The sequence below is a fragment of the Aulonocara stuartgranti genome (genome assembly GCF_965226115.1).
Source record: "Aulonocara stuartgranti genome assembly, chromosome: 18".
Lineage (NCBI taxonomy): Eukaryota > Metazoa > Chordata > Actinopteri > Cichliformes > Cichlidae > Aulonocara > Aulonocara stuartgranti.
Genome location: NC_138954.1, coordinates 31,845,094 through 31,971,214, shown reverse-complemented (window position 1 = coordinate 31,971,214; position 126,121 = coordinate 31,845,094). Strand labels below are relative to the sequence as shown.

Genomic DNA, 126,121 nt, shown 5'->3' with positions numbered 1-126,121 from the left:
TCAGTGATGGAGTCTCCCAACGAGGCCATATTAGGAGCTCCGTGCATGCAGTGCCGTGATTAATCAGCCAGGGGACCACAATTCAATCTTTAAATGGACATGGGGAGGAATTCCTCTGTCATCATCCCTTAAGTGTGCTTGTGTTGCAGGAACAATACATGTCGTACCGAACAGAGGCATCCTCATTTAAGACAGGCAGAACTAGCACAGGGTGAAGAATGTTTAAATGTATTTAAATGATGTGTCAATTACACAGATCCTGCAGGGGTCTAAAAACTCTTACCAAAAATGTATTTTATTAAAACCTTAAGATGTGTATATATTCATCATAGGACAGATACTAACAAAAAGCTGTTCTTTCTGCACATCACTGTTATACATGGTGATTAAATAAAATTAGATAAAAAATACAAAGATCAAGAAATCTTTATTAAGGCCCTGCCCACACATACATGAGATTTTCAAAAAAAATTTGTCCTGTCATCAACTTTTCTAGAATATTTTAGACTTTTTGGATGAACTCTTGTACTTGGCGTGCTCTTAGTAGTGCTATTCTTTTTTTTTTTTTTTTAAATAAAAAAGGAATTAGAAAACCCCCCCTGTTTTAAAACCCCCTATGTATGTCTGTGGAAGTGTAGTGTAAGACAAGTAGATGACAACACTGAATTTATCTTTTTTTTTTTTTTGCTAAAATTCAGAGTGGAGTTGATTTAAGTGAGTTATTATGTATCAGTTTTGTTTGTTTGTGTATTCTTTGAATAATTTAATCTGATATGATCAGAAATAAGTGAGTTACAGATTGAAACGTAAGTAAGTCAGCTTGAAACCCAAGGTAGTTGTAGTGTCTAAAACCCAACTATAAACTAGGTGTGAAAAAAATAAAAATAATAATAAGTAGTAATAGTAACTAATAATAATAACTTTAACAATGAAAACTAACTGAAGCAAAATTTTGTACTTACGAAATATAGGTAATTTAGCAATTTAAAACAATTATTGTGTAGTTTGTAGTATCTGCTATAAAACTAGCAAAACAAATATGTGATGCAGCCAGAAGTAGTTTTTATGTTTTATCTATTTTTCTAAAGATTGTGCAAATTTACAAAAACACCCTTAGATAACAATAATTACGAAACCCACCAAAAACAAACGCTAACTGCAATAAAAACTAAAAACTGAAACAACAGTGGAAACAGAAATGAGAAAAAATTTGAAAATAACCCCAAATAAAGCCTTAGTGAAAAATGTGTAACCATGTAATCCCTACTTAGAGCAAAAAAGCATCCTTTGAATATTTTCCCATCCTAAGGATGTTGCTGAAACACAAAAGACGGCGCACAACGTATCTGGGGAGATATTTTAGAGAAGTACGTTATGTATGGTTCTCAATTACTCTAGGAGCTTAGGGAAAGGCATCGTATTGTGTGTAGTTATCACAGAATGAGCTTTGTGGTAACAAAAACAGACATCACATACTGAGTAAGTCGGTCTAAATAAAGAGCATAAGCATTTGAGCTCAACTAGGCAACAAGGGCGGAGTAACACAGACAGAGGTCTGCCACAGGTGACATGCTTGAGATTCATTGAAAGGCAATGATGACACCACACCAGAGGGCTCAGCATCGCACTGAATCGATCGTGTTGTGCAAAGGTTACTGTAAAAGGCACCTCCCATTATCAGGCAGCAGCTAGCAAAAGCTGGCCCCATGGTTACAGCCCCGTTTAAATGGCATTGTAACTTTGAGGACAAAGATAACTGTGTGAAATTCCTGCCGAGAATGCGGCACTTTGATCGAGAAGAACAGCCACGGCTTTCAGGGTGCTGCTATTGCTTGCAGCCAGGAACAACTGTAGCAGATGATGGTCTCACACTGATCTCAGTCTCACATAAATCTCCTGAGAGTGACAGATATTATCCCACAGCCTATCAAGTGAGAATGGCCCTGCTTCTTTGTGGAGTCGGAGCTTAACTGCCTTCAACATTGTAGCACGATTTACTTTAGGTCATAATAATGATATGATATGTACAATAACAAAGAAAAAAAGAATGCATTAAAACTCTGTTAAGTATAAGACCTGCTGATATATAGTCCCATTAAATGTCATCTGTATAACTTTAACAATATAATACTGTTTAATAATGTGCAACTTACACACATGCATACATTATGCATAGCACTCATCACAGCCAGCCACTAGCACCAGTAATAACAGCTCCTTGAAAGGTTAAGAGATAAAAGGAGGGTCAACAGCTGCTGACAAGAGCTGAGATTATTTCCATTCTGATAACTTCCCCGGCCCTCTTATTGACAGCTGGCGTCAGCTGGAAGTGAGCGATTCCATGCCCTGCTAAAGAGCAAGTGGAGATAACATCAACCTAAAGGTCAAACGTCACTGAAATATTTCTTTATGTCACAACAAATACACATTGTCACCACATACACTTAATTAAATACAAGGTTGGCCTTGGGCCCAGAGGACGTCCACACGACAGGCAGCTATTGTTACAAACTGTATCAGTGAGTATTATGATTTTTTAAAAGAAAAAAGCCCACTTACATAAAAACAATGTTTTTAATGTGCTTTACTCTGTATTTCACTGTAGAGTATTTATAAAAGTGGTGTGTAAATAAAGTTATCACTGCCATTGTGGATTAGTTTTGCAGTCTGTCTAGATCTGGAACCAGGAATATTTGGAAGAATTTCAACAATGAAAGATCAGATGAAATTAGAAGATTAAAAAATGAGAAGATTCTATTGAGAACTTCAAGGTACAGTCTAATATATGGCTTCATATGTGGTCTAATTACAGAAGCAGGGAATTGCTGTGTCATTCATGGCTTGTTTTATTTACTCGAGCGTGAGCGCCGATATCTTGTTAATGACACTGATAATCTTCAGCGCATGCTGTGCTGTATGTGGTGTGAGCAGAGGTGTGAATGTGCTTTCATTAGCTCATAGACAGACTTCTGTACCTGTGAGCCCAAACAAGGAGTTAAAGATATGGGATGTAATAAGAGAAGACAAAGGGCTCCCTAAATTTCACACAAAGGGATTTTGGGGCCTCCCTCTCCTCCCTCCTCCTCTCCTGCCTCATATCAATATTTAGTCTCCAGCGGAAACAACAACCACTAAGACCTGACAGCAGCACCAAGGCAAAGCTCTAGACAGGTAAGATTAGCAGTTTCTGTAAATGATAAAAGCAATGGTGCCTCTACACCATTGCAACTATTAGGGATCAGAAACAGCTGCATTTTCAAATATTATGTTCAAGACACTGTAAAAAAAATACATTAATTGATTAAAAAGTAAATAAACCAACAGAGTCGAACCTGCTAGATTAAGCATGAAGATCCTGACATGCAGTTTGTATTGCATCCCATTGTGTTTATCTTTCTGTCGATGTTTGCTTGTTAATCCTCTGGAATTCTCCCCAGGCCTTTGGAACAGACAGACCTGGGCAAGGATTCACTGACCAGCTGCAAGTGATTACAGGCAGTATTACAGTAGGTCCAAGTATGAGCACTGGTTTATGTTTGACCTTGAGGTCCAGGCTCTTGGGCTTTCTTGACCTCTATTTTAAGAACATGAATTTTGTTTTTTCTCTCGCCTCTTTTATTTATCATCACTATCTCACTATTTAACTTTTCTATTCTTTCCTACTTCTTCACTCGACTTCTAATTTTCCCATTTAGGCCTAGAGCTTGATATATGCCAGTGCTTTGGATTTTACACCATAGCACATGTGTTAGCGTGACATAAAGCTTTCCAGTAAAGAACTACAGACCTACATTACTTGCTTTTAATGCTATTGCAATAGCCAATATTTTGCGAGTGTAGACAACTGCTGTTTCCTTGTTTTCACAGCGCTGACAGAATCTGTTCTGAAGCCTCTCCTTATCGCATTTTATTAAAAGTGATTATTGTTCATGGTGTATTCCCCTCAGCATGGTCTGGTCACTTTCACTATTATAGATTTAACTGAACACTTGTCTGCATTTGTAATTGTACACTGGTGTGCTCTAATCCAGTGTACAATTACAAATGCAGACAACAAAGCTGAGAAGTCGAGATTAACCCATCCCCAACCACACCCAGGTGCTTTCAGCTGTTGGACTGACCCGAAGCAATTCTCCCATTTATCATTTATCATATATCTATCTATAGTAGCTTGTGAAGCCTTGTGGATGGGCCTGTGTCTAGAATCCAACTGGGATGTGTCATGAAACCTAAATGTGTTAACTACCAGCCACTATCCCATACCTGACTCATGGTTTATGTTATAATCTACTTCTAAGATACTTATTTACTGTAAATGCAAGTGAAGGGAGGACGCCTTCAAATGTATTTGACATCAATATTTTTTAGCATCTAGAACATTGTAGCTGCATTTTCACCATTAATAGGTATATCTACAATTTTATGTTTTTAACTACCAGTTAATGTACTACTGCATTATATTGCATGTGTTAGAGGTCATTCAAGTCTTGTACAATTTGTCATGAACCCACTTTGAGAAAAACAGAACGAATACAATGTTGTGCAACAGCTTAATGAGATTTTATTAGCACTGCAGGCTGTAAATAGTGATAGTTGAGGGGATCTATAACACACAGCAGACAAAGGGGTTTCTGTTGACTCCAAAGCTTCACTCCTCATCAAACCCTTTCTGTAGCAGCCGGGGGAGGTTGGAAAAGAAGAAGAGAAACAGCTGTCAGGGCTCCAGATTAGTGCAGCTTTAGTGCAACAAAGCAACTATATATATATATAATTACAAAGTGATATCAACTGACAGAACACATACTCTATCTGTGCTAAAGAACGAACAGCAGAGCAGCAAAAGAGTTAAATGCAGCCACTAGAGGGCAGCACGTGTCAGGGTCAGATGCTGCAAAGTGCATGTGTCAAACCTTGGATCCGACATCGCGGCTCTTGGCACGAAGCTTGTTGACCTGAGACTCAGCGATGTCAGCTCTCTCTTCAGCCTCCTCCAGCTCATGCTGCATCTTGCGGAACTTGCCAAGATGAACATTGGCCTGTTCTTCCTGTTAAGGTTAATGAAACAAACCTGAGTATTTGGAGACAGAAGACGACACCACGTGTAGACTTCACCTCAAACATTACCACACTTACAGCCTCCTCTGCAGATCTTTTGTAGGCTTTAACTTTCAGCTGCAGCTTGTCCACTAGATCTTGAAGCCGCACGATGTTCTTGCGATCTTCTTCAGTCTGTGGAAATGAGAAACAAGGTTACACATTTGGCCTGTGAAAGACTGGCAACCTGTTTAGGGTTTACTCTGTAAGGGCTCTGTCAATCACTCCCATAACCCTAAAGCAGATAAGTAGTGAAGAAAATAAATGGATGGATGGTTTCAAACTTACAAAAAATGCTTAATTCAACCTGGGAAAAGGATGCTGATAGTTTCCACAAACCTGGTAGGTGAGTTCCTTGATGCGACGTTCATATTTACGCACCCCCTTCACAGCATCACTGCTTTTCTTCTGCTCCATTTCCACCTCATTTTCAAGCTCCCTTACCTGGTTGGGGACATGAAATACAGATAACTCTCCAAAGAATTTCTTTCAAGAATTGAAAAATTTAATTTCCCAGAAATAACACAGATATGTAAAAGAAGTGCTCACCCTGGCCTCGAGCTTCTGCACCTGCTTCTTGCCTCCCTTCATGGCGATCTGCTCAGCTTCATCCAGGCGGTGCTGCAGGTCTTTGATGGTTTGCTCCATGTTCTTCTTCATTCGCTCCAGATGAGCGCTGGTGTCCTGCTCCTTCTTCAGCTCCTCTGCCATCATGGCAGCATCAGTGATGGCCTTCTTGGCCTTCTCCTCTGCATTCCTGCACTCCTGCACTGCCTCCTCCACTTCAGTTTGAAGCTGGGATGTATCAGCCTCCAGCTTCTTCTTTTGGTTTATCAGGCTGGTGTTCTGCATACAATAAACAAAGACAAATGATGTCGTATGATATGCAGTACCTTTGGTCAGCAATTTAATATGAACCTTTCTGTCTGTGTCACCTGTGAGTGCAGTAGCTGCACCCTCTCTGTAACATCCAGCAGCTCTTGCTCTGCAAGTTTGCGGCTTCTCTCTGTTTGCTCCAGAGCTGCTCTCAGCTCCTCCACTTCAGCCTGAAGCAGGGTGTTGCGTCGCTCAACAATGACAATGTTTTCCTTCATATCATCACTGGCTCGCAGAGAGTCGTCCAGCTGAAGTTGTGTGTCCTAGAAAAATGTTTGATCCTCTGGTTATAAATAATCCATTACAGAAATAGAAACATGAGAAATAATTACTTTTTAGTTTACCTTCAGATGCGCATGAACAGCCTTAAGCTGTTTCTGGGCCTCGGCTGCCTGCCTGTTGGCCTGGCTTAGCTGGATCTCCATCTCATTCAGGTCTCCTTCCATTTTCTTCTTCAGCCGCAGAGCCTCATTCCTGCTGCGAGTCTCAGCTTCAAGAGAGCTCTGCAGGGTGTCGATGGTCCTCTGCAGGTTTCTCTTGCTCTGCTCCATCTCTTCATCCTTCTCAGCCAGTTTACGCTCCATGTCAGCCTTGATTTGGTTGAACTCAAGCTGAGCTCTTAGAATCTTGCCCTCCTCGTGCTCAAGAGAACCCTAAGACGGTCGTGAAATCACATTTTGAACTGTTCTTTTTAAAGTTATAAATATATATACATAAGAGACTGGAGGATATTAGGTTTTAGTCGCACCTCTGCTTCCTCAAGGGCAGACTGAATCTCACTCTTTTCTTGCTCCAGCTGCTTACGGACCTTCTCCAACTCATGAATGGTTTTTCCCCCCTCACCAAGTTGCTCAGTGAGGTCAGAGATTTCCTCTGTGTATGAAAGTGGTTGTGTTCAGTGTACTTTTCTTTTGTACCTGTATGTGTGTGTGTGCATGTGTTGTGAATGTGCGTTCAGTTACCCTGAAGATTCTTGTTCTCTCTCTTCATGGTCTCCAAATGTTCAAGAGACTCTTCATAAGAGTTCTTCAGTTTGAAGAGCTCAGTGCTGAGAGACCTGGCCTCCTTCTGGGAGCTCTCCAGCTCACACTGACACTCCTCAAACTTCTGTTTCCACTCAGAAAGAATCTGAGATAGACATTGAGATAGAAATGGTATGAATTTAGGCTTAAATCACTGACCTCTCCATAGTTTCCCCTGTATCTGCACTGTAACAACTCTTTGACAAAGCAAGAGGTAGTTATTTGTCACAGACATGCCAGGTTTATAGTTCAACATGAAGAACAGAAAGCATGATTTTAATGATTAATGTGTTTGCAGTAGTTTAACGATAAAATATGAAAAATACTTTGTCAAAGTTTCTTTGCTTCTTGTCCAGAGCAGCGGCAGCAGCATTAGACCTCTCTACATCCACCATGAGATCTTCAATCTCATTCTGCAGCCTGTGTTTGGTCTTCTCCAGAGAGGAGCATTTAGCATTCACTGCTTCAACAGCCTCCTCAGCGTCCTGCAGACGCTGAGCCAGCTTCTTTCTAAAAGTGAAACACAACTGTTTTTATATTTTGGGCCATTATTTAGTTATTGAACATTTGTACTCTGTAGCCTTCTATAGATATAAAAATCTATCGAAGGCTTGCAGACGTACGTATGTTTATGCTTGCTTCCAATTACATATTAGAAGCTTGTTTTATTTTGTTTTTGCCTGAAAGGGAGCTTCAGGAACAACACTTTCCTTTCAGAAAATGTTAGATTTTACATTTGTTCAGGTGACCACAAGAAGTCAACTATGTACGCGGCATTTTTTAACTTTCGAATATAACCAACTAGTATTGTTGTTTTTCTGTCATTCTGGGCCAACGACACCCAGCAAAGGACACCACGTGCACTGTGGACATTGGGGTGTATGCTCATTACTTGAACTCCTTGATCAAAACGGCTCAAATCAAAACATTGAAGACGTAATTATCGTCATCACAGCTGTCGCCACTCAGCAAAATCTTCTGCACCAGCGTTGGTATTGGAGAAAAAAAAAAAGCTACAAAAAAATTCCAACTGTTTTCAAAGTTTCCTCCAGAAGGTCTCGCCTTATCACGTATACCTTCTCTACCTATCATCTGGAAATCTCAGAGCTTCTGTACTGATACATTATTGAAATGGCACTGAAGATCAAACACTCGTGTCTTCAACCCATCCATGGTACCCGCGCAGCAGGTTGTAAAAATTGGGACGTGCACAACATGCCATGCCACCATTTGATAGCAAAAAAGGTATAAAAAGGCCTTAAAGCAGGTGGTCCTATCTTTACTGTTCTTCTTTTGAGCTCTTTATCATATTTCACAGCCAGGCTCCACCATCAGCCAGCAGGCCACAGCCAGGCTCCACCATCAGCCAGCAGGCCTAGCCAGGCGCCATCATCAGAAATTCCGCTTCCGGGTCCCTCGTGGTGGCCGCCTCGTGCTCTCGCTTCAGTATGCCACCCAAGAAAGGCCCAACACCAGAGGAGGTTGAGGACATTAAAACCTCCCTCGGAGCGCTGTGCGGAGACGTGGCCGCAGTCAGGGCACAGCAGGAGGCTTCTGCTGGGGCTTCTGGAGGAGGTAAAACAGCTACGCCTCCAAAATGCCGAGAAGGACAGACGGATCATGGATCTCGAGCGGCGGGTGGATGAGCTGGAGCAGTACACCCGTACGAACGACGTGGTCATCAGCGGTATTAAAATCAAGCCGCGCTCGTATGCGCGCGCGGTGGCTGGGAACGTCGGGGAGCCCAGCGACGAGGAGACCCGCTCGGTAGAGCAACAGGTGGCGTCCTTCCTCCAAAGCAAGGGGATAGAGATGGACCTGGAGCACATAGAAGCATGTCACTCACTGCCCAGGAGGAGTGACAGACTGCCGGCCATCATTATGAGATTTGTCAATCGGAAGAACAAGGTCGCACTGCTGAAACAAGGACGCAAACTGAAAGGCACGGACGTTTTCATTAATGAGCATCTGACACGAAAAAACGCAGACATCGCGAGGAAGGCAAGGCAACTGAAGAAGAACGGTAAAATACAACATACATGGGTAACAAACTGTAAGATTTTCATTAAGCTAAACGGGACACCAGAAGAGGCAAAAGTACTGATAGTGAGGAACATGGAGGATCTGGACAAGTATAACTGACACCAATGTATCAATTACACCAGGAAATGACATGGACACGTTGAAATTAGTTCTTCAACAGAAAGTAATTGATCTAGATTGTGAATATAAGGAGCATAATATAATAGATCCAGAAATAGATTCTGAAAGTAACTTTCTCTCTTCTTTTGTTAAAAATTGTAATTATTTCACTCAGGAACAATATGAAAAAGAAATTAACCTAGACGGGAAGCTCTCATTAATTCACTTTAACAGCAGAAGTATGTACTCTAATTTTGATTTCATTAAGGACTATTTGCAACAATTTTCTCGCCCCTTTAGTGTTATAGCCATCACTGAAACTTGGTTCAATGTCGATAAAGGAATAGATTTTTGTTTGAATGGATATGATTTAAAATACATGAATAGATTAAATAAGGCGGGCGGCGGGGTTGCTATATATGTTCATAACTCTATAAAATATAATGTTGTAACAACTATGTCTATGGCTATTGATGGAATTTTGGAATGTTTGACTATTGAGATTATGAATGAAAAAAAGAGAAATGTTATAATAAGTTGTATATATCGGACACCCAGTTCAAGTATTGACACTTTTAATGAATTGATAGAAAAAACGTTTGCTTCGGTGAACCAAAAATTACTATTTATCTGTGGTGATTTTAACATTGATTTGCTAAATCCAACAAGGTTAAAAGCCATTGATGACTTTACTGACACAATGTACAGCTTATCACTATATCCAACAATAACAAAGCCAAGCAGAATAACTTCACATAGCGCCACTATTATTGACAACATTTTTACTAATGTCATGGATTTCCAAATTAATAGTGGTCTGCTTGTCTGTGATATAACTGACCACTTACCAGTTTTTACTTTGTGTGACTGTGATTTAAAAAAAATAGATACCAAGATCATGATAGCAAAGCGAACAATAAATGAAGAAGCAATTCATGCCTTCAATTTCGATTTAGCACAACAAGATTGGAGTTCGGTGTATGAAGAGTCAGATGTGGACAAGGCTTATGATAATTTTCTAGATATTTTTACTATGTGGTACAATAAACATTGTCCTGTAAACGAACACATGACAAAGAAAAAAAAGATAAAAAGTCCTTGGCTCACAAAAGGAATTATTAATGCTTGCAAAAAGAAAAACAATCTGTATAAACAGTTTATCAAAGTAAAAACAAAAGAAGTGGAACAGAGATATAAAGCATATAGAAATAAATTGACTGATATTATAAGAACGAGCAAACAACTTTATTATAGAAGAAGATTATTTGAAAATAAAAACAATATAAAAGGAACTTGGGATGTGTTAAACAACTTAATTAAACAAGGATCTTCTGGAACATCATATCCTGAATATTTTACTGATGCAAATGGTGAAAATCACAACATGAGTAATATTGTCGATGGGTTCAATAAATTCTTCATAAATGTTGGCCTTGAACTAGCAGCGGACATCCCGTGTCATAAAAATGAAAATATCAGTAATATAAAATCAAATCCCTTTTCACTGTTCCTCTCAGCTACAAATGAGCAAGAAGTAATAAATATCACATTAAAATGTAAAAGTAAGTCTTCAATGGATTATCATGACATAAATATGTCTGTAGTTAAACAGGTTATTCTGAATATTGCTAGTCCCTTAACATATATCTGTAATTTATCATTTCAGTCCGGTTGTTTTCCAAAAAAAATGAAAATTGCGAAAGTAATACCACTATATAAAAGTAATGACAAACACAGTTTTACCAATTATAGGCCTATTTCTCTACTGCCTCAATTCTCAAAAATTCTAGAAAAACTTTTTAATTCAAGATTAGAAAAATTCCTTGAAAAACATCAAATAATAAATGTTGGTCAGTATGGTTTCAGAACGCAAAGAACCACTTCAATGGCGATAATTGAGGCAGTAGAAGAAATTACTGATACACTGGATAAAAATAAATATGCAGTTGGTATTTTTGTTGACCTCAAAAAGGCCTTCGACACAATCAATCACTCAATTTTACTGGATAAATTGGAAAGATATGGTATTCGAGGGAAAGCTGGTAACTGGTTAAAAAGTTACCTAACAGGTCGGGAACAATATGTTAGCATAGGGCATTACCACTCAGAGAAACTTGGTATTACATGTGGTGTTCCCCAAGGGTCAGTGTTGGGACCAAAACTTTTCAATGTATACATAAATGATATTTTTGATGTTTCTCAAGTACTTAAACTCATACTGTTCGCAGATGACACCAACATATTTTTCAGTAGCGATGATTATACTGATCTTGTAATGACTGTAAACAGGGAGCTAAAATTAATAAAAAAATGGATGGACATAAATAAATTATCATTAAATATAAATAAAACTAAAGCAATGTTTTTTGGTAATTTAAAATATAATGTAGAATTACCAATTATCATTGAAGGTGTACCAATTGATAATGTGAGTGAAAACAAATTTTTGGGAGTTATAATTGATAACAAAATTTCATGGAAACCCCACGTCAGACACATAAAAACCAAAATTTCCAGAAGCCTCGCAGTTTTGAACAAAGTGAAACAATTCCTTGATAAAGATGCACTTCGTACTCTGTACTGTACCCTGGTTCTTCCATATCTTACATATTGTGTGGAAGTGTGGGGAAATACATATAAAAATACAACTAATCCATTAGTCACAGTACAGAAACGAGCACTGCGTATTATTCACAAGGCTGGTTATCTAGAACATACTCACAAATTCTTTCTTCAGGCAAAGTTACTTAAATTCCAGGATCTGGTTAATTACAATACATCCATAATTTTGTATAAAGCTTTTACTAAACTTTTACCGGCAAATTTACAAACTAGATTTGAAATTCGAGAAAAGGTTTATAATGTGAGAGGCTTTGGAGAATTCAAATTACCCAGAACTCGAACAACCCGTAAAGGCTTTTGTGTGTCTGTATGTGGTGTGAAAATCTGGAACAGTCTGAGTTTACAATTGAAACAATGCAAAAATATTCATAGATTTAAATTTCTCTACAAACAGTTGGTCTGGTCACAGTATACTCAATGATGGGTTTTAGTGTGCTCTGTAATGTCTGTCCTCTTACCATTGCTGGTATGGATTCCAAAATAAAAAATAAAAAATAAAGTGTGCGTATGTATGTACATATATGTACTTGTGTGTGTAGATATATATGTATGTATATGTATGTGTGTCTGTTACTTGTAGTTATTACTGCCTGTTACCTGTGGTAATGCAATTTATAATTTATATATTCTGTATTCAGTTATGAAGGCTCTAATTGTTGGTTGCGAGCTGCCGCTTAGATGCTTGTATCTGCCCGGGGCTGTTGATGGGTCTGTATGCAATGATGGGCGTAGCTGCGGGAAGTTTATTGTTTTTTTTTGTTGATGAGTGAGTATAGGGGTGGGATTTAATAAGTTTTCTTCGTCCCACTCCTTTTTCAGGCAAGTTTTGTTTTTTGTTTTGTGTATTTTATGTTCAATATAGGTATTTGTTGTGCCTGAAAATGAATAAATAAATGAAATGAAATGAATGAAATGTTTAGATTAATATTCTTGTTTGTATTTAACTTACTTGGCCTCTTCTAGTTCTTCAGTCCTCTGGATGGCATCAGTTTCATACTTGGTTCTCCACTGAGCCACCTCAGAGTTGGCCTTGGACATGCCACGCTGCAGTTCAGCTTTAGCTTCCTGCTCCTCCTCATACTGCTCCCTGAGCAGGTCACAGTCATGGCGAGAAGACTGCACTGCATGGGCTAATGCATTCTTGGCCTGGATGGATATATATATATATAATATGTGTATAATGGGGGCAATTATCTTGCAGCTTGGGTTTTTATTTTTAATTTATTTGGATCTATACTAGTTTTGCATACCTTTATTTCCTCTTCTAGCTGTCTCTTTATATCTTCAAGTTGTTGGTTATAGGAATTCTTTCCTCTAGTCAGCTGAGAAACGAGAGATTCTTTCTCTTCCATCTGTCTTAAAAGCTCATCTGCAGAGGTTCAAGTTCATTATATTCCATTGTTTTGTATTAAATGCGTATGACATTTTAAGTGAACACAGGATAATACAAACCATTCTCTGCTTGAAGCTTGGCTTTCTGAGTGGTTAAGTCACTAAGGGATCGTTGATATTCATCACACTTGGTCCTGTATTCATTCATTTGATCCTCCAAAGTTCTGCAGGTCTTTTCCAGTGTAGTCTAAATATAACAGTTCACAGACAGTCTAGATGTTAATCTGTTATTTGAAGTGACCAACCACATTTTTAAACTTACCTTAGACTTTACAGTTTGTTCCATATTGGAGACCACATCATCCAGCTCCAGTCTGAGCTCACTCTTCTCCTTCTCCAGTTTCTGCTTGACTCTCTGCAGGTTGTCAATCTGCTCTCCCAGCTCAGCAACACTGTCGGCTTGTTTCTTCCTGAGTGTGGCAGTAGTGGCTTCGTGGTGCAGAGTGGCCTCTTCGAGGTCTCTGCGCAGTTTCTGGAACTCGGCCTCCCTCTTCTTGTTCATCTCAATCTGGGCAGCTGTGGCTCCTCCAGCCTCCTCCAACCTCTCACTGATCTCCTCCAGCTCTCTGGCCAGGTCAGCTCTCTGCTTCTCCACCTTGGCTCGAGCAGCTCTCTCTGCTTCGAGCTCTTCCTCCAGCTCCTCTACACGAGCCTGGTGTGAGAATAACATGTTGAAATGAGTCAGTACTTTAAAAAATACAGTTAAGACAAAAAACAGTGCACATTTTGTCACCTGTAGCTCTTTCAGTTTCTTTTGCAGTTGAATAATGATGGCCTGTTCATCTTCAACTTTGCTGTTCAGCTGGCTGATTTCAAAGTCTTTCCTGCAGCATTTTTTCTTGTCAGTGTTAGGCAACAAAACAGTGTACATGGTATTCAGTGATGATACTGACTGAACAATGTTGAGATGAATGCTTACTTTTTCAGACGCTCCTCCAGCTGTTGCTTGTCATTTTCAAGATCCATCACAGACTCCTGGGTCAACTTTAGATCTCCCTCTAGCTTCCTCTTAGCTCTCTCGAGGTCCATTCGAATCTTTTTCTCTTGCTCAAGAGATCCTTCAAGCTTATGGCAAAACGAAATATTATTGCATTTCTGAATAGCTTAATCCCCAATATAGTGTCATCTAAGTAGCATAATTTCAAAAAGTTTATATTTTACATCATCCACTTGCTGCTCCAGCTTAGCCTTGGCCTTGGTCAGAGTGTTGACTTTGTCTTCCTCACTCTGCAGGTCGTCCAGAGTTTGCTGATGAGCTTCCTGTAAAGCTTTCTTTTCCTTGGTCAGCTTGGCAATGATCTCATCTAAAGCAGCCATCTCTTCAACAAGGTTCTTGACCTGTTGCAGGTAAATGATGGTATTACAAATTCTGTGCACAGCTTAGACACATGACTCTTTTTCATACCCTTGTTGTCAGAAATAGAAATATCAAATTAGTCATACCTTGTTCTCAGTGGCATGCTTCTCTTTCTCCACTTTAGCTAGAGTTAACTCTAAGTCATCAATGTCTTTCTTCAGCTCGGTGCACTCGTCCTCCAGCTTCCTCTTCTTAGCAGTCAGTTCTGCATTCATCTCCTCCTCATCCTCCAGCCTCTCTGTCAGCTCTTTGATTTTGGCTTCCAGCTGAATCTTGCTCTTGATCAGCCCCTCACATCTTTCTTCAGCATCACATAGATTGTCTTGTTCCTACCAAATAGAATTCTTGTTAGTGCTCACTTTAATGACACATTTAAAACAATATATAACTATGGTGTCATTCTTACTGCTTGAACTTGGAGCTGCAGGTCATTCTTCTCTTGGAGAAGAGTCACCATTTTCTCCTCTAGTTCCTTTCTTCGAGCTTCAGATTTTGCATAAGCTTCTTTGAGTTTTAGGAATTCTTCCTTCATGTTGGCCATCTCCTTTTCTGCCTCAGCAGATCTCAGCAGAGGTTTGATCTTGAAGAAAAGCTTCATCCAGGGCCAATTCTTAACCCCCATGAAGGCACGTATGTTCCACTGGATTACTAATAAAGCATCTCTAGAAGTTTTTTCAAGTAAATTAGGGATTCAGTTAAGCATAAAATCACAAAACAATAACTACTGAATGTTTAATGACCAGTATCACGTGGCTGTAGAAGATACCTGCGTTCCACCATCTTCTGATACTCAATGCGAGACAAAAGACCACGGGATCTGGCTTGAATCGCTGTGATGATTTTGGAAAGACGCTCATCTCTCATCTCCTCAAGCAGACCCAGCAAGCCAGCCTTGAAGAACACCTAACAACAGCAATGGGTTTTAAGGTTGCAAAATTCTGTTTTTATTTTTGGACATTTTTAATGATATGAGTAACACCTGAGAAGATACCTTTGTATGCCCAAACTTGTATTGGTTGTGATCAATATCCAAAGACCCAAGAAGTTTCTCTGCTCCTTTCCTACTGTCTATGAACTGGCCTTCGGGAATGGCAGCAGGATTCAGGATGCGATATCTAGAAAATGATGTAAACTTGTGCTTATAGTGCAGTGGAAATGCTATCAAAGTTTTGAGATACCCCTACTGAAAGTAGAATGAAGCACACGAGTGTTTTTCATATTCTCTAGTCTAAGGTGTCTAATATATCAGATTTCTTCTTGTATAAAAATATTTTACTGCATAATTAGTAAAAGCAAAAACTTCAATACTCTGAACTCATGTAATTTCATAATGGAATGTCTGATTCTTTCTGAATTGGTGTGAGAGTCAACAAGAGGTCTTTATACATGTCTGAAAAACAGAATGTGAATTTCTTAATGTATTAGGTAAATTTACTACTTTCAAATATTTTTAAGTATGAAAATCTGTGCTTTTAATGTACTCATATACTTTTCAACTTTTTATTCTTTTTGAAAACTTGACGACATGATAATTATTGCTCATTTGGAAGCATTTTTCTTTATAGTTTTTCAAGAAATTGAGTACGGGTTTGCACTAAAGAGCTTAAAGCTAGCAACTTAGGTAACTCACCTAGCTTCTCCAAACTAAATGAGTTTTTCAATTTTTCAATCTTCAAAGACTTACCATGGATATTTTAGAAATACATCTGTAAAGATTGTGGCTCATTGGGGTTGGTTTAAATTACAAATGAAACGTACTTTAATGTGAAAAAAAAATCATCTAACCAGTTACTCATGAGCTCCTATCAGTCAAAGCCTATATGGTGCCCTTTCCAGCAATCTTTTACAGTTTTGTTTTGGGATTTTTTTTTTTTGTTAATTTAGGCTGCATATCACAATATCTGTCAATGTAAATATTTTTGCAGTAAAATATTTTACACAAGCACTAGTATTGTTCTTGACAGCACTAACAAGATCCCATTTCATATATTAGACATTTTAGACAGTATGAAAAATTGTTTGTTTTTCTTGTGGTCTGGGTATCTCGCATGTGGGAGCATTTCCAACCTGTGATCTTAATGAGGTAATACCTCTGCTTGAAATCTCCATAGAGGATCCTGTTGGGGAAACCCTTTCTGCAGATCCTGATGCCTTCCAGCACACCGTTACAGCGCAGCTGGTGCATCACCAGAGGGTTCTCCATGGCCCCTGGAGTCTTGGTCTCGTTGGGGATGATGCAGCGTACAAAGTGAGGGTGAGTCGACCTCAAGTTGGTCATCAGCTTGTTCAGGTTCTCCTTTAATGAGGTAAAACAGATATTTAGAAATACTAATGATAGTTGCATGTAAAAACCATTTAGTCCAAGAAATCTAAAACATAAGCAGTACCCTGTGAAGAGCAGACACTGTCTGAAAGGAGGATCCTTTTTTCTTCTTCTCTTTTTTTCCCTCGACAGCTTCAGACATAGCTGTTGAGAAAATATGTGTTGTTAGTACTAGACAAGAAACCCTACAAATATCTTCAAACTAGATATTCAGCCAGGTGTACCTGAGTCAGCTCCTGCATAATTTGCAAACAGAGTTGCAAGAAGTTTGAGGGTAGACTTTTGGTACAATGCCACAACAGTCTCATTCAGAGGATCCTTGTTCTTCACCAACCAGTTGTTGATATTATAATCAACAGTTCCAGCGTAGTGAACCAGGGCAAAGTGAGCCTCTGGTTTTCCTTTGACAACTCTGGGCTTCTGGAAGTTGCTGGATTTTCCCAGGTGGTTGTCATAGAGCTTAGCTTTAAAGGTGGCATCACTGGCTTTGGGGAACATGCACTCCTCTTCAAGGATGGACATGATACCCATGGGCTGCAATTTATGAGTGAAAGGGCAAAATATGAGTTTTGTTTTTTTTTTAAATACCATATTTGAGCTGAACATGTAATAGTTCAGGGTCTCACCTTTTCAATCAGGTCGATACAGGCCTGCAGATCCATGCCAAAGTCAATGAAAGTCCATTCGATGCCCTCTTTCTTGTACTCTTCCTGCTCCAGTACAAACATGTGGTGGTTGAAAAACTGTTGCAGTTTTTCATTGGTGAAGTTGATGCACATCTGCTCAAAGGTGTTGAACTGTAAAGAAAGAAAGAAAGAAAATGTATTCAATTTTAATCATTCTGTACATATTATGTTGGGAGAGATGCAGTTTACTGTGATTACTCACATCAAAGATTTCAAATCCGGCAATGTCCAGCACCCCTATGAAGTACTGGCGAGGCTGCCTGGTCTCCAGTGACTGGTTGATTCGCATTACCATCCACAGGAACATCCTCTCATAAACAGCTTTTGATAGAGCACCAACAGCATAGTTCACCTGTGGAATGGGAACACAAGGACCATACAAGAAGCCACAAAGCAAGGAGGGTGTATTCCTCATTTTTGAATCTAAATCTAACCATTTAAAGATAACTGTATTGAAATATGCCTTCTCTTATTCTCTGACCTGGGCCACATTTTGTCCTTTGGTGACCCACTCGTTTCCTACTTTGACTCTTGGGTGACAGAGACCTTTGATGAGGTCGGCAGAGTTCAGGCCCATCAGATATGCAACTTTGTCAGCATCTGAAGAAAAAATAGAATACTTTGATTGGTTTGATTCTGTGCCAAAGTGCCAAACAGAACCACACTGTACCTTCAGTGCCATCAGCCTCTGCCTGCTCCTCTCGCTGCTTCTGCTTGAATTTCATGTTACCATAGTGCATGATGGCACCAGTCAGCTTGTACACAGAGTTCTTTTCCTCTTGCGTAAAGCCCAATACATCAAAGGCACTCTGTAGAACAGCATACAATAATGTCTCAACATCCTTAAAGTGAAAATATCACTTTAAGTAATCGGTCCAAAACTTCTACGGTGCTCTATAAGACCAACACCTGGACTTATTAAATGAGAGGTTATAAAATAGCAATAAGTGAGAGCCTGACATCTGTTGCCATGAGTTCCTCAGCGTCATCAATGGAGGCCACTTGGGTTTCCCCCTGTGAGATGAAGGCATAGTCATAGGGATTATTGGTGATCAGCAGCATCTCTGGAAGACACAAGGTGAAAAAAGGTGATAAAGGTGGGCATGTGACAATATAGAACCTATGTTTTATATTTTTTTATACCGTTCCATGCACTAACCCAAGATTTCAGGCTTTTTGTTGGACAGAATCTGGTAGAAGATGTGGTAATCTCTCTCTGCCTTGAGCTGGAAGATCACACGAGACTTCTCCAGAAGGTCTGACAAACGTGAAGTAGAAGGTATTTGTGTTAAATATACTGTGTGACTGTTTGACAAAATAAATATTATATAAGTGTTGAAAGAATGTTTGTTCTTACATGTTTCGATATCAGCAGAGGCTACTTTTCCCCTGGTATCAAAGTGAATTCGGATAAATTTACCCTGAAAAGATAATATTTGCATTTAAAAACCTTCCTCTTACTGACTAATTCCATAGAAACATAATATTCACAATACTCATGGTTCAGTTTTAAAATATTTGCCACTCACAAATCTGGAGGAGTTGTCATTCCTAATGGTCTTGGCATTGCCAAAGGCCTCCAGAGCAGGGTTAGCCTGGATAATTTGATCCTCCAGGGTGCCCTGTCATAAAGGAACACTGTGGTTGTTAAATGTGTGAATATTTAGAGGTTATCTCTTTTTTCTTTTTCTTTTTCTTTTAATTAAGAATCTCTGCTAGCAGATTATATGAAATCAGGAGAAACGTTTGTAGTCTTTGCAGGTCTTAAGCCATCATCATTGATGAGAAGCAATCCAAGCCTGTCACCCTGGTTAAAAGTGAAAAATTCTTTTGGTTAGTGTCAATTAGAATATCTATTTCTCTACTTGTTGTCCATGGTTACCCTGAAGAACAATTTTAAAAAGCCTAACATGTTTTGATAACATAGTGTTTGAGGTACTTTGCATTTGCATTGATGAGCTCTTGGACCTAAGACAGAGTTTACTGCTTACCTTGTCCTTGACATTTGTGTCCTTCTTAACACTTCCAGCCGCAATACTTGCAAAATACTGGATTACTCGCTTTGTGTTGACGGTCTTTCCTGCACCAGATTCTCCACTGTAATTGCAAAGTCACTCATCAATACGTAAATGCACCATATTGTAGAATAATGTTGTGTTGTGTATCCAAGACTTTACATACGTGATCAGAATTGACTGATTTTCACGGTCTGCAAAAAAGTACGTTTGCAAAGGTTATGTCAGTATATGTCCCAAAACTTAAACCAAACTGTATCTATTAATATCCATCTGTACCTGCCAGCATGTACTGGTAGGCATTGTCAGAGATGGAGAAGATATGAGGAGGTGCTTCACTCCTCTTCTTTCCTCTGTAGGCAAGAACCACCTCCTGATTGTAGACTGGCAGCCATTTGTAGGGGTTGACAGTCACGCAGAACAACCCAGAGTAGGTCTGAGAATATAAAGAAAACCATTGCTGTTAAGGCATAAATGCATTTCTATTTCTAATTTAAAACTTTTTGTTTGGATTTGCTTCAGGCTTTGGACATGCCGCTCATTTGATGGTAACTCCTAGAACATTGTTGTGTCTAGATTCAAGATTCAAGGTCTTTATTGTCAATGCAGTGTACTAAAATGCCACTTCACCCCAAGCCCCCCGTGGTGCATTTATAAGAATATAAAAAACATATCTAAAAACAGATATGAGACTAGAAATTACAAATAAGTAATAACTCACTAAATTTGGGTAAAGTTAAGAGATAAAAAGTACTATTACTAACTATATCTATGCACAATAAACAAAGACAGGACAGAGGCAATATGAAGTGGCCATGTGCAATTATAGTAAAGTGAGATGATTGTGCAGTAGGAATGAATACCAGGTTCAAGTTATGAGTCAGGATATTGTACACAAGACAGGACGAAGACGTGCAAGATGCAAAATGTGCAAATATAGTATAGTTTAGATGTGTTCAGTAACTATGTGACTGAGGTGTGCAAATAAGCGTATTGTTCCTAGTTTGTAGTAGATTTGTGGAAGTTTTTGAGTTTTTTGGTGAGTATTGTAAGGTGTTTTTAAAAGTGTTTGTGTTTATCAGTCCTTTGGTGGTAGTGAGTTGAGGGCTTTGACTGCTTGGGGGGGAAAGCTCTTGCTTCTATGTTAACATTTTAAGTACATTCCTAGTTAATGGAATACAGTATTTGCTAAAGTTAGAAAAAATGAAGCTTCTGAATATTTCTGGCAGCCCCCAATATCAAGCTTAACCACAGTTCATAGGTCATCTTCGTGCCAACGTTCCCCAGCCGATCGCTTATTGCTTGCCTACAGTTCTTACACATCTGCTATCCTCTTTGCAACCCACTTATATGCAATCTCTTCAGTTTCATGCTGTGTCTGATTTAATCAATGCCATCTCATTCCTGTTCTTTTCAGAACATTTTGCTGCTCCTCATCTGGTGAAAGCACCAGATGTAAATGACTGCAAATAGGTTTTACCAGGTTTTCCTTGTTTTTGACTTGCTAACTACTCACATAGATCATCCATGCTGCATAACGCTCTTTGAGATTAAACAGCACAGCTGGTTCATGGAGGAAGGTCAGCATGGCCATGTCTTCAATCTTGTCAAACTTTGGAGGATTTTGTTGCAGAATCTGCAAGTCTTTGACAGTCACAGTCTGGAAGGAAGAAAATAGAATGTGTTTTGATGATTTGGGTTATGAAACCAAACATTAACCTCCTGTTGTCTGTGTTACCTGCTTGTTCTGCCCTGTTATTGTCAGCATTACTTGTGTAGTGTTACAGTGCATACCACAGGCTGTCATTGCCAGATGGCAGCAATACCTCGCTTCATCACTCAGCTGCTCTGTGCTGTGAGCGGAGACTTTAATTGCACTAGTAGACAGGCTTCCATTTGAACTTGTCCTGACACTCACTTAAGGACAACACTTTAAATCATTCATAGATTTACACTCAGATTATCACTTTCTCCCAGACATGCACTCATATGCACTCACATCTAATGTGTTTCCTGTGCTGCTCTAACTGACCTGGTTACTGGAGTGGCTCCAGTTCATCAAAATCACCTGATAGATTTAGTTTTATGGTACAGAGTGGTGTACTGAACGATCAAGTGGACCAGGCAATCGATTGCCTACCACTACAGTATGTAAGGTAGGCTAAGTAAGATTATATTTGACTTAACCGCAATCTCACTGTGCAAACAAAATGCTAAAAACAGCAACGAACTAACCTTCCCATTCTGGGTCTCTACAGTGACCTTGTCTCCATCTCGGCTGGTGATGGTTGCCTTCACAAACTCTTCTACTGGATCAGGGACAAAGCATTCCTTCTTAATGTCAAAAGGACGCGTCGAGGCCTCCATACGTTCCTTCTCCGACTTCCTTAGGTACTGGGCAGCCGCCCCAAACACAGACATCTCTGCATCCCCCATCACAGCACTAATATACATGCAAAGAGTTGGTTCAGAGCTTGATACTTTTTCTTTCTTTTCTTTAAAAATTTACTGCACTCCATACTTATGCAAATGAAAATCTAACTTATTTTCTTTGTCCAAACCATATATAGAATTTCCACTGATGGAAATATATAATTGCCATATAATTGACTCTGTAATATAAGTTGTTATAAAAAGAAAGATCATTTACCAGTGGGTTCAACTCAGATGACAAGTGAGCTCAGACTTCACTGTATGAAATGATGATTCACCTGCAGTAACCAGAGAAAAAGAGTGTTTAATGAGATTCTGCAACATCCTTTTGGGTCATGTAAATGGACTGGATCTTATGAAGTGCTTTTCTACAATACTTAAGCACTTAAAGTGCTGAATACAACGTGTCTCAGTCACCCAAGTATTTTTTCTACATCTTAGTGCTTTCTATCTAACATTCACACTCAGATGGGAGCAACTCGGGGTTTAGTCTCTTGCCCACTTTGGCATGTAGCAGCCAGGGATCGAACCAGTAACCTTCTAGATTAGTAGATAACCTACCACAGCCATACAAAGTACACCAGTCCAGTGTTAGCTAAGTGTTAAATAGGACCAGGAGACCTTATAACACCACATTTAAACCTGTTTAGTTTAGACAATGGGAAAATAAACTATGATAACAGCATGCAAAGTATAACCAGACTTACAGAGGCCAGGTGAAGAGAAAGCAGCTGGTAGACCTGCAGGCAAAGCTGGGATCAAATATATAACCCCAGATAACCCTACCTTACAAGGCCAAGGGCACCACCCTGACCTGATAACACACACACACACTTGGTAACCACCATCATTTTCATCACTTATGACAGGGCTCTCCATGGTCATGAGATGATGTCTGGCTGCCCTCTCTGCTTGTTTGTCTCCACCTCTCATGTCCAAATAATGTGATTTTTGGGAACACCGCCAGGAACTTTCTGAAGCATAACTCATCTGTGACTCACCCAAACATAGCTTCTCTATCTCTAATTCTGCCACACTTTTTTCCTGTCATCTCTTGCACTGAATTCTTCTTCCAAGTGGGGACTGGTCATGGATGGAAACCAGATTCCATTTACTGCCTGGGCAGAAGGGGAGAAAAGGACAGAATGACACTTGAAAGGCACAAATTGCCACCTTATTTACTTATAGTCTACAATGACTCAGTCATTTTTGCCATGGGCAGTGCACTTCCATAGCTTGGACTTTTCTCCTTGTCAGCAGTCCAACTTTCAGCAGCCCACAGAGCAGATGGAATCTTAGCAAAACATTATACAGTTTTCACCCAGTTAGGCACAGTTTGCAGGTTGTCTTAAACACATGTTTGTGTTACACACGAGACACAATATTAAAGGAAGTTTAAAAATACATCACAGATGTCATTTCTAAAATACAACTCAGAACCGTTCACACTTGTCGCGAATGATGTTCATAAAGACTCGTTACAGCTGATGCACTTCAGAGTGCACAGCTCTGCACACAAGGTTGATACCAGCGACTGAAAACAATCTAAGGGAAAGTAATTTCAGATTAAATGTGGGCCAATAACCATGTTAAGCTGAAATAGTTTCACATGGAATGACAGGCAATTTGAAAACAGACCTGCTATAGTATGAGACTAATATATGTCGGACTTTCAGATACTCAGGAAAGTGTGTCCTTTCACATTTTTCTCAAATTTGTTCATGTTTTAGCTTTTAGAATTATATTGGATCAGTAAAAAGTGAAATTGGATAGTATTAAGTCAATTAAAGATTGAGACATGCATTGCTAAAGACTTGAGCCACCCCGTTTGTTTTAACACTTTGCTTATTTTTTTGTTATTTTAAAGGCTCGTCGTGAGCAACAGGTTTTTAGGCTTTCTGAAGGTTTAGACTGCTTTGTTAGTTTTTTTCAGTCAAGTCATTGTAACAGACTATTTTCAAAGGAAAGTTATTTGTTGTTGTTGTTGTTGTTGTTAAGCCGCTGAAGACTGACCTATGAATCATTCAAAGCATACAAAAGGCACCTAGCTCAAGGTGATTTCCAGTGAGCTATTAGCTGATCCACTCTGCAGTCCCACCTGGAAAGTGTCCGATTGGTAACAGCTTCATTTTTCAGTCTGACAATGATCCCAAACACACTCCCAATGCAGTAAAAACATTGGATAGAAAAAACACGCAATGAACACTATCAGTCATAGATCGGCTTTAATCTTGTGCATGACACTGTATACATCTTTTTTGGTCTTTACATTTCCAACACAGCCCCGTGGGATTAAAAAGCTTTTCCAAGCCCTGAACATTCTGTTTTTTGTTTTGTGGAGTGTGGAGTGAATCTGGTTTTGACAGATACAACTGTTTCAAAAGATTTGTGAGATTGTGTGAGAACAATTAGAAGTTCATATAGTGCCAAATCACAACAGCAGTCAACTAAACATGCTTTATATTGTAAGGTAAAGACTTGACAAAGCCAATCAAAGGGGCACAGAGAGATTGATTTACAGCCTAAACTCCAGGAATTAAATGACCCCCCTTTGATTCTAGGTGAGGTTGTTTTTCTGGGAAGAGGTTGGATTTAGTTTGGTGATTCAGTAGTGGTCAGTGTTTTGGAATGACTCACTGAACCAAAGCTTGTACTGATGGTGAACAATTGACAGACGACTTGGAGCCATGGGCTTCTAATACACTTTCTAATAACAGTTTTATTTTTTCAGTTATTATACAGGAAGTTCCACTTTTGATTTTACATGTGGTTGAATCTTCTTCACACTCACAGTTTGTAGATTATGAATCCTTATAGATGATGATTATACTGTAAAGAGAGAAAGCGGGAGCGAGAATGACATTTGTATATATGAAATTAAAACTTGAAAATATTTAGAATGTTTAAGCATGAGCAAAATTACATTCAAATAAAATTTTCAAATATGTCTAATTAAATTCTGAGTACACTGAAAGATGTTTGAACATTAACCTGTGACTGATAGTAATACTGAAATCATCCACAGGATAGCCTTCTGAACACTTGGATTTTAAAACTGCAATCCTGAAATGTTCTGTTTCTTAGTTTAATTTGAAAACATTTTGACACCTGGCCATATGCAAATCAATGCCAGGAGGAGGCTATACTGCATCACCACCTCAAGGATTTTAGTTCCATTCTTATTGCAAGTACAAAAACATATTTCTGAGAGTATTGGTTGTATTAATGATATTGTGTCTGTCAGTTCAGGCAGGGTATTATTAGATGCTATTCTTGGTAGCAAATTCTTACACCCATCACACCTCACTGAAGTGATTTGTTGGTCTATTTAAAGCCTCTCACAGCTGCATTCATTCTATGAAATTCACCCCACCCCAAACTTCCTCTGCTGTAGTCAGACTGTTTTTGTAATCACCACAAACAGATCAAATGGATTTTACAAAGACAGACTTTCATTTTAAGTTTATGATTCAGTCACTATAGAGCAAAAATAGGTGATTTTTTTTTTTTTGAAGACACCCACCTGGCAACCTGTGCAGCTGCTTTGCGACTGAGTTGCCCAAAGCCTGAGAGTGACCAGTGAAATAATTCAATAGAATCACCGAGCATACACAGATATATCTTAATCACAAGGAGGTTGCTTCCTATTTTTGCTCAAATCACACTAACTGCAATCGTTCCCAGTCAAGCTTTGCAAGTATTACTTTTTAATTTATAAACTCCAGATCTGACAGATGCTGAAAAAAACAAGCAAAAAAAACTACCCCAACCCCCCCACCACATTAAAAACAATCACCAAAGCAGGGGACAACTACGCTCTCTTGACCTGTGTAGTGCACTCTATGTAGTATTTTGCATTGTAGTAACTGTAGACTGGGATTTCTAATCGATTTAAAGGTTTCAAGCGTATCTGAGACCAGAAGCTTTGAAGTTTTCCGACTCCCATTTTGCAATAGGAAAGGATATTGATTCATCCATTCTGGAGAGTGTCCTGTATATTTTAGACAGTAATTTGGGGGTTTTGAGATAAAGGAATTGTACCACATTTTCTTGTTTGCAATTTCACTTGATTAGGCTTAAATTTCGTTTTCAAAATAGATTTACTTTTTTGACATTCAACAAATCCAGTTTTGATAATCCATATTGTTTAACTAATGTATCAAATAGAATAAAGTCTATTCTGTAATTGGCTAATGGGTTCTGGGTCAAGACAGTTTAACTACAGCCAGCTTGAAGGCCTGTGGTACATAGCCGATTATTAGAGATAGGTTGATCATATTTAAGATCGAAGCATTAATTAATGGCAGGACTTCTTTGAGCAGTTTTGTACGAATGGGGTCTAAAAGACCCGTTGATGGTTTGGAAGAAGTAATTATTGAAGTTAACTCAGAAAGATCAATTGGAGAAAAAGACTAAATGAATATCAATGGTGCTGAAAGTAGCTGTAGATAATATTACATCTGTGAGATGATTATTAGTAATTTTTTCTCTAATGATAAAAATTGTATTTTTGAAATTCATGAAGTCATTACTAGTTAATGTTGAAGGGATGGTTGGCTCAACAGAGCTCTGACTTTTTGTCAGCCTGGCTACAGTGCTGAAGAGAAACCGAGGGTTGTTCTTATTTTCTTCAATCAGTGATGAATAGTAAGATGTTCTGTCTTTGTGGAGGGCAGCAAACTATTTCTCCAGGCTAAATGATGATCTTCTAAATTTGTGATACACCATTTCCTTTCCAGATTACGAGTCATCTGCTTTAAGCTACGTGTTTGAAAATTATACCACAGAGTCAAGTACTTCTGATTTGAAGCCTTATTTTTCACAGGATCTAGTATTTAGAGTCATACGAGGTGTGGAGGCAAAGTTATAAGCAAGATAATCAACCTCTGTGGGAGTAGCATTCAGGTAGCTGCTCTGTGTTGGTACAGGGCATTGAAGATGATAAAAGTGAGTGGATTATATTCTTAAACTTAGTTACAGCGCTTTCAGAAAGACGTCTACTTTGATAAAGTCTACAGTCTGACATTAAAGACATTAAATTTAGTGACCTGCGATTGACGTAACCGAGTGTCATTACTGCCAACATGAATTATAATTTTATTGGAGGATGATTTTACAAAACCAGTTTGGTCAGGATGTATTAAAAGGGGGTTATCTTCACTAATCTTTTTGAGAGAGCTTTGCAGATTATTTTAAGTGATATTGGGCGATAGCTGGTAGGAAATACAGGGTCTTCCTGGTTGTAGCAGGGGACAAATTTTGGTAGAATTCATATTTAGTGGTAGTGTGCCATTTTCCTTGATTTCCTGCAACATTCCATGGAATACTGGTGCCAGAATTGTCCAAAATTCTTTGTAGAAATCTGCTTGAAATCCATCTGGACCTGGAGCCTTATTATTGGGTAAACAGTGGCTTCCTGGAGTTTTCCTCATGTCAGTGGTAAATCCAGTGCTATTGCTTGACTGTCTAATAATTTCAGAAGGTTTATGTCAAGAAACATCAAGAAACTGATCAATTTCGTCATTGGATGGGTTTACAGAAGTGAATATAAAGTCTTGTAAAAGTCTCTGAAGGTGTTATTTATTCTTTTAGGGTCATATACTGTTCCCAGATAAGTCCTTGGTCGTTTTTTCTTTCTTTATTTTCACTTTCTCTGGTTCACTTAAGATCAACCTGATTTATTACCATGTTCAAATATTTGCAAGAAAAGATTTCATATTAAAATTTTCTGTTAATAATTTTATTTAATTCTAGATTTGCTGTATGTATTTTGTTCAGCATTTCCTGTCACAGGCAGGAGACAGACTTCTTCTAAGGATTTGATGATTTCTTCTAATTCCTGAATACATTTGTTTACTCTTTTCTTTTTATCTCATGAGAATGAAATTGTTTTACCTCTCATCACAGCTTTCCCTGCTTCCCAGAGAACAGATGCTGATGTTCCAGGCACATCTTCACCGTCTAAGCCCAAAAATATTCCTGACAACTCTGTCAGGACCTCCTGCCTTTAGCCTCACTAAAACAAAGCTGACACATCCACAGGATTCAAAGAACGAATGAATGAGTGAATGAATCTTTAAATTTGTCTGCTTAATATACTCAGCTAATCATATGCACATCAACCGTTCAAGAGCAGTTATTTCAACTCACGAGGACAATGCCTGGCTTTAGACTGCCACATTCATGTCACTTCTAGTTCCTATGAAGTAATCACAAGGTTAGGGTTCAAATCCCTTACAGACCACAGAAAAAATTCTTTTTCCACTTGACTGTACTCTAAATGATAAATATCGCCATGAATTTGTTACAAATATAACATGGAAACTTAAATTTTATGGAAACTTCTTTTTAGCGTTATTCTAATTTCTTAAAGGATATTTGCCTTTTTCCAAGCCGCCACTGTAAATATATGTAAGAATGTATTCTTAATGACTTGTAAATTATGAAAAAGTGAGAAAAAGTAAGGCAAACACTAGTTCAACTTCAGCTGATATCTCTTGAAAACAAAATACAGATTTTCCAAAACCTCTATGTTTTATGTTGAACACATTCTGTTGATGGCATCAGTCAGATTTGAAACACTGAAAAAATAAACCAAAATCTGCAGTCTGGCTTTGTGAAGTCGTTGCTGTTTAAGTTGACTAGTTCAAGATTAGTTGCTGACTTTTTAATAACAGCACTGTGAATGCAGAATGGTGGAGTCATTTTGGTATATGTCAGTTTCTGTGCACCTTGCACCTTTGAAATCCTACTGCAGGAATGAACACCTGAATGTAGAAGATCCTATACTACTATAATCATCATCATTAATAAATGTAAACTAAATCTGTTATATTGAAAATATGGTGGTAATTACTAGCAGTCTTCTACTCTGTTGGTGTTCTTTTAAGTACTTTCTAACCACCACACACATTCACACTCTGATGGATCCACTGGGGACAGTATGGCATTCAATTTCCTTAGCCAAAGACATTTTGACATGTGGACTGAAGAAGCTGAAGAGTGAACCACCTACCTTCCAACTGGTGGAACCCACCCGAGCCACAACCGCTCGCTGAGCTTGCTGAAGGTTAGCAAGAGATTGTGGGTTGGGTTAAAACGTGAACTTGAGAGTGAACTTAAACAACTACTTCTTACTAGCTTACAACTGCTTCCTTCTCTCACTTCAACCTGGTTGCGGCAGATGGCCGCCCCTCCCTGAGCCTGGTTCTGTCCGAGGTTTCTTCCTGTTAAAAGTTTAAAAGTTTTTCTTTCCCACTGTCACCAAAGTGCTTGCTCATAGGGGGTCATGTGATTGTCGGGTTTTTCTCTGTGTGTATTATTGTAGGGTCTACCTTACAATATAAAGCCCCTTGAGGTGACTGTTATTGTGGTTTGGGGCTGTATAAATAAAATTGAATTGAATTGAATTACAACTAAGGTATGCTGAAAAGCATACATCAGCATCAGCACGCAACACAGAGAACCTTGAAGCAGATGGACTACAGCAGCTGAAGGCCACAATAGAAGATTGGAGAAAAATTGCAAGAAATGATTTGTTTCAATATCTGCTGCAGCACTCAGAGTGTTGGGTCAGAACTTGGTGTGACCAACATGAAAGCAGAGCTTCCTCATATCAATGGTTCAGGCTGCTGATGGGGTAACACACCATGTCACAAAGACCAAATCATCTTAGACTGTTTACTTGAACATGACAGTGAGTTCACTCCACTCAAATATCCTCCACAGTCACCAGATCTCAATCCAATAGAGCACCTTTGGCATGTGACATCAGAATGTACCAAAACATCTGAGGAATGTTTCCAGCAACTCTTTGAATTCATGCCATAATCAATTAAAGTAGTTCTGAAGTCAAAAGAGAGTCCAACCTAGTACTATCAATATATAACCAATGAATTGACAGGTGAGTGTATACCAGGGGTGGGCAACTCCAGGCCTCGAGGGCCGGTGTCCCTGCAGGTTTTAGATGTGTCCTTGAACCAACACAGCTGATTTAAATGGCTAAATTAGCTCCTGAAGTTCTCCAGAGGCCTGGTAACGAACTAATCATGTGATTCAGGTGTGTTGACCCAAGGTGAGATCTAAAACCTGCAGGACAGCGGCCCTCGGAGCCTGGAATTGCCCACCCCTGGTGTATACAATAATTTAATTGTTTATTAACAGTAATTGTTTATTACAATTTATTTCACTATTAATGTACCATTTATTAACAGTGTTAACAAACAGAACATACTCACATCATCATGTTCATTAAATCCTTTAGTGACCCCTCATGAATGATGCTATCACTCAGAACATTTATTTACTCCTCTGAAGTGAACCATTCAGAGTCAAGCATACTTTTTTAGTTACTAGTATACTAAGTTTAAAGTAGCCTATCAATAGAATGTAGCGCTCACCTTTGTCCTGTCATTGTTTATGTATTAAGCATGTGTGCACTTTAATAACTGCCGGTGTGATAGATTAATAATAGACCTTTTATTTGCTACCTTGCCTGACCCCGCTGCTTTCCACTGCATGAGCAGACTGGATGAACTGTTAGAGCCTGTGTACTGTCCACACTATCAGTAGCATTCTCCACCTGATAGCAGGTGGAGAGATAAAGGCTTGCTTTTACAAGAACAGATCTGAGCCATGCACAGAAGATATAGTCATAGAAGAAAAAATATCCACCACAACTACACGGAGAGGCTAAAGCGGTTATTGTCAGGCTGGTATAATGTTACTTTTTGAACTACAAAGGACAATACAAAATGAGTTTAGTTAGTAAAAAAATAAAGTAAAAAACATAAAATTATATGTTAAAGTATGAAAGAGGACTCCAGCATGTCTGACCCTGTCTGTCCTTTCTGGCTTTCCAGTTTGGAACATTTTCAGCAGCAGGACAGGGCAGAGGAGATCAGGTCAGCAGCTGTTTGTGTTGCCAGTCAGTCTTTAAGGGGGATTAGAGGCGAGATCCCACAGCTGACAGCTTCGATGACTGCCACACAGATAGCCAACCCTTTAATGGATCCGGAAGTGGGAGAGGCAGCACAGCATTACTAGCTTTCTATCACATCAAAGAGAAATTCAGAGTCACACAGTACAGAACAAGCTTGACAGATGTAGGAAGCGAAAGGTTTCAAAGATTCTGGAAAGAAAATTACCTAGAGATGTGTCCAGAGACACCATAACAATGGCCAAAACACTTGTGAATGACTTAGCCAAGTTGGGAAATGTAGTTCCAATGAAAACAATCACTCCAACCTTGCAGAGGGATGGAGTGCGAGGTTGCACTTCACTTGGCTGCTGGTTTAGCTCACTGGGATGAGCGGGTGACCATATGCTGCCTTGCAGAGAGCAGCCGGCCTAGGTTTGGTTCCAACCCGTTGCCCTTTGCAGCATATCTTCCCTTTCTCTCTCCCTCTGTTTTCCTGAGAAGAGGGAGCATAATCTCATCAAGGTGCAAGGAATCGTGAAGAAGAAAGCTATGTGAAGATTTTGAAAGAAAACCCCAAGCAGTCAGCAGGATAACTGGGTCTGGGTCATAATTTTGTCCAACATGCTGACCCATAATGCTCCCTTTGAAGAACTATTTTCATAAGTTAACATTATTAACTGGGAGCTTACTTGAAGACATATAAGAGACAAGTGTCAGTTGACTATTTTTTTATTTATTTTTTTTGCTGGATAACAATTATTATATAATTATTTTAAGTTCAATCAGAAAGATCTGTGGTCACACATCTGTCTGCTTTCCAGGTTTTTGGTGGCTAATTTAAGTTTTACATCACTTTCCCACTCTGTCAAGCTCACTGTGGACATCACTGGTCTAGTCCAATCATCTTTCTCCCTGCGTTCTCAAGGCCAATCAGCCTCCACTCCCCATACTTTAAATCTGTCATTCTGCCTTGCAGATGCCTTCATGCAACCCACCTCCTCCCCATCTCCTCCTTACCTTACAAGTTACTCAGGCTCCATCCAAGCCTCCATCTTCATCTCCACCACCAGCATCTAGACTCCACTGGGTCCTGCTCTAACTCCTATCATTCTGCTGTGTTGGGCCGTCAGAGTTTAACTGCCAAATAGATTAATTGAAATCTGTATATCAATAAATCATGTTCAATTCTGTCTCCTTTTCAGGAGTGACTGTTGGCATCAGAGGGGTACTGAAACTTGTTTCTGCCACTGAACAAAGTTTTTTTTTGACATGCATAACTCGAAATTTTGAAGGTATCTCTAAATCCCCCACTGTTCTGTCTGCTCTACAGTTGTACCTACATGATGCCTCCATTACTTTGTGTTGTCGACTCTGTGGTCTGCTACAGCTGAACACAGGATTGTCACACCAGAGGATCGCAGCAATGGCATCCTGGTAAACAGGAGCATGACTCATTGTCACAATGATATCACCAGATTTTGAAAAGCAACTACGAGTATTGAGATTGAAAAGGAAGAATGTGACCATTGACTTACTATGGTCTGACTGGTCTGATCACTGGTGTGTGCCTGCATGTAAATGTAAGTGTAAGTGTGTGTGTGTGTGTGTGTGTGTGTGTGTGTGTGTGTGTGTGTGTGTGTGTGTGTCATAGGGACATTTATAGTCATATTTTTTATAGTCATCCTTTGGGGGCACAAACCAAGTTTACTTGGTGATGGCTTGTTTGAGTTCAGGTTATGTTTAGGGTCCATACTGTCCATTACTTGTTACATGAAAGTGACTATGACTATTACACCGGTTGCAGTAAACTGTTATGTCTCAGCTGATCCACAGAGTGGCAGGGTTTTTGTTCACCCCCAATTCAAAAGCATACACTATACATATAAGTTCTAATATATTATATATAAATGTACCTGTCCACTGGTCGATCACATGAGCATGTGGAGGCAGGGAGTTCATAGCACAAGCATGCTCCCATCCTATTATAAGATTGTGCTTTGCATTATTAAATATAATGTGTTTTATTTATCCATTATATTTCTAAACATGAAGAAGTCACAAGCAAAGTGAGACCACACCACAGCACATATTTAAACAAGGACATAAAAAAAAACATGTATGTATTATTGTAGGGTCTACCTTACAATATAAAGCCCCTTGAGGTGACTGTTGCTGTGCTTTGGCTATATAAATACACTGAACAAAAATATAAATGCAACACCTTTGTTACTGCTCCCATTCCCCATGGGATGGACGTAGAGACCTAAAATTCATTCCAGATACACAATATAACCATCCCTCCCAAACAGTGGTCACAAATCAGTCCAAATGTGTGGTAGTGGGCACATCTGCTATATTGAGATAATCCATCCCACCTCACAGGTGTGCCACATCAGGATGCTGATCTGACATCATGAGTAGTGCACAGGTGTACCTCAGACTGCCCACAACAAAAGGCCACCCTGGAATGTGCAGTTTTGTCTCACAGCAAAATGCCACAGATGCCACAAGCAATGAGGGAGCGTGCAATTGGCATGCTGACAGCAGGAATGTCAACCAGATCTGTCGCCCGTGCATTGAATGTTCATTTCTCAACCATAAGCCGTCTCCACAGGCGTTTCAGAGAATATGGCAGCACATCCAACCGGCCTCACAACCGCAGACCTCGTGTAACCACACCAGCCCAGGACCTCCACATCCAGCAGGTTCACCTCCAAGATCGTCTGAGACCAGCCACCCAGACAGCTGTTGGAACAATTGGTTTGCACAACCAAACAATTTCTGCACAAACTGTCAGAAACCGTCTCAGGGACGCTCAACTGCATGCCCGTCGTCCTCATCGGGGTCTTGACCTGACTCCAGCTCGTCGCCGTAACAGACTTGTGTGGGCAAATGCTCACATTCGATGGCGTCTGGCACGTTGGAGAGGTGTGCGCTTCACGGATGAATCATGGTTCACATTGTTCAGGGCAGATGGCAGCTGAGAACGTCCCAGTTCTTGCATGGCCAGCATAGTCACCGGACATGTCACCCATTGAGCATGTTCGGGATGTGCTTGACCGGCGTATACGACAGCGTGTACCAGTTCCCACGAATATCCAACAACCTCGCACAGCCATTGAAGTGGAGTGGACCAACATGCCACAGGCCACAATTGACAATCTGATAGACTCCATGCGACGATGTGTTGCACTGCATGAGGCAAATGGTGGTCACACCAGATACTGACCGGTTCTGGGTCCCCAGACCCCCAATAGCGCAAAAAACTGCACATTCCAGGGTGGCCTTTTGTTGTGGGCAGTCTGAGGTACACCTGTGCACTACTCATGATGTCAGATCAGCATCCTGATGTGGCACACCTGTGAGGTGGGATGGATTATCTCAATATAGCAGATGTGCCCACTACCACACATTTGGACTGATTTGTGACCACTGTTTGGGAGGGATGGTTATATTGTGTATCTGGAATGAATTTTAGGTCTCTACGTCCATCCCATGGGAAATGGGAGCAGTAACAAAGGTGTTGCGTTTATATTTTTGTTCAGTGTAGATGGACCATGACAGTCTCAAAACAACATTTCTCCATATTTAATTTTAGGCTAATGTTGATTGTCCAATAATGCGTATTCAAATACAAATAGCCTTCAACAGATCGTTCTGCAGTCAAAACTCCAGTTCTCCAAACTGAATATTAAAAAAGCGTAGCTCTAACAACAAGATAATGGTTCTCATTGACTCTCAATAATCCACATTTTTTTAAGACGCGTGGGGTGGGGGATTCTTTCAAGTAAAAAAAAGCTTTTCCTGTAGATGTCAGCAGCACTACAATAATGAAATCCAAGCACAGAGGGTCTCTGTATTGCTCTTGGGAGTGCTGTTGCGCTACAGACAGCGCTACACTGAATCTTACAAACGCTGTTGTTTGCAATCATGTGGAAATCATCTCACGATGGTGGAGCTGCTCGGGATAGAAGTAACAATGCAGATGAATGGTCAAATAATAAGTTAAAGAAAGATGAACCTGATTTCATCATCATTTCAACTGCTGTAACAAAAGAATTTGCCACATCTCAGATAAAGTATTTTTCAATTATTCACTCATATTTGTTCATGCTGAATATGTACATTATTTGATTTGATTTTATTGATTGATTAGCATTCAAATTCAAATCTCAGTGAAAACAGTGAGAAAAAAAAAACAAAAAACAGTGAAAACAGAACAAAAATCTACCATAAAGAAAGAAAGCATGAGACAAGGCTAATCAAAAGGTATTGGCTGAAGCATTTGCTTATTACGCCAACCCTTTTCACAAAATATCTTTTTGTATGCAGCTCCTGTACACAGGGCTTGAAGAAAATAATAAAACAAAGCAAAAACCAAACAAAACAAACAAACAAACAAACAAACAAAACAAAGAAAAAAAAAACTTTCCACCTTAGATAAGTAACTACATCAAAGTAAAGAATCAAGAGGTTGTTGTTTTTTTTTCTCCTTTTTGTTCTTTTCATTCTTGATTTATATATTTTTCTAATACTCTATTTTTAAACATGTTTTTAAACAAGGAAAATGAACTACACCTTTTTAAATCACTGTCATAACTATTTATTCACCCTATACTATAAAGACACATCTCCTGGATGCACTGGTACGCATCTTCAGTGATGTATCCTAGGGTCATCAGGTGTTTCGGGTCTCACAACATCATACACCCTCGCCCAGGCGACCCAGCCGGGGGTGATCAGGCCCCGACTTGCGTACCAGTAGCTACCCACGGATCAGCCCTCTTAATCCACAGCCACCTTGTGGCTTTCTCTGCCGCTTCACTCACAGCCTGGATGGCCCTCTTCTTGGCTGCCCCAGCCACGCCCAGCCGGCCTAGAACTTTGCAGAGTGATCGTCCTGCAAAGCCCCTACAACCCACTTCTATGGGCTCATAGAAAGTCTTCCAGCCCCTTCCCCTGCACTCTTGCACTAGTTCCTGGTACTTTCCTCGTTTCCTTTCATTAGCCTCCTCAATCCGCTCTTCCCAGGGCACTGTGAGTTCCAGCATGATCAGCTGTTTTGAGGCCTCAGAAATAATTATCAAGTCTGGCCGGAGTGATGTTTCTGCAATGTTCTGAGGAAACTTTAGTTGTTTACCCAGGTCAGCCTGTAGCTGCCAATCAGAGGCTGTGTTGAGAAGGCCAGTTGTCAAATGTGGGCGCCCCTGGGGTTTCTCTCCAGCCTTAATAAAAGAGATTGCCTTCCTCGGAGCATGATGATGCTTGCTGATGCTGATTGCTGAGGCAATCTTTTCAGCAACTACTCTGAGCACCTGGTCGTGCCGCCAACGATACCGACCATCAGCCAGGGCCCTTGGGCAGCTGCTAAGGAGGTGTTCTAGGGTCCCTCTTCCAGAGCACAGGGGACAGGCAGGTGTCTCGCTCTTTCCCCACAAATGGAGGTTTGCTGGGCTTGGCAGAGTGTCGTATACTGCCTGCACTAGGAATCGGATCCGGTGGAAGTCTGCCTGCATGATGTTTGCCCAGGTGACCTTGCGCTGCAAGGTGCTCTCCCACCTTGTCCATGCTCCCTGCCGCTTAAGGCCTACAGCTCTGCTTACTCGCTCCTCCTCCACACCTGCTCGGACCTCTTCCTGGAGTAGCTGGTGTCTCTCCTTTCCCTGTGCCCTGCTGACCTGGGCCTTTGGGATGTACCCCAAGCCTGCTCCCCCTGTTGCTAAGACCCCCATTAGTGTTTTCTGCCTTAGGCGTGACTCCGCCACCTCAACTGCCTTCTCAGCCTTCCACTTTCTTCCTGTCCTTACCTCAATGCCTGCTGATGCCACCTTGCAGTCTTTAGAATCTCTGTACTGTAGGGCTTCTCGTGTGCGAGCCACCTTGAACTCTTCTGTGAGACCACTGAAGGGTAACTGCACGCTGTTGCTTGTCCCATACAAGGCAGCGCTGGTGAGACTGCGGGGAAGTCCCAGCCACTTACGAAGAAAGCCACTGATCTTTCTTTCAAGGGATTCCACAGTAGTTATTGGAACTGTATAGACAAGCAAGGGCCACAGGATTCGGGGCAGGATGGAATGCTGGTAGATCCAGGCTTTAAATCTTCCAGGCAAGCCGGACTTGTCCACCTTAATAAGCCACGCTCCCAGCTCCTCATTTGCCTTCTGGATAGCAGTAGAGTCTTTCAGGCTGGAGTCAAAGAGTTTCCCCAAGCTCTTAACTGGTTGTTCCGTTATGGATGGAATAATGGTTCCTGAAATTGAGAACCGGAACTTGTCCGTCACCTTGCCCTTCTTCAGTACCATCGATCTTGACTTGGAAGGTTTAAAACTCATCCTTGCCCATGAGATGAGTCTCTCAAGACCTTGCAAGATCCACCTACACCCGGGAACTGATGATGTTGTAATGGTGAGGTCATCCATATAGGCTCTGATAGGGGGCTGACGAACACCTGACCTTGTTAACGGCCCTCTGCACTCCACCTCCGCAGCCTTTACCACCATGTTCATTGCCAGGGCAAAGAGCGTAACTGAGATGGTACAGCCTGTTATTATACCTTTTTGGAGTCGGTGCCAGTCTGAAGTAACTGCCCTAGAAGTGACCCTAAGCCTGAAATTGGCGTAATAGTCCAGGATTAGGTCCTTGATCTTGCTGGGGACGTGGTGGAGGTGCAAAGCATGCTCAACCAGTTTGTGTGGGATCGACCCATACGCATTAGTTAGGTCCAGCCACAATACAGCTAGGTCGCCTCTGTTCTCATGTGCTTCTCTTATAAGGTGTGTAACTACACCAGTGTGCTCTAGGCAACCAGGAACTCCTGGGATTCCCCCCTTCTGAACTGATGGATCAATGTAATTGTTTCTAAGGAGAAACTCGGTCAATCTCCGGGAGACAACGCTAAAAAACACCTTCCCCTCCACGCTCAATAGCGAGATACTCCGAAACTGGTTTATGTTTTTCGAATCCTCCTCTTTGGGAATCCAGACTCCCTCTGCGCACCTCCACTGATCAGCAACTCTCCCTCTCCGCCATATCACCTTTAAGATCTTCCACAGGTGGCGGAGCAGCTCTGGGCAGCGCTTATAGACAAGGTAGGGTACGCCACTGGGACCTGGGGAGGATGCTGAGCGGGCTGCTTTGATGACCTCACACACCTCCTTCAAACTTGGCTCCGTCAACTTGAACTCTACTGATGGTGGGGCAGGGTTGATGAGAGCTTTGTTTGGTCCCAAGTCTTGTTCCCTCAATGGGTCACTCGTGGTCTCATGAAGGAAGTTATTCACCTCCTCTGCTGAGCACTCCAACTGCCCGCTTCGCTTGACCCCAAGCAATTGTTTGGAAAATCGAAAGGGATCAGCAATGAAAGCTGCACGTTTCCTGGCTCTCTCTCTTCCTCGCCTCCTGTGCCATTCTGCTCTACGGAGGGTAATCAGCTTCTTCCGCAAGATGTTATGCAGCTCCTCTAAAGCTTGCTTCTCCTCCGCATCAGCGTTCTTGAACTGCTTCTTAAGGCTCCTAAGCTCCTGGCGTAGTTGATGAATCTTCATGGCCCTGCGGTTCATGGTGCAAGGGGTCTTGTTGTTACACTTCTCGATCAGGCCGAACCTTTCTGAGGCGTAGCTGACTATGATGGTGGTCATTGTTTTAAGCCTGCTGTCGGCACCTCTTTTGGCCACAGCTTGTATGATGTTGGAGACATCCTCATCAAACTTCTGCCACTCGCTCTGGCTGCTGGCTGGGGGCCACTTAATCCGCTGTTGTGGAACTACACTGCTTGGATTGGAAGAGTCCTGTGCATGGAGGGACTGGGCTCTGTGGGGTGCCTCCTGGCCGGGCTCCTCCTGCGTCTCACCAGGTTCAGGACCTGTGCGTTGCACCTCACTCTGCCGCTCCAAACATTTCATTCTAGCCTGATGGACCTTTAGGCCACGCTGGTTCTTGCACAGCTTGCCGCAGATACATGTCTTACTCGTAGTCCTTTCCATTGCATTAGTCGTTAACCTGTTCATTGTAAATAATTCGTATCCTTCCAGTCCCTAACTTTCTCATTATCGAGCCATGTTTCTGATATTGCAATTATATTAAACTTTTTTAACTTACTTAAACATTCTGTAATTTTAGAAAAATTTTTATACAGGCTTCTACTATTGAAATGTATGACCGACAATGCATTTGCCATTTTAATATTCACATTGAATTGGTCATCTGTATAGTACTCACAAGTATTATTGGTGTTATTGTAGAAGTGGGTATCTGGGTCAATGCTACTTTCAGGGTCATTCATGTTGTGCTCTGCATAGTTAAACGTTTTGAAGTTCGTTTTCTCAGCGTGTGTGGCAAAATAACCACCTTGACAGTCCTTTTCATAATCAAAGTCTTCCTCTTCAATATCTCCGAATGGAAACCTATAATCTGTGTCCAAACTTGTCATTTATGTGTTTTTGTTGTTGTTGTTTCCATTGTTTTTGAGCCATAAGGCCAGAAATACTTTCCATACCCATTGTTCATTATCCAATCGTCACTTTTCCAATAGATTCCATAGCAGATTCCTGATTATTTATATTGCTCTAAGTCTTTGAGTTCTCTTATCATCACAACTTTCGCTTCTTCGGGATTGCCATTTAGTCTTATCATTACTTTGCAGTTCCTCGTCCATGTCGCTTGTATCTTATTTTGTTTTCTCAGGATGCGTGCCTGTCTTGCAATTTCAGCAGTCTTTTTCGTTAAATGTTCATTTAAATACACACCAGTCCCTTTTAGCTTCTTACCCTGTTTCAGTAACTCAATCTTTGTTTTGCGACTCACAAACCGAAGAATGATTGCTGGCTTTGTTTTACTGTCTTTTCTGGGGAGCGTGTGGCATGCTGCAATATGATGGCTCTGAATACTTACATTCTTCGTTTGAAGGAATTTTATCACTTGCTGTTCAAGCGTTTGCTGCTCCTCTACCGGGGCATCTTCACCGTCTTTACCTCCGCCAGCTGTTACTCTGGCGTAGGTTCGGTGTTGCGTCTCCAGACCACTTATGATTAAATCATCCATTCTTGTGTATTGTTCAAGGTCCTCGATTCGCCGTTCCAAGTCGTCTATTTTCTTGTCCTTGTCCTTTATGAGGTTTTTTAGTTGTTTTATTTCATCCATTAGGTCATGTAGCATACCTTGTTGTTTAGCCACTTTGCTCAGTTCATCAGACATGAAATTAAGCGATTTCCTAATCTCCTCCAACTCCTCTTCAACTCCTGGGTTTGCTTTTTTAGGTGGCATTTTGAAAATGATGAGATTGGTATTTCCTTTTAGCCAAAATATTGAACAGTGCAGAGAGATGCGGCAGTCTGTGTAAAATTATACACCTGTAAATCAGACGGTGTTACAGTGTAACAACACATAACACAGAAACACACACACTAATAGAGACATTAGTTTAGGTAATACAATGAGAGTAAATAAAAATACTGAACATATTTCAGTGGCTGATTGAGTTCTCATCATTTTTTTCATGCTTACAAAAACTATAAAACTATAGTTTTATATATAGTTGAAGCTTTCTATTTTAATTGTTTATCCATTCATCGGAGCTTATCCACTATTCATTGCTTCTAGCAGACTAATCTTAATGATGCATTGGTGTTGTCTTGACATAGGCTGTCCAGCTTCATTGGAGGATTGCACTGGACCATTGGTTCAGTACAGGAGGCAGGACTGACAGTAGGCACCAATCTTGAACAAGGGCTTAAAAAAGAACATGCTGAAAGAGTTACAGTGACATAAAAAGACAGAGGGGGAATACTGTGGCCTGTAACGATACTCCTAGAACACAAACACGTTTTGTAACTTACTCAGCACACTAAACATAGTCTTGGTCAGGTATCAAAAAGTGTGATTCAGATCCTTTCATGTCATGGATTTCCTCAACAAAGCCTGCTCATAAGATGCTGGTTACAGTTATGTAATGTATTTCCCAAAATATTGAATTTATCAGAGCTAATTTTCTATGAAGTCTACATTGAAGACAAAGCTATTGACTGTAAGTAATTAATGCAACAACACTGAGACTGCTAAGCAGGAAAGATCTAGTGCTGCTTAAAATGAAAGTGAAGTTTACAGAATGGCATACAGTTGATATGTAGTATGAATATAACTGAAAATTAATCTGACTAAAAAGCAAAACAGCTATATATTTAAAAAGTAAACAAAAACAAAGACTTAATAACAACCAATGCAGATGAAATTATAAGAAAAAAATAAGAAAAACTGGACTTATTTAGAGCATGCTAAAACAGCACAACAGTACAACGTAACAACAACAACAACAATAACAATAATAATAATAATAATAATAGTGCCATTTATTGGTATGATGTAAGAGCCACTAAGAGTTGAAGGATCACTGTGTATAACAGAAATTGTTACAGAGAGAGCTCTGTGGACTTTAAGTGACTGGGTGCTGAGAGGACAGAAGTGCCTTGGTCAATTTGGCTCAATTAAAGAAACTAAATGAAACAGAATGACAGCAGACCGCGGAGAGCAAGAAAGGACAGCAAGTGATTGACAGAGACAGACTTCTACAGCAGCTGAGCCTCAGCTCAGATACAGTACAAAGGTTATAGCTATTAATACACCAGGACACATACAAACACACACATAATGTGACACATTTAATTTAATTGATGTCACTTCTGGTTCATGACGCTGCTCAAGTCAGCATTGCTCAGTTTACTCTCACCCTTTAACTTTGCTTTGCATTAATGTGAATAATCTGAAACCCCATGATATCCATTTTACTGTCAAGAAATCCATGTCAGTGGTTCGACCTTCAGCTACTCCAATATGAGCAATGTGACACGGGTAAGAGCACACTATGTACATATTGGGTGGTTGTGAATGACAAGAGCACTGAGGGAGAAGCTACTGTTACACTGAAGATAGCAGAAGAGTATTCTGGAGCTACAACTATGGGATGTCTCTGAGTGTCACAGCTGGGTTGACACTGCATTTTTGAAGAATCAGTGCAGGCGTGACCAGTGACAAACGCACAGTCTCACAGTCGCATAGCAGGAAACCAGGAAGGAGAGAACTTCTTCAACAGAAGCTCACTCAGCTCTGAACTAAAGCTGTGAATGGAGAACAGCAAACTTCCCTGACTCAGTAGAAGTGCCTGCTGGACTGAAGAATTTGAGGGCTGGATTTCATGGGTTGTCAAACGCCAGTTGTCAATTCATTCATACATACCCCTGGAAGTAAATACTAACGTCACAGCAGCTAACATTAGTGGACTTTTATCACACCCCTAAGCAACAGTGGATTTCTGGAGGATCAATCATCATTAATAATCATGCTCCAATGGATCTAATCTTTGAAAACTGCAGTTTGTTTCCCTAAATTCAGTGACTTTATTGTGCATTTGCATTTGTCTGGTCATTGCTACTATCTCCTGGACTACATAAGATGGTGAATTCTTCTTGTTTCTTCTTGAATTCTTCTGCAAATGTAATGTGTGGTTAGCGTTACATGCATTCTGTAGAGGATTACAGATTCATCACATGAAACAGTGAACACTGTTGGGTCTGAGGTGGATAATCTGCACAAACACAGCGAGCAGCAGGTGGCTTTTGTATATTGTTTGAAATTCAGTCAGCATTTTGGTCCAAATGTTCCTCAGCACAGTCCTTGTAGTCCTGACAGACCTGGCAGCCAGGTTTATGGGTACCACCTTGTTCCGGCGGCACTTCCACCTGTTGTTGTCAGCACTGGTGATGTTCGGTCCCATGCTGAGTCTTTGGGTGTCTCACCACAGCATCTTTGCCAAGAAGAATCACTTCCTCTACAGGTGAGACTGCTTCCTGTTACACTTCCTGTCAACTTTGTTCTGTCCTGATATTTAATATTTCATATTCAGTCGATATAATTTCTTCTTCCATCACGTCCTGTCTCCACTGCTCTCATCTCTGTTCTCCTTCTTCCAGGATGTTCTTGCACTCTGGTTGGGGTTGGACCTGCATCTTTGTTGGCTCTTTTGTTTTCCTCCTCTCCTTTTCCGTCCGTCGTTCCCTGTCTCTCTCCATCCGCCACCTCTCACGGCTTGCGGTGGCCGGTGGACTATGGCTTGGTTTTTGCAAACTCTTGGACCTCCTGGAGAATGCCACAGGAAGCTGCTATGAACCTTTAGAAGCTGGAACAGTGGTCACAAATGGCCAGACTCTGCTGGTGCTGCGAGAGGGGGAGAGCAAGTCTGAGTGTCTGAAAGCTGGAATGCTGTGGAGGGGATATGAGGTTTCTGAAGACATTTTCCTTCTCTGCCTTTGCTGCCTGCTGCTGGTAGAGGAAACAGCTGTGTTTGGACCTTATTTGAGCCTTGGGGGAATCTCAGATGCCCCACTGAGAATCCTCTTTCTGTTCTGTGTTCTTCTGCTCTGGCTCTGGATCTTCTTGTTGCTCTGTCTCTTAGCTTACTTTCCTCAGTTCCCCACCCAGCTGCTGGGGGGTGCTCTTGGCTGTCTCAGCTGGAGAGGACTATATCAGGGCTGGTACCGCCTGGGGCCCAGCTGGTACTGCCCCGGGAGGCCTGGTTTGGGACTACTTAACATAAAGGCTGTCGGTAATGACGTGGAGGATGCACAACTGAAACAACCAAATCACGATCACTGCAATTAACTTAAAAAACAAACAAACAAACATTTGAGAACTAACTGTAAAATAAATTGAATTCCAAACAAACAGATGTACAGTGTGGGTTATCAGACCTCTTAATTCTTTCATGTCAAATATGTTTATTTACCTTTTCTGTTACATACAACCGATGATTCACATCTGCTCTTCCTTTGAAAGCTAGAATTGTGTGACAGCCAAATCAACCCAGCACTGGAAAGACAAATGGAGAACACAGAAGCAGATTTACAGAGACATTAATTTGGTCGAGTTTGCTCACTTTCTGTTTTGTCCAGATTTTTTGCTGTGGACTTCAAGGCAATGAAGAAGTGCCAAAAGCTACAGTCCTGTCACTTGTAGCCAGAGGTGGCAAAATATAGACATTCTGTTCTAAAGCAGAAGTGCAGTTCTTTATCATAGCGAGACTATCTCTGCACTCTGTTACATATTCCATATGTACGGGGTATGACCCCCATTGGCCGTGGCGTTACACCCCGTACATATGGAATATGTAATGAAGTGGAGAGATAGTCTCTCACTCAGAGATGTTACAATGTAACCGTACAATAGTTGCATTAAAAAAATACTCCAGTAAAAGTTGAAGAGTAGTGATTAAACTTCTTTACTCAAGTACAAGAGAAAAAGAAAGTGAAAAGCAGCTCCTTGAAGGACAATTCTACTAACCATTTTTATGCATAGATAACTGGACCTGCCGCTATATTAATATAATATTAAAATGATATTAGTACATGAGAATACACATATTAGTCAAATCTAAATTCTAATGAATGCACCCAGCTTGAATCTGTTGTTTAGGACACAATAAGTAAAATATTTTTTTCTTTTAAAGAATGTTAAGTGAGATTTGGCAAGTGGGGGAACACTAAGATCTGTTGTACTGGCTCAACGTGGGGAAAATGCTAACACTCACAATAATTTCGAATGTAAGCTTGAGCATTAGTGGACAAATTGTGATCAGCTTAGCTGCTGCTCTTTGTGGATTTAAACGACTGACTTCAACATGTGTTTCACAGCCATCTCGGTGGAGTTTCATTTCTTACACTAACAGTATACTGGATGTTGCCTTTATACTAGACAGGTGGATGAATTCATTCAGTGAATGAATCTAAGCATCATCAGCTTAAATGCAAATCCATCATCTACACTACATGTAACCTAACACTGACAACTACAGCCACTGAGTATCAGGCTAACACAGTGTTTTACTGTAAATTCACCAGATTGATGCAAGCTAACCTGTTTATCCTGCACATAACTACCCTGAATGTTCATGAAACATTTGATGAACACATAATTAGTGCATGGTACAGTAGTACCATTTGCTCCAGTTCTTCTTGTTCTTGTCCCCACGCTTTGTCAGATGCTGACCAAGTCTGTAGGGGCTACTTTGGGGTTTAAAGTTAAAAAACCAGGCTGTGAGACCACGCGTGGAAATATCATAAACAAACATAAAGTACCTGCAAAGCTGTGTGCCATGGGTCCTTGATGTCATATATACTGTTTTGTATATTTTGTTTTTCAGGACATTTCACAGTATAAAAAAATAAATATTTTATCAAAATACATCATATACTGATAAAATATGGGATTCAAAATGATAAAATCACAGATAACCTTTGAATATTATTTTGTGTGCAGTTTGTTACAGAATGTGTCGCTAGACAAAGCTCCAGCTGACATTTTTTTTTTCGGGGAGATAAAAGAAAGAGCATTAACTTCACTCAGAGATGGAGAAAGATGTAAGAAAAGAAAGGACAGGAGAGGAAGACGAGAGGTTATGTTTAAGGGTAAGAACTGCTCAGTGAAACATGGTAAATTCCAGTCTGTGTTTTTGGTGATGTTTGTCGAGCTGATAGAAATGTTGTTGAAAAATTATGTTGTGTAGAAATGTTACACTCTTTGTGCTCATTTCTCTTTAGCGCAAGCTAGATCCTGACTACAATATCACTGGTGTCGCCCACTTTTATACTTTTATACTTTAATAATCGCTATAAATGATACAGTTGAACCTAAAGTAAGGAGCCTGTTTTGAAGACGTAAGGAGTAGGTAGTATAGATATTTGTGTTAAAATGTAGGGAGTAAAAGTGTAAAGAATTTTAAAAAAAATGAAAAAAATGAATACTCAAATGAAGTACAGATACCTGAAAATTCTACTTAAGTAGAGGAACAAAGTATTTGTAGGCTACTTGTTTGTTATTTTTAACAAGTAGAATAGTATAAACATGAACAGTAGCAGTAAATCAGACCAGATGACCAAGCAAACTTTAAACCAAGCCATTTTTACAGGGAATGTTTTTCACTGGAAGAAAGTCTAGTCTCACTAACATCTGGCTGTTAGTGAGAGTTCATAGTTCATAGTTCCGAATTCCATGACTTTATTTCTCCTGCTGACAGTTTTTTTTTTTATCTTGTGCTCATTTAATAGATATAACTTCTATTTGATTTTAACTTGTGCTAATGCATGATCACTTTATCTAAAATATATTTAATAGTCTTTGATGGGAGTGAAAAAGGGAAAGAACTGTCAAAATAACTTGACTTGGTGTGAAGGCTTAAATACAACATTCAGACTGTTGGAGGTCAAAACAAGCTTACGTGAGGCAATTTAAAGTCAAAGCTCAGTATAACCAAAGCCAAAGGAATCAGGCAGGTGAACAAAAAACGATGGCACAAAGCATCGTCTGGAATAGGGTTACGGGGCTCCGTAGGCCTTGGGAGAGAGCTCCGGGGAAAGAATCTGGTGATCAGGCCTTGGCCCTTAGGGTGTAACCGGTTTCTGCTTCACTCTGCTCTAACAGGCCAGCCCAAATAAACTGCTCCACTCTGCATAGGGGTGCAGGGTGGATAAAGAAATCGCAATTTTTATTCAGAGTGCCAGTAGATTTTCTTTGTGGCTGTAATCACCTGCTCTGGTGTTTACTGCTCTTTGTAGGTTTATGTATATGTATCTGTTTAAAATTATACTAAGGCTTAGGATTCACCCCTATTCATTGTTAGAGGTGTGTAAAATTCTTACACTTGCTCGCTGATAATTTCGCAATTAGCCCTTCAAAAATGGTTAATACTGGGTCAAAAAACAAGACAGAAGAGAGAGATTAAGGCGACTGAGGCCTCCAACTGTGGATCCAAAACAAATGGCAACCTCGGGAGCCAACTCTTATATTCCTCTAGTTAAGTTTCCTTCCTTGTACAGAGGGTACATTTCTTTTCTACTTTTTTCTAACTGGCCCACCTTGTGTGACTCACAGGTGTCCTGACATATGTAAGATTTATTTATATTATGCTTTTCAAGAACAAAATGCACCTATACAGTTCATGGATGTAGCAACCCAGCAAACTACTATTTATTGATGACTTATCACACCACCCTCTAGTCCAAATACGGTTACCAACACTACTGTAGCCATATTGGTAACATTATGACTTAAAGTGAGTAATATCGATGTTTCTTCGCCCATCTTCTGTATACAATAAATAGTTTAAGAAGACAACTGAATGTTTTCTTAACTTATAACAGCATTTTTATTATTGCTGTATATTTTAATACTTTCCTTCCAGTATTGGCTGTAAAGACAAACTCAAGAGACATTTTTCCACCTTAATTCATTTTATTGATAAAACATCTCCAGAAAGAAAATATATACAAAACTTCAGCCATCAAAGAGCAGTTGATGGCTGCCTCGAAGTCTGACATCAAATCAGCCGTTAAAGTCCTCACACAGTTTTCACAGCACTCGAACATGTTGGGAGTTTGTCTCGTTCATCTAGCACATAGAAAGATTGTGAGCTTCTTGTTTGAAAAACAGATAACGTTTCCAATTGATGTGTTTTTCTGTAGGGTGTAAACTCAGTTTTCAACTCTTCCTAAATGAGTTCAATAATCTATCAGAAATTTTTCTAAAAGACAGGAATTCCTTCATTTAAAAAAAAAAAAAAAAAAAAAGATGAGAAGGATCGATGCTGTGTATGTACAAAGCAATTCTAATGATCATCCTGGACTCACAGGAAGTACATGACAAAAGACAATAAAGGCATGGTTTTCATTTTTGTTTGCAGATGTCAATCTCAACGTTGCTGAATGTGCATCTGCTGGTCATTCCATCACCAAATAACTACAGTTGGTTCCTCAGTGGCATAATTCAGTGGTGGTGGATGACACTCAAGTCTGCAGTACTACAGCTTCTGAGCGCTGGTCAGCTGCAGCACCTCAGATGGTATAAACTACAGAGCACTGAATAATGACTGACCTGCTGTTTGTTGCTAACATGCTAACTGTTACAGCCAAGTCTGTGAATATTTTAGGTGTTTAAAGAGGAACGTGTTTGTATTATCAGTCTTAGTGAGAACTGACACAGGAAATGAAAGCTGGCCACTAGAAGGTGTCAGTGTGTTGTTAAGATTTTGGGGATAAAAAACCAAAAACGTTTTTTAAAAATGAAAAATTTCAGGGGGGGTGGGGGACATTATCAAGAGAATGAGGGGATGGGGGAGTCAACAGAGTCCAGAGCCTCCCAGTGACAATTCATCATGGCATCGTAGAGCTCCTCACTGCGCTGCATGAAATCTTTGTTCCACAGGTCGACGTCACACTCGGGAATGGGCTCTAGAAAAAAGAAACCACAATGCAAATCCCCACTCTGTGAGTGTCTCCGACATTTCTCTGGATAGATTTTTTCCCTAATGTTATGTGACTCAGCCTTACCTTCTGCATTATCCTCATCTATGTCTTCAGCCTCCACATGGCTCTGCTGCAGAATGACATCAGGGATTAGAACTACTTTCTCAAACATGGAAATAAATCTGAAAACTGCCTGGATGTGATAATACATGGCACTAATTAACACAATATAAACACGGACAATGTGTCAGCTGTGCTATGTGTACTGGGTGTATACAGTGAACATGTTTCAGTGAACATTTTCACTTGGCAGTGACAACAGTTTGCAGTCAGTTAACTCAGCAGTGTCACTTGTCCTGTCTACACTGAAGCTGCTTTGTTCAATTGGCCCATTCTGGGTAAAGAGAGCTGGTGTTTGGATGAATTACTTGTGAGCATTCTATATAACATGATAAATGATGTAAATGAGAATCTTAAACTTTTGGAAGGAAGCTGATTGTTCTTTAGCAAAGGTTAGCAGTTTCTCACGCTAAAAGTCATTTTGCTAAGCTTTGCTAACTTCCTGAAATGTCAGGGTTCCTTTAAGCACTGGTGTGAAAGTGTTCCCCTTACCTCTACGGCTCCTGACATGTCTGTGGACATTGGTGGCATCCCCATGGGAGGTGGTGGCATCATGTGACCTGGTGGTGGGTATCCATAGGCTCCGTAACCGTAGTTGTAGCCACTGTTGTAGCCGCTGCCATAGCCGCTGTTGTAGCCGGTACTGTTGTAGCCACCATACTGGTCGTAGCCCCCCCACTGAGAATAGTAACCCTGGCTTCCACCACTATGGCTGCCATAGTAACCAGACTGAGTCTGGTTGTAGTTGCTCTGGTAATTCTGGCCCTGGCCCCCGTGGTAGCTGCTCATCTTCTGGCTGTAAAACAACAAAAAGAACAATTTTTGGTTTGTTTGAAGGTTATCTGATGAAAGATCTTCATGAATGAACATGTCTCAGAGGAGCCTGGATGGATTTAAAGGTGTAGACATATGCTGAAACAGTAAACTGGACTATACTTTTGTTACAGACAAATCAAATATAAATCAGTCATATGGTAATGGTAGAAAGTACACCTAAGTAAGCTTTTGGATATCTATATAATAAACCTAACCGGGTCCTTAGCAGGTGTTAAAGTTTAGGTAAACACTACATCAAACCAGTAACACATGGCATACTGCATCATGTCAGTTAGCAAAAACAGAGCCAAAATACTGGTGGTGGTCAGAGGGCCCGGTGGCGCCAGTGTCCGGCAGCCTCGCCTCTGTCAGTACGTCCCAGGGCAGCTGTGGCTACAATGTAGCTTGCCATCGCCAGTGTGTGAATGTGTGTGTGAATGGGTGAATGACTGAATGTAGTGTGAAGCACTTTGGGGTCCTTAGGGACTAGAAAAGCGCTATACAAATACAGGCCATTTACCAAAATGCAGGTCTGGACTTTGACTGGTCCCCTCCTGGGAAGATGTCTTGAATATTTTAAACTTGTGAATAATCTTTGTCACTGGAGAATGACTGACTTCAGAATGTTTTGAAGTGGCCTTCTAACCTTTCCCAGACTGATGCGCAACAATAACTGCTTCCCTAAGACCTTCTTAGCTTTGTGTTAAAACACACATGAACTCTCCAGACCAGCAAACTGCCAAAACATCTGCTTTTACAGAGGTGGTCACACTTAACTACATCTATTTGATTATTATCATAGTTCTTTGTAAATTATGAGAGTATAATATATTGTTGGTCATCTCAGGCTGCATTTACTCATTTTAAGACTTGCTATTATGTTATTATGTCCTAAATCTTGAAATTGAAAGAGGGTCTACTTTCATTTTACATGACTGTATTTTTCCAGTCAGGCTGACTTTGAGGCAGATTGAATTTTAAAGTGTGAATTTTAGTTCAGTCTTTTGGTTACTAAAAGACTATCAAATAAGACCTGATAATAATAAAAACCCCAGGTTTCTCTTTCTCTTGTCCTGCTAGCCCTCAGTGAAGCCTTCACCAGCACTGACCCTGTGCTACAATCATCCTAGGCTCTGGTCACTCACCTCTTTTCCCTCTCTATGGTTATAAAGCACTCTGCATTTAACAATTGGTCATTATTAAACTCTGACTCTCTTATTCAGAGTGTTTTTTATCCCACCTCCCACTGCTTTTCTCTGTCCTCTCAGTCTAACCGACTGTAGTAGATGGCCCTCCCTGAGCTTGGTTCTGCCAGAGTTCTCCTTCCTCCTTCCTGTTAAAAAGGTTTTTTTTCCTTTCCATCATCAAGTGCTTGCTCATAGGCCATCACATGAATGTTGGGGTGTTCCTCTCCATTATTGTAGAATCTTTGCCTACCAATATACAATCACTTGTGGTGAGTTTTGTTGTGGTTTGGCGCCAAGTAAATAAAACTGAGTTCAGGTGAATCCAAATTCCTCTGTCCTATTTTCTTTGGCACTTTCTCTATTCTATTCTCTCTTATCCTTGTCTGGGTCTTACCTCTTTGCAACAGCAATACTGAGCCTGAGTGGCTTTCCTCCCAGCATTGTACCCTGGCACTCCTCGATCGCCTTCTTCTGCTCGCTCTCCTCTCCAAACTTGACAAAGCCATAGCCTCTGCAAGTCAGAGAACAGTTACGCCTCCTTTGCACCGCCAACGCACACTCCATACTTGGCATTTAATAGCCACTTATAATGAGAAACAGAATATAATGGGTATTATTATGGTAGAACTGAAACTTGTTGTTTTACTTTTAACATGAGGTAGCATCACTTGAATTGTGAGTTGCTCTTGCTTAGCCTATATGGGGAAAACAATAGTTTTAGCATTAAGACGGCAAGAAAACATTTCTTCAGCCTTTTTTTTTCCGAAAATAGATGAAGATGCACTGATGGTCAACGTCCATAGCACTGCTATCCAAATCATTATTATAGCACAGAAAACAGAAAAAAAAAATTACAGTATACTCTTACAACATTCATACAAGAAGGCAATACATCATACTATAGGAAGAAATACAAAATTCACAGTCAAACAGAATAATACTGCTGCCGCTGTCACGTGCACCTCAATGAGCTGACGTACCTTGAGTATCCATACTGGTCGGTGACTACTTTGGCTCCTTTGCATGAAGGGTACTTCTTAAAAACTTGATGCAGCTGGAAGTCATCTATCTCAGAAGCCAAGTCGCCCACGAAAACTGAGAACTCTGGCCTGAGAGAAGCAAGATCAAATATTCTTACTCAGTATGATAGACTGATATACTGATATGTTGACTGCTTTAGCCCACATCCCACTTAATAAGGACTGTTATGCAAGTTATCCTTCGTATTTAAACAGGAAGTGTATTGGAAGCTGGATAATTTACGGAACAACTTTGTTCAGTTTTAGATCATAAAATTGTAATTGCCCATTTCCTGACCCCCTCCCATGATGCATGTCACCCTCAGCTTTCACTGTTTATACAATGAGGGCCAGAAGTTTATGGACAACATTTCTTTGGTCACATTGCTTCTACACATCACCACAGTGGATTTTAAATTAAGCAATCAAAATGTGATTGACGTGGAGGCTTTCAGCTTTAATTCGAGGTGTTCAAGTGAAGTGTTGTGTTAATCGCTTATGAATTACAACCATTTTACTATATACCTATAGTATCAATTTTAAAATCCTAGATGACTTCCTTCTTGAGTTATTGCATTCACCAGATTTTTTGACCTCAAGGTCAAGGTCAGAGGGCTTAATTTGAAACTCCTACGGTGCTTCGTTCTCAGGGTGGGTGGCCCATGTTGCCCGCCCACCCACCTGGCAAGGTGATGGCAACACCCCAGCAGCCTTTTATGGCTGAGGGTAAAACAAAATAAATCAATAGAAAACTGTTATTGTCCAAAAATGTATGGACCTGTATGCCACTGCTGCATGTCATTAACTTCTATCTTCTCTCTGTTCTCATTTATTTTTTGCCCCGATTGCCGTCCGTTGTTTTCGTTCCTCTTTTCTGTGCCGTCTCTTCCTCCAGCTAGGCAAGTTAGCTGGAGGAACTAAATTCTACAGAAAACTGCCTCCAAAAGTTTGGCGTTATGTAGCAAACAAAGACTGAATGGAAGTAAAGCCTTACCCTGCTTCTGGCCGTTTCCCATAGGTGGCATAGTTTAGCTTAAACTTCCGGGGCTGCACAAAGGAAGAGAAAGAACACACACTAAGCTAGGCAGACACACCAAAGACATGTAGTATAGCACTGATATTGCTGGAAATAAAAAGTGGAGTTACTATGGTTGTTATTTGGGTTTACATACCTCCACCACCCAGACCAGCCTTTAGCCCATTCCTCAGTTAGTTCCTACCAGAGACTCTATTCACCAGCTTCAAACAAAGTACATTCATGTACAAGCCTCTTAGCCACCTTCAGCAGCAGATACAGCCCAGTGAACAGGGGAGCCCAGTAGCTTGGCCAGCCCACGGGGCCAAAAGCATTTCAAACCAAGGAGCAAGCAGCTAAAGCTCACAACTTCCCAAACCACTTGGAACTGAAATTTGAAAGATGGGATGCCTTTTTTTGTCTTGCATCACCAGACTTAACTGGACCAGCCGTCTCTGCAGTTAGTATGAGACAGCTGCACTTAACATGATGTTTAACTAGTTTTGCTTCTTGATAAAACTGGTTTAAACTGACAGGGAAATCCTCACAGTGACAGCACTAAGAGCAACAAAAATCTGGTGTGTTCACAGAGACAATAACAACAGGATGTTAAACTGACTCCTAAGCACCTAACACTGTGTTTCTGTCCTAACAAAGCAGGACCAAGACTAGTTGAGCTCCACTATCCACAGATCAACAGTCAAGTACTGTTTGATAATTCTACTGAAAAAGGAAGGCGGTATTACATGTCAACAATATTTTTGTATTTATGATGAAATAATAATGATGAATAATATATGTGAGTAAATATCAACTGCACTACAGAACTGACCGGGTTTGATCCAGGAACCAGTTTCCCGTTGAGTCTCTGGACACACCGCTCCACACTCGCTTCATCTGCCAGCTCCACAAAACAGTATCCTGCTGAACCGCTGCACAAGAGAACAGAACCGGTAGCTACTTTTAGTGTTGAACGAGAAAGAGGCGGGAAAAACGCAGACAGATCAGGCATAACATTATGACCACTAACATATGAAGTGAATAGCACTCATTATCTTTTCATCATGGCACCTGTTGGTGGGTGATATATTAGGGAGCCACTGAACATTTTGTCCTCAAAGTTGATGTGTTACAAGCAGGAGAAATGGGCAACGCTTAGAAATTGAGAGAGTGGAGTAATGCTTTGTGCGATATTCTTCGGGGAAACTTTGGGTCCTGCCATCCATGTGAATGTCTCTTTGACACTTGCCGCCTATCTAAAGAGTGCTGCAGACCGTGTGCAACCTTTCATGGTAACTCTTTTTCCTGATGGCTGTGTGGCTATTTCAGGAGGATAATGCGCCCTGATAACAGGAACACAGCAATGAATTTGAGGTGTTCACTTGGCTCCCAAATTCCCCAGATGTCAATCCAATCAAGCATCTGTGGGATGTGCTGGACAAACAAGTCTAAGTTCTGCAAGTTGTGAGGTGTGGCCTCCATCATTTAAAGGATCTGTTGGTAACATCTTGGTGCAGATACCACAGCAGAACTTCAGTGGTCTAGCGGAGTTAATACATATACATTTAGGCTGATGCATATATCCTACCCTGTTATCCTGTGAGTGATGATCTTGACCCCAAATGGAGACTCTCCCATAGCACTAAAGGCCTGTTTGATGAAGTTCTCATCCATATATGGGTCGAGCTACACACAAATACAAAGAAACATCATATGCACCACATTAGGTTCTGTGCAATATAATACAATGAATGTTTATGATTTACTGTATGTTATTACGCAATAATACAGTACAATGCAACAAAGCATGGCTCTTTGTTCTAAGGCTACGTTCACACTTTAGGTGAAAGTGCATCAAATGCGACTTTTTTGACCCTATGCGACCCATATCCGATCATGGTATGACAGTGTGAACAGCACAAATCCGATATTATCAAATCCGATCTGGGTCACTCTCGTATGTGGTGCTGAATCCGATACATATCTGATGTTTTAGAAAGCGACTGCTGTTTGAACGGTCATGTCGCATTAAATCCATCTTTTACGTCACTGACACAAGACAGACGCCAATTATCAGCGCCAGAGAAGACATGTGAACGCTTCCTGCCCATCCAGTGTAGAGGTCAGTGAAACTGTTGGGAAGACAACGTGAACATTTTATTTGTATAATCTGCAGATTCTGATAGAAATCTGCAACTATCCTTTGAAGCACCGCTCTTCTCTAAAACAGCGATAAGGATCATTATTAGGCCAAATGTAAATAACAAAATAACTTTATAACTTAAAGCAAAATTGGGAAACGTAAAGCCGGAAACAAGTCTTTACATTAAGGGCCATCAGTCAAACAATACTGTTTGCTCTGGGTCTAAACAGAGCGCGTTGTGTGTGACGTCTTCTTTTGCGCACGCGGGCCGCTTTGAGGGTTCACACTAGAGCGCGTTTGCTGTCACTTTTTATTTGTAGTGTGAACAAGCAGACAAAAAAAATCAGATTTGATCAAAAAATCGGAATTGAGCATCAAGACCTGCAGTGTGAACGTAGCCTAACTGATACTTGTTTCTACTACAGAAGCTACTACAGAATATTTAGTAAAAATAACCAAACGCACACAAATTAAACCTCATTTTAGCATTCCTATGTAATTAAGCGGTTTCGAAATCACATGAGAAAATGCACAACTAACATGACTGACAAAAAACGACACATTTGGGATTTTGATGTCGCCCAAACCCACAGCAAAAGTCAAAACGCACAACCAATAAAACTGATTAAACTTCCTATAATTTATAATCTTGATAATCTCTTTCTGCTATTTGCACATTTTTTTTTACTGTAAATTTCCAAGTTAATTTGTAAATTTTTGTAGTAACCTGTAAATTGTAAATACTGTAAAACCTTTTTCTGTCATTTAATGGTCGGGCATTGCACAGCTACAAGCATTTCACCCCCATGTCATACTGTGTATGGTTGTGTGTGTGTGTGTGTGTGTGTGTGTGTGTGTGTGTGTGTGTGTGTGTGTGTGTGTGTGTGTGTGAGAGAGAGAGACAAATAAAATTTGAATTTGATCGATCATCTGTGTGTCTTTAGCACAGGCACAGCGCGCCTCCAGACCGAGGTTGTTTTTTTGTTTGGTTTTTTTTTTCAAACTAAAAAAAAAAAAATTGTCCTTTCGCTTAACCCTATACCAACTTTGAGTTTAGAGAATAATTTTGTGTGTGGCACTTTTTACGGCTTAATCTGTTAATCTTTGTTGGCGTTATATTTAAACTTTAATGATTAGCTCGCATCACTTGCTAAAGCTCGCCACAATACGAGGAGGAGCCTGGCCACAGACAATAACATTAGAGTTGTTTGATGACTTATCGTCGTTAATCGTTAATATGTGGTATTATTGAATTATGTTACACCAAATCTTTTCAAACTGTGTACACTGGAAGACAGTTTAGTCCAACATTTTACAAGTAGTAGGTTACCATAACTCAACCTAGCTAGCAGTCGCCACACATAGCTAAGCTAAGATCACACACAGAAACATGGATTTCAAACATACATCACCCATCCAGAGACTCGTCTGTCTGTTGAACATCATGGATGCGAGATAAGATGGTAAGAGTATATATTCGTGGTACAAAAAGCAAATGTTTTGTTTAAAGTTATCTACACGGTCACACTGGACACGTCCATTCGTTGTTCCACTTCCGCCTTAGCCAGCAGACGTGTGCTCCGGTCTTTTCAAATTAAAAGTCTCACTCGAAACTATTGTAGCTGGCGTAGACCATAGGTCGAAATAGTCAGAATTGGGAAATAAGTCAAATTAATAATCACACAAATACATGTGCCTTGATTAATTTATATTGACATTTGGTAGCATTTCGAGGTCTACAAGGTGAAAATAAATATATCAAGGCGTCGGACATGTGTGATATGGACGCATTGCGCAGGCCAAAAGTTGGTCCTCATAAAAAAAATATTGTCACACTTTCCTCGCTGGAATATTTTATATTTTATTTCCACAACTGTATTTATTACAAATCCGTCCGAGTTAACTTGACATGCAGCTTAAAAATAACCAGGTTCCACCGAGATTTGAACTCGGATCGCTGGATTCAGAGTCCAGAGTGCTAACCATTACACCATGGAACCACCACGCCTGAAACCACCGATGTATTCAAACACTTTGTCTTCTATCTGAATTTCTTATGTTATTAAGACTCTACAAAAGTGCTATTTTTATATCATGCTTGAACCGTTTCAGTGCTACCATGTGTCTGCTACAGTAATATCAAAGACTACGCAGCCCATTCCTTCATGCACACATATGCTTTATTGAGAATTCACAGCAAAAGAATGATTAATCACTCTCAGAGCAAACCACCTGACAGTAACCCTCACTCCATAGCCTTTAAATAGCACACCAACTTTCATTAATTGCTTCTGATTTAGTTGTCCACTACCCTTTCATGTAAAAAGCCCCAGACGACACTGGAATAAATATGCCACCCAGCTTCCAAATTCAAAGAAACAGTTTATTATTATTGCCCTTATGTGCTGGTTAGAGGCAGAGTGAGTGGTCAGGTTAACCACACAACTGATTTGACCTCTGTATGGCTGGAACCAGAACGATTTAAACAGGTGTCAGAGTCCTATAGAAGACACAGTATTTAAAACCAGTAAACTGAAGTGACTATCAACTCATTGCTACCCCACTCCAATAATAAGTCATTTGTTATTAGTTTTATTTTGAATAAAATGTGAATCCCCTGTCCGAACCAAATGCAAATTGAGCCTACTCTTGTTAGAAAGGCAGGGACAGCCAGATAACCACACAGAATAAAACAAAACAAATTCAAGATGAGTAGGCTCTGTCTATATTGTATTCAAATTCCCACCCCTGGTCGGAAGTGTGAACACTGGTTTACATGCATTTCATCTGAAGCATTGCAGCTGAATACGTCACATCAGAATGGAAGGACTCTGGTAAATTTCCAAAAGTTACACGATTTGGTAACATTTGGTCAACTGATTATCGTTTCTAAAAGTGTCCGACAGGAGCAGGACATTGCGACTACTAAAGCACCCACTGTGCTCAAGGCTTAAGGAACTGAATACACCATTTAAGCAAAAGTTACAGGTGTCTATGAGCATGGTAGCCCTGTTTAATGTCTAATAATTGTATCCTACAGATTCACTGTAGATTGATTTTCCTAATGAAAACCTGCTGCCTACAAGTGTGTGAGGAGAAGGCAACAAAGGTCTGTAACTGACTTCTATCTTAATAATATTTTCTCATATTTTTCTTATTTAATTCAAAACTTTTCTTGTAGAACCAACAAACTAATGGATATAGCATCACTTGAAGACATTTTCACACATGAAGCTCCAGGGTTTTCTGGTTCCAAACAAACAACATATCATCACAACTGGTTCACATTCAGTCAAGGCCAAGATATCTGGGAATTTACTTTCCATTTTCTAACCATTTGGGAAGGGAAAAAGATTTAACGCTTGAGTAAATTTAAAAAATAAAAATAAAATAAAAAATCTACTGCAGACTTTATGCAGAAAAAATCTTCACCTCAGAAAATCAGCTCAGGATATTTTCCACAGTTGTACGTTCTTATATGTAGCACACATGTGTTCTTGTGTTAAAATGACTTTAGATTTCTTGCAGCTCCTTATGGAGCCACCAGCTTAGAAAACAGTTCTCACACAAAAGCACAAAGTAAGGCAATGTACAGCACTCACAAAAACACAAACACAAAGAAACATTACCCAAGTACTTGAAAAGTCTCTAATCCCTCTTAAACTGCCTACAGAGAATGACGCTTGGTATATCAACCGATGTTAGCATAGAAACATTCATTGACAGTCTAGTTTAGTGCAGATCAAACACACTCAAATCAGGTACAATGGAAATTTGTCACACTGTATATTTTACACTTAGCAAACCCAACATCTAACAGCCTTCAAACAGCTGCACTACCATCAGTCTGTAACAGACCAATCCCACCATTGAACTTTTGGAACAACCAAAAAGGTCCCAAGTCAAACTAAAGGAACAGGTCACTCACAAGCTCAAGACACATCCTTGACTTCGTATTTCGCTGGGATTTTTCACAATGTAGCATTATTTCACAGTGAAACAGTCCAGCTTCAGGGGTTATAGAAATATCAGACAGACGGTACAGAAAGATTTCAGAGCAGTAAGCAGGAAGAGGTTCAACATTTTCAGTATGATGAAGTACTAAGAGAATTAAAAGGCTAATCAAAATTCAAAACCATGCACATGGAGTCAGTGTACAGTTTAGCATCCACCAAATCTGGCACCGGCATTTCAGCAGTTTTTCCCGTCAATTAATTTTCCAAGTGTGTAGACTGCACAGTAGCAGAAATTGTTTTCAAACTGGAGACAATATACATCAGTCCATCTCAGGTTGTTTTACATACATCTGTGAAATACATTTCTCTATGAAAGGTTTTTTAGAAAACTTACATTTAGCTGATGGCAACATGACACCACTGAAACACACGATTGATTTTCTTGTGACGTTCTGCTTTTAAATTGATGTCAATGATTTTGACTGAGCTTATGTGGTGGGACTTATACACTGCTCTCGGCAGAGGTGAGATCCCCTTGCTGTATAATCTGTAGTCTTTAGCTTTGATGTTCTGCTCATGTATGTAAAACGGTGGAGGCGACGCTGTGTGAAGTAGCTGAGAAGGTGCTGACTGACGTCACGCTAAGTCTGACTCATGTATTTGCAGGAATCTGAAGAGGAATGCAGAAATATAGGAACTTTTGCATTATTTTAGCTGATTAAAGCTCCCATCACTGAAAGAGAAAGGAAGGACATCATGTGGTGTGGGAAAAAGTCCCTTTACTGTACACATTTAAAAATAATAATCCAATTTAAATCTGGTATGGTTGTTCAATCTTGCAGTCATATCAGACTCCCATACTCTCTGGGAGTTCATATTTGGACTTCACAGAGAGCAAACATCACAACCTGTGTCGAAACGACCAAACCTTCATGCAGCTCTCAGGATGAATAGAAACAGGCCGTGAGTCACAACTCGCAGACTAAAAAGCAGCTTTCAGTGTCCAAGCCCAAAGGTGGTCTATCAGGTCAGGAGCATGCTACATCATCAATTTGTATTTGTCCCAGGATCAGACCGCAAATAGCCTTTTGATTTTTATAGGAGTAGAAGCAGACATTTTGGACTACATCTTGTGAAATACATGTGCTGACTGACTCGTGACTGAATATATTTTACAGTGTAGCTGAGATAGGCTGCAGCCCTCCCACGACCCTGACAAGGATAAGCGGAAGAGGATGGATGGATGGGTGTATATATTACAAGAGACCCTGGACTACAGTTTGATAGACCTGCAGCTCAAGTGTGATCAAGAACAGCAAAGTAAACTATTACACCAAGTGAACTGTGATGTGTTCATATAACATAGGGTAGTTAACCCCATATTACAGTGGAAGTTTATGATATGAAGACATATGGAGTGTATTTGCCCAGTCTCAAATAATACTACTATGGTACTATTAGTACTACTACTACTACTACTACTACTACTACTAATAATAATAATAATGAGGGGGATTACTCAATCTTGATGAGTATTCTAGTGTGCTTGCCTGTAACATGTTCTTTTCTTATTCTTGTTTTCTCTTCTGATTGTTGTGATAAAGACGATGAACACCAGAGATGTCCCTCTGTGGGTTTTGTTGCAGTGTTCAGTGTTGTGCTCCTCAGTTTGGGGGGTGGGGGGTTGTTTTCCACTGTATGTCCTTGTATGCAAGTTCCTGACAAAAGGAAGACATGTCGGTTCTCCACGCTGCAAGAAAGTATGCTTTCAGAGGAGTGAGTATTCAGAGCCATTGTGCCAGCTGTTGCAGTTTCCAGTCATAGCCAATTTGGCTCCACAGTCCTGCTCTTTTGTCCATGCTGGTAATTGTGACTCCAGTGCAACTTGATGGTAGATGTTTGGTGTCCCATGATGATGAAATCATGCAGGCCTGATTATGTTTCCAGCCCACTCTTGCTGGCTGCTGTGTCACCCTAATCAAACCACCTATGGCCCTGTCTCCGTGTGTTTCACTGCTTGTCATTGTCTGTGTTACCTCGTAGTCTTTTCAGTAAGGCCTCGTGATCTATACCTACACTGGCCACCAGTCCTCCTTCATTTTCTGGAGCTCCTCTGTAGTCGATGTTCTCTCCCTTTAGAGTTGTCATTTGGCCCCCTACAATCACAGTGATTACATGATTGAAATGGTCATTGGACAACAATACAGCTGCATTTAGTATTTCATTTCTTTTGAAGTATCTGTTTAGGTGTAGTTAAGCCAACATGCAGCCTAAGGTAATAACTGTTACTTTCATTAAGGAGGCTGCATGATTGGTTCAGTTTGCTGTTTGGATTGTCCAAAATATTATGGACAGTTATATAAAAATAGGATAATGTATTAAATCTTTTCAAATGAAACTGGAACCAGAAGCTTCTTGACGAGGACTCGTGCTTATTGTGTAGTGATCTTTTTAGCCTCGTCTGAGACGTACCATCTCACAATGCTCTTGTTAATTTAATGAAGTGGGAAAACAGGACAGGCTGGAAAAAAATCTTTGCTACGTTACCCAGTTCAGTCAGTAGTGCAGCACCAGCACAGATGTCCCACTTCTTAATAACGGTGGTGTGGACGTAAACATCTGCCTCCTCTGTAAGGCTTGTCTCACTTGAATGTGTGTCCAGCAGTGACAGGACTTTGTATCCTGAGAAAGACAGAAATATTAAACCATGTTAGCATCCTCATCCGCCATAGCTGAGGTATGACATCTTGTACTAATGTTTGAAAGCAGGAAAAAAGGAAAATTTTTAAAATTTAAAAACATTAGGAAAAAAAAGCAACAATAAAAACACACTGTGCAGTGCATTTTCTTAAATTATAGAAACTAACTAACTGACTGCAACACAAAGTCTTTGTGTGAATGGAAAATGGATTTGAAAACTAGACATTTAAGTGCAATTAAAGCCTTTGACTTTTAAATATTAAATAAATGTAAAGGACCACTCACCTGCTCCACCTGCTTCTATGATTGTTGTGCTGTTTCCAAAAGCATTCCGAATACGATTTTTAACTTTTCCAGAGTGAGAACGTGATACTATCACTTTCTTAGGGCTGGCGTTGTAGGATGAGCGGCGATTCACATTTGATCCATGACCTACGACCGCCCAGGCTGAAGGAATGATGAAAAGTACACAGAGAGACGGAAGAAGCTGTAAATGTCTCTTTTTCAGAGAGAGAAAAAGTCTTTTACAGTTAAAATAAATGAATAAATGTTTGCAAAAAACCCCAAATACATTTAAAGCAATTTGGCCCAAAGTTACACATGTTTTTTTGTATATGTTCAACTTTTCCAAGTGATTGACAAATGCCAATATGCAGGTGTGTGCAGTGTAATAGTGGCGCTCTGAATACAAATAAACACAATAAGTCTTCTGGATTATTTTGGCTTTAAAATGGTGTATGCTGCTCATTGCATTAGCAGCTGGTGAATGTTTAGAATATAAAGAGGGAGATCTGTTTTTAGGAGCTGAGACACGAGGCTTCAAAATGCAGAGCAAGAAGCTTTTTTTTTTTTTTTTTTTTTAAACGTACAATGTATGCACAAAGTGTATCGGGTGTTCGGTGCCTCACAGCAAAATAGCCAAACTATTAACGAAGGTGACGCCTCACAGACATCCATCAGATAGAGCTGCCTGTGCCTTCAACTGTCAGTCCAAGCAGCCATGCCCCTAATAACAGTAGTCCTTAAGAAAATCCAGAGGTAAGTTGTAAACATATTCAACCCTGTACAGCTGCTGAAGTGAGAAATATCCACTGACAGCACAACAGGTTTTTATACCAGCCTATTAAAAATTCTTTATGGCCAAATTGGGCATTGTAACAGGGAAGTCTACAGAGAATGTGATACTTTTAGAGCCAGCCTCTATTGGCCAAGCTCCAAAGGAAGAGGAACGAATGGTTTCCGGCACTTGACATTTGATTAACTGTGTAGCACCAGAATTTGCTGCTTCTGCACCGTAACACAGCAATTGTGACGCAGTTGTGCTTTACAGTTTACTTATTTACCAAGATGACTTCCCAAATGGGAAGACCAATAACTTAGAAAAAGAAAACGCCCCTGAAAACTCACCAAGTGATGGACTTGGCCAATCACCCAAGAAGCTGACTTCGCTCAACAATGACCTTATATTATTGGACTGGATGTGTAACAATAAAATGTGGAGCCTTGTTTAATGTGAAAGCGGCTGAAGCACTTAACCTTACCAGTGAAGCCAGCAAATGGCTGGTGTACAACTCCAATCACAGGTTTACCATCTACAGCCACACACACCATGGTGGTCACATATTTCACCAGATTCTCTGTGGACAGATGAGCAAAGAGGCAGAAGGCAGAATGAGGATAAGACAGAAACGGATAAAAAGACATCTTAATCTAGAATAAAATGCATGAATCACAACAATAATTTATGCTGTTGTTAAAACCCAAAGGGTCCCGTGGCAGTTTAAATGTTTAAGCTTGATATACAAGCGTTTGAAAATGACTCTCTCTGGCTTTACTTTTTCCACAGAAATGTTCCTTAATAACACAGTTATGGATCCCAGCACAATACAAGTATCACTTTCATATTACATTTGCATGGCACTGAAAGCCTTTCCGCAGCCTCACATGCTACTTCTTAAGAAATCAACATGCTTCAGTTTAGAACACGTCACTGTGGCCGGTGGAAACGTTGGACGTCGGCGACTCATTGTCAGTCACCTAAATCAACTAATCATCTCTAAACACACTTCTGCTTTAATTACCGCCCACTGCACGCTTTTCAAGCGTACAGCAACCAGCATACTAATTTTAAACTAAAGTAGGTCATGTGCACAGCCTGTCACCCACAGAGACTCAGTATGCGCATACATAAGGACACGTTCACAGAGTCAGTCTCACAAATACACATCAGCACCCAGTGTGTTCCTCCATCTGGGAGGCTGCCAACGAAACAGGCCAACATTTAAACTGTTACCCGGGTACATCATGAGAAAGAATGCTAATGACATGATATATTTTACAAATAAATTATTATTCAATTTTAATCTCATTTTAATATAAATTAATAATTTATATTAAACCGAGAATGCAGCGGAGTTTCTCCTGCTCTATATTAATAAAGAGGTCAATTGTTGTTATATAACACTGTTTTATATAACAATACTGACTGTAAAGACATTTTATCAGGATATATTTTTCTTTATTTAACAAATAATGAGCTTTAGAATAAACCAAAACATCTCAGTTGTGCAATTCTGAGCATGTTCAATGGCCTTGTGTCGAGGAAACAAACAGATCTTTACTGAACTTGTGTAACTGGATTTCTTTTAATCAATTTCCAACAAATGATTTTATACAGTATTGTGCAAAAGACTTGAGCAATCCCTTATTTATTTGTCTTATGTTCTCTTGTCCACACCATGCCAAAATACACCACGTTTCCATCTAACAGCACTTTCAGAATCACCTTTTTGGTGCAGAAATACTATTTAATGCCTATGAAAATATATTTATTATTTTTGCAGATTCAATTCAAGAAATGGGAATTAATTACATGTTTTCGAGACAGGGTTACTGCACCGAGCGCTCCAATTACCATGGACTACTGTTGCCTTCCCCCTCCACATCTTCTCGAGCCTTTCTCTCAGTATTTCTCGAGCGTCTCGTGTTCCTTCTTCCTGATGTTGCTGTCATTAAGTATTGCTACATCTATCACTACAGCCGTCTTCCTCTGCTTGTCCACCACTACTATGTCCGGTTGGTTAGCCAATCCGTATCTGGAAGTCCCACAGGATCTTAGCTCGGCCATGCTCAACCACCCTAGAGTGCGTGTCCCATTTTGAATAGAATAAACAGACACACACAAACCCTCTATAGTCTATTCTATCTTTTGTTTTGAAAATGGTAGATTTGACATCATCAAACATCATACACAAAATAAGAAAAACCTCACTGAGAGCACACAAGCTGCCACACTATTAGTTGAATATACCATTCTCCTGTGGAACTTCAAATATGATATCAGTATGAGATGAGGCTGGCTGAGCGTCAGTGATATGCACACCTGTGTATTCCTGTGTCGCGTCTAGGGGATCGATCCACACAGTAATGCTCTCGACTGGAATGTCACTGCTCCCCTTAAACTTCTCACTTATTGCACCTGGAATGTTCTGGCTCCATTGTATTGAATTATCCTCCATGTTGTCGTGTTCTTCACTGTTCACCTAAAAACAAACACACAGAGAGGGAGATTAGTCCCAGTTTGTGATTTAACTCCCAGATTTGTGGAGCCGCTTATAAATGAGAGCCCTCACCTGCCAACAAATACAAGGCAAGATAATTTGTGTTTTCCCAGGAGATTTCAAGGCAGCATGCAGAAGTAAAGAAATCTGGGCTCACCGTAACTTCAGGGAATGTGTTCTTCAGTAGGTAAAACATCTTTCTGTGAGACTGCAGGTCGCCCATAGTGAGTGGATCGTTAGCTCCTTCCTTTGTTTTGCCCTTTGATTTCTCCTGCAGGACATTTTCTTCACGCACCTGCTTTACCTAGAGAGATTTACAAAGCTCACATTTTCACCAGCTAATGATGGCTGTGTGTGGCTTACTTTTCTCTATAAATTCATTCATTATCCAGTTTATTCTACACTTTGCAGATGGTTTGCTTGATATCTGTGAAGGAGTCGTTTAGAAAGGTTTTTTTCTTTTGAAACATAAAAACATCAATATTTAACTACAATCAGAGATTGACACAAATTTGTCAGTGGCAAGAAATTTTATTTTCAGTCATATGGGGCTTAAATAAAATTGAACTCTTACCTCTTTGCCACCTAGTTCTGCTGCCTCCATTGAGACAGCCAACAGGTCCCTCAAGTCCACTGTTCTTCTCTGCCTGCATGGATAAATGGACAAAACAAGAATCGTTAGCTTCCCAATGAACTTTTCGTCACAGCTAACCTGCTGAAACTGTATGAGCCTTATCAGGTTTTATATGATGCTAGAATTTCAAACTCAATAATATTTAGTAGTACTTTTGATACTATGGGGAAAGCTTTGAGCTCATCTTGAAGTAATAGCAGTAATGACAAGTACGTCATTTCTTGACAAAGTAAACTTGTTAACTTTTATCAAATTTTCCCAGTTACACGTTAGTTTTACTCAGCTACGTATTTAGGATCACGTTTGGAGGTTTTAATCATTTCATTACAGATCATGACAGTAAATTATATTTTAGAACCTACTAATAAACAAAGGGTACAGCAAACAATACAATACCTAACACATCCAAATAATTTAATTATTATAAAAGAGCAGCACTATGAAAATATTAAAAATGAACTTTGGATAAAGTGAGCTTATGCCAAAATAAAAACAACTGAAAAAAAAAGAAGAAAAAAGTTCACACTGCTCTGCCTCAGTCGCAGCTCTTCAGGCCTCAAACAGTCTGATTTGACTGCTCCGTTCTGGATTTCACTCTTTGGTCCTCCACACAGCGAGCATTGTGTCCACTCTGCCACAGCTCAATATGCAAACCATTCAGCCTGCAATATTTATTGATCTTTTATCCAACTACAGTCTGGTAGCCATTACCTTAATGACAATGATTAATGTTGCTATTGGGTGATCGCTAATAAAAATTCACACACACACCAGCCAGGTTGACATTTCTGGTAACTATTTAATAATTCAATGTTGTTGAAATGGGAGCTTGAATGACCTCTGACATTCCGTCATTTTCAGTCCAGTATTTGAACCTGATCATTGTGAGATGAATATATTTCTTTCTTAAACCACTTAACACTGACATATAAATCATTCACACATAAAAAAGGCATCCAGCTCAAGTGATGAGCCAGCGTTCTGCCTACACATGAAAGACAACTTAGCAAAGAGCCAATTTTAAGTTCTATTTAAGCACTTTATTAGCAGCAGTATAATAAAGTTTACTCCAATTTCTTTAGTTGAAGTTACAAAAATACCCAAGATAACAGGTTGAAAGGCATCGGATAATAAAATGCTTATCAGCTTTTAGCTGAAAACTTGGACTATCTCTGCATGGTACGAAGTGCATCCTTAGCAAAATAATGTTGAGGAATCTAAACAAGTAGAGGACAAAAGAAAAAGTGGGCCTAAAAAATAAAGATAAGCAGTATCTTAAACTCTTTCATTTTTCAGCATGAAAAAGATCCCAAAGACTCTGCAAACGTAGTAAAAGAGTACCCGGATAGAAAAATGGACAAATGAACATCATCAATCATGGATTGGCATCCTTAGAGCTGGGACTTAAACATTATTGACTCAGGGTGGGATGATTTTGACAAGAGAACGGAACAAAACGCAGCCAACATCCAAAGAACTTTGAATGTCCTTCGACTACTTAAAGAAATTATAGGAAAGATTACCTAAGAGAGTTCAGCCTTTCAAACTTCTTGAAATTACACAAACACGTTTGTGTTGTATGCTTGAATGTTTCAATAAATTGCTGCAGCTATTTAACATTTTTTTAGTAAGAAATGAAGGCTGGATCAAGACTTTTGCGCAGTACTGAATGTTATTCTTCATTTGCTGGCTGGTCTCGTCAATAAAGAACTAGAAAAGGGATGACATAGCTTCATCTTAGCCTTGTGATTATAGGTGTGGGTATTTAGCCAAAGATTTGGAGATTTTAAAATGGGCTGAGGCAGTGTTTAGTTTCAAACAGTGTCACAGAACTACATCAAGGCTAATCCTAGGCATTTTTTAAACAAAACATACCAGTGCTATCACAGTATTCACAAAACCCACACTGATTACAACCCTCTTAACTAAAGCCAGTTCTCTCTCTCTATTTTTTTTCCCCTAAACTACACAGAGTCGTTTAGAAAGGCATATTCATTCTGCAGGACAACAAAGCCAACTGCACAGGCAAAATCATTCAGAGTCAAGTTCAGAACAAAGAGCCCTGCCACATGTTGCATGTGCCTCACAAAGCCCTGCATCATAGTGGGGCTGCATGAAGTGACAGCCTTGAGAAGAACTAAATCCATTGAAACTGTGGCAAGTTATTTCCTTAACTTATTGAAAAATAAAGACACTTATACTTTAATTTTACTGCCTGAAACTGTCAAGTGTTACATGTAAATGTAAGAGTGATATGAGCCTGTGTTTCAGATTACCTGGTGACAGTGAGGTACCAACTGCTATCTGTTCTCAGAGTGGATGTCAGTGAGCTCTCCCTGTATGCTGCCAACGGGGAAGACCAACCAGATTAACCTGTCACATATGTGCACCTTCTTCATTCTGACCAGATTTCAGCTCAACCATGAAGATTAACATCAGAGTTTGAGTTACAATTACATCAATAAATCTGAGATCATCTGCCAGAAGGTGTTAATAGGTTCCTTTCTAAGAAACCTTACAGGTAGTTTCTTTGTGAGGGAACGGTACATAAAACCACTGACACCTGCAGATGCCATGTATGATGTATTGTGCACAGTGCAGACATGTGATGGGTTAATCTGGTTGGACTGCCCCGCTGGCAGCATACCAGGAGCGGACTAACATCCGCTCCGAGTACAGATAGTATAAAGCAGGGGTCCCCAATCCCAGTCCGCGAGGGCCGGTGTCCCTGCAGGTTTTAGATCTCACCCTGGGTCAACACACCTGAATCACATGATAAGTTCATTACCAAGCCTCTGGAGAACTTCAAGACATGTTGAGAAGGTCATTTATCCATTTAAATCAGCTGTGATGGATCAAGCCCAGCCAACATTTATATGTGGGGCCCATATGGTTTGGAAATGGGCTGAAAAATGGGCCCCATATAGGATTGTCCGCGGGTTCCGTAATGGCCCCATATTAAATGCCCATATAGGTGTTATGTTAGGAAAATCTGGGAACTAAATGGGCCCCAACTGGGAAAAGTACACAGAAACCCACCTGGGCCCCATCTTTCAAGTTTTTGTGGGTACCATGTAGGCACCACATAGGCTAAAAAGTGGGTTTTAAGTGGGATTGTCCGCGGGTTCCATAATGGCCCCATTTTATAAGCCCATCTCGGTGTTATATTGGTAAAATCTGGGAACTAAATGTGCCCCAACTGGGCAAAGTACACAGAAACCCACCTGGGCCCCATCTTTCAAGTTTTTTGTGGGTACCATGTGGGCACCACATAGGCTAAAAAGTGGGTTTTAAGTGGGATTGTCCGCGGGTTCCATAATGGCCCCATTTAATAAGCCCATCTCGGTGTTATATTGGTAAAATCTGGGAACTAGATGGACCCCAACTGGGCAAAGTACACAGAAACCCACCCGGGCCCCATCTTTCAAGTTTTTGTGGGTACCATGTGGGCACCACATAGGCTAAAAAGTGGGTTTTAAGTGGGATTGTCCGCGGGTTCCGTAATGGCCCCATTTTATAAGCCCATCTCGGTGTTATATTGGTAAAATCTGGGAACTAAATGGGCCCCAACTGGGCAAAGTACACAGAAACCCACCCGGGCCCCACCTTTCAAGTTGTTTTGTGGGTACCATGTGAGTACCACATAGGCTAAAAAGTGGGTTTTAAGTGGGATTGTCCGCGGGTTCCATAATGGCCCCATTTTGTAAGCCCATCTCGGTGTTATATTGGTATAATCTGGGAACTAAATGGACCCCAACTGGGCAAAGTACAAAGAAACCCACCCAGGCCCCACCTTTCAAGTTGTTTTGTGGGTACCATGTGAGTACCACATAGGCTAAAAAGTGGGTTTTAAGTGGGATTGTCCGCGGGTTCCATAATGGCCCCATTTTATAAGCCCATCTCGGTGTTATATAGGTAAAATCTGGGAACTAAATGTGCCCCAACTGGGCAAAGTACACTGAAACCCACCTAGGCCCCATTTTTCAAGTTCTTAGTGGGTACAACATGAGGAAAACATGAGCTAAAAAGTTGGAATGGCATTAGCAGTGGGTTCTGTATTTGCATCTTATTTCTAGTTTGAATTGACTAAGTTCTGGCACTGAGTGGGCCCCATGTAGTAAAACAGTCACAAAATAAATTTTTCAGACGGCTAATACGGGTTCTGTGACACAAAGACACCAAATATATTAAAGCTGACCGCAAACAAAATCTAGTTTGTAAATAAAACCATTTCAAAAATCACGAGGGTACACAAAACAACATTTTTCACATTTATTTTGTCCAACAACTGTGATTTTACGTAACTGTATTCCAAAGTGCGTAAACGTTTAAAAACTAGAAATGTCAAACTACAGCAAAATTCCTTAGATATTTGGAACTGTAGCAACATGGGGAAAAAGTCAGATGGAAAACTCAAAAGCTTATCTTGAATCAGCAGGGTTTGTTTTTTTACAGAGCCGTAAGTCTATTTTGTACCCTTGCAGCCCTCGGTCCTCCTCTGTCTTTAGCTCCACTGAACCACTTGGACAGAGCCTTCTCTGCTTCTTGCAAGTTGACTTTTGATGTTAAATAATTCTTCAGTGCCTCTGCAAATGAAGAAGAAGAAAAACGGGCAAGCCAAAGTAAAGTTAATCTTAGCTTACTTCATTTGGTGATGATTTTCAAAGAACAATGTTTATTTCACTTTATTGCCTCAAAAAATATATACAAATTGCATGATAACCAATCTCAGTTACACTTTCAAACACTTTATTAAAAAAGTTTAGTTTTCTAAAGTTCAAATGTCTCAAGTGAAACTAACTTACCATACACAACATTAAAAAGACGCAAATCTCTGAACTTTTTTTCCCCATGTCGGCCAAGCATGTTGTACTCCACAGCCAGCTCAGGTGATATGAGGAATTTCATCATCCTTCTTGTGGCATCGTCTACACTTGTTTCCCCTGTATCTGCTACCATGGCAACCTGAGGGGAACATACAAAAAGGACAGATTAGATACTGGCATCTGGTTAGGATGCCTCCCTGGTGAGGTGTTTTGGGCACGTCCCACCAGGAAGAGACCCAGAACACCCAGGACATGCTGGAGGGACTATGTTTTTCGGCTGGCCTGGGAATGCCTTGGGATTCCCCCGGAAGAGCTGGGCCAAGTGCCTGGAGAGAGCGAAGTCTGGGCCTCTCTACTTAGTACCGGATTGGGTCGAGGGGCAGCAGCCTAAGCTTAAGATAATGGACCGGAATGGAGGATAAATGGACACTTTACATATTACTTAATGTTTACTGTGTGGTGATAAACAAAAAAATGGTAGTAAACACAAGCTAAACTAAAAAAATTAATTGCGCTTCCTTAACCCTTTATCCCCAATAATGTTACGCAGGATAACTGGTAGGTCTGGTAGGTTTTTTCCTCTACTGTATACTATATGAATGTAATCAAGGATTAATAACAGAAAGAAAAAAGAAATTGAAATTTTGCCATTTTTACTAATCAAAATGTACATGAATAAAATATTTAAATTAGTCAATTCAAATTAATAACTCTAAAACACTGAACAAAATTAAGTATTTGACCCTGTGGTTTATTTTCGGACATCTCTTTTCTTCTAAAAGTCCAGGCGTGTTGGGCCCCTGGCAGAGCTCAGGTTTGACGAGACAGGTTTGGAAAAACCTGTCGCTGGCGACTTTTTGGGGGCTAAAGGGTTAAAATAAATAGGAATTGGCCAAAATTTGTATAAACTATGAAATAGCAGAACAAAAGTAAAAAAAAAAATCTTTATCTGTTATCAGAATCAAATATTTGATTAGAATAAAAAATTTAACTTTCTGGAAGATTTCTCGTTACATCTGTCATAAAAGTAACAACATCTCAGAAAAGAAACATGATAGCAACAGAAAAATATGATAGCAGTGTGATGTGATGGTCCCTGGCCAGATTTTTACACATATTATAAGCCCTGTGACACAAAAACCACAGAACTCTGACACGCACAGACTGTTTTCCTTCGTGCTAATGAAGAAAAATGCTGGTCTGGTATGTAAAAGGGAATTTATTCTTCCAGGACCTGAAGCTCCGTAATGCAGCCCTCCAACAGCCAAACCTATCTGTTCTCTGATTGTCTTGATGCATGCTCAATCATCCAGGTAAGTAAATCTCCAAAAGTTGATTCTGTTCATCTGGACGTAGCGCTTGCAGCATTTTCTCCCACTGAAAATGCTACGTCCAGATGAACAGAATCAACTTCTGGAGATGTTCTCTGATTGGATTGTTTAATTGGTGATTGACATGAAATTGACCAATCAGCTGAAAGGAAGAAAAATAGGGTCAAAATTTGGATGTGTAAGTATAAATCCACACACAGCCAGGAAAGCCGAGCGCAGAGTTGTTTGTAGCACCAATTCAGCCAGAGTGGAGCCAGATGGATTTTCCATCCATCCACACTGTAAAGTCTATAGACCAGCAAGTGATAAATTAACAGTGTTGTTGGTATTTTCTAAAACAGTTGTATGCAATAGGAATTGCTGTTTATAGTCCTCCTGTATATCTGCATGTTCCCTCCCAATTAAAACCTGTGATAATGGAGATTCAAATTCATGTCATACCTATACCAACAGTTATCAAGTATCCAGATCGACCTTTACTGATGTGCTCTGTCAGTGCGCCCCAGGGCAGCTGTGGCTACAATGTAGCTTGCCATCGCCAGTGTGTGATTGTGTGTGTGAATGGGTGAATGACTGAATGTAGTGTGAAGCGCTTTGCTATAAAAATGCAGGCCATTTACCATTTAAAGGAAAATTGTTATTTCCATGTATTTTCCTGTTCTGCCTTCAACTTTGAGGACTTCCCCCCACATTTCTAGTTGTGACAGTGCACCTACAACAAAAAAAATCTGCTGTGATTTACATTTGTTGAAAGAGCAATTTTGTAAAATAGTCTATTTTTGTATGCACAGTTTACAAATCTGTCCTGTACAGCATGGACTGATTGCATGCTAAAAAGTTGTTGCTTAAAAATAAAACAATAAATTTTTAATTAATAACATCAGCAGAAAGCCTTGTTATTAATTAGATGTACAATTTCTATAGAATACGAAACAACTCAGTTCATTTTTGATCATATCAATACCAGCATATTACACAACTAGTGATGGGATTTTCGTCTCTTTTTAGAAAGCCGGCTCTTTCGGCTCCCAACCGGCTCTTCAGGTTGTTTTGTTGCTTTAATTAATTTATTATTAACAACAATATAAAATTATGAACAAAAGGAATTACTAATGTAAAAAAAGAAACGTGGTTTTATTTATATATGTTTATATATAAATATATATGGTGGCCCCTAGAGACAAAGCATGTACAAACTCCAAAACCCATTTCTAGCGTCAACTGAACTTCCAAAACAGAGCTATCTAGATCACTTAATTTACACAATTGAAATCATATGTGTATTTTTTGTGTATTTATACACAAGCACTCATATATATTCATAAAAAATTCCAAAAGCTGTTCATTTACCTGTTACTACCACACACCAAATCCGGTCGTTGGTACTTCCTGGCTTGTGTAGCCACTAGGTAACAAAATCTCAACACTGTGCCTAGCATCCTGGAGCACTTCTGTTGTGTTTTGTACGTGCTTTGGAGTTTGTACGTGCTATGGAGTTTTTACGTGTTTTGGGGTTTGTACGTGCTTTGTCTCTAGCAGCCACCGTAAATATACTTTTATTTATTCTCTCCACATAAAATGTAATAAATAAATCATATAATACAAAAAAAACAACTATTTACATTTCAACTTTTAACTATTTAAATTTTCAGCTTTTTCCTTTTAAACAAATTTAAAGTGAAACAACACAAAACACTGCAAACCACAACACAACACAATTAAATATAAATTATAATATGAAAACAAACAGAAGATGCACATTCTCTGTCATATGGGCCTGCATGAATAAACTTTCTGAATCCTTTATCATCCGCAATTGAAAATAGTTGTGGATGATTACTATACCTTTGTAATGTGACGTTGTTGTCCCTGGCTCTCTTTCTCTCTCTCTCCCTCCTGCTCTGTTACTGTGCTACTGCGTGTGTAACAACCGCCCCTCCCCCCTCTTCCCAGCGCAAAGCACAAGGCTCGCGTGCAGAGTGAAGCGGAAAAAAAGTGCGAGAGAGAGGGTGAGAGAGAGAGAAAAAACACGCTTGTGTCGTTCACTTCAAAGAGCCGTTTCGTTTTGACCAACACATCACTAACAACCATGATGAAAAACGCTCATCTGCTTCCATCACCATCAGCTGATTAACATTGAGCTGCTGCAGTCAACACCATCAAACTAATTTAGTGTTTAATGTTATGTTATTGAATGCTTTTATTTTTAAATCTTTACCAGCGCTTAAAGACTGTAGATGTTCACACCTGGTGTTAGAAAACCGAGCTCACAGCAGTATTTTTTTTTATAACAGGAAATTTTAATTTTTATTGGTTACCGTGTTTATTACCACTTTTATCAGTAATGTACTTCCTATAAAATATGGATTTGATAAGTTACCGGTTTATTGAAATCAGCTAGTGAACACATCGATCACTTTATTGAACTACACGCCTTACACTCTTGTGAGCTCTGGTTACTAACAGCAGGTGTGAATGTTTGGAGTCCAAAACGCAGATAAAGATTAGAATAACAAGGCAATGTAAAATCAGTTTAATGCAGTTGACAGTAGCAGCTCAGATGGAAATCAGCCAATTGTGAGGAGAGCAGAGGACCAAAACTGTCAGAGTTGTGGGTCAAGTGAAGAGAACACTGTTGGCATTATTGTTAGCATAAAAGATGAAAATTAAATAAATGTTAAATTTTAAAATAGATCATTGCCTCCTGTGCCTAAATAAATATATATACTTAATACCAATAAAAAAAAAAGGATGCCCCAAAGACCATCACTTTTCAAAAATAATAATAATAATAATAATAAGTAATACAAATAATATGAAAGTTACTTACATGTCAAAGATGGTGCTTGTGATCTTGAAGAATCTAAACGTGATAAGGAAATGAAAGAAAGTGCATGAGAAAATACAAACATTTTTGTTTTTTCCCAGGATAATTCAATATAAAAGATTCTCTTACTAATTCACAAAATGAACAGTGTAATTAAAAGTTTGAAAGGCACTGCATGTGTTTATATGATAAACTGACTAATTCAAGCAGCAAACACTAGCAGTGCAAAAATGTATCTAACTAGCTGACAGACTTTAAAGTCACAGGAAGATATATCAAAATGGTGACTTATGCCAGAACAAATGACTTGACAGACATAAATCCTAAATTCCTTTAGGTAAAAAAGGAATTACTTTTTTATAAGTGGTCCCTAGTGGTTTTCAAATTATTACATGGCTTGTTAATTTTTTATTAAATTATTAAGAAGCCAGATGAGTTCAAAACATTTACAAATTACTATAAAGCACTATCCAAACTTCAAATCAAGTGGCAAAATCTCCAAATTAAAAGTACTCGCAAACTATAAAAATTTGATTATACTTAAAAATATGCAAAAACTAATTTAGTGGAATTTTTACCTGCTCAAGAATACATTGAACATGCAATATTTAATTGAAAAGAACAAAATTTGTGTACTTTTAGAAAGGATTATTAAATATTTGGGGATACTAGACATAAAGAGGGTCTCGTACATTTACGGGCATCTAATTTCCTGGATTTAATGGTTTAAAAGTTTAATAGGTCTTTGAAGTTGATAATAAAATTGAGTCCATTATTAGCAAAAAGAATAAAAAAAAAAAAAGAGCAAAAAAATGCTTAATATATAATAATTGTTTTAAACTTAAGCTTTGTAATTGTAGCAGATTTCATTATGTCTGTAATTTTTTATTTAGCCCCACAGTAGTAAAAGCCATAAATGGGAGTTAGATTTATTACTAGTATTTTACACAGCATTCAGCTATAATAACATGTTCTGCATTTTCCTACTTCACCATCTGATCTGAACAGCTGCACTCTCTTAATTAATTAATGACCTAACATTTCTCAGTAACCAATAACTAGATGGAACAGCACAGTATCTAAGAGAGTGATCAGACAGTGTTTGAGCTAAAGACGCTGTGTGTTTCTTTTGGGGGCTTTTTACACACTGATCCACCACCGTTTTCCCATAGTACAATGCATATCTGGTAACATTACCGTATTCAGATCAGAAAACCGTTTCAGCTGCAGGCATCTACTCCTGTAATTTAAACAATCACCTTGCTACACTGCACATGAATATTACGTAACATGGTATGACTAGCTCATGTTCAGACATTTAAGATACTGTTCAGCCATTTTGTTTACTGGGTAGTGCATAATGGCCGAGTTAGCTGAGCAGGAATCCACTAAAGCCAAAAAAATAATATAAATTTTTTAAATTAATTACAAAAACCTTATAGGAAAACCCAAGAAACAGTTGCAGAATAAACGGCAATAAACCCATTCTGATTCTGATTCTTCTGATTCAGAAGCACAGAAAAAAACTGCCGTGTACGTTATAGTGTGTAAATTCAAAAACTGTATAGAGAGAATGGTGCAATGAAAACAGAATAAGATAAGATGAACTTTATTGAGTAGAATATAGGCAGTAAGAGTTTTTTAATTAACTTTAAATTATGTTTGCCAAAGACAATGCAGTAAATTAACCCAGTTCTACCTGCTAGCTAAAGATGTTATGCTTCTCCCCCTTATACCGTTTAGGACGACTATAGAAAGTTACTAAAATAACCATTGATGAAAACGTATCAAACTTTAAGTATTTACCTTTGTCATAGTTTTCGATTCTTTGGTATCCTTTTGTCCTCCACGTTCTTAAACACCAGGGAGAGAAAAGGCGCAACAGACGAAAGACCGCGAAGACTATAGGCGGTGCAATCTGCTCCTCCCTCTTTTTAAACGAGCCAATAGGAGCTGCTCACATTAAAAACAACTTTATTTAAAAAGTCGTTTTACACCTGATACAAAAATTTTAAAAGTCAAACAATGCACAAGTTTAAAAGAACAATTTTATTTTTAAAAGTTTTTTAAGCATAGGGATGGTTAATATGTTTTAAAAAGTAATATATAATATTTATCAAAAAGTGTCACCCAAATCAACATCATAATAAAAATATAATTAATAAAAATATAATAATGATAAGAAGAAGAATAACAGTTTACCTAAAAGCTCTTCTAACATTAGACTGGTTTTGAAAAGTTTCAATAGTGTCAATACACCATAAGGACAAGGGAGTTTCACAGTTGAAGTGTGACTGCTTGAAAGACCCCATTCCCTCTCCTTTCCACTAGTTCAAAGAAAATATAAATTATTTCTGGTTATATAATTTGAGGGCACAAGTTTGAAGAGTAACATTTTAACAGATCGGTAATATACTTCAGGAGCTTTACTGGATCTGATTAACCAAAACTTCCATCTTCCATGTAACTAACTGTCTTTTCTCTAATACAGTAGAGTGTGTCTGATCTACTAAAAATCCTCAACTGCATGTTTGCTCAAGTAAATAGTCTTAATTGTTTGAACAACCAGTAATCCTTAATTTGCAAATGCCAAATCTGGATTTTGTCTGTGTAATTCACTTTTATCTTAGGTTTTTTATTCGTATTTTTTGCTTTTCTTTTTTTCTACTCTTGTGTCCGTTTTAATCACTTATTATTGCTGCTGTGACAAGTGAATTTACCTAAGAAGAATCATGAAGTCCTTATTTTATCTTATCTGAGCCTCACCATGCAGCCTACCATGCAGAGTTCACATTAAGTACATAAAATGAAATCTAAAATTAAAAAGTAACCAGTTTCAAACCAGTTATTTGGAATAGTGTGCAGAGTGTTTTGAGTAACATTGAATGTTCAAAAACACCAAAGTTCCTATAGTCTCACTTGACAGCTGGGTTGTAGTGTCTGATAACACATAACATCTTGAGGTCTCAATGTGGACTTTGAGTACATTTGCTAGCCAAGGCTAAATACTGAGAGGGTCAAAAATGAAGGGTCAAGAACATCTGACTGTACGTAAGGGTAGCAAAAGTGATAGACTGAGGTTGTGCCAAATATGTTAAAGTTAGGGTGATTTCTTAGAGAATGGTACCACATGGGTGCCGTCTGCAGGTTATAAAAGAGAGTTATGTTCATACTTTCTTTTGAGATTATTTTTACAATTTGACTTTCAGAACTCCCTGGGTTGTGCGCAATCTGTGATGGGCTTGTTTGGAATAAATCCTCCTTTATTCAAATAACACTTTCTCAGGCTCTTCACAGAAGAAGAATCCTCACATAAGCATGTGCTACCATTTTGAACCAATGTACACATTTACCATCACTAACCCAACTAGGACCTACATTGGATGCCCACCCATATGGATTTGATGTTAGAAACGCAAGTGGGTCCCATATATACTAAACAATCTTGAGCCCATGTAAAATATATGCCCATATTAATTTAACACAACCCATTTGGGGCCCACATAGACATGTTTTCAGGGTCTGACTTGCATTTGCCCATGTGTGACACATATAGTTTGACCAGGTGGGCCCCACCTATGTCATCAGTACCAAAAAATATATACCGATTACCTCACTTTGCCCCACCTGGGGCACACAGCAAATGCTTTTCTTTAAATGACTGTGTTTGCCCATGTCTAACCCAGGTGAAAAACCCAAGTGGGTCCTACGTGTGTTTCCCATTTTGAAACAAGTGAAGTGTTTCCCATGTTTGACCCAGCCAGGACCTACTATATGTTTCCACTCGGTTTTGCCCATATGGCTTTAATGTGAGAAACCTAAGTGGGTCCCATATATACTAAACAATCTTGAGCCCACATAAAATATATGCCCATATTAACTTAACATAACCCATATGGGGCCCACATAGACATGTTTTCAGGGTCTGACTTGCATTTGCCCATGTGTGACCCATATAGTTTGGCCAGGTAGGCCCCACCTGTGTCATCAGTACTAAAAAATATATACTGATTACCTAACTTTGCCCCACCTGGGGCACACAGCAAACGCTTTTCTTTAAATGACTGTGTTTGCCCATGTCTAACCCAGGTGAAAAACCCAAGTGGGTCCTACGTGTGTTTCCCATTTTGAAACAAGTGAAGTGTTTCCCATGTTTGACCCAGCCAGGACCTACTATATGTTCCCACTTGGTTTTGCCCATATGGCTTTCATGTGAGAAACCCAAGTGGGTCCCATATATACTAAACAATCTTGAGCCCACATAAAATATATGCCCATATTAACTTAACATAACCCATATGGGGCCCACATAGACATGTTTTCAGGGTCTGACTTGCATTTGCCCATGTGTGACCCATATAGTTTGGCCAGGTAGGCCCCACCTGTGTCATCAGTACTAAAAAATATATACTGATTACCTAACTTTGCCCCACCTGGGGCACACAGCAAACGCTTTTCTTTAAATGACTGTGTTTGCCCATGTCTAACCCAGGTGAAAAACCCAAGTGGGTCCTACGTGTGTTTCCCATTTTGAAACAAGTGAAGTGTTTCCCATGTTTGACCCAGCCAGGACCTACTATATGTTCCCACTTGGTTTTGCCCATATGGCTTTCATGTGAGAAACCCAAGTGGGTCCCATATATACTAAACAATCTTGAGCCCACATAAAATATATGCCCATATTAACTTAACATAACCCATATGGGGCCTACATAGACATGTTTTCAGGGTCTAACTTGCATTTGCCCATGTGTGACCCATATAGTTTGACCAGGTGGGCCCCACCTATGTCATCAGTGCTAAAAAAATATATTGATTACCTAACTTTGCCCCACCTGGGGCCCACATAGACATGTTTCAGGGTCTGACTTGCATTTGCCCATGTGCGACCCATATAGTTTGACCAGGTGGGCCCCACCTATGTCATCAGTGCTAAAAAAATATATTGATTACCTCACTTTGCCCCACCTGGGGCCCACATAGACATGTTTTCAGGGTCTGACTTGCATTTGCCCATGTGCGACCCATTTAGTTTGACCAGGTGGGGCCCACCTGTGTCATCGATACTAAAACATATATTGATTACCTAACTTTGCCCCACCTGGGGCACACAACAACAGCCTATCCTTAAATGACTGTGTTTGCCCATGTCTATCCCAGGTGGAAAACCCAAGTGGGTCCTACATGTGTTTCCCATTTTGGACCAAGTTAAGTGTTTCCCATGTTTGACCCAGCTAGGACCTACTAAAAGTGCTCACTTGGGATGGCCCATATGGGTTTAATGTGAAGAACCCAAGTAGGCCCCATACAAAAAGCCCAGTTTGAGCCCATGCCCACATGGTACCCATCCAGCCCGAGCAAAAACCAGGTGGGGCCCATATATACATGTTGGCTGGGAAGGACACATCTAAAACCTGCAGGGACACCGGCCCTCGTGGACTGGGATTGGGCACCCCTGGTATAAAGTGTATGCTGCAGTTGTAGGGCTCACTAACAGCAGATCCCATAAAAATGTGTGCGAATAAGAACGTCAGGGAGAGAAATTACGAACACGCATCAGCACAGTTCTTTGGCGTCATACTGTCACCAGATAAACTCGCGCGCTTCATCTATTAACAAAGAATTGTGTCAGCTGACAAGAAAATAAATGCATTTTAGAGACATGTACATGAGAATAAAACCACAGACAGACACTCTACGAGCAGTGACAAGTTTTATCACGTTTTACCACTTACTGTGTTGAGAGGGGAGTCTGGGACCTGAAGGCAGCCAGGCGGCTGGAGATGACCCCGGAATACAGGTGGTAGATGACACCGACTCCAAGGAGACAGAACACCGCCACACCGAGCGGTGACAACCGGATACCCATCGGAGCCATGGCTACACGGAGAGCCTTTTCGGGTTTTTTAGCCGGAAAATGATTACTCAAATCCAAAATAAAAGCACATAAGTGCTTACAGGAGCTAGCTGACGTGGCTGTCCCCCGCCGCCAGTCACGAAAACCTAGATCCGCGTTGCCTCACAACTGCCAGCTAATCTTCTGATAAACACGTCGACTGTGCTAAAACAAAGCTAGGAAACAAGCTGTCAAATAACCCAACACACTGGCTATTTTTTAGCAGCTGACTAGCCGTTTAGCATCGTCCGACATGTCTGAGAGAATTCACCCAAAAACGAGGCCACCGCTCCCGTTTAGAACGACATTCCGATTCTTGGACAGCTCCCCCGCTCCTGGTTCTCGCTGTTAACTAACTGAAACGAGCCAAGTGTTCACAGCAGAACAAACACACCTCTGTTCACTCATTTTCCCTATGCACCTACAGATGTCGCGACTGCTCACTTCCCTTCCGGGTTATTGCTGCTTTCGTCACTGCTGTCAGTTCTTCTGCGTCTTGACTTTTTTTTTTTTAAATTGCCGTTAAACTTCCAGATAGCACTTATTTTTATTACTACTAAAATTCTTCCATTTAGAAAAAATACATTAGGATGATTAAAAAAAACTTACTATAGCCAATAAATATTAGATAAGCTTTGGAAACCGATCTTTACCTAACAAAAAATCATATTTTGTCACAAAACTGTTCATGATTTATGAAAATTATTAGTTTTTAATATTTTTACTAAAATTGGGTTCTTTTTATCGTAATGCTATCCTAATTTGACTTCTTATGCATATTAGCGAGTTATAAATGCATAATATTGACTTTGCAAGCATATAGCTTTTAGGCTTGCAAAGTCTCTAATAAGTGACTTCCTTATTTCTTTTCTTTTTTAGGAGAAACTGGTTCCCTTTCTAGTTAAAGGTGAATGACATGCACTAAAAACAATATCTTCAGTAGACAAATTCACAAGTTTTATGTAACACTACACATACTGTGCACTGACAGTGACGGATGCGCCTACAGTATGTGCAAACCTCCCGTTTATTTTAATAAACGAATGAAAAAATAAACATGTTTATTATTTATCTATACTAATTTATTTTACGAATCCAGATTACTATCAAAGTTGGCTAGTTGCTAGATTTATGTGGCCACAGAACAGTTTCCACTTTGCCTCAGTCAATTTTATTAACACAGCAGTGCTTTTGGATCATATTCCTATATGGCTTCTTCTTTGCTTTAATCAGTATATTTTGGTGTTCACAGTTCTGGGATTACTCCCGAGTCCATGCACTAATCACACACACAAATTTCAGCCTAATTGTTGCGCACAGAGATTTCTCCAGATTCTGGTATATTATGCACCGATATGAAATTTTTTTTTCAGTCATCACAATTTTACATTGAGGAAATGATTCTGAAATCATTCTATAATTTGTAAACAGTGTTCTTCCGACTGGTGAACCTCTATCCCATTCTTACTTCTAAGAAACAGATTCACTAAGATGCTCTCATTATTGTTTCTGACCTGTTAGTTGTATCTAGCGACCATCAAATTCAAACTGAGCTAATATTTCCCATGAAATGATACACGTACTGAGACTAAAATATGGGTTTACGTCATTTTCAAATCATTGCTTGCTGTTTTTATTTACATTACACAGAAGATGTATGAAGATCATCATGAAAATCATAAGTGAGAATCTCTGACTTTTGGATTTTAAAGTTCTGCACATGCTGAAATTGAACTTCTTGGCATCAAAAACAATGACATTATAGATTTATTATTATTTCATATAATGCCTCATTTGAACATGTACACCAAACCACCCCATAATAAGCAGCTGTACAGAATCAGTAAAAAGATATAAATATCTAAAAAACTTGATACGAAGGACCACAAACATAGAGGGACGGCAGCATCAATGCAGCCACAAGTATCTCTTGTCTCTGTTGTTTTGCCATCTGGCACAGATCTTACAGCCTCAAAGTCTTTTTGCTGTCTGCTGATAGTCTGCACATCTCCTCAGCCTCACCAGACCTGGGACTACACAGACATCCTTCGATGTCTGTGGTTCTTCTTAATCACTTTCCCTCTCTTCCTTGCTCTGTTGGCATTTTAACAGAAATGTGGTAACACTTCAGGTCCTCTTCAGACACCAAGTCGGGTGCACGGCTCATGAGGTCATGACCGCGGAATGACTTGGGGAAGGCGATTACGTCGCGGATGCTGGGAGCTCCGACTATTATTGAGACCAGTCGATCCAAACCTAGAAAAGGATAAAGAAATAAAGAGACAACTTGATCAATATACTGTTCAATATTGCACAATTTACTCTGAATTCACTGTTCAATTGTCCATGCAGGCTTCGCAATACATGCATTTTATACTAAGGACCTGGCAGAAAAAAGCTTGATCGTGTTCAGTCGAATGGTACAGACAGATACAGCTGAAATGGGCTAATAGTAAGAGTCAGACAAGTTCAGCACTGCTGCGCATTTGTCAAGTCACATCTTCCAAACCCAAATCATTTTGCACAATAACCGACTTGCTCACAGTTACTGAAACTCCATTCAGGCCCGGTGCTGCTCTGCTCTGAACATCTTATTCAGGTGTCACTGTGTGCCAGCTAATGACACAAACAGTGACACAGTGTTGCCACCCTGTGGTCAAACCAGAAAGTACAGGTTTCAACTTTATCATTTCTATTCACACACTTCACACAAAACAAATACCAAACAAAGAACCACAAGACTCACAAACTACAGAGCAGTTTGGATTGTGTCTCTGCAGCATGTCTTTTGTCCTGTGTCCCTCCCCTCACCTCCAACCAGTCACAGCAGATGACCGCCCCTCCCTGAGCTTGGTTCTGCTAGATGTGTCTTCCTGTTAAAAAGGAGCTTTTCCTTCCCTCTGTCACCAAGTGCTTGCTCAAAGGACATTTCAAGATTGTTGGGTTCTCTCTGTATTATTTTTTAGAGAGTATTTACAATATTAGGTGCCTTAAGGTGCCTGATGCTGGGATATGGCACAAAATATATAATAACAAAATTGGACCCCCCCCCCCAAAAAAAAAACAAAAAAAAAAAACCAAACACACACAGTTACTCCAGCCTTAAATTATTCATTCACAAACTCGGATGCACAAATTGACCAGAAATTTTAATAAAAGTACCATCCAACTGTAAGTGTCTCTCCTTCTCTGTTCAGCGTACCAAAATGTTAACTCTAAGTTTGAACAACAAACATTCTGAGAAATCTCATACAGTTATGAGCTAAAACATAAAAATCCCACAAATGAATTATAAACTGATCCATCCTTATTGTCTTGGTCCAGCACTGTAAATAATTATGTGGACTTTAGCTGCTGGCGTTGTAGCACGAGACAGTGGTTTGTGGGCTGAAGAATGACCTGCCTAATGAATGGCATGGGAACACTAATAATTACCCAGTTAGTGCTATAGTGGGGATTTATATACAACTAATGGAGAAACATGTGTAACTAAAATCAAGCATGTTGCCATGGATATGTGTTAGTGCTAAGAGCAATTCAAGAAAATACACTGATCTCTTTTCAGTGGTTAGGGAAACTGGACCGCCTACAAACAGTATTTAGAGTGAAAGCAATGATATCAGGTTGATACCGTGTGGTTAGTAAAAACCCAGTGTATGCACACATGTAAGTCATATACGAGCTCAGTGATAAATCGAGCAGAGTTGAGCTCACCCAGAGCAATGCCTCCATGAGGCGGCGCTCCTGAATCCAAGGCCTCGAGGAGGTGGGAGAGAAGTCCGGGGTCCTCCTGAAACACAAAAACAGTTGGAAACAGTTAGTGTTAACACTGAAACGTCCCACTCTTTCATAAGTGAAAGACTGAACTGCACCAAGATGGAGGAAGCCACTGACCTTAAGGACATTCTTCAGTACATAAAACTGCTCTGAGGCTTTGTGGATGCGAATGGAGCCTCCTCCGATCTCACAGCCATTTAACACCAGGTCATAGTGCTGACCACGAACCTGTGAAATACAGAATTTACAAACAGACGATACATCCTGCATTTTTCTACATAATTAAAAATAACTAATAAAGTACTACACGAGTACCTTATGTGGATCAGTATAGAGTAACCGTGTGTCCTCTGGCACTGGTGCAGTAAATGGATGATGAGCTGATTCCAGCTCCTCTGGATCATCTTCTTTGGGCAAGAAGAGAGGAAAGTCCACGACCCACAGGAAGTGGAAGGCTGAGGGGTCACGCACGACCACACCATGAGACTCCAGGAGCTTTGCACACTGCAGGCGAAGATGACCCAGCAATGGGCACTGAGAGCAGAAAACAGAGTCAGATGAAGGGAGCGTTTGTATCAGCTCTGTGCTTCTTTGTTTGACAGCCGACTCAAACCAAGCCTCTTACAACAGTGTGGTGGGAGCCTGCTGCAATCAGAAGCAGGTCTCCTGGCTTGGCTTCAGTCCACTTCAGCAGCTCGTCTGTGACAGACGAAGACAGCAGCTTCTTCAGGGGAGACTTCAATGTCCCGTCTGCTCTGACCAGCACCAGGCTCAGCTCCTTAACGCACGAGGAGAAAACACAACTTGTGACTTTCTACTAGTGTTTGTAACACACAAGTGTTTGTAACACACAAGTGTTTGTAACACACAAGTGTTTATCTCAGAACAACGTGAGGCGTAAAAGAAAGAAAAGGATAAGAGACCTACCTGTCCAAACTGAGTCTTGGCTATTTGTTTCAGTTCTTCCAAATCCTTCCCAGTGAAAAGTTTCTGTTACAAGAAAGAAAACATAATGTGAGACACACAAATTCACATATGAGAGTTGTCAGCTTCTCTTGTGGCACAACAACACATCTTCTGTTCTACATTTTCAGCATTCTCTGCCACAGGAAATGGTTCTGTTCTTACTACTCCACTGGGGACACAGACGGCCCGAACGGAGCCTCCTGGTTGGCCAAGAGCTGATTGGAGGAATTCAATTTCCGTGGAAAGGAAGATCTGACTGAGGTCTATTAGCTGCACAAATAGACAAATAAAATAAAAAAATCATATAATTCACTCATGTTGTACATTAAACAAAAGAGTAAAAGATGTAGCATGTTCAGTAAGGACATAGTTTCAGTTAGGACCCCAAGAAATCAAACACCTTCATGTTGAATCTGGTGTCGGGTTTGTCCACACCGTAGTCCCTCATGGCCTCTTCATATGTCAGAGTTTGGAAAGGAGCCTTAAGAGGACCACGTTCTGCAGGCCAAGAGTACTGCAGCAAACCCTCCACCAGTGACATGATACCTGCCTGGTCCACAAAAGACATCTCTATGTCCACCTGGGAGAAACGACAAGAGGATTTTCAGAATTCAGACAACATGACATGATCCAACATGTCACATGTATGTGACAACAGGCCGGTCTATGGGCCAGACTAATCGGACTATATGTACTCAGATTACAGGAGAGACACATGGTACTCACACAATCCTGAATTGAAATCTGTGATAAAATATCACAGGAGCAAAGATGGCACCAATATGTGTTTGCAAATCTTATTTTGGTGCAAAATCAGCAAACCTTTTAAATTACGCACATCATTGTTTGCAATGTTTTCACTCACAGCTGTAAAAGAATTCCAGCAGCAGCAGGATCCAAACAAAAAAGAGCTTTGGAATCAACTTGAAACATCGAGACAGGCTCGATCAAGATTTACAGTAAATTATATTGTGTGCTTTACATCTGGGAAGTGAGCTGCCATGTAAAAAGTACAGTTTAATTATTCTGTATTAGTTTTTTTAATTCGTCCTTTAAGTACTTTATTATTACATTTCTTAGCATTTTAAATTATTATTTTTTAGCAGTTTTATGCAACAGTGGGGTGATAAAATATCAAATCTTAGCAGTACCTTTATATATAACTTTTGTGGATTTAAAAAAAAATCCATAATGCTTAGGCTCAGCAGAGGACAAAAATATCCAATTTGTCACAGTAGTTTGAGAAGGAGAATCCTGGACTACATGCACGAACGGCACGCAATTAGATTTGAAGCATAACATTTTGATACAGGTTAGGATTCCTGTTTTTCACACAAGTGGCCTGGATTCAACACCCAGTATGCTCACCTGTACTTCAGGCAGGTGAGCTACACTACACAGTTTAATTAGCTGTTGAATGCACCAGTCAGCTGATAAAATATTAAAACTAACAGGTGGTCTACACACACAAGTGGTACGAAATCGCCCATATGGAAAAGATATATATAAATCTTATAAAGTTTGTATCTGTCTTGTGTGAAACTTGTATGAAAAGCATATAAGTGTGAAAACAGATATAAGATCCCTTGAAAAATTATATAATGAAACTTGTATGTTTTGGATACTTACTAAAACAATGTATGAAAGTAATGCGAAAGTGGCCACTTTCATGAGTAATCACATATAAGTTTTTACTATTTCTTTTCCGTATGGGCGGGTTTGAAGTCAGACATTTTATTTCAGAAACTGAACAAACTTCTAGTGGTTAAGATTCCAGATTTTCACACAGGCAGCTGAGGTTTGACTCCCAGTATAGGAAAGGGCAGTTTAATCATATACTCAAAGCTAACAGGACATCAGTCGTTTTCTCTTTTTCACGAATCTGTCATTTGTTTTGATTTGTTGCTCATACCGCAGTTGGCTCTGAGCTCTGGATAGCTTTTGCAACTTCTCCTGTTAGTTTTTTTTTTTTTTAAATGTCCATGTTCAGCTGTGTCTGTGAGTGTGCACACAACTATTTGCCTGCACTGCTGCGCGTGTGCTGCATATGTCACACATGCATGAAGAGGACTACTTGTAAATAGATATATGGGAGGTTGGCCAGCAATTTCAAATATCTCATGTCTGAAACAGACTGAAAAATGTATTTTTCTTTTTTTAAACTGTGGCGCTTCAAACTTGTGTGTATTCCATCTCACCTGGGTGAATTCAGGCTGCCTGTCTGGTTTGGAGCCTTCGTCTCTGTAGCACCGGGCTATCTGAAAGTACCTGCCACAGAGGAGACAGAAGACAGAGGTTGTTGGCCATTAACAGCAGGTTCTGACTCTAACGTGGTGGACTTCTAAAAATTCTGTTATGTGTGCAAAGCTATCAGCAGTGGAAATCAGTCAGGTCTAAGTGCTTTATTTCAGTATGGGAGTGCAATCATCCTTTGGTTCTTCTCCCCGGTATATAGGCAGTGACATAAGATTAATACCCCTAGGCTTTTTTCTCTTTTATCCAAGTACATGTTTCACACACAGAGTACGAATCTCCAGTATTTGCTCCATGCCTAGTCATCACATTTTAGGCTGGTATAGCAAACTTGCTTTAACCTCCTAGGACCTGGCGTCCACATATGTGGACATCATATTTTGGGTTATTTAGAACAAAATACTCAATTTTGCTCTACAAGGGCCTGATATCCACTTACGAGGACATTATACTGCTACTGTTCTATCGAATTTTAAACGAATATCCTCATATGTGGCTCTCATTTTTCTTAGAAACAAAAATCAGGTTAAAAAACAAAACAACAACTGGTAATTGTTTGTTTTTACATTCATCAGGTCCCAATCAGCCCAAATATCAAAGAGAAATTAAAAACGCATGCCATGAAAGAGTTTGGGTCTTAGGAGGTTAAAATGGTTTCTTATTAGCTGATGGTGGTCAGAAGTTTGCAGACGCTCATCGTGAACATAAACGTGACAGTAATTTTAAATAACCTCTTTGAACTGTTTTTTCCCAGGGTGGAATGATACACGTGCTTTATGTACAGCATACATCTTTAATAACAAATATAACTTGACTATTATTTCTCTAATGTCCCTTACAATGCTTTGCCTCGACGAGACGCTTTGAGTAGCCGTCAACAAGCTTGTGGCATAATTCTCGATGGATATTTGACCACCACTTCTTGGTAGAATTTTTAGAGTTCATTTAAATTGGTTGGTTTCCTGGTCCCAGCCTTTATGTGTAACCAACAAATTTTCAACTAGGTTGAGGTTGCAGTATTGGGAAGACCGTTTCAACTGTCCAGCTGTGGATTTGTTGAAAAATTTGGAAGTAGTCCTCCTATATTATTCTCTCTATTTTGGGCAATTTACCCATATCACTGGTGGCAAAACATCCCCAAAGCTTGATGCTACCACCACCATGCTTGACGGTTGGTATGGTCCTCTTAGATTTGAAAGTCTCATCTTAATCCTCCAAACATACCCCTTGTAATTGTGGCCTAATAGCTCAATCTTTGTCTCGTCCAACCATAAAACCTCTTCACTTTCTGGGTCAGCACCCTCTCAGTCCATGTAATATAAAACTTGTTTCACTTGGGAAAGTGGCACTAATGTTCAAGTTCATGGCAGTCTTAAGCCCTGTGCTTCCTGGGTTGTTTCCTGAATAACCTAATCAATTTCCTCTCCTCTGAGGGAGAAATTGGTCTTCTTCCAAACAATCCAAACAATTTGCATTTACATGCAGTTGTTTGAATTTATTATCTTGCAGTATTCAGTTGTTTAGAAAGGTCTCCAACAGACCTTCCCAGTTTGTATACATCTACAGGTCTCCTTCCAAGACCTTAAGTGAGTTCTTTCCCCATTCTTGAGTGCTGGTCAGTCCAATGAATGCTGTCAAAAAATCATTTTTATACTGGCAAAAAGGGCAAAATCATGATCACTAACCAGTAGTTAAAAGACACTGTAGAACCTTGTACATACATACATTAAAGACACATGTATGTACATCATCATTAAAAGCCCCAAATTACCATGACATTCATGCTCCCGACGAGTGGATGAAAACTTCTGACCAGAACTGTATGCTCACTATTCGTTCCCTTTTAACTCTGTTTTCGATCTGGACCAGTGCAGCGTTTAAAAACAACAAACATCTTTCTGTTAAATAGCAGATTGTGGAGCCTGCACCCACCTGTCTACACCAGCCACCATGAGAAGCTGCTTAAACTGCTGTGGACTCTGGGGTAAAGAGTAAAATAATCCTGGCTCTCTGGAGGGAACCACAAACTCTTTGGCTCCCTAAAACACAAACACTCATTAAGTTCATTAAAATATCAGATATGAAACCATAACATGTAAGCCAAATTATGTTTTTGCTGTTATATTTATATTTAATAGAACCAAAGAATTTTTTAGAAACTGTTCTTATAGACCATTAAAGGTGGATTGTTGTGCAAGTTTCTGCTCTTTAACCTGGTAAACATGTAAAAATGTCTACAAATGTCTTACCCCTGGTGTCCTTTTGAACAGAGTGGGAGTTTCCACATCCACAAAGCCTATTCATTACAGCAAAACAACAACAACAGCAAAAAGCATATGAAAATCAGAGCTTGCTACAGCAAGAACAGATTAGTTCCTGCACCTGGTTTCCTCTTACAGGCAACAACATCAGTGACAGTCCTGCGACCTTTTATGTCTGGGCAAATTAAAGACAGAACACAAACATGGCTGTCCATACCGTGCACATTACAGAGATACTCCCTCATCTTCATCACCAGCTGGGATCTCAGTCTTAGGTTCTTCTGCATCTGTGATGACCTCAGGTCCAGGTAGCGATACTGCATCCGCAATGACTCAGACTTCTGGTGAGTAAAAAAATTTTTTATTATTACAGCGTGCTCAATAGTCCACGTCCATGTAACGTTAAGTTACTTACTTTGACAAAGTCTTTTATCTCAAACGGCAGCTTCTGGCACACATTGAAGACCTCCACATTCTCTGCCAAGACTTCGATCTCTCCTGTCGGCATCTCCTGGTTTAAACACACGATTCAAAACAGAATTAGGCGACTAATCACCAAAAGTCTCATTATATTGCTACAGAAAGCAATTTAAGATTGATGAAATGGTATCAATTCACCAGATTATTTAGGACAGACAGTCACTCCTTGGAAAAGAAAGTTTCTGATCCCTGTCCTTTACTATGTTCATTAAAGGACAGAACATTATTATGCTATTTGATAAATATAGTGAAACATATTGATGAGAGAGTGTTGGTACTTTTTTTCCCCTTCCACGTTTAAAACCAGGCACTCAGTATATTAAGCACAGTGTGACTGGATGCTGTAGTAATTAGGATTCCTGGCCCATGTGGGTTAAACTCAAAGTACAGGAACTAGACTTTCCTCACCACCCCCTGCAGGTGGGTGGTGTTTCACTGCACCTTCAGAAGCACGTACAGACCTTGTTCTCCTGCCCCACTGGTCGGTTCCTGACTGTTCCTGTAACCTTGATGACAGACTCGGGCGTCAGATTGCACAACGTGGCTTTCAAAGTACTTGGAGACTTAAAACAGAGGAAACAAACTATTTAGTTCTGTATTTTACAGCACAGCGTTCATTGGTAATGTTAGTGTATTTTGTTGTTTTCTTCCATACTTCCTGAGGAATTAGAATTTGTGTCAAGCCGCTGAAGTCTCGCAGGATGACGAACAGGTCCTGCCTGTAGGGGGCAGAGACACATACTGTTTCTCAAATTTATATGAGACCCTTTGAAGAATGATGAAAGAACTTTTTTTAAGATGGTCTTAGTTCTCTTGGCTTTCTTGAGATCTTTCAGAGTTTTACTTAAATTTTTTTTGGCCTTTTTCTGCTTGTACTCGATAGAGTACAGTGAAGAGTGACGGAGAGAGAGGGGAACACGTGTGGCAAAGGGTTGCGGGTCGGATTCAAACCTGTGCTGGCCACTCTCAGACATACGGCCTGCTCATCCCAGTGAGCTAAACCAGCACCCAGAGGTTTTCTTAAGACGTTTGCTGCTTTTTCACTCATTTCCAGTCCAGTCCTTGCACCTGACCATTTTCAGCTGGTTGTCATGAAGCCATTCTTAAGCAAGGGAAACGGGGAGAAAAGGCTGGGGAACGCCAAATTACACAAGAACCGGCAAAGGTCTTATAGAGCGATTAACCCAAATTGGACACTTTCGGTTTTGGAGGTCAGGAGAGAGGTACAACAGTGGGTTACTACAGCCATCTGTAAAACACACTGGGGGCTCAGTCATATCAATCAACCAGTGGCTGACTACCTGAGATACTGGACCCAGCCACACAGAGTGACTTTCTTCCCCGCATCATCTGATCGCAGTTCTCCACAGGTGTGACTCCTGAACGACAGACTGCTGGGACCTGATCGTAAGATGGATTTGGGACACAAGTCACAAGTTACACTTTGATACTCATTTTAAGTACTTACTGAAACTGAAGTGAATTTCTGCCGCATTAACAGATATGCAGAAATGTATAGAATTACAGTTTTTACAGAGACGGAAGAACAAATGTTTTACAAAATAATAAGTGTCCAAAAGTCTTAGATAATACAAGCAAACACGTCTCCTACAAAGTGGAAGATTCTAAAGGATTCTAATGAAACATGAATGATGTGGACAAGCTGGACTCAACTGAGAATCCTGTCCAATAACTACAAATGTAGACAGGCGAAGACCAGTAGAAGACCAGTAGAAGAAGTAGTGGCATTGGGCGCACGCACGTCACGTCAGTGTACAGGCTGGAGTACAGCCAGCTGATGAGTACCTGTGGAGGGCGGAGCAGCCCCGCAGAGTCCGTATGAGCAGCTCAGATGTCTGAGCTGAGGTCTCCACAGCAGCCGACCTTGACTGGGAGTCGAAGCTGAGCTCTGATACCAGACAGCATGAGCTCTGAGTCCTGTGAACACACTCCGCAGCACCAGCCTGCCTTTTGTTGCCATTTCTTTCAAAACACAGAGTGAAGCTCAGGCTGAGGAGAGCATGTTATTCAGAGCCGTGTCTGTCGCACTCCTCTCCCTCAGAGTAACAGGCTTGCAGAGTCCTTAAGGTTGTAATGTGAGCATTATGAAGCTCCACGGCAGTGAGAGCAGGTGAGCTGCCGTTACTCTTCCTGGATCCGGATAAGACTCGTGAGAAGTTTTCACGACTGCCTGCTCATGAGGATGGGCTGCTGTGCATCTGTTCAGTCTCATCCAGTCATGTGGCAATCGGCGCATTTTTACCGGACGTGACGTCACGTTGCTAGACGAGAACAGTCAACCTGCGACATGATCGATCTAACTCGCGAGGAAAAAGTCCACACGCTTTCAAGATTTCATCAATCTCCGATTCTTTTTCTAGAGACAACGCAACTTTTAGTTTAGTTTTTCAAGGGTGTTATTTAGTCTGTTGCCAGATTATTTATACGCAGCATTAGAATTACAAAACCAACCCCAAGTTTGTTCTCTTCTTAACTCGTTAAATTTGTTTAAGAAAATAAACCACAGAAAACATATATTATAAAGAGTGGTGTCAAACTCGTGTCACATCGTGGGCCACACACAGCCCACTTATGATCGAGTGGGCTGTGTGCCGCATGACTGGATGAGACATGACAGCCCACTCGATCATAAGTGGGCTGTGTGTGCAGTGAAACGCCACAATAAATGTGTAAAATGACAGAAATTTGTGATAGTTTGTGATAGTTCATTGCACTGAGTTCTAACAGTGCAATGACACAACTGTTTTAAAGCATCTTCCTAACTGCTTATCTGAGATGAGATATATCTCCCCTTGTGGTTTGTTTTCCGCTTCTCCTTGTATATGTGGCCTTAATGTATTATTGCATTCTGTTCATTAATTCTGTCTCTACAGATGTCTGTATCGAATGTCTCTGTATTTTCCATTTATATTAATTTTTACAGTTCCCTTAGGCAGTTCATTGTATCATTTTAAATTTATACAACACTAATTTCTATATTTTCATTTGTACTTTAAGTATTATGACAGTGCTATTATATTTCCCCATTTAAAAGCTTATCATGATCATGGCCAAATCTTCAAATTATCAGGTCAGTATATGTAAAAAGTAATCCCTTTAAGCCCCAAGTTCAGGCGTCACATTTTCCAAACAGCCGGTTTTCTGGTCTTGACAGAGAGACGCTGTCACTACTGTGGTCATCTCAGGCACACAGCCTCACCCATGTGCAGTGGAGAGGAGCTTTTTCCTTTTTCTTTGAAAGGATTGTATGTATGTTCCCACTTAGCCTGTTTGGTGCCCTGGGCGAACACCCACTCTCTGTTAATTCTTGATATTTATAGTGATCTGTACATCCATCCATCCATTCGCTTCCGCTTATCCTTTTCAGGGGGGTGCTGGAGCCAATCCCAGCTGTCATAGGGCGAGAGGTGGGGTACACCCTGGACAGGTCGCCAGTCTGTCGCAGGGCCAACACACAAGGACAGACAACCATTCATACTCACATTCACTCGTACATTCACACCTAGTGGCAATTTGGATTATCCAATTAACCTATCCCCACAAGCTGCATGTCTTTGGACGGTGGGAGGAAGCTGGAGTACCCGGAGGGAACCCACACAAACACGGGGAGAACATGCAAACTCCACACAGAAAGACCCCGGCCTGATGGTGGAATTGAACTCAGGACCTTCTTGCTGTGCGGCAACAGTGCTAACCACCGTGCCACCGTGCACTAATACAGGGAGTGCAGAATTATTAGGCAAATGAGTATTTTGTCCACATCAACCTCTTCATGCATGTTGTCTTACTCCAAGCTGTATAGGCTCGAAAGCCTACTACCAATTAAGCATATTAGGTGATGTGCATCTCTGTAATGAGAAGGGGTGTGGTCTAATGACATCAACACCCTATATCAGGTGTGCATAATTATTAGGCAACGTCCTTTCCTTTGGCAAAATGGGTCAAAAGAAGGACTTGACAGGCTCAGAAAAGTCAAAAATAGTGAGATATCTTGCAGAGGGATGCAGCAGTCTCAAAATTGCAAAGCTTCTGAAGCGTGATCATCGAACAATCAAGCGTTTCATTCAAAATAGTCAACAGGGTCGCAAGAAGCGTGTGGAAAAACCAAGGCGCAAAATAACTGCCCATGAACTGAGAAAAGTCAAGCGTGCAGCTGCCAAGATGCCACTTGCCACCAGTTTGGCCATATTTCAGAGCTGCAACATCACTGGAGTGCCCAAAAGCACAAGGTGTGTAATACTCAGAGACATGGCCAAGGTAAGAAAGGCTGAAAGACGAGCACCACTGAACAAGACACACAAGCTGAAACGTCAAGACTGGGCCAAGAAATATCTCAAGACTGGTTTTTCTAAGGTTTTATGGACTGATGAAATGAGAGTGAGTCTTGATGGGCCAGATGGATGGGCCCGTGGCTGGATTGGTAAAGGGCAGAGAGCTCCAGTCCCACTCAGACGCCAGAACTGGTTTGGGCTGGTATCATCAAAGATGAGCTTGTGGGGCCTTTTCGGGTTGAGGATGGAGTCAAGCTCAACTCCCAGTCCTACTGCCAGTTTCTGGAAGACACCTTCTTCAAGCAGTGGTACAGGAAGAAGTCTGCATCCTTCAAGAAAAACATGATTTTCATGCAGGACAATGCTCCATCACACGCGTCCAAGTACTCCACAGCGTGGCTGGCAAGAAAGGGTATAAAAGAAGAAAAACTAATGACATGGCCACCTTGTTCACCTGATCTGAACCCCGTTGAGAACCTGTGGTCCATCATCAAATGTGAGATTTACAAGGAGGGAAAACAGTACACCTCTCTGAACAGTGTCTGGGAGGCTGTGGTTGCTGCTGCACGCAATGTTGATGTTGAACAGATCAAAACACTGACAGGATCCATGGATGGCAGGCTTTTGAGTGTCCTTGCAAAGAAAGGTGGCTATATTGGTCGCTGATTTGGTTTTGGTTTGTTTTTGAATGTCAGAAACGTATATTTGTGAATGTGGAGATGTTATATTGGTTTCACTGGTAAAAAAAAATTGAAATGGGTATATATTTGTTTTTTGTTAAGTTGCCTAATAATTATGCACAGTAATAGTCACCTGCACACACAGATATCCCCCTAAAATAGCTAAAACTAAAAACAAACTAAAAACTACTTCCAAAAACATTCAGCTTTGATATTAATGAGTTTTTTGGGTTCATTGAGAACATGGTTGTTGTTCAATAATAAAATTGTTCCTCAAAAATACAACTTGCCTAATAATTCTGCACTCCCTGAATTTGCACTAATGTCATTTTTTTTTACTAGCAATGCTCCAAAGCTGTTCTGTGGATGTCGGCAACCAAATACCCTCTGATGTCTGTGTACGAGGAAACGGCCCAATCCGTTTGTGTGTAATGAACACAAATGTTGCTCTGTACGTAATCTATATTAAACCAGAGGCATGTTGATAAATATATATATATATATATATATACATATACATAAGTAAGACGAGGGCTTGGTCTCTCCAAAGTTTCCTTTCTTTGTTTCTTCACGTTTCTGTGAGCAAAGAGAATTTTTGGATAAGAAGCTGCTGGGAAATCAAGCCCTCTGATCTTTGAGACCAGCCAGTGTTGCTGCCTCTCCAGTCTATATGACGCATCTTTTAAGCTGGTGTGATCACTCTGCTGCCCTCTACTGTTAGGAGTGGGATCAGCATGGAGACGCATTAATTAGCACTCAGCAGTATAACTTACTAGCACTATTATTGAAGGTCTTATTAGTATGAATGACCATATTCTTGACATTGGGAAGCGTGGGCTGCAGGGTTGAGAATGAATACACGATCAGTGTAGGATCAAACCTGACCAACGCTGCTTTGACTTTTTGTGTTTATTTTTTTAAAGAGATGAAATGTAGAGTTTGATGTATTTTGCACATGTTCTTCTGAAAGGTGAACCTAAGGACTTTTCTGTACACACCATCTTATTTTAATACCAACACCATTCCTTTGACGTTGATTTTTCTTTTTTTCGAACTGCTGTTCGATACTGTTGCCTCTGACTGACAGATGTGTAGAGATGAATTGTAGTTGTGGGGCTGCTCTCCCCGACACTCCCTGCAGATTTTTGTTTAAGGTGAATTGTTTTTGTCCATTGAGTTTGTCCAAACACAGCTTTAGGACCTGCTCTGTTTAATCTGGCTCTCAGTGCCATTTCTTTTCTGTTAAAATGCTTCATGTTTGTTTTTTTGGACTTTATGCCTGTCATTGCCTTGCCTATTTTACCAAAAATAATGTTAATCAAATAATAATGGGTGTAGTTTGTAAGGTCAAGAGCAGACAAAGAATGTATTGAAAAAGCTGTTACAATCAGTTTCTTTGAAAAGTCTCATTTATTTGTACATTTTGGCGACAAAGCATCACGTGACTGAACTGACTGAGGACGATGAGAACATGGACGATGCGACAGCTCCCCAAAAATGAAGCGGATGGGACTAGGGTCAGACTAAAATAAATTAATTCTCCTTAGATAATTTTTTTCCAAAGATTCTTTCTTTTGTTTTCAATAGCTCTCATCACGCTGACGCAACAAAATCAATGTTTGTTCTTCAACATAATTCAAGGGTTAATTTCCAAAACTTGCTTATGATCTTCAATTTGTAGCAGATCCACTATCACATAGCAGCTGGAGCAGTCTCCAATGGAGGTCAGTCCACTGCTGCCACCTGTGGCCAAATACCATAGCCTACTACTAGATTAACTTGTGACACATCTGCACCTGCTGCTATGATCACATTGAGTAGAGGCTGAGTGGCTGCACTTACCCCTGGTACATCCAAATCTACCCACAAACATGTTGACAGATGCAATCCCAGCAATGTGGATTGTCAACACTAAAAACAATCAGTAAGCAAAGACAACAGGGATAAATTTTTTCTGTTTATTTAGCACCCACAACATTTGTAGTCGCCTTCTGCACAGGGAAAGTCCACACACACACTGTGTGGTACCACTTTCCACAGAAGGTGCATTCAATCTGCAAGATTGAATGAGATTGTCAGAGTCATTGTCTGACTGTTTATTACTAATCACCTGCTGTACATTCACAGTAACTGCCATCTCCTTACAAATGTTTATTAGATTGACCACACTTATGCAGACTGTATATCACAACCAACTCTGAAATGTTCGTTTGCAGAGGGAAGACACAGGCAGACTATGCTAACGACATGTGATGTTACAACACTGGTGAAATATTAGTGTGTCATATATTTGTTCACGACATTTTTCTTATGGGCAAAAGTATTGATATCAGGATGGTGATTCTTATGACTATGTGTATGTCATTTGGCATTTTGTACAAATGTAGGCTGATAATAAATACATGATATCATTTCATTCATTTCAATGGTTTATTTGCATGACGCACAAACACACAGTTGAAAGGTACAAATGTATTGTGCATGAAACGAATTCAAACGTGCTGCAGATGTGTGTCACAGGTTGATCTGGCTGTAGGCTGTGGCATTTGGCCAGATGTGGCGCTGGTTGAGTCGACTCAATGTTAGTGCACAAAGTAAACTGCTCGCTTTAGTTGTGCAGCAAAAACGCTGAAACCGGAGAAATACAACGTGCCAGGGGAACGATGACGACGACAAGTCTCCCGATCGTTTACTCTTGCTGTCCTGTGAACAACAACGGCGTGGTACTTGTTTGCTGTTTTCGCGATCGCGTCGCGCATGAGGATATCACCAGGTAAACTCGCCACATTTTTAAACATTTTGTTGTTCACCAGCATCAAGACTGACGGAGTGTGTTTGAGATAACCTCACAAGTGTCACAGATGACACATTTGGCATTTTTTTGCTGGTTTGTCGGTAGTAGCTCCTGAAACGCAAGTCTGCCACACATCTGTTCGACCAACGACAGTTGATCTAAACGCCAGTAGATCTGGAACACCGGTCGTCACGGCAACGCTACAAGTGCGTTTCTCAGCATGGGCCCGAAAAAAGCTCTGTCAGCCGAGGAAGGTGACGATATTAAGAAGTCGCTGGAGTTTATGACAGAGGAGATTTCTACTGTCAAACTGCAGCAGAAAGCCATCCTGGACCTGGTCGAGGAAGTTAAGGCTCTCCGCATCCAGAACGCCGAGAAGGATCGGCGGCTGGCGTACCTGGAGAACAGAGTGGCGGATTTGGAGCAGGACACCCGGATGAACGATGTTATCATCACGGGGCTTCGCATCAAACCCCGGTCATACGCCCGGGCGGTCGCCGCTGACAATGTAGGAGGGCCAGGAGAGGAAGATGTCAACTCCACGGAGCATCAAGTGGCTACCTTTCTACGGTCCAAAGGTGTGGAAGTGGATTATAACAACATTGAGGCTTGCCACCCTCTACCCCGAAAAAATGACAGTGACAAACCAGCCATCATTGTGAGATTTGCAAACAGAAAACAGCACTGTTAAAACAAGGAAAGAAACTGAAAGGATCCGATGTCTTCATGAACGAACATCTGATAAAAAGAAATGCGGACATTGCCAGGAAAGCACGTTACTTGAGGAAACAGGGAAAAATTCAAAATACATGGACCACCAACTGCAAAGTATTCATTAAACTCAATGGAACACCGGAACAAGCCAAAGTGTTGGTCATCAGAAATATGGAGGAGCTGGACAAATACTGAGGTCAACTTACTCTGGAGGTATGAATACACATGTGACGTGACACACAACACAACACATGGCACAGTCCAAAAGAACTTCATCTGCATCCGGCAACAATATCAACATAACTCATTGGAATTCTCTTTATGATAATCTGGAACTGAGAACATTTCGATACACAGACCATAATGTTCTAGACTTAGAAAAGTATAGACCCGGAAAATAATTTCTTCTACAACATTAGCAGTAACTGCTGCTACTTCACCGATGAACAGTTTAAGCACACCATCAACACAAAAAATAAATGATCAATAATCCATTTTAATAGCAGAAGTCTGTATGCCAACTTCAACAATATAAAGGAATATCTCAATGAGTTGACAAATCCATTTGGAATTATTGCCATTTCTGAAACATGGATCAAATCGGAGAAAGGAATGGACTTTGGACAGGAGGGATATGAAGTGAATTTTGTAAATAGAAGGAACAAGAGTGGAGGGGGAGTAGCTGTGTATGTGGATAAAAACCTAAACTACAAGGTGGTAGAAAGTATGACAACTGTAATTGATAATTTACTAGAATGTATAACAATTGAAATTTATAAGGAAAAAGAGAAAAATGTAATAATTAGCTGTATATATAGAACACCTGGCTCTAGTATTCAAGTATTTAATGACTTCATAGAGGAAATATTTTCTAAAACAAATCAAAAAGTTATGTTTATCTGTGGTGATTTTAATATTGACCTGTTGAATCCGAAAAAGCATAAAATGACAGACGAATTCCTAAACACTATGTACAGTTTGAGTTTACATCCTAAAATAACCAGGCCTAGCAGAATTACACCACATTGTGCCACCTTACTTGACAATATTTTCACTAACAATATGGAAAACAACATTGTGAGCGGAATATTAATTAATGACATCAGTGATCACCTACCAGTTTTTGCAGTTTATGACACTAATTATAAGAAAAATCAGCATGAAGAACAACTGAGATACAGACGTGTAAGGACAGAAGAAACTATGACTGCATTTAAGAACGATCTATTAAATCAGGACTGGGACAATGTGTACAAAGAAGCTGATATTGATATTGCATATGGCATATTTTTAAGAATATTCATGGAGTTGTACGATAAAAACTGTCCAACAATAAAATACAACAGAAAGCACAAATATTCAGATAGACCATGGCTCACTAAGGGTTTACAAAATGCATGTAAAAAGAAAAATACACTCTATAGGGAATTCCTGAAACAAAGAACAAAAGATGCTGAAAATAAATATAAAAAATACAAAAATAAGTTGACCAAGATTAATATTGAACAACAATAAACATAATATGAAGGGAATATGGGATGTTTTAAACAGTATCATTAAAAATAATTCTGGACAACAAAGTTATCCTAAATACTTTATCGACAATGGCAATATTATGGAAAACACTGCTGATAAGGTCAACAGCTTTAATCATTATTTTGTAAATATTGGACCAAAACTGGCAGAACAAATTCCTGAGTCACTGCCATCAGTAGACTGTAGTTAAAACCTGATTGATAGGAACCCTAACTCAATGTTCCTCACATCAGTGGAGGAAAAAGAAATAATTGACATTGTACACATGTGTAAATATAAAACATCTACTGATTGTAATGATATTGACATGAAAATCGTCAAGAAGGTCATTGAAGGAATTGTAGGACCTCTAATATATATTTGCAACTTATCATTTCAGACGGGAAAAGTGCCAAACAAAATGAAAATAGCTAAAGTTGTGCCGCTGTATAAAACCGGGGACAGACGCCACTTCACAAATTACAGGCCTGTTTCTTTACTACCACAATTCTCCAAAATCCTAGAAAACCTGTTTAATAAACGATTAGACAAATTCTTAGATAAATATAAATTACTCTCTGACAGTCAATATGGATTCAGATCAAAAAGATCAACATCTCTGGCATTAATCGAATCAATTGACGAGATTACAAATGCTATAGATCAGAAACAGTATGCAGCTGGAGTATTTCTGGATCTCAAGAAAGCATTCGACACAATCAATCATAACATATTAATTAATAAACTGGAACGGTACGGGATCGGGGGGGGGGGGGGGGGGGGGGGGTTGTACTGCAATGGGTGAAAAATTATTTAAGTGACAGGAAACAATTTGTGAAGCTGGGTGTCCATTCCTCATCATGCTTGGACATTGCTTGTGGTGTTCCACAAGGCTCTGTACTGGGTCCAAATTTATTTATTATTTATATAAATGATATTTGTAAGGCATCTGATATATTAAAATTGGTATTATTTGCAGATGACACAAATATTTTTTGTTCTGGGGGGAATCTAAAGGAGCTGCTGGATAATTAAAAAATGGTTTAACAGGAACAAACTATCGCTAAATCTAAGTAAAACTAAAATTATCTTATTTGGGAATTCCCTTAGAAATGCACAAGTGCAGATTCGTTTAGATGGTGTGGAAATTGAAAGAGTACTTGAACATAAGTTTCTTGGTGTGATTATAGATGATAAATTAAACTGGAAGTTAGGGCTGGGCGATATATCGAGTTTTTTAAAAATATCGATATATTTTCATACAAGATATAAGATGTGACAATATCGTTTATATCGATATATAGTCTATGTTACGTTATAATTATACTTGTGGAGCCGCAGGTTTGCCTCTCTTTCGTCCACTTTTGTCTCTACGCAACCTTACTTGGCCTCGCCTCTCCTTCACTGAACACAACTCCCCCTCCCCCATAGCTTCACCTGCAGGCAATGACAAGATTAAAGCGGAAAATCTCCGTTAGCGAGTTACCGTGCGTGGGGCTGGACGGCGTCAACGTGTTAGCGAGCTAACCGCGCTAACGACATGCAGCCCAGAGGGGCTGCACGGCTGCACCACTTGATGGATTGTCGGAGGATTACGGCTACCGGGGAGGAGCCTCGCGGAGTGATACGTACTGTGTGTGTATAAGGACCACAAATGGCCCCTGTTCAGAGACGTGGTGCAGCTGTGAAATCTGTCTCTTTGTTATTATGCTCAGCGTCTATTAGTTTACATTTTGACTGCACAATTGTGAGCTTTTTGTTATGCACAAAAACAACATTGTTTTCTTTTATTTATGGACCATGATTATTTAATAAATGCTGATAATTTATTTTTGAGTAATTTCTTCATGTACATCTACGCTGTATGTAAATAAAAGTGCCCGTGTGACATCTGGGACACAGTGTGACTAGGAACACTCTTTTTGTTCTTAACTTATGGCTTTAAAAAAAAAAAAATCGAGATATATATCTTATATCGCCATCCAGCTAAAAAATATCGAGATATGAATTTTGGGTCATATCGCCCAGCCCTACGAAGTCTCATATAAATCATATACATAACAAAATTTCAAGAAGTGTCTCAATCTTGAGATAAGTAAAACACATTCTGGACCACAAATCACTCCACATTCTCTATTGTTCCCTGATTGGACCGTATTTGAATTACTGTGCAGAGGTTTGGAACAATACTTACAAATGTTCGCTATCATCAATCTTTATATTAAAAAAAAAGGGCCATAAGGATAATCCATAAAACTGGTTACAGAGATCATACAAATCCACTATTCTTAAAATCAAAAATTCTAACATTCACAGATCTGGTTCATTTTCTCACTGCACAAATTATATATAAAGCAATAAATAACCTGCTTCCTGACAATATTCTAAAAATGTTTTCTAAAAGGGAACGGGGATACAATTTCAGGGGGGAATTAAATTTAAAACATCCTCGTATCCATACAACATTAAAAAGTTTTGCATCTCTGTGTGTGGAGTGAAGCTGTGGAACAGACTAAGTAAAGATATGAAGCAATGTCAGAGCATGGCGCAGTTTAAAAAGCGGATTAAGGATATGGTTTTTACAGGGTACAGGGAAAAGGTAGAGATTTGATAGGGTGTTCTTGTCTAATATTTTCATGTGTGTGCGGGTGCACGGGTATGTTGGTATGGGTGGGTGGGTGTGTGTGTGTGTGTGTGTGTGTGTGTGTGTGTGTGTGTGTGTGTGTATATATATATATGTTGTGTATCCTTGAGGTGTTAGAAAATGTGTATATCAGAATCAGAATCAGAATCAGAATGGATTTATTGCCAGATGTTGAGGTTTACAACATTAGGAAATTGCTGCGGTGCTTCAGTGCAGACAATAAGAATTAAAGTGCTATGTAGAAAGAAAGATATGTGCATGAGATATACATGAGATATATACATGAGAATAAGAATTATGAGTGCTACATAGAAAGATATATACATGAGTGCAGGTGGTGATCAGTGCCAAACATATATACATGAGAATAAGAATTAAGAGTGCTACGTTGAAAGATATATACATGAGTGCAGGTGGTGATCAGTGCCAGACATGAAATGATGCAGTGACACAGCGTAGGGTCATGTGTTTGTGGCGGGGACAGTCATGTGGTTATTGTTCATGTGTCCAACAGCAGAGGGGAAGAAACTGTTCTTGTGGCGAGAGGTTCTGGTGCGAATGGACCGGAGCCTCCTGCCTGAGGGGAGCAGGTCAAACAGACTGTGTCCAGGGTGAGAAGGGTCAGCTGAGATCCGAGCTGCACGCCCCAGTGTCCTGGAGGTGTACAGGTCCTGCAGAGATGGGAGTCTGCAGCCAATCACCTTCTCAGCAGAGCGCACAACACGCTGCAGTCTCTGTTTGTCCCTGATAGTGGCTCCAGCGTACCACACGGTGATGGAGGAGGTGAGGATGGACTCGATGATTGCAGTGTAGAATTGCATCATCGTCCGTGTTGGCAGGTTGAATTTCTTCAGCTGCCTCAGGAAGTACATCCTCTGCTGGGCTTTCTTGATGACGGAGGTGATGGTGGGCTCCCACTTCAGGTCCTGGGTGATGGTGGTACCCAGGAAGCGGAATGAGTCCACAGAGGTGATGGGGGTGTCAGTCAGGATGATGGGGGGGAGTGGGGCTGTGTGCTTCCTGAAGTCCACAATAATCTCCACTGTCTTCTGGGCATTCAGCACCAGGTTGTTGTGGCTGCACCAAGACACCAGACGTTCAACCTCCCTCCTGTAGGCAGACTCATCCCCGTCAGAGATGAGCCCAATGACGGTGGTGTCATCTGCGAACTTGATTAGCTTGACAGACTGGTGGGTGGAGGTGCAGCAGTTGGTGTACAGGGAGAAGAGCAGAGGAGAAAGAACACAGCCCTGAGGGGAGCCGGTGCTGATGGTCCGGGAGTCCGAGACATTCTTCCCCAGCCTCACGTGCATATGTGTATACGTATGTATGTGTATATATATATATATATATATATATATATATATATATATATATATATATAAAAAACATTACACATAACATATAATGTAATTGCAAGGAGGTATTTCTCTAGTCTATTGATACTAGATAGTGGAAAAGGGGTGGGATTAAACAAGCTTATGCTTCTTCCTGCTCCTTTTTGAACATGAACGTTATTTGGAGTTGTGGTTGCTCGTTTTCCTTTTGTTTTGCTTTGTTCATTTGTCTCTTTTAATTGTATTTTGTTGTACTTTTTCAACATGTTCAAAATAAATATTCAATCAATCAATCAAACGTTGCCTAGCAACCGGGCTGCCTAGCAACCGGGCTAGACAGTTGGAAACGTTTCATACAGCTTTGTTTGACAGAAATGAAGGACAAAATCTTTTGTTCATTTGTTTGTTTGTTTCTACATGAGCTTTAATTTGATAAGTATCTGAGGCTGACTGTGAAATCATGATTATTGGGCTTCACTTCTGAATGTTAACTAGAAAAGAGTAATAATTAGGCAGAACCCCTTCAAACTCACTTAAAAGTATGTGAAGAGAAGATTCCCCCTGGTGGAAAAAACAAAAAACAAACAAAAAAAACAACAACAATTAGGGAACAGTAAAATCCAATCTCTACAGCCTTAAACAACAAATAATAGTAATAAAATAATATCTAAACCACAGAGAAGAGTATACACTAGAGCAGGAGTGTCGAACTCCAGACCTTGAGGGCCGGTGTCCTGCAAGTTTTAAATATCACCCTGGGTCAACACACCTGAAACAAATGATTAGTTCATTACCACAGTGTAAAATCTAATTAGTTCCCAGAACTCAAAAGAATTGAGGAAACTCGTTGCCTCAAAAAACTAAGTAAAGCTTACTTAAGATGACTGTTAGGACAACTTATACAGTGCAAGTCTACAGTATTAAATGGTAAATGGCCTGTATTTATATAGCGCCTTACTAGTCCCTAAGGACCCCAAAGCGCTTTACATATCCAGTCATCCACCCATTCACACACACATTCACACACCGGTGATGGCAGCTACATTGTAGCCACAGCCACCCTGGGGCGCACTGACAGAGGCGAGGCTGCCGGACACTGGCGCCACCGGGCCCTCTGACCACCACCAGTAGGCAACGGGTGAAGTGTCTTGCCCAAGTACACAACGACCGAGACTGTCCAAGCCGGGGCTCGAACCGGCAACCTTCCGATTACAAGGCGATCTCCCAACTCTTGAGCCACGATCGCCCCGTATTAAGAATAACTTGATATTTCTGTCTGTACAATACTAATTGTTTACCTACTGACAAACATTTCAAGTTCAACTAAATGAAAAAACAATTTGTGGTAACCTGAATATGATTAAAAATGATTAACAACACTTTTTGTAATGATGTTAAAATCAGCCCAACTTTTATTTTCAAACACAAAGTATAACAGCCAACATACTGGACACTGTTCTGCTGAACAACAAACAATTATATTGCCATCACTGTTATACTCTTACGATGAAACAAAGTCTCAGATGTAATTATTCTGAAAATAAGTTTAGGCCTACCACAACTTTGTTTTGTACTTACATTACTTATATAATCAAAATGAAATACTTGTTGTTCTGTCACAAGTGCAGTCTCTAATTTAAACAACACATTCTTTTTGCATTCCAACACATGAGCTGGAATGTTGTAATATTTTAAGGATGGCTTGTTTCCAGTCCAGGCATTACTGCCTGAATGACTATCATGGATCGAGGTGATCCAAATGTAGGTGCAGAAGAAAGTCTTTAACTTCCCTTAAGTACAGTGCCAGTGGATGTGGGTTGGAGATGCAATGAGCTTGAACCTGCAGGCGACCATCTTCACTCACCACACCATCTGTGACGAAGCACTCATCTCTCCTGGTGTCCTGCAAGCAAACAATCATATTTTTTTGGACATGAACTTAATTGCTTTCTTAAAACATTTTTTTCTGCATTTGGTATAAAACAGACTCCAATTTAGACAATCTCAGGCTCCCTCCCCACCGGAGAGGTGACATTCAATGTCCCAATTGTCAGTCTGGATAGCCGTGACCACCACCCAACACACAATAATGTCATGAAAGCATAATTTTAAAAAGGGCTATGCAAACATGGCCAATAACTTTCATTCTAATGATGTGCAAAATGATTTGGGCACAAAACAAATTTTGCTGTTAGAAAACTTGCAGACTTCACTATATACAGTGTAGACCCTCTAAACTAAGTTTGGGGGATGTGATCTTTCAAGAAATGCAGACCAAACTGTTGTTGTTTGTTTACTTACACAGCATGTCTTGTAGAATTAACTGGAGTCACCAGCAACAGCATAGTGCAGTCATATCTCAAGTCTAATAACAGAAGACAGGAAAAGATCAGTGAAGAAACAACTTCCCCAAACCAAAGCACAAATAAAACAATAAGTAAAACAGGCTGATCTAAAGTATGATTAAAGTTCAGCCTGATTGATATAAATGTCACTGACAGTTGCTAATATATTGGAAAACCAAAATACTTACCACTGAGTTGATGTCTTTCTGTCCAACAACAGGAGTGCTGGTCCCGAGCCTCAAAGACAGTAAGAAGCAAGCAGAGGGAGAAAAAACAGAACTTTTTTTCAGAAACCAAATTGATCCTTAATGGCTGTGCAATAATTGTAACATAGAGTCTACTTATGTTGTTAAATAAAGGCTAGATTTGACATTAATAGATGTCACAGATGGTCAAAAGCTGCCACAAAGCATGAAAAAAATTTTCACACGTGAAGTCAAAACTTTCTGGGAAGTTGAGTATATTGGATGTTTAATGGTAGAAACAGACTTTTTAGACTTCTAGAGACTGACTGATGTTAGTTTAAATCAAATCTGAATCCGATGTGCTTATCTTTCTAGTTGTGGTCTGCACAGATGTCAGGTTTTTAAAACGCCAGACCCGACGACAGCGCCTAAGGTGGTGCTGGACCGAGGGAACCGCCAGCTCTCCCTCAGAGATGGAGAGGAGGGGGGGTTGATACCTGTTGTGATATTTTGATACCATGGTAGCATTTACAGGATATTGTTTTATAGTGATATTATACAGGAAAACTGTTACTCAATAAGGCCCATTTACTAGTTGTTTTTCTCTTTCTCTGTGACCCAAGAATTGATGTGTAAGACTCACAGGCTGGTACCCCAAGGTCGAAAATACCACAGAGACGAGACCACTCCCTTACTCCCATCCTCCCTTCCTTATCCTTTAGAAAAGAGCTTGTTAAAGGCCAGGTGGTTTGTTTCAGAATTCACTAATGAAAGAACTCTGTATTCTATGTCTAGGAGTGTATTTTGCTGGGATGATCATAAATTGTAGCTGAACTGATAAACTACACAAAGGATACTTCTTTGCTCAGAAGGCAGGAAGACGTTTCCTTATTTGGTCTGTACCGGTTTGAACTGAGAACCTGCTGACACACGAACCTTTTTTTCCTCTATATAAACTGTTGTATACTGAATAAACCTTTGAGTTGATTTTGGAAGAGCAACCTGAAGCAGTTTCTGTATCATTTTGTTCTCCTAACTGCTCCCGACGTCGTAACTAACCCAGCTGAACGGCATACCTGAGCGTTACTTTGAATAATTAGGAATCTTATAAGGAAAGGACAAAACTCTGCTTATCGGTGCTCACGCCTTGGAGGAAACCCGATCCACGGAGAAACCCGGGACGGAGATTTCTTTCAATACCCCAGCAATGCCTCGAAGGGCGAGAGTCCAGTTGCTGATGACGTGCTTGCGTTGTGGGCATACTCCACCCAGGCCAACTGCTCGCTCCAGGTCGCTTGGTTCGATGATGCGACGCAACGCAACATGGCCTCCAGCTCTTGATTGGCCCTTTCGGTCTGACCATTAGTTTGGGGGTGGAACCCGGAGGACAAACTGACCTGAGCTCCCAATTCTGCACAGAACTCCTTCCAAACCCGTGAGGTGAACTGAGGGCGACGGTCGGAAACGATGTCCTGGGGTATGCCGTGGAGCCAAAACACATGCTGCGTCAGTAACTGGGCCGTCTCCAAGGCAGAAGGGAGCTTGGGCAGAGCAATGAAGTGGGCGGCCTTGGAAAAACGGTCAATAATGGTTAGAATGGAGGTGTTACTTGAAGAGGGAGGCAAGCCGGTGACGAAGTCCAGGGCGATGTGCGACCACGGGCGTTTTGGAGTGGGTAATGGTCGCAGGAGGCCAGAAGCAGGTGAGTTGGAGGTTTTGTTCCGTGCGCACACCGGGCATGCCGCAACATAGTTCTGGACATCGAGAACAAGAGAGGGCCACCAAAACAAACGTCGTAGAAAGGAGACAGTGCAATTTTTACCTGGGTGGCACGAAAACTTGGCAGTATGTGCCCAGTGAATGACCTGACTATGCGCTGTGGCCGGAACATAAAGTTTCCCTTTCGGGCCCGTGCCAGGGTCGGGCTCCTGTCGCTGGGCGTCCCTAACCACCTTTTCAATCTCCCATGTCAGTGCACCCACGATGCAGGTGGGGGGCAGGATGGGGTTTTCCTTCTCGTCCTCATTGGTCACGGGTGCGAACTGGCGCGACAAAGCGTCTGGCTGGTGTGTTCACACCGAACGCGATGGACGCGAATAAAACGCCCCAAACGCCCCTAATTTGATGCGTGTACATTCGCGTCTCAACGCGTGTCCAAGAAAAATCCATCGCGCGTCAACCGGAAATGTGGGAGGAATGTGGGAGGGAGTTGTGCCAGACCGGTATCTTTGCAAGATGGCAGCTATCGAGCTAGCGCTTGAAGAGAGAGTCTCCCTTCTCTATGTACTGTGGAGAGCAGAGCAGCAGCGTAAAAGACGTCCTCGCCGTACCTGGGTCCATCAGGTCCTCCAGAGGCATGAGCAGTTTGGTGAGTTTCACCACTTGCTCCAGGAGCTAGGAAACACTACAACAAGTACAACATATTCTTCAGTTTTAATATGTGACCATACTGTGCAGACTGCTGATGAGTTACACGGTTACATTTCATTAATCATTGTTAAACTAAAGTGGTAAGCAGTTACTTTATCCTTTCACTTAAAATTTCCAGGAAAAACACTACCTTGGCTACTTTTGTGCTTACATTTGATCTATGCTGGGTCACTACTTTTGCACTATAATGCTGCTGCTGACACCTTGGTTCACACTGACAACTAGAAAAAAGCTGATAGGAAAAGAAGGATGGAAAATGCCTGGAATTTAGTTACACTTGCAAATACTGCTGCCTCCAAACTGCAAGCATCAATAAAATGTTACAGTATTGTTTTCTAGATCTGTGCATATATCCTTATTGGTAGTTTTCTCGAAATAGAAGATCTTCATTTAAAAAAAAACCAAACTCTGATAACATTGCTGAAGCTAGCGCCCACCCCTACTGCACGTACTGCAAATATAAAACTGATATATACTTACATCATGAAGCAGTTGATGTCTGGTTTCCGACAAATACAGTAAAGAGGTGCGTTCTCCCCCTCCATACCAGTGTTCTCAGGCACTGGTACATGGTCAGTGTCAGACACTTCACTGTCCTACAACATACCACATAGGACCACATTAGAAATGACATGAATGTAGACATGCTAATTATACCTGGCTAAATGGATGCAGTAACAAAATGTTACTTAACTACTCTAGTTATTAGTTTCCAGATGTGTGCAGTTGCTCCAGTCTTACTGACAGTATACTGTTTCAAACACCAGTGCCAACATTTTATTTTTTAAATCTTAGTATGATTCTGCACCAAGACTTGTGGCCTGTTGCTCGGTAACTTATTGTCTGACTACATTAACTACAGTTCATAAACATCATTCATTTTCTCCTACTTATTTTATTCAGGTTGTATTCCAGCTGTCATAGGGCAAAAGTACACCCTGGACAGGTCGCCAGTCTGTTGGAGGGTTATTAGAGAGACTCAGACAACCACTCACACCAACAGCAACTAACCTAACCCCGCGCATGTCTTTGGAGTTCAACACCAGTCTGGCCGAATCACAGATAAGCAGGGTGTCTGTGCTGCAGAGCACAGCTGTGTCAGAGACTCTCGACATCAATGTAGCGTTAAGGATGCGGAGCGATGGGTGCACTAACACAATGTAAATATTAAAGTTCTCGCCATTGTCAATATGCTGTTGCGCCCTTGTTCGTATTATTGCAACCATATCTCTAGTCTAGCTTACCCTAAAAGTTTGGAGAGAATTGGTCTGTTAATAAACGCGATCGATTGTTTGGGACTGCTCTAGCCATCACGTCGCATAAACAACTCTACTTCCAGTGGGAAAACTAATTAAGGGTAAAGTCGCACTAATAACACCTACCACTCACGTTCATAAGCATACACTATGATCACTTCCGCGCAGTAACGTTGTAATAAATATAATCCCCAGTAAAGTCAATTAGCGAACACTACTGGCATGTAATGCCAATGGCGACCATTTCACAAACTGTAGAAAATGCTCAAAATGTTGTCGGCACCAAAAGTGAAGGGCTGACAGTTGTGTTTATATACGAACCGTAAGCGCTAATGTTGGTTAGCATCAGCTAAAGCGAGGAAGTTTGACACTTGCAGAGACAGTGAACGCAGAGAGAGCTTAAAAACGCATTGTGGGGTTTTTTTTGTTTAGTCTTTGCTTCGTTGCGTTGATTTGGGATTTGATTTTTTTTTTTTTTTTTTTGCATTAAGACGTTGCACACAAAATTACAGATATAACGGTGACTTAGCTGCTCGTTGGATAAACCCATGGACCTTAGAAAAGATCAACACTACTCGGATGTAAGCACCCGTGTATAACACAATAGGCAAAATTACGCTTGCTAACCTTTCCACATCACAGGCTTCACATTAAATAAACATTTTTTCAAATACTCACCATGATCTGAGACCGTTTAAATATTTTGTTACTCTGAAAATATGGCAGTATGAAGCTAAACCTTTAGCTTGACGGCTAAAGCAATGCTAAGATTTACACGGAAACGATCAGCGGACATCGTCAAAGTACTATTGGTCTACATTCTTCTTCTATGGTAGCAGACTGGGCAGAGTAACAGCCAACTTTAAACTGCGCCATCTGTTGGCACATATTACAGTAGAAAACATTATTGCGACAACACGTTTTTTGGGGAAAATAACAGAGATTGAAACTTTATTGATAATTTGTCCAAGTTGAAAAATGCCCTCCTCCAAAAATATCACGTGACAACCTCATTGCCTTACAGAATTATGACGTCACACACGTAGAATCTTACCACCATTCTTTCCTTTGATCCGTTGACCCTTAAAACCTATAAATAGGGGTGAAGAGCAACGACTTTTAGTCCGTTTCTCGCAGCCTTGATGTGTGCAGCATTGAACCGTTCGCCAGAAAAGCCTTTTGAAATATTTGGATCCTTTGCAGTTGTAACTGTATCCAGACCCAACATGTCTCAAACAAATCCAAAGGGACAAGAAGTTGACCCATACGCTCTTCCCTGGGATGAGCCACTAGACTCTTCCCTTTCCTCTCTTCCTTGGTGTGACCAAGTGGAACTAGAGGAAAAGCGTTTGGAAGAAATGGAGGATGAAGCGCTCAGAAACACAGAGAAGATTAAGTTCTTGATGGAGGAAAATGAGCGAAAGAGCGCTGAACTAAAAAAGTTGTCATACCAGCTTCAAGAAAAGGAAGCTATAATTGAGGAGAAACAACAAGATCTCCATGACATGGACAAAAAGAACCAGGAGCTCCAAGGAAAGCTTGATGAAGCCCTGCAACAAAATAAAAAACTTGTCCAAGAGAAGAAACAAGATGGCATGAAGAAGAGAGGGCTGCACAGCAATCTCCAAGAAATGGAGCTAATGTACAGTGTAGACAAAAAAAGGCTTGATCGCACACTGCAAGAAAATGAAAAGCTTCTCAAAGAGAAAAGGCAAAAGGAGTTAAAAGAGAAAGAAATGCATTCCAAGCTTCAGAGCATCAAGCAACACATTGAAAGCTTGCAAGGAAAGCTTGATCAAGCTCTGCGACAAAATAGAAAACTCCTCCAAGAGAAGATGCAAGACAGCACGAAGAAGAGAGGGCTGCACTCCAAGCTCCGAGACATGGAGCTAATGTACAGTGTAGACAAAAAAAGGCTTGATCGCACAGAGCAAGCAAATGAGAAGCTTCTCCAAGAGAAAAGGGAACAAGAAATCAAACAAAAAGAAATGGATTCCAATCTTCAGAGCATCAAGCAACAAAATGAAAGCTTGCAAGGAAAGCTTGATGAAGCTCTGCGACAGAATAAAGAAATCCTTCAAGAGAAAGAGCAGCTGGACAGAAAGCAGGGAGACATGGAGTGCCAACTCCAGCTCATGGAGGTAAACGACAGGATGCTGCAGGTAAAGTTCGAAGAGACACTGCACAAATATCAAGACCTGCTTCAAGAGAGAGAACAGCTGGTCAGTAAGCAGAGAGAAGAAAAACTTCTTCTCCAGGAGTTTGAGAAACAGGAGGCAACATCTAAAGTGCTGAAAGAAAGGTTGGAAGAAAAACAAGCTGAAATAGAAGAAGTGGAGAAAAAATGCAACAAGCTGCAGAAGCAAAACACCGAAACAATCGAGGAGCTGAAAATCCTCATCCTCGAGAAAAAGGTGCTCGTGGAAGAGCAGCTGAAGAAAAAGAAAAAACGCTTCTGCTTCTTCTGGAGGAAGAACACTCCTTCTTCCACTACTGCCAATGTCACCTCTTCTTCCCCCACCTCTGCTCCAGCTTAATTCCCCCCCCCCTCCCCTTAACTACTAACACCTCCCCCATCTCCCTCCCCTCTTTTCACAATCACCCCCCAACCAGTCCCGACAGTTGACTGCCCCCTCTAGAGCCTGGTTCTGTCATAGGTTTCTTCCTTTAAAGGGAGTTTTTCCTATCCACTGTCGCCTAGTGCTTGCTCAGAGGGGATTGTTGGGGTTTTCTCTCCTCTCTCCCTTTACTTTCCATCCCACCCACCCCCACCTTTTCTTTTTTCTTAATAATTGAACAATAAAAACAATTGGCCGCTAATTAAATGTGTCAAATCAATGTCTTTATTCAAGAATACAAGAAATGGGTAATAGCTGCATGTGTGTTTGTGTGTGTGCATAATATGCATACTTTACGTGTTGGATCCAAATCCCACAAGGAATTAAATAAAACAAGAAGACAAACAAAAACAAATATTTCTCTCCCTTCCCAGGTCAGGAATCAGGATGAGGAAGAAATGAGGTCAGATCAGTGCAGGTTTTTGCACTACTGACATAAAGTTTCTGCTGATTAAAAAAAGTATGTCGATATTTCTGAAATACATTTGCAAACAAATAACTTTGACAACTTGTGTTTTTTCATAAAAGAAAAAAGAAAAATCAGAGAGCAGAGCTGGTAAAACAGCTTAGCTCTGCAGGTTACAGGAGATCAGATGCCAAATACTTTTCATGACAGTCTTCGTTATTGCATAAATCTCCCCTTTTATCATTGATCAGTAAATCACTGCATATACATTCATCTAACCGTTATAATTTCATGAGTAAAGACTCTCAGATGACTGAATGGCGGTTTTAGTAAATGTTGAACTTTATTGTGATTTCTATTTTTAGAATCAATAGCACACATTTTGATTTCGTTTTGCAAGCTGCTGATTTCACACAGATCCACTGCCCAAACGTGCCTTTGAGTTTTTCATCATTTAACAAGAATAGGCTCAGGCAATCATTGTGGAATTAGGCTTTGGGAAGGTCTGGGGACAGGTATGATGGTGGTGGTTTTAAAGCACTGTGGCACAACAGCTTGACTCAGGGAGATGTTAAAGATGCCCGCTAGGACATCAGTCAGCTGGTCAGCACGGGCTCCGAGCACGCGTCCAGGTATATTGTCTGGTCCAGCAGCTTTGTGTGGGTTGACTTTAGTGAGAGTCCTTCTCACACTGGCCGTGGACAGGGACAGCACTTGGTTGTCTGGCAAGGGGGTGGCCCTCTATAGTCCGTCTTGCGTCCCATTTAAGCAAGTGCGTGTTCACACTGCCCCTGGATGTCCTGGCCTCTGAGGTTAAGGTGTACGGCTCCTGGTTGTCAACTGACCAATTTATCATGGCAAAGCCTGTGGTGGACAAAAGATAAGAGGCTGATTATAAAAATGATCCATGCACGCCTTATGACCTACAGCATGTACAGTTAACACAGCTAAATGGCTGTGAAATTGTAAAATTACTTTTGAAATAAAGCTATTCAAAGTCAATTAACTGTGACTATAATAATAGCAATGTTAGCCAGCAAACAAAACGTTAGCACTAATTAAAATAAGCTGCTAGGTGATGTTACTGTTTCAAGTTCTCTCATTGTTTGACATGTAGGGCAGATATTTTGGTGACACTGAGATCAGCCAGACACTAAACAGCAGTGTAATATCAACGCTAGATTAGATGTTTTCTAATCCGATAAAATGACATTATTCCTGTTTATAGAAGATGTTTGTCGTCTGTTTGTTTGACTGACAGGAACAGGAAATAGTGGTTGGAAATTACTGTTGGTGTTACATGAGGGTAAAGAAGGGCTTTAAGCACCTGGGTAAAAACTGGACCCTAGACACCAACTACAGGCGCTCAATCCCACCTGCAGAGCGCCTGTCCGTCTGCCTGAGGTTAGTAAAACTATTTAATACGGTAGTCCTTTATTGATATCTGTGCTAATATGCTAATCCATCCAGTTATACACTGCTAACATGGATGTGCTATGCTAACAGTGAATGCTGTCGGTGTTTACTGAAAGCAAACTGTGGTACAGAGACGACTCTTTATAATATTTCTAGTGATACTCAGAAGGTCTCATCAAGTCCCGATTTAATTCGATTTATGCTGTTCTCAGTGTTTGCATGATAGCATGGCTGTGGTGTCACATCAATGTATGCGCTCGGTGTTTGCTGATATCAAACTGTAGCATTAGGACCACTGAGTTAACCTTTGTAGTGATACTCACTCCTTTTTATTTAGACCTGGTTTAATTCTGGGATAGTTGAATATTTGTATATAATCCCTGCAGCTGTCAGACTCTATAGCAGGGGTCACAGCCTTTATTAAAACAGAGTTAGATAAAACTGTGAACAGTTTGGTTCATCTCTAGTTACATGGTTCTATCTTGATAAGCTGTCTTATCACAGATTAATCTTTCAAAAATATTAATGATTTAAGCAAGGAAAGGGCTACATGTCAACATACATGTCAACATTTCTATTAATGTCTCACTTCATTCCTACCTGATTGACATGTTTAGGAATTATGAGTGATTGGCTCACTGTAGTTGTGAAAGTTGCTACCAATCAAATTATGATATGTTAAAGTTAAAACAAAACACAACTGTTTTAGATATTATCTAATATACATTTTCTAATTATCCTTATAATTACAAAAGGTTTTATGTAAGATTCATGTTTTGTGATTTAAATCTGACATCACAAAAGTATTTTGGAATTTGAATAATGTATTTTGTAACTGCAGTACACATAATACTGATTTTGAACAATTTTGTCCAGGTTCCTTGTCACCGGGGACTCCTTCAGGACCATCGTGTTCAGTTTCATAGTCGGTGTGTCCACGGTGAGCCAGATCACCCCCCAGGCAGCGACGTCCATCTGGGACTGTCTAGTGGACGACTTCATGGCTGTGCCTTCACCTGGAGACTGGCGCTCCATCACAGAGGGATTCCAGGAGCGCTGGAACTTTCCTCTGTGCTGTGCAGCTCTGGATGGGAAGCATGTCCAGACAAAGGCACCCCATATATCATATAGGAGACACACACATTGATATACACTAAATATTTATTTCATTTCTTTTTTGTGGTGCCCAAATTGATGCACCCGCTTGATTTTGTTTAAACAATTATTGCACACTTTCTGTAAATCCAGTAAACTTCTTTTCACTTCTCAAATATCACTGTGTGTGTCTCCTGTATGATATTTAACTGACATTTTTTATTGTAACAACCAACGATTTATACAGGAAAATGATGTCTATTAACAAGGTTGCCCAAACTTTTGCATCCCACTGTATTAGTATATTTTGTCATTAGTATAATATGAAATAAATTCTACATGTGTCAAGTCGTGTGCCAACATTTGCTGTGTAGTAGAACTGAGACATTAGTCATTATAAACATTTGTTTGAAATAATATTAAAAGTCTCAAACAGAAAAACATTAAACATAAATATATAAAATATAAGAATTTACAGAGAGACAGGAATAAAAAGGACCAGCTGCTGTCCAGAGCAGGAACAAGGCTGAGGAGGAAATGCTCCATTGGAGACTGGTGTGGCCTCTTCAGGGACTCCAGGATGGCCAGCTCCACCGCCGATGGACCGTCCTGGGACCCGTCCCTCATCTGCCTCGGAGCCGTCCTCCTCTGTGGGCCTGTAAAACAGCACAAAACACAAAGAAATGAGAAGGCTGCTACTAGATTTTAGTTTCAACATTGAAAAAAACAAAACAAACAATAACAGGATATAATCAGATTGGTTGTAGATATTTAGTAAAGGTGATCACAAGGGAATCCCACCGACTAAAAAGGTATCAGTGCTTGCTGTACATATCTGTGGGTGCAGCAGCAGGAGCTCAGGGACTGGGGATGCTCTGCTGCAGAATCAGTTGGTTCTATCAATACAGTATTAAATGTTAACAGGTTGGATATAATAATCGTAGAGTAGACAGTGGTCCCTCATTTATTGCAGGGGTTCTCAGAATAACTAGCCCCTGGTCACAGTTCTCACAATTGATTCTCAAAGTGCAAACCTTTGTAGATTGCAAAACGTAAAAGTATTATTATGCCGCGGTTTGTCTTCATCTGCCCGCCACTTTCGTGCGCCTTTTTCCCCTCACGGTGCAGGTGTCTATTTCCGAATGAGGCTCGTAGTTATGGGTGTTTTTGTGCTGTTTTTTCTATTGGACGCGATGGTTATCAAAACCAAACGTGATAAATTTGGCAAGCGCAGGAGATTTGTCAATCAGGCTGCAGAATGCAATGCTGTACTGTGCAATAAAAAATCAGCGAAAAAGCAAAGCAGTGACGGATGAACAGCGGGACCACTGTGTGCTGTTTATTAATAAACAATAAAATATATTCCTAAATGACAACATCCATAAAAGCAGAACGGTATTTGTACGTCAGTGGGAAAATAGCGGTGGCTTGCTAGCTTTTGTGCGGCTTCCCGGGTCAGTGAAAACTTTCAAAAGAGAAATGAATGAACTTACCAGGTTGCCCGATCTCTTCACATATCTTCCTCCAAGCTCGGTCCTTTTTATTCCTGTCTCGGTACTGAAAGCAGCTGGTGTTGTACGGCTCTGGGTTGTTTGCTACCGCATTGATTAGCCTTCCCCTCCATTGAAGTATGAAAGGCTTTGGCTGGATCTGCCCCTTTGACCTAGGTAACAGCCACGTCACCAGGCTCCTGATTGGTTGTCACGGCGCGATTTGACGCTGGAGTTCAGATTTTTCCAACTCGAGCAGTAGACGCGAAACGCGCGTATGCACAAAATGCAACACAAAAACTCACGCGCGTGGTTTTATTCGCAAGTCAAACGCGCCAGACGCGCTACACTGCCGCGCGTTTCACGCGTTTTGGCGTTTTCGCGACACAAATCTGCTTCCGAATTTTCGCGGGACCCGCAATCGCGCGTCATCGCGCCTTTCCATTGACTTTACATGTAAACCTGACGCTCTATTCGCGTCCATCGCGTTCGGTGTGAACACACCGTTAGTGTTCCTAGAACCGGGCCTGTAAGTAATGGAGAAGTGAAAACGAGTAAAACAGTAAACAGTAAAAGTAAAACACAAAACAGCAAACAGCATAACAGTAAAAGAAGAACTGACTGCGTTACAGTTAGTGCGGGAGCAGCAGCTTTGCTCATGCACGGTTCATTTGCAGTTTGGACGCATAGGTGTGAACATCTCCTGCAGCTGGGGGAGTACTATCCTCCGCCCGTGAGCGCTTTAGCACGGGTGAGGTGCCCACAGCCGCACCGCTGCTTGTTGAGAATAAGAGCAACACGCCCTTTCACGTCAAAAAGTCGTCATAAATAAGTCTCCAATAACACCAGAAAAAGTCGCCAGATTTGTCGCTAGTCACTTTTTAGAAAAAAAAGTCGCTAAGGGGTCTGAAAACTCGCTAAATATAGCGACAAAGTCGCTAAGTTGGCAACACTGCGCACGCCAAGGGGCTGCGAGACATTTTTACAGCCGTATTTAGCACATGACTATGAAAGGCGGAAGAGGAAGTAGTTCCTTTGAATGTAGACAATCCGAATGTTATAGTTTCTTTCCACTGTGTTCCTGTTAATGATAAACTACAAATTTACTCTAAATTACTAAAATATTGATATTTTAATGTGAGAATCGATTCTAGAACATAAATGATCGATCCGCACATCACTACAAAATAACCAGCTTCACTCATTCCATTTCAAACAGGACAGTGGCAACAACAGTAGGCTATGGCCAATGTTAAGTTTTAGATTTTAAATAGGCTGTATACATTTCAGTGGGAGCAATAGGACAGTCAAATGTCGCTGATTTTACTACAGAGTGGGACGGATTGTAGGGTAGCTAACATTGTCGCAAAACACGTTTTCAACACTGCAGGTTACCTGGGTGTAATGTTTTTCAGCTAAAAAGAAACATGGTCTGACTCCTACCTAACTATATAAAGAGTAACTGAAGGTTAAATGCAGTTAACATGTCCTGTTTTAAGCCAGGCACTCACACCTCCGCTCCGCTGTGTCTCAGCCACCATTGCTCTGGCAGCAACGGCACTAGAGCCAGAGCAGGGGAGAGGCGAGCTGGAACAAACCATTTTGGGAGAGAGGGGGGGGGGTGGTATCTATACTTTTGTTGTTAAAATGTTATGTCTCAACCAAGTACTGTATGCTTTTTATATTTTTAGTAGTGTGTCACACAAACAGCAAATATTATCAAAAAAAGTAAGAAATCTTTGGGGGTGCTTTGATTCATTTTGGCACCCCCAAAAATGGGCTAAAATCGCCCCTGCTACCAACTATACTTATGTGTTTCCTCAGTGGCTTTAGATGGTCAGATTCTGTGTTTTTACATACATAGGCTGTGTCCCAATTAAGAGACTGCACGCTTGAAGTACGCGCACTACACGTACTACGTACGGTGCGTACTATAAGTACGAGAAGTGCGGAAGTGAGAGGCTTGTGATATGGGACGGTATACGCTTCGTCGCGCTGTTCAGGTTGCCTAGCAACCATGATACTAACCGCGAGACACATTACATACAGCTTTGTTTGACAGAAATGAAGGAGAAAAATGTTTTGTTGGTCATTCATTTTTGTCATGACATCACTTTAGTTGAGTATCTGAGGCTGAGACCACGGGACTGTAAAACATGACTGTTGGGCTTCATTTCTGTGCTGAACAGTCATATAAGATTAGTTAGTAAATAACAATTAGTTAATGTTGTTCATGAGACTACATTGCCACAGTGAGTTGACTTTAAATATAATATGGCCAATATTATAGTATTGTCAGATTATTAGAGAGAGAGAGAGAGAGAACTTTGGAATTTGTATGTGCTTCGCAGTTATTTATTCACTTCACATAAAATGTAATAAATAAACTAAAATACAAAAACCAACTATTTACATTTCAACTTTTAACTATTTAAATTTTCAGCTTTCTCCTTTTAAACAAATTTAAAGTGAAACAACACAAAACACTGCAATGCAGAGTGAAGCGGGGAAAAAAAAGTGTGTGTGTGTGAGTGAGTAAAAGAAAAAAAAAAAAAAAAAAAAAAAAAAAGCACCGCTCCCAATAAGGAGTCGGCTCGCGTTGTGCACTTCAAAGAGCCAGCTGATGGGTCTGTCTAGCACAGCCCCTCAGACCATTCTATTACAACAGCAAAAGCAAGACACAAGTCACCAGAGCTCTTTGTGTTACTCGTGCACGAGGGAGAAAACAGTGACAGCGCCGTTCCTTCGCTTGACCCGAGTTGCTCTCGTCTGCTCCCTCATAATACTGGTCTTTATTGAGTTTACATGAATATGCATAAGTTCATTAACATATGACGTCTTACATAGATATACATGTAACCAAAGAGTACCGTGTGTGTGTGTGTGTGTGTGTGTGTGTGTGTGTGTGTGTTCAAGATGTGACCCCATAAACGACTTCCCTAAACCTGCTGGCCTGGAAGTCCAGCAGTTGATCTAAACAAAAGGCACTTATACTAAAACAGACAGATGTGTTTATCAAACCATAAAACAATAAAATAAGGTACGACCTCTCTCATGACCCCAGGATGTGTGTGTGCATGCCAGTACACTCTGGAAGGCACACAGTCTTTACAGACTGCTAAGGATCAAACCTCTATCATTATGCGATTATAAAACTAAGCATATGAGTAAATATTTCTAAGCATAAATGACAATCATTAATATAAACCTGACACCGGCTCTAAGAGCCATTTCGTTCATGACCGACACATCACTAAGGGAAATGAACAAGAAGCTCAAAAACTAATGGCATGAAAATAATTTACCAGAACAGCTGTAAATAATCCCCCAAACTAAAAATTCTAATAATAAACAAAGGCTCAGAAGCCTGGAACCATGACAGCAAAACTTAATAAAGGATTGTTTAACTTGGCTTGGTTACACAGATATGTGATTACCTGAAGAATAGTTTAAAAAGAACACACGCAAACACACACATATGGAATAAGTGCAATAGTTGACTCACCAACCCACAGAAGGAGAAGGAGGAACAGATGAGCCATTGCTGTCATTCAGCTTGCAGTGAATGCTGTGCTGGGACCTTTTTAAACCTCTTCTCACTGTGCTGGTGGCCATGGAGCCACCAATCACAGAGAATAATTTTATCAACAAACCCCCATTGGCTGTAACGGTCTTCATGCAAATATACAATCTTTTTTTTTTTTTTTATTAAGAAAAATGTTTTGCTTCTCATTAATTTCTTTTTCTTCCATGTACTGACAAAGGGAAAGACCCTACAGTATAAGGAGAAGTTATTTTTTTAATACAATTTGACCACAGCTGGACTGGCCATCAGGTGTACAGGGTGCACTGAAAAAGAGAACGTGTTGGATTTACTTAATTCAGTACTGTACATTGGTTGCACACAATTTTTTTGCTTTGGGTGAAACGTAAACAACTGTGTTATATCGAAACAACTTATTCATATTCATAAACCTGTGCATTTTGGGTTTATAAAACGTGATTGAAACATGTTTAGATGAAGCAAGTTAAGCTCTTGGAATATTTCAATCATTCACAATTTTGTCATTTTATTCCAACACTAATTCAGTAACTTTTACCCAATTCTACTTGGTCACTTAAACACTGCATGTTGTCTTCATATTACATAATATTCAGCAAAGTCTAGATTTTGGTTAACATACAAAATTCAATGGATTTACAGGTTGCAGGAGGGCTGGGGCATAAGCAGAAGTTATAGGGTACACCCTGGTTAGGGTGCCAGTCTATCACATAAGCTGTGTCCCAAAACGTCGGCTGCATCCTCCGGAGGCCGCATTTGAAGGCCGATTGCGTCACAGCCAGTAGTGATGGGTCGGTCGCGAACGAAATGGCTCTTAGAGCCAGGTCTTTGACGTGAACGACGCGAACCTACCTCTCTCTCTTGCACTTTTTTTCCGCTTCACTCCGCACGCGAGCCTTGTGCTTTACGCCAGGGCTCTAGAGTGCGACCAAATTTTTCAGTGGTGCGCCTAAAAAAAAAAAATTTTTTCGGGTAACAAAAAAAAAAAAAAAAAAACAATCTCTGCAACTCTCCGTGTGGTCAACAACAGACACACATTATGCCCCTATCGTGGACTAAACCAATCAGAGATAGTCAGGGGCGGGACCTCTCTGATTGGCCGTGGTCCAGTTGAAAGTGCAGGTGGAAGAGAGAGAGGTGAGTAGCTTGAATAAAGCGATATCAATTCATTAACGGATTCCACACAAAGACGTAAACACAGAGCGGACCCGACGCATCAGAATCAGCTTAGTCTTTCTCGGCTTTCTCACCCCACGGCCTGAACACGGACATGCTGTCGGAGCTTAGCGATTCTGATGCTTCGGGTCCACTCTGTGTTTACATCTTGTTTGCGCTAGAATAAAATACAAACAAACACTGAAACTAATGAAAAATTACACATGATATATGAACTGTGGAAACTAACTGAACAATAAAACTCAGAATAAACAAATGAAAACATTATATGAAAGGTATAAACTGATTTGCATCTTATTGATTTGCAGGCTCACTTTGCTCCAGGACTTGACGACTGGCCCAACCCGTACAGTCTTTGTCTCTTAATACCGAATGTTGAAAACTGATACTCATGGACACCTTATTTCAGTCTCTTTACTTTGCATAACAGACCCAAAGCATTACATTAACATGATGTTGTCTAGTGGACCAGCACGTCCATTACATGTTTTGCCGTTATTGCTGTTTGCCGACTTATTCATCTTAGAGCAGTTTGTGTGTGTTTAATAACTCCACAACATTAATAGATGATTCCTTTGCTCTAAACTGAAGATTTGTTTATTTTGGGTTTTGCACATTTTGTTTCTGAATAATTGTTTGATTTGTAAATTCTTATTTCTGTGTTATGTAGAGAAATGACACTCTACATATTTGAAAACACAGACTTTGACCATCTGCATCCACTGAGGAAACACAGCACTACGATCGGGGCGATCGTAGCTCAAGAGTTAGGAGTTCGCCTTGTAATCGAAAGGTTGCCGGTTCGAGCCCCGGCTTGGACAGTCTCGGTCGTTGTGTCCTTGGGCAAGACACTTCACCCGTTGCCTACTGGTGGTGGTCAGAGGGCCCGGTGGCGCCAGTGTCCGGCAGCCTCGCCTCTGTCAGTGCGCCCCAGGGTGGCTGTGGCTACAATGTAGCTGCCACCACCAGTGTGTGAATGGGTGGATGACTGGATATGTAAAGCGCTTTGGGGTCCTTAGGGACTAGAAAAGCACTATACAAATACAGGCCATTTACCATTTCACTACAAGCACAAAAGTAGATTTGGTGGAAATTTCAAACAGGACTGCCTCATAGTGTGTGACTGTGTTGACTATAGCTAAGGACATTAGTGCTAAGTCATGATTTTCTCAGGATGTTGCTGCTCGCTGACTTCAGCTTACAACAAATTCCACTTCTGCTCACCCAGCATTTGTTTCATGTAAAGTACATTTATGCTTTTGATCTGTATTTAATGTTTTTAATTGAATGTCCTCCTCTTCTGTATGTGTGGATGTGGATCAGTGGACCACATCCACAAATGGCAAATCTGTGAGGAACAGAGACGGTCAGCCACCAGTCAGTCAGAAGTTTTTCTCTTTGACGAAAAAGAAAATCAGTTGATTTCAACATGCCACAGAAGACACTCCATCACACTAATGCAGGGACCCATAATGAGACATCAGTCCTCTGAGATCTGAGAGGAGACTGTTTGTATGAAGTAAACCATGAGAAACAAAGTTTATCTGGACATACTGACATACAAAAAGCTTAACAAACACCACAAACTGACAACTGACCACAGAGCATATAATTAAAGTCTTTTTGTTGGCTCTGTTGGGCATTTATAAAGAGACCATGCCTGGTAAGATAACGCAACATTTATGCAGCACTGTTAGCGAAGCCATGCTGAAACCAAACCCAAATTTCATTGCAAAGTGTTTATGACAAAGGATTTAGCTGATGCTGCGGGCAATAGGCTGTTTACCCTTAACTTGAACTTTTACAGCCCTATGCCCCTAGTAGGTCTCTGAGGTCGAGTAGTCAGGGCCTACTTGTCATTCAGTATACGAGACTGAAAACTAGGGGCGATAGAGCTTTTGCTACTGTGGCTGCCAGACTGTGGAATTCCCTTCCTCAGGACTTATGATCCGCTGATTCATTGGTTACTTTTAAAAAATAGCTAAAAACACATCTTTTTAAAATTGCTTTTTGCTAACTTTGTTTTTTTTATTTTTATAATCTGTTATATCTTGTAAAGCACTTTGTGATTTCTATCTAGAAATGTGCTATATAAATAAAATTTTACTTACTAACCAAAGTGAGAGGAGGTTTAGCTCTTTATCTCACACCTCATCGTCCTTATGACTGCTCCATTGACTCGCTTACTGGTCCTCCTTCACCTTCCAGTAATCAGTATAATTTTTAAACCCAAATGGGTTGTTTCGGTTATTTGAAAATAGCATTTTCAGCAAACGCACCAGAAGTCTTTCAGGCCCTGGTCAATGACATCCTTTGTGACTTCATCATCCACATTTTCTTTATTTCAACAATATTCTTAACTTCTCCCAGTTGTCTTATACCTGTCAAGTCCTTCTCAAATGTCTCGTAGAAAAAAACATCTCAATTTAAAAGGTGAGAAATGTGAATTTCATGTTGATTCAGTGTCATTCCTGGGCTTTATAGTTGAAAAAGGTCATTTAAAAGCACACTCAGTCAAAGTGGTTGAATGGCCAGTTCCCTCAAACAGGAAGCAGCTTCAACAATTGCTGTTTTGCTGACTTTTACTACCTTTTATGATTTCAGGAAAATAGCTCTATTGTTATCAAATTCAAATTTTATTTGTCACACACACACACACACACACACACACACACACACACACACACACACACACACACACACACACACACACACAGTATGACATGAGGTGAAATGCTTGTAGCTGTGCAATGCCCGACCATTAAATGACAGTGGTTTTACAGTATTTACAATTTACAGGTTATTACAAGATTTACAGATTTAACTTAGAAATGTGCAAATAGCAGAAAGATTATAAATTATAGGAAGTGTGCATGAAGAAAAACCAGAGTGCGTGTGGTGATGTGATGTGTGTGAGAGTCCAGTCTTATAGTGACGTGTGTGGGAGAGTCCAGTCCTACACCTGGTTCAGGGCCCGAATAGCCTGGGGGAAGAAGCTCCTCCTCATTCTCTCTGTTTTGGCCTTAAGGGAGCGGAAGCGCTTCCCAGACCTCAACAGTGAGAAGAGTCCATTGTTGGGATGGGAGAGGTCCATCATAATCTTCCTAGCTTTGGTCTTGCACCGCTTGGTGTAGATGGACAGCAGGTCAGGGAGCTCTGATTGAATGATGCGTTCGGCCAAGCGCACCACTCTTTGCAGATCTCGTCTGTCCTGCTTGGTGCTGTTCCCAAACCAGGTGCAGATGTTTCCCGTCGGGACGCTCTCGATGGTGCAGGAGTAGAAGTTCTTGAGCACGTTCAGTGGCAGATGGAAGTCTCTAAGTCTTCTGAGGAAGAAGAGAAGCTGACGGGCTTTCTTAACCAGGGTGTTGATGTGACAGGACCATGACAGGTTCTGAGTGATGTGGACATCCAGGTATCGGAAACTGTCCACTCTCTCCACTGGCGTGCCACTGATGAGGGGCTTGTAATTCCTCGCCTTATATTTCCTCCTGTAGTGTCAGTACACTGATTAGGGCTTATACAGAGTCAGACTGATACACACGGTAGCTTGTATCAGTGTGTACACAAAGCTTAAGAGTGTTCAGTCTATAACGGAATTGTTTGTTGGGCAGAAACCAGAGCGTGACGAGTGGGGCAGTGGGCTGGAGGCCATGCAGTGTGCTCTGCAGCTGGAGAAGAAAGTCAACCAGGCTCTGCTGGACCTGCACAAGCTGGCTTCTCAGCATTATGACCCTCATGTAAGCGGGAGTAGGAGGGAAGAGTTTGGGGTTAAAGACTGAACTAGTTCATGCAGTATATGTTTGACAAATCATCAAATGTTAACTATAATTTGTGTGCGTTTTCCCAGCTGTGTGACTTCCTGGAGAGCCACTACCTGGATGAGCAGGTGAAGTCCATCAAGAAGCTGGGTGACCACATCACTAACCTCACCCGCATGGATGCCCACACAAACAAGATGGCAGAGTACCTGTTTGACAAGCAAGTCTGGGTGACAAGAGCTAAATACTGAGACCTAGAAGTGAGCCTGGAGTCAAAATTATAACAACACAGGCTTTGAAGTAAACTCACTTCTGCTCCACCTGTTTCACTGAGAACGATTTCTTTCCTGACTTAAAGGTGGCGTCAGTTCTTGTATGTTGTGGTGTTTTTGTGTGAAATGTCACATGGAGGGATGGATGTTATAAGGTCATGGCTCTGCTTGTAAGCTGTCTGACTTTTGGAAATGTTTCTGA

The 126,121-nt window shown here is 40.4% G+C and overlaps 5 protein-coding genes and 3 long non-coding RNA genes across 11 annotated transcripts; 1 reads left to right on the top strand and 7 right to left on the bottom strand.

The window, feature by feature from the left end:
* Positions 1-4,544: 4,544 nt before the first annotated feature.
* Positions 4,545-22,243, bottom strand: LOC309693904 (myosin-7-like). 3 transcript variants are annotated; one of them, XM_082513535.1, is made up of 38 exons: positions 22,180-22,243; positions 21,765-21,972; positions 21,046-21,189; positions 19,809-19,965; positions 19,696-19,723; positions 19,506-19,611; positions 19,044-19,136; positions 18,872-18,935; positions 18,674-18,772; positions 18,475-18,578; positions 18,185-18,323; positions 17,996-18,114; positions 17,717-17,866; positions 17,455-17,625; positions 17,053-17,362; positions 16,893-16,972; positions 16,596-16,801; positions 15,497-15,620; positions 15,272-15,408; positions 14,912-15,167; positions 14,592-14,834; positions 14,310-14,486; positions 14,068-14,213; positions 13,882-13,972; positions 13,411-13,800; positions 13,209-13,335; positions 13,007-13,125; positions 12,706-12,902; positions 7,319-7,502; positions 6,933-7,098; positions 6,719-6,843; positions 6,315-6,623; positions 6,030-6,233; positions 5,644-5,940; positions 5,434-5,538; positions 5,134-5,229; positions 4,911-5,045; positions 4,545-4,669 (listed from the first exon to the last, which is right to left on the bottom strand). In XM_082513535.1, the coding sequence occupies exons 2-38, from the start codon at positions 21,963-21,965 to the stop codon at positions 4,649-4,651; spliced, it is 5,820 nt and encodes a 1,939-aa protein (XP_082369661.1). In that variant the 5' UTR covers positions 21,966-21,972; positions 22,180-22,243; the 3' UTR covers positions 4,545-4,648. The 3 variants fall into 3 exon arrangements, with proteins under 3 accessions (XP_082369661.1, XP_082369662.1, XP_082369663.1); XM_082513536.1 differs by lacking the exons at positions 18,185-18,323; positions 18,475-18,578; XM_082513537.1 differs by lacking the exons at positions 18,872-18,935; positions 19,044-19,136; positions 19,506-19,611; ... (3 more) ...; positions 21,765-21,972; positions 22,180-22,243 and having other exon boundaries at positions 18,475-18,528; positions 18,674-18,742.
* Positions 22,244-41,721: 19,478 nt separating this feature from the next.
* fitm1l (fat storage inducing transmembrane protein 1, like) lies at positions 41,722-44,057 on the top strand. The gene is made up of 2 exons (XM_082512218.1): positions 41,722-42,706; positions 42,843-44,057. The coding sequence occupies exons 1-2, from the start codon at positions 42,528-42,530 to the stop codon at positions 43,528-43,530; spliced, it is 867 nt and encodes a 288-aa protein (XP_082368344.1). The 5' UTR covers positions 41,722-42,527; the 3' UTR covers positions 43,531-44,057.
* Positions 44,058-47,134: 3,077 nt separating this feature from the next.
* On the bottom strand, positions 47,135-56,040 carry trnau1apb (tRNA selenocysteine 1 associated protein 1b). Its single transcript, XM_082512998.1, has 9 exons — positions 55,872-56,040; positions 53,910-54,007; positions 53,154-53,253; positions 52,301-52,353; positions 51,268-51,396; positions 50,682-50,798; positions 48,777-49,080; positions 48,249-48,294; positions 47,135-48,149 (listed from the first exon to the last, which is right to left on the bottom strand). The coding sequence occupies exons 1-9, from the start codon at positions 55,908-55,910 to the stop codon at positions 48,013-48,015; spliced, it is 1,023 nt and encodes a 340-aa protein (XP_082369124.1). The 5' UTR covers positions 55,911-56,040; the 3' UTR covers positions 47,135-48,012.
* Positions 56,041-56,626: 586 nt separating this feature from the next.
* Positions 56,627-80,655, bottom strand: bpnt2 (3'(2'), 5'-bisphosphate nucleotidase 2). Its single transcript, XM_082512916.1, has 8 exons — positions 80,034-80,655; positions 65,255-65,327; positions 64,838-64,984; positions 64,503-64,662; positions 62,662-62,757; positions 61,406-61,567; positions 60,968-61,102; positions 56,627-60,576 (listed from the first exon to the last, which is right to left on the bottom strand). Exons 1-8 carry the CDS (start codon positions 80,174-80,176, stop codon positions 60,431-60,433), a joined length of 1,062 nt encoding a protein of 353 aa, XP_082369042.1. The 5' UTR covers positions 80,177-80,655; the 3' UTR covers positions 56,627-60,430.
* LOC309693568 lies at positions 69,573-76,205 on the bottom strand. Its single transcript, XR_014272673.1, has 4 exons — positions 76,105-76,205; positions 74,302-74,334; positions 70,120-70,279; positions 69,573-69,900 (listed from the first exon to the last, which is right to left on the bottom strand). It is a non-coding gene; the product is annotated as an uncharacterized lncRNA (long non-coding RNA).
* A 1,133-nt stretch (positions 80,656-81,788) lies between the features above and the next one.
* On the bottom strand, positions 81,789-92,539 carry dars2 (aspartyl-tRNA synthetase 2, mitochondrial). Its single transcript, XM_082513538.1, has 17 exons — positions 91,738-92,539; positions 91,233-91,332; positions 90,587-90,650; positions 90,393-90,494; positions 89,867-89,962; positions 89,669-89,792; positions 89,440-89,486; positions 89,123-89,229; positions 87,136-87,205; positions 85,338-85,517; positions 85,100-85,207; positions 84,899-84,961; positions 84,597-84,749; positions 84,287-84,505; positions 84,089-84,199; positions 83,909-83,984; positions 81,789-82,450 (listed from the first exon to the last, which is right to left on the bottom strand). Exons 1-17 carry the CDS (start codon positions 91,910-91,912, stop codon positions 82,266-82,268), a joined length of 1,980 nt encoding a protein of 659 aa, XP_082369664.1. The 5' UTR covers positions 91,913-92,539; the 3' UTR covers positions 81,789-82,265.
* Positions 92,540-105,301: 12,762 nt separating this feature from the next.
* Positions 105,302-111,569, bottom strand: LOC309693320. 2 transcript variants are annotated; one of them, XR_014272622.1, is made up of 5 exons: positions 110,802-111,569; positions 109,348-109,463; positions 106,441-108,841; positions 106,209-106,272; positions 105,302-105,810 (listed from the first exon to the last, which is right to left on the bottom strand). It is a non-coding gene; the product is annotated as an uncharacterized lncRNA (long non-coding RNA). The 2 variants fall into 2 exon arrangements; XR_014272623.1 differs by having other exon boundaries at positions 106,441-106,489; positions 110,802-111,048.
* A 1,374-nt stretch (positions 111,570-112,943) lies between these two features.
* Positions 112,944-118,582, bottom strand: LOC309694682. The gene is made up of 2 exons (XR_014272951.1): positions 117,152-118,582; positions 112,944-116,314 (listed from the first exon to the last, which is right to left on the bottom strand). It is a non-coding gene; the product is annotated as an uncharacterized lncRNA (long non-coding RNA).
* Positions 118,583-126,121: the final 7,539 nt, after the last annotated feature.

Coding starts and splice junctions, on each gene's coding strand:
- LOC309693904 (XM_082513535.1), bottom strand. CDS start 21,965: ATGGGGGATGCAGAGATGTCTGTGTTTGGGGCGGCTGCCCAGTACCTA. Junction 18,115..18,184: donor AGAGGCTGATGGCACTGAAG/GTACAGTGTGGT, acceptor TTTTTTCTTCAG/ATGCTGACAAAGTTGCATAT. Junction 13,801..13,881: donor AGAAACTGAAAGAGCTACAG/GTGACAAAATGT, acceptor TTCTCACACCAG/GCTCGTGTAGAGGAGCTGGA.
- fitm1l (XM_082512218.1), top strand. CDS start 42,528: ATGTTCCTCAGCACAGTCCTTGTAGTCCTGACAGACCTGGCAGCCAGG. Junction 42,707..42,842: donor AAGAATCACTTCCTCTACAG/GTGAGACTGCTT, acceptor TCCTTCTTCCAG/GATGTTCTTGCACTCTGGTT.
- trnau1apb (XM_082512998.1), bottom strand. CDS start 55,910: ATGATGTTCAACAGACAGACGAGTCTCTGGATGGGTGAT. Junction 53,254..53,909: donor ATCACTCACAGGATAACAGG/GTAGGATATATG, acceptor TCTCTTGTGCAG/CGGTTCAGCAGGATACTGTT. Junction 48,150..48,248: donor AGATGAGGATAATGCAGAAG/GTAAGGCTGAGT, acceptor TCTTTTTTCTAG/AGCCCATTCCCGAGTGTGAC.
- bpnt2 (XM_082512916.1), bottom strand. CDS start 80,176: ATGGCTCCGATGGGTATCCGGTTGTCACCGCTCGGTGTGGCGGTGTTC. Junction 65,328..80,033: donor CAGACTCCCCTCTCAACACA/GTAAGTGGTAAA, acceptor TTATCCATGCAG/GCAGAGAAGAACAGTGGACT. Junction 61,103..61,405: donor CATAGAAGCAGGTGGAGCAG/GTGAGTGGTCCT, acceptor TGTCTTTCTCAG/GATACAAAGTCCTGTCACTG.
- dars2 (XM_082513538.1), bottom strand. CDS start 91,912: ATGGCAACAAAAGGCAGGCTGGTGCTGCGGAGTGTGTTCACAGGACTC. Junction 90,651..91,232: donor GGCTGGGTCCAGTATCTCAG/GTAGTCAGCCAC, acceptor TGCCCCCTACAG/GCAGGACCTGTTCGTCATCC. Junction 82,451..83,908: donor TCATGGAGGCATTGCTCTGG/GTGAGCTCAACT, acceptor ATCCTTTTCTAG/GTTTGGATCGACTGGTCTCA.